Source organism: Pongo pygmaeus, chromosome 1, assembly GCF_028885625.2.
Source record: "Pongo pygmaeus isolate AG05252 chromosome 1, NHGRI_mPonPyg2-v2.0_pri, whole genome shotgun sequence".
Lineage (NCBI taxonomy): Eukaryota > Metazoa > Chordata > Mammalia > Primates > Hominidae > Pongo > Pongo pygmaeus.
In genome coordinates, this window is record NC_072373.2 from 133,267,161 (window position 1) to 133,411,339 (window position 144,179).

At 36.2% G+C, this 144,179-nt stretch overlaps 1 protein-coding gene across 6 annotated transcripts; it reads right to left on the reverse strand.

Annotated features, from left to right (window-relative positions):
* Nucleotides 1–548: 548 nt before the first annotated feature.
* PTBP2 (polypyrimidine tract binding protein 2) lies at nucleotides 549–92,901 on the reverse strand. Of its 6 annotated transcripts, none has more exons than XM_054478638.2 (14): nucleotides 92,641–92,901; nucleotides 90,914–90,944; nucleotides 62,294–62,369; nucleotides 45,650–45,822; nucleotides 44,671–44,814; nucleotides 37,992–38,156; nucleotides 37,796–37,906; nucleotides 30,482–30,677; nucleotides 11,202–11,356; nucleotides 9,684–9,717; nucleotides 9,178–9,270; nucleotides 2,404–2,620; nucleotides 2,223–2,300; nucleotides 549–2,052 (listed from the first exon to the last, which is right to left on the reverse strand). In XM_054478638.2, the coding sequence occupies exons 1-14, from the start codon at nucleotides 92,646–92,648 to the stop codon at nucleotides 1,920–1,922; spliced, it is 1,614 nt and encodes a 537-aa protein (XP_054334613.1). In that variant the 5' UTR covers nucleotides 92,649–92,901; the 3' UTR covers nucleotides 549–1,919. The 6 variants fall into 6 exon arrangements, with proteins under 6 accessions (XP_054334613.1, XP_054334622.1, XP_054334641.1 ...); XM_054478647.2 differs by having other exon boundaries at nucleotides 549–2,049; nucleotides 92,641–92,879; XM_054478666.2 differs by having other exon boundaries at nucleotides 549–2,049; nucleotides 11,202–11,341; nucleotides 92,641–92,860.
* Between the last annotated feature and the right edge of the window lie 51,278 nt (nucleotides 92,902–144,179).

Sequence of the window (144,179 nt, forward strand, 5' to 3'; positions counted from 1 at the left end):
AGTTCTTTTTGTTAACTCACAAGGTAGTCTAAGATTAGTAAGAAATCTTTAGCAGACACAAAAGATGAAAGATGAAACTGCAGCAAGAGAGCATGGCAAATCCAAAAGATCTATTAGTGCATAAATCTACTGGAAAAAAAAAAAAACAACAAGAACAAAAGAGATAGAATTAACAAGCTACAATAAAAGTTATGTCTTTAAAGCAGTAGATTATAACAGGGTGGGAAATGTTTAATATGTGTCCTCCTGAAAAGCAGTTACCATCTTTTAAATTAAAAAAAACCAGCTGGTATATTTTCACAGCATCTAGATTTATTTATGGTATAAAGCCATAGAATTGTAATATTATTACTCCTTTCCCACCCTGGCAGAGAATAAACATGAATTCAGAAGCACAGTGGAGTGAAAACAAAGAAGAGGAGAGAGAAAAGGCAGCAGAGAAAGACAGAAAAGGTGAATATAGAGCTACAGAAGTGTTTATTGAGCATGCTACAGAGGTAAGCAGAGTACACACAAAATGAAATTAAACAACCATCAAACCTCCCAACTTTGTTAGAAAATTAATTTTTAATTGTGCCGCTTTCAAACTATACTGAATTTTACATTTCTAAAGATGTAAAAACTCAACTAATAGAAAATATACATGACCATTCTGTCTACATAGATAACAGAATCTATGAATCTTGAAACTAAGTACATCAATTTCAAAAAGTATTGGTCATTTAAACAGAATCAACAATTCAGATTGACAAGAACTGTTCAAATTAATTTGACCTGTAGATTCTGAGCCATGTTTTTATTAAAGTCAGATCTATTCCTAAATACAAAATATTTTGAAGATTTATTAAAACTGAATATTACAATGCAAGGTAAATTAAGACTAAAGGCACATAAACTTTGGTCCCACCTGGTTGTCAGTTTTAGAAAACTGCCACAAAATTAATCTTCCTGCATATTTTCGCAGTACACTTTCTTTATCTTTGAAAAATACATGCACCAGTTCCTGAACTAGCTAGACCAGTCTGCACATGCTCAGAAATCCACAACCATATTCCAAATCTTAATTACAAACTAAGGATGGCAATATATATTTAAATGCACGTAAGTCATGTCAACTTCAAAAACATCTACGAAAAATATTCAGCCACAAACAAGACATTACTTAGTGCTGACATTTATATGATACGTCCCACAAGAGTGTGTACAAAAAGGTTAAGATTCCACAATGCTTTCCACATAGGGCTCAAACTTACAGAAATCACTTTGTTGTCTTAAGAAATTAATACTCTGCATCTTGTTAATTTTAACTAATGCCTACATTCATAACTGAATCTAGACCAGAATTGTGAGATACAAAAGGCCAATGTTGTTTTCAAAGCAATAAAGCCTAAGGTAGTAAAAACTAAAAATGCTGCTTTATTCTTTCAATATCATGTATCTTATTTGATTAAATAGAAAAAAAGGTGACAAGCCAGTAATTCAAAATAAGTTCCAAGCAGGAGAAACAAAAACTTAACCTTTTTACACACCCCTGCCTAAACATATTTTAATTCCCATATAACAGTGTGCCCTAAACAACCAATTCCTTTTTTCTAGTAAATGCACAATAGCAACACTAGTTTTCCTTTTTAAGGCACGTATGTCAACTAAGTTGAAAGAAAAAAAAAAGCAAAATTAAACAGAAATTTTAAAGACAAAATGGCTTCCCTATAGAACAGATGAAATATAGCAGTTAACAACTCTGCCTTTACGTATGCCATTTCATTTTATAACCAAGGAATGATAACAGCATGGGAAAAAAAAAAGAAACCCCAAAAGAAAACAAAAAAAATCAAACTCTGGTCCCCACTTTTCTGAACAGTCAAATAGGTGATGACATTGAACAATGTGATTCACCCCCAATCTTCATCTTCCCATTTTTAAATTGTTGACTTGGAGAAAGACACTCTCAGATGATGGTTTTCTCCAAGGTTATAATTATGAAGATCAATCAAGGCCTGAATAGCTTCTTCTACTGTTGCCATCTGAAGAAGAGCCATTTTGTGATCTCTTCTGAAACAAAATTATAAAATTAGATACTTTATACAAATTAGAAAGGGCTTATTAAATACTTGAATTTTGGCCATTCCAGAATCAAAAATTTCTATAAACAAAAAGAACAAAAACTACTTAAAGAAAAATTTTATCAGGTCACTAATTTAAAGATAAGGAAGCTTGCTTACTGAAAAAACTTAAATGCTTTCACAGTGCCCCCAGTGTTAGCGAACAGTGTTCGTAGATCCTCTTCTGCTACTGATGGACTAGGAAAATTGAATGGGAAGAAAAAGTGAAGATTAATAATAAATTTCGTATTTTATCAAAATAGAATGTATCTCCTTAATACACTGTAGCTTATATACTTACGGGATATTAGATAGGTGAAGAGTGGCAGAAGGAGGAAAAATGTTTTGAAAATTTTTGGATCCAGGTTTCTTAAAACGATGCAATGGGGAATTACCAAAATCTTTTGTTAGCCCTTGATCATCAAGTCCCTCTCGAGGTAGCTGTACAGTCTGATGTTTAGACAGAGTAACACGAATAATTTTTCCATACATTTTCTGTCCATTAAGATGATTCATGGCTATAAAAAGAAAGCATGTCTATTAACAAACAATATCAAAGCTCAAAACAAACATAATTCTTTTAAAGTAACAGTTTAAAAATTTGAATTTTCTTATGATTTTAAAATAAATCACCAATTTACCATAGCCATTGGTGACAAGACTTAAGTACATTTTCATTTGTACTAGACAAGGCATTCTGGCAAAAAAGCCAGCTACTTTCAGAGAATGAAAATCCAGATTATGAATATCTATCTTCCTCAACAATCCTGCTAACAAATTATATAGTGAGCTACACTAGAAAGAAACTTGATAAGCATCCCTAGCTCTTTTTCTCCCTTCTGTTACACATCCTAATTGCTAAATATTGCGATAGCCTTCCTCCTAATTGTCCCTCAAATTCATGATCTATTTCTCTACTTTTCACTGCCATTATTTTTTATCTGGATAACTCAGTCTCATATTTGTCTTCCTGTTGGATATTTTTTCCAATCCATTTTCTATACAGCAGCTTGATGACCTTCATAAATTACAAATCTGATCATGTCAATACCTGCTTAAAACCCTTAAGGACAAAGTCGAAACTCATTCTTTAACATGGCTTATACCTTTCCCAGTCTGTACAGGTTGAGTATCCTTAATGCAGAAATCTGAAATCTGAAATGTTCCAAAATCCAAAACTGAGTGCCAACATGATGCTCAAGGGAAATGCTCATTCGAGCATTTCACATTTGGGAAGCTCAACTGGTATAATGCAAATATTCCAAAATCCAAAACTTTGTCTCTACCCCAGAACATAGTGCAGTGTGTGAAAACAGAACATTACATGACTATTTCTTGACATAGCTGCTGGATCATTTTTAAACTAATCGAACTGGTGTGATGCTACAAACAGTTATATGTTTTATTCACCAGTCAAAATAACTAAAAAAGACCATTTCTAATATGCCATGCACTTTGGCTAAACTGAAGGTCTAAATGACTATAATCAACTAGATAAAAACATTAAAGTATTAATAGTAGATGCCGGGTGCGTTGGCTCACGCCTGGATTTCCAGCACCTTGGGAGGCTGAGGTGGGTGGATCACAAGGTCTAGGAGTTCGAGACCAGCCTGGCCAATATGGTGACACGCCGTCTCTACTAAAAATACAAAAATTAGCTGGGCGTGGTGGCTTGTGCCTGTGGTCCCAGCTACTCAGGAGGCTGAGGCAGAAGAATTGCTTGAACCCAGGAGGTGGAGGTTACAGTGAGCTGAGATGGTGCCACAGTGCACTCCAGCCTGGGTGACAGAGCGAGACTCTGTCTCAAAACAAAAACAAAAACAAAAACAAACAAACAAAAAACAGTAGAGTTACAGATAAAGACAATGCAGAAGATCAGGAAATTGAGAATAGAACATCCACTTTCAAAGAGTTTCTAATATAAAAAGTATACTACAGTATACATTTTGACACAGACAAAGAACTGGTTAAATCCACGAATCTCATCATACTTACATGTATAATAAACCAATTAAATATAAAACAGATCTGAAAAGGATAATGCTGTCAAAATATGAGGTACCATTCAGAATTAAATTCTTATTTTACCTGTAACTTCCTTAAATTTTTCTTATGATAACCACTAGCCATTGAACTTACTTCCCTAATTTGTTTTAAAAAAAAAAAGAGTCTAGTCTTCCTGATTGTCACTCCAGTGTTATACACTTTAAGTTTTCGCAGATTTTTCGCCAAGGCTAAGCACAGAAAAAAAAACCAAAACAATCTTCTCACAAGCCTGAATTTTCTCATTTGTTTCTCACACTGCATTTCACATACTTAATTTCATATACTTGCAAATTTACGCTTACACCTGTAAAACCAATTATCTACAGTGACAGTACATAAAATCCTTTTACAATAAAACCCAATGAATTATAAAATTTTAAAGTTCTATAACTGTTTTAAGTGAACAAACTTTTGTTTAGATAAACTACCTCAGACAAAATGTGTTATTAAGTGTGAGTTTGAGAAATAAAGTGATATAAATAAGTAGACTTAAGGTTGTCAGAAAAAAAGCTGTCTAAATAAAAAGACAGCACAAACAGCAGAGCTTTGAGATAATGGAGGGAAGGAATAAGAAAATAAAAAGTCCCAGGCATAGTAATTGCATACAGAACAGATGAGTGATATAGAGGAATGGGATTAAAATAAAGCAAAATAACCAAACAGCTACCTCAGCAAGTAGCCAGGTAACGAGAGAATTCTAGCCAGCTGATTGCTGACAATAGGATCTGAAGTGATCTAAAGGGGAAGGGGGAGGATAATTAGAATACCAAAATATTTAACTAAAAAAGAAAACAGAAGCTTTGTCAAAAACTGAAAGTACACAATGAGTAAACAGAGCAGAAGGAAACTACCTGAATTACTAACTTTAAATGAATAAAATTTTAAACAATGTGAATCTTACACTTTGAAGTCTCCTATTCCAAGAAATATGGCATAAATGGACAAGGCAATAATAAAGAAGGAAAAAGTCAATGTTTCACAATTGAAATGGCATTTTTGATTGAATATAATTTTTTACCTTTCCCTTAATCCATCTATGAAGGAGATATTAATGAATAATAGAAATTTTAAAATACCTCAAGAAATTTACAGACATAGGTGGTGTTTATATGATGTGGAAACTGGAGCTTTATCAATGGTTCTCCCCTTTATAATTCAAAAAATACTTTTTTGTGTTACCACTCTCATTTTTTAATCAACCTTTAGATGTTTGTCTATTTTTTAGTCTTTTCAAAGAACCCAACTTGTGGCATGTTTTTTTCTCTCAACTGTCTTTTATACCACTGATTTCTAGTCTTGTCTTTAATATCTCCTTCCCTGGGGGTAACACTGTTATTCTTAAAGTTAAAACTTCCCATCAAGACATCTCTTTCACTGTACCACATATATCTAAATTTGTATATAGTACTTTATCGCTTAATTTTTTTAATATTCCCATTAAAATAACTTCTGTCTGGGCAACACAGAACTCATCTCTACAAAAAAAAAATAATAATAATAAATTAGCCGGGCAGGTGGTGCATGCTTTTAGTCCTAGCTACTTGGGAGGCTTAAGTGCAAGGATTGCTTAAGCCTGGGAGGTCGAGGCTGCAGTGAGCCACAATAGCACCACTGCACTCCACCCTGGGGGACAGAGCAAGACACTGTCTCAAAAACAAACTTTTGACTCATGCAATACTGAGACTTATTTTTAAATCTCAGGATACAGATTTTATATGCATCTTTTTGTTATTAATTCTAACTTACTTGTGCAATAGAGAATGAGGTCTGTATGCTACTCTTTGAAATTAGCTGAAGCTTGCTTTATGGTTTAGTATGTGACTGATATTTCAAAAATGTTCCATATGCGTTTAAAAATTGTGTTGGATGCGTAACTTAGACACATAATTCTGTTAAGGTAATTGTATTGTATCATTTGTATCTTTGTTGATTTTGTCTTTTTTTGGTCAGTTTGACATGTAATTCAGAAAGGTGAATTGAAATCCACCACTATAATAGATTTGCTCAAGTCTACCTGTAGTTCTATCCACTTATTATTTATATATTTTGAGGCTATTTCACTAGGCACACATATACATAAACTGTTATATCTTTCTAGTGAACTAAATCCTTTTATCAATTCTCTGTCTTAAGTTAATAAAGGTATTTAAATTTTGTTTTGCTTACTATCTGCCCAGTATATTAGTATCTCTTTACATCCTTTTCCTTTCAATCTTTCATATCCTTCTGCTTTACATGTCCCTCGTAAAAAGTATATAGGTAACTTTTTAAATACCAAGTTTGACAATCTTTTTAGTTGACAAATTTATTCCTTTACATTTTTCACTATTACTGATGCATCAGAATTTGATTCTACCATGATTTTTAATTTTTCCCTATTTTTCTCCATATAATTTGCTGTCTCCCTCTCTTTCCCTTGTTTTGTTTTGGAGGATTAGATGTCTCTTTTATGAAAACAGCAATACCCCAAAGTGTGGCAATTACTCATTACTCCATAACAGTGGAAGTGAAAACCAATATATACAAAAATTGTTCAAATATCATAACACCAGAATGATTTCCACTCACTTTACAGAACATTTTGATGTAATTTTGTAAAGCACAGGCTTATTATAAACAAGAACTGTTTACTTTTGAGACGGCGGCTATATATTAAAAGCAGGCATTTAAAAAAATAGTTCTTGAAACATGAACTGGAGAAACTAAATTATTTTACTATGAATAAACTATTTGGCATTTTGTTAGAATTTATTTTAATCTTTGGAGATCAATATACTACTTTTAAAGATGAGAATTTACAAATTATACAGTATTATTACCCAATAATACTCTAAGAATAATTCTAAGAGTATTAATCTTTGAAAACATCTTCATGTTTGCAAATTTTAAAACTCTGGTCTGAAACAATTTAACATGGCCTGTAAGATTTACAATTCCATTCACATTTAAACATTACTGAGTATCTCTTGATTTTCCTTGTCATTTATTTTTCCCATGTTACCTCTTAAGCATAAAGACAACTGCCTATAACACAAAGCAATGAATACTCACAGAGTCCCCTTGAAAACCAAAAAGAATAAGAATAGAGTACAGAAACAAAAAAAATGTTTTGGCCTCATTTATTTGTTCTCAATAGTACACCATAGAGTTTTGTGTGGGAGTGTGTGTGTGTGTGTGTGTGTGTGTGTGTTTTAAAGGAAGTGATGGTGTCAGTACGTATTTTTATGGTCACACAGTTCAAGAAAGCAGAATCTACCTAGCAGCAATGAGAAACGATGAATTATTTACCACTACAGATAGTCCAAAAATTATAAGCCCTACTAGCAAGTCAAAACTTTAGTGACAATATCTTATAAAATTGGGGATAAATGATTTACAAATTTAAGTACTATTAACTGAATTGTGTCCTCCCCAAATTTATATGTTTAAGTACTAACCCCCAATATAACTGTACTTAAAAACAGGACCTTTAAGGAGGTAATTAAGGTTAAATGTGGTCATTAAGGGTAGAGCCCTGATTCAACAGGACTAGTATCCTTATAAGGGGAAGAGACTCTTCATGCACTTGCACAGTGGAAAGGCCACATGAGGACACATGGGGAAGACAGTTGGCTGCAAGCCAAGAAAGACCTCACCAGAAACAATTTGCTAGCAGTTTCATCTGGGACTTCTAGACCCCAAAGTTTTATTTCTCAAAACTTTGAAGAAATACATTTTTGTTGTTTCATCTACTCAGTCTATGGTATTTTGGTTACAGCAGCCCAAGCAGACTACAAGTATGGCAAAAAATTAAAATATTACTTAAAACAGTCTACATAAAACAAAATCTATCTGGAAGATCTGAGGTAATTCTACCACAGGTAATTATCAACCATAAAGACTATGCACTCCTTATTTAAATGACACAATGCCACCCATACCTCAAACAATTAGGGAAAAAAATGACATATTTGAGAACACTCCTATTATGAAGTACTGTTAAGTGCTACTTACAACATATATGAAAGCAACAGCAATGACTATTCCAACCAGAGTACAGAAGTGCACACAGAGAAAGAGGAAAATATGTACTAAGTATCTTGACATAATCAGCACTTTCATATCTCTTTAAGACACATACCACCATTTTAAAAATGGACAGCCAGATGGATAGTTTTATACCTCATCTGAGTTGCTAAGACTATTGCCAAGAAACACTAAAATTCAAACCTATTATGTGTTTGAAATTCAAAATTTTCTATGTGATGTCAAAGGCCAAAATTGGTCTAGTATAGCAAGTTGTTCATCTCTGAGCAAAAATACACTCGTCCTTACATCAAAAATGGCAAATTTACAAATTAACAATGTGAATACAATCAGTCTGAGGCACCATTATCCCTGAATCTCAATGAACAGAACTGTAAGAACATCCTGGCATTTACAGTCAATCACTGGTGTGAATGTGCAGGTGTGTTCTAGATTTATGTATTCGACTATGTATGAAGTCAAATGACATAAGTTTAATTAAAATAATCAATTACTTATTTAAGTAATGATACAAAGTGTAACTTGACTAAAGTACCTTTTAAGATTCCCAAAGGGATTAACAACAGTGTTTTTAGCACAAGCTTTTCATTTTGTAAGAACCTGGTATCGCAAGACTTTAGAAGAATTAAAATAACATGGCATTAAGAAGGATTCTATGGAATATATGAACAGTTAGCCTCTATTAACAAGGAGTAGCTAGAATAAAAATCACTATGAATCTTCAATATAAATGATATATTCTCATGTAAAACTATTATTACAATTTTGAAGCTAAAATCTTTTCCTATTACGAGTGGATTTGAAAAACAGTAGGAGGATAGCAGAAAAATACAAATATGTTCATCACATACAACTATTCACATTAAAATGACATTTTGAGCCCTGGCCATTAAAATAAATAATTTTTTACTGATGTAAAGGAGTTTATTTTTATTCGCAGATTCACATTATGCATTTGAAAGCAGAAGTGAAGATGTATAGATAAAATATAGTTTAATCTTACCAAGTTGTGATTGGTTTCCATCAGCCATCTGTATTAGAGCGCTGTCTTTCTTATTGTACAAAATCTTCACACGCTGCACATCTCCATAAACACCTTTTTTGGAGCCACAGAGAGGTAATCCAAAAATGGAATTAATTTTACGTGAAAGTCACCTAAAGATTATCTTTCTGACATATCAATGAAACATTCAGACATCAACATGATCACTCAATCTCATCATTCTCACAAATGAATAAAGAAGATCAAGATTTTGAACAGTGAATTTTGAAAAGAATAATTTTTGATAAACCCTCAAAGCTATGTGAATGATATTAAATTAAAGACCATGCAAAATAAATTAGCATGCATTAAAACAAATTTTGTGTCTATGGAGAGTTTTAAATAGCAAAGAAAAATAGCAAAAGATTTACTATTCAACTTTAAGCCAAAGTGCTAGCTACAAATAAGAATTAAGGTGAAACAAAAATCAAATCAATAATAAAAGTATAGTGCTAACAATAACATACCGAAGAGGGTAAACAGACTTTGGGGCGTAACCATCTTTAGAAGGAGAGAAGAGCAAGCAGCGTAAGACAAGAAGAGAGAAGAGTCGAGGAAGAGCGGAGATGAACAGATCATCCATAACGAAGGGTGGTTCCCGCAGAATGGTGAGGTGGTCATGGATCATGGTTCAAGGCGGTTAATTGGGGCAAGTTGGTCCGAGGAACATTTGTTCAAGCACAGAAGCATGAACATAGGGAATGGAGACAGGGAATGAAGACAAGGACAAGGAAAATAAAGGATAAGACAGGGAAGGGAATGGGCATTTGGGAAAAGACAAGGAAAGGGAAGGTGAACACACAGGGAAAAGGATGAAATGGGGAAGGGAAACAGCAATGCAGAAGAAAAAAATAAGGAATTGGGGAACAAAAACAAAATAAAATATAGGTCAGTACATAGGAAATGCAGGAATTTGGTCAGAAAATGGTTGGTTTATGTACTGTATAAGAAAAACTGAGTAAAATGTAGTCATCCAAGACAAATATGGGTAAAGTACATCTATATCAAAGAGTAAATTACAGCATTTCATCTCAACATAGGGAAGGAAAGCATGCATAGGAATTTTAAACTTTGAACTTTAACTGCATAAGCATGGCTGGTTATGAAATGCAGGCAAAAGTCTTAAAATAAAAACAAAGGCACTCTGATTCAAACATTTTAGCATGCAGAACTGTGAATGATAATAGTATTAAATGGATAAAATAAGCTAATGTTCATATTAACAGAGGCCAATTAAAAATGAAACAAATATTCAAATTAGACATCATAAACTGATACACTGAGCTTCCCACATTTCATACCAGCTTTCATAGCATTCAAAATAAAATATACCAGACATAAAATGTACAACTAAAGAAAATAACTTAGCAATAAATTTTATTTAACTGGGTGGGTAGGGGGAGGTGGTAAGGAAGGAAGGGTTGGGGGAATAAAGTTAAAAAATATTTTTAGAAGACAATGACTAATAACTGCAAAGAAAAAATTACTAAGAAAGACTGGAAGAGTGCCTCGTCAAGATCTTTGGAAGAACCTTCAAAGAAAAATGTATTAGAGTAGTTCACATAAAATAAGATTTAAAAAAAATGCAATGACATATAAGCATGAAATGAACAAGCAAATAATTAGAAAAGGCAAAGAGCAAAATTGTTTTACAGTTAAATTTGCAAATTAGATCACATTTGACTTTGAGAACAACAAAAAGATAAGCCAAACTACAGTACTTCACCATATTTTTCTTAGGAAAAATAGGTTAGGTTAAAAAATATACATATATAGATATAGATATAAAGAGACATGACTGTTTAAGGAAATAAAGTATTACCTAAACAATATGTAGATTTTATTCAGAAGCAGAAACATACAGAAAATACTTTGACTAATGAATGTACATAAAAAGAAAGGCAAGTGCAAAATGAAATAAACATGAAAAACTTTCACGAATGAAATGAAGTTAAAGAATAAACATTAGAGATTATTTTACTAACCTCTTCATTTAAATTGCTAACCAACAGGACTGTATTGCCACCAGCTGAGACTCCAGGCATACCCACTCGGCCAGCAGCAGCTGCAGCAGCTGCTGCAGCAGCATTTGGAATAGCCAAAGGACTCAGAGCTCCTGGAACAGCTGCAACAGGAAGCCCTAATTTTAAAATAAAGCATATTTTACGAAACACACACAAGTCGTTTACAAAAACCAATTTAAGCACGATGGCTGCATGGCTTACGGCTGACCATTCCAAATGGTTCCTGAAAGTTAATTTTTATAGTGTTTAGAAAAATTGTTTGCTGATGTGTAGTAGAGAAAAATAATTGATTTCAACAAAACCATTAATTATTTGAACTAAAGTACATACCTGTATTATGTTAAAATATCAAATATATAATACTCTATTTCCTCTGGAAAAGCAAACAAAGCATGAAGAATATAATTCCAAGTCACAGGCTTGGAAAATTCACTTCCATGATTTACAGTAAAAGGCCAAATGTAAAGAAGTATCAGTTTCGACATAATGGTAATTCACTTTTTTCTGCAAGTGCTATCTTCTTCATAAACTCACACTTGAAATCAAATAATTACAGCTTATGAAACAAAGGTAGTAGTCTTTCAGCTCCTAGAGACAAGTCACTCTGAACAGCATTATTTAATTCATGCAAATAAAGAAAATCTTAGCAAAATGTGCTTGCCTTAATTATACACTCAAGTAATTATAATGAATACAAGTTCCTTCAACACAACACTCTCCCAGTTGAAAGAACAAGAAACCATCAAAATACAACACAGATTTTGTTTCAGTATTTTCCTATCCTTTCCCAATCTATGTTATCATTTCCTTCTTATTGTTCTAGTTTCCAGTCTTATTGCTGTCCTACTATCTTTAAGTCACCATATTTTCAGTCATTTATTCTAGACAGAATTTCCTTTTGTTAGCACCCTTCATCTACTTTTCAATTACCAATCAACTTGGAATACTTTCGTCCTTTAAATTCTTACACACCCAGCTTATTTCTCATAAATACTGGTTCCCTCAAGAAATGAATTATATGTTCTTTTTTACCTTCCCAACATAAAGGAACAAACACCCAAACTAAATGAATTTGATTTCATAACATACCTGGGTAGAACAGGCCCTTACCACACTTGTTCCATAAGTTCACATTTTATTTCTTCTTTCTTTCCAGCTTTCTGGTGCATTTCATAAGAATCTGCTGTTACCTTTGGTTTTAGAGCTCTTACTCTTTTAAGTCAAGTTTTTGATCTTTTTACTTTATAGAAACTACTATGACCTTTCATTGGCAGTCTGAAGTGCTCTTTAATATTCACAATCCTTAACCTAAGTTTTTGACTTATAAAACTTTCCCCTCCATCTCTTTTTAATTCAGCCTTTATCTCTTCTGAGAACTCTGTCAGTGGCATGTTTCTCATTTAATACTCTTGCTCTTGATCAGTTTCTTTTCACAGCTTTTTGCCTGTACCTTTTTTTAAGGCTCTCCTTTTTTTTCTTACTTTGCACCCTTTTTTTATGGCTATACATTTTGTTTTGGAAGATTTCCAACATATACAAAAGTAAAGAGACTAAAATAATGCACCTCTATGTAGCCATCACCCAACTTTAACAATGATCAACTCATGGCCAATCTCATTTCATCCCCTTTTATTCTTAAAGTAAATCTCAGAAATTAGGATCCAATTTTAAAATTAAGAATTCTCATGTTTAATACTTACTAATGCACAGTAGTCTTCAGTGTGTCTTTGAATACACCAATGTGAATCTTTTCAACCAAATATTCTACTATATTACTAACTTTTCCATGTTAAATACTATACCTCTCACTATCCTCCCCATAAGTTGTTCTCATTTAACATTAAATGGATATGTTCACTTGTTGTCAAGTATACATTCCTAATTCCTAGGCATGCATTCCTACACACAATTTTTTTCTTGCAGTCTTGAGAAGTGACCTCCCTACACTGTAATACTATTCGTCAGTATTTTCAGATAGCTCTGATTGAATGCACAGAATATTCAACTAAAGTTGACAATACAATTATTTATTAGTAGCAGAAACTCCAGATATAGTCATTATATTGTTGCATCATTCTCCTATTTTCCTGCCTTTAGTTAGCTACCTTTTAGAAAAAACGGTATCTTACAAATTCTATTAAATTCCATAGTCTGTATGAGATCCAACTGATGGCAAACAAACAAAAAACGACCAACTTCAATATGGCATGCAGAGGAAGTTCAGTACCAAGCCTCAAATTCCCTTTTTAACAATAAAAAGTCTGTTTTTAAGAAGTCCATCAAAGATATTTGGACTAGATCTTTGCCATAATAAAAAAATTAAATCACTTTAATTTCTGGTTTCACTTTTAATTCTAACAGGAAGAAGTAATTCTAAGGGTCCACTAAGCCAAAAAATCTTAACTGAGGAATTATAATTAGTTACCAAAATTAAAATAATCTAAAAAATCTAATCACTAGCATTTTCTCTGTACATCTCTTGACTCTTATAACCATTTACTGTTAATTAAAATACTCTGTATCTCCTGCTTATTTAACTATAATTGTCTTAAACAGTGAAAAAGTTCTCAAACTTTTTGGTCTCAGGCCCCCTTTATAGTCTTAAAACTATGGAGAATCACAAGGAATTTTTGTTAATGTGGGTTCTATTAATGGTTGTCATTTCCGAAATTAAAACCAAGAACTTTTTTTTTTTTTTTTTTTTGACACGGAGTCTCGCTATTGTCCCCCAGGCTGGAGTGTAATGGCAAGATTTTGGCTCACTGCAACCTCCACCTCCTGGCTTCAAGTGATTCTCCTGCCTCAGCATCTCGAGTAGCTGAGACTACAGGCACCCGCCACCATGCCTGGCTGATTTTTGTATTTTTAGTAGAGATGGGGTTTCACCATGTTGGCCAGGCTGGTCTTGAACTCCTGACCTCAGGTGATCCGCCCGCCTCAGCCTCCCAAAGTGCTGGGATTACAGGTCTGAGCCACTGCACCTGGCCAAAACCATGAACTTTTTAAAGCACACAAACACACATACTATTAGCCTTCAGAGTAATACCACTGTATGCTATTAAGACAAAAAGTAAAAAAAGGCAAAATACACTTTAGTATTACCATGAAAAGTAATATTAACTTTGTGGGCCCCCTATGAGGATCTCAGGAACTCTCACAAATCTCTGGACATTTGTAAAATGCTACCAAATATTCACATGCTTTGTACATATGGAGTGCTCAAAAATTACTAAGGAATTTAAAAGATACATTTCCTCACTTCAAAAAAAAATGCTGTAATATATGACATATATTTTTTAAAAGAATGCTGAGTTAATTGACACTCCCAAATTTTACAGCTCTCCGTCATCTCCTACTCATTTTTCCCTCTTGAAATCTCAGGAAAAATTATAAATTCATAAAATATATTAAAAAATTATCAATCTATTTAAATTCAGTATTGATCTAAACATACCAGCCTAAGGTTAATACTTTATTTTTATGAAAAACTGCTTCATATCTTGAGATACAACCCTACCGTGCCACTATACATTTAAACAATCTAATGAAAATTACTTACCAAAAAAATTTAAAGATGGTTAAAAACATGTTAAAGAGAATTTTAAATATTTAAGACATAATTGTTTTCAAAATACATTTTTTTTTCTTGAAATCTGGGTTTTCCAGTAGAGATAACTTGGTGGTATAATACTGTTTAGAACATCAAGCCTTATCATGGAAAAACAGTAATTGAGAATTAAAGTAATTAGTTAATAATTAAAATAAATTTATAATGGTAATTGAGAATTAAAAGTCTAGGCTAAAGCTTCCCCACCCTTTATTTTTTGAGACAAGGTTCGCTCTGTCACCCAGGCTAGAGTGCAGTGGCATGATCATGGCTCACTGCAGTTTCTATCTTCTGGGCTCAGGCAATCCTCCCACCTCAGCCTACTAAGTAGCTGAGACTACAGGCATATGCCACCACGCATGGCTAAATTTTTATTTTTAGTAGAGACTGAGATCTCACTATGTTGCTCAGGCTGGTCTCAAACTGCTGGCCTCAAGCAATCCTCCCACCTTGACTTCTCAAAGTGCTGGGATTACAGGTGTGAGCCACAACACCTGGCCTAAAGCCCTTTTTAGTGTGATAGATCTGAAACACACACACACAAAAAAAAGCCAGAGAATGCTACCTTTTACTAAACAATCTTGTACTTTAGTAAAAATAAGACTACCAATCTTCTAGAGAGAAAAATTTGGGCTCAAAATAGATGAATTTACCTCTTTCTAAGGAGGTAATAAAAATCTTACCAAAAAAGGGAATGCAAGGTGTGAGGTCCCCACTGTCTGAATGCTAATTCAGTCTCCTCACTTGTCGATTTACTTCCACCATTCTGGGCCACCTTGTCAGATAATCTATTATGTCCAATGATCCTTCCTTTTACACAGTTCACAGTATGGTGTCAGAATGCTTTAATAGGTAAGAAGAGCCACCACCTGTCCTTAATGCCACTCGTATGTATTTCTCTTTCATTATTTCCTCCCCTCGGCTGATAACTTAGAAAAACTACTTAGGCTATCTTTACACAGTTCTAAATCACTGGAGTAGTCTAAGATTTTCCTGGACTTTTAAAGCCTCTGAAGATTCTCCAATTTCCCTCAATATACTTTTGTCTGAAAAATTACTTTGTCAATCAGGTATTTTTAGGTTTAATCTAAATGCTGTCTGCTGCAATAAAAATATAAAAACCTACAAAATATTTCATGATGCATTATTTATATCATAATTAATACATTCTAGAAAATAATTCTGTTCTTAACTCCCAGCTAAATGAGAGAACAATAAACTCACCATGGGCCCTTTGAGAAAGTTGCAGAAAGCATATTACACGTATTGTATACACTGGCTCTAACAGATTACTTTTAGCTACAGAAATTATAATTTTAACTTTAATGATTTGCATCTTTAGCTAAGGCAGCAGATACGTGAGGAAAAAACTGTTTACACATGTTGATGAGGAGAGATAAAAATACTTCATCTATCACGAAGTCAGGAGATCGAGACCATCCTGGCTAACATAATGAAACCCCATCTCTACTAAATATACAAAAAAATTAGCTGGGTGTGGTGGCAGGCGCCAGTAGTCCCAGCTACTCGGGAGGCTGAGGCAGGAGAATGGCATGAACCCAGGAGGCTGAGTTTGCCGAGATCGCACCACTGCACTCCAGCCTGGGCGACAGAGTGAGACTCCGTCTCAAAAAAAAAAAAAAAAAAAAAAAAAAAAAAGCTTGATCTACTCTGAGGGTTGCTATAAAGATAAAACAATGTAAAAGAGCTTCATAAACGATCACGTGCTGAAGAAAAGAAGGTGTTGCAGGAATCTTTTCATGTGAAATGGCCCTCATCAGCTGGGTCACCCAGACATTTTGCGTGACTCAGTAATCTCCTAAAATTCTCATGTTAGTTCTGACACTATTATTCCTAACGTTTCCTCCACTGAAGCTGATGGATGCCCAGTCATGTATATGACAAGAGACCCTAAGTCCAGAGAGAAGTGATATAAATTATGTATCTATTCTTTTCCTTTCAGATATTACACTGAAACACACAGGTATCCCTAACCTTGCTCATTTCAACTGAAGAATTAAACTGGTTTTGTTAATTAAATCATTTAGAAATTGTATCTATAATTTTTAGCTATTTTAAAAGGTTTAGATTTACAAACAAATTTAAGACATTACAAAGTTCTTATATAACCTGGAAACCCCAGTTCCCCCATTATTAGCATCATACATTAGTATGGTATTGCAATTTATTAGTTGTTGCAATTAATCAGCCAATATCAATAAATTAACAAAAGTCCATTCTTTATCAGATTTCCTCAAATTGCATCTAATGTCCCTTTTTTGTTGTTCCAGTATCTCCTATTACATTTAATCATCTTGTCTCCTTAGGTTCCCCTTACTTGTGAGAGTTTATGATTTTGAAGAATGTCAAATTTATCCCTCCATCTTCCATTCTAAAAGTTCCATCCAAAGTAATTTATGATTTCTTTTGGTCTTACTTCTTTTCCCTGTTCACAACACCTGGTAGTTATTAGCCTTGTGTACTACAGAACAGAAGAGCATTAGTGGTGGGACTCCAAATTCTTTTTTTGAGATGGAGTTTCACTCTGTCACGCAGGCTGGAGTGCAATGGCATGATCTCAGCTCACTGCAACCTCCACCTCCTGGGTTCAAGCAATTCTTCTGACTCAGCCTCCTGAGTAGCTAAGATTACAGGCGCCCACCACCACACGTGGCTAATATTTGTATTTTTAGTAGAGACAGTGTTTCACCATGTTGGCCAGGCTGGTTTTGAACTCCTGACCTCAAGTGATATGCCCACCTCAGACTCCCAAAGTGCTGGGATTACAGGCATGAGCCACCATGCCTGACAGCCCCTTCTAATTGTTTGTATTTTTTTTTTTTGAGACAGAGTCTCGCTCTGTCGCCCAGGCTGGAGTGCAGTGGCATGATCTCGGCTCACTGCAAGCTCCACCTCCCGGGTTCACGCCATTCTCCTGCGTCAGCCTCCCTACACGCACCCACCACCACACCCAGCTAATTCTAATTCTTAAAAGTATGGTCAGCCCTCTGTATCTCTGGGTTCCGATTCAACCAACCTTGGATCAAAAATATTTGGGGGGAAAACAATGGTGTACTGCAAATGTATACAAAGTTGTTCTTGTGATTATTCCCTAAACAATACAATATAACAACCATTTATATAACGTTTATATTGTACTGGGTAATATAAGTAATCTAGAGATGATTTAAAGTACATATAAGAGGTTGTGTATAGGTCAGAAGCAAACACTATACCATTTTATACAAGGAACTTGAGCATCAGCGGATTTGAGTATCCAGGGGGTGTATGGGGGCAGGGGGTGGGGGGTGGGACTGTGTGTGTCCTAGAACCAATCTCCCATGTACACCAAGGGGTCTGGAAGGCACATTTTACATTTTATTTCCTGATTTGAAAATAAAAATTTTACTTTTCATAAGGATGACAACTGATATTCTTTCTTGAAACAATTCAATCCTCTCCTCTTCCACCAACCTTCCCTTGAATTCTTATTTTGCCCTATGGAATCCATTCTCTTCTACCACTAACAACTACACTTTTATTCTACCTGTTCCTCAGATTAACTTTTTAATTAAAAACTTACTTTTCTTCTAATGAAACTTCTACAATCCCCTCAAAAAGTCATTTTTGGTCTCCATCAACTTTTCTCCGAAGGAAAGAAAAAGGATGCATCATGCACCACTCTACCTCACCGCACAATGTTACTTTCAAACTGCTGTTCCACCATCGATGAGGATGGCTTCCGATGTCAATGCCACCCAATCATACCACACTCTTTCCCATCAAAATAGCCACTGGGTTACTGGAACATCTCCTCCCATTACTTAAAGACTTCAGCACCTGGCTTTATTTCCTTCTTCTCCATTCCCTGCATCATCCTATGACTTTTCCAAGACTCTGGTCTCATGATTTCTTAAAAACATCTACTTTGCCATCCATATTAGCAACTTCTTTTGATACATCTTCATTTTTCTTTCCTCTCTCTTTTTGTAATGGTCATTCAACACTTATGTCTCCTTTCCTAACTTCATTCTTTTCTTGATCCCCCTATTCCCACACAACCACTAAACCCACTTTTGACCTTTATGGTGACCCCCTTTCTATTCTCCCTTGACTTGACTTTACCATACAGTCTAAGCTTCAGCCAAAACTCTGCTCATTTGCTACTATTCCTTTAATGTTACACAATTCCAGACTTAGATAAATCCAGTCTTACATTCTGTCTATGCTTTCATCTGGGCTTGACAAATATTAGAGTGAAAACACACACACCCCACAAATGCTAATTCTAGAAATATTTTGTTATCCACTTTTAGCTGAATTTCCAGTCCATTTTTGAGAGTTTCCCCAAATCTAGTAGAGTCTTAAGTCTACTTTCCTACTTTCAACTTGTTAAACAAGTGCCTTATAATTTTCAGATCAGAATTCAATCAAATTTTTCAACCAACTTCAAAATCCTCACTTCTTTCATCTGTTCTTCTTTCTCCCTTGCTTCATAAAGACATGTAATAGTGACAGGAAAGAATAATCACTGTAACACCGATGATTTTGGTTCTGCTTCCAGCTCTGCACCTACTTTTTTTTTTTTTTTTTTTTTTTTGGTGGAGATGGGGTCTTACTATGTTGCCCAGGCTAGTCTCAAAATCTTGGCCCCAAGCAGTTCTCCTGCCCCAGCCTTCCCAAGTGCTGGGATTGCAGGTGTGAGCCACCATGCCCAGCCAATGCACCCACATTTCTGTGTGAACTTGATAAAAAATCTATTCTGGTTCTAACAATGGTCCTAAAAAGCATCTCTGTATTTAAATCCCAACATGTCCACTATACTCCTGATCTAATCCTTACAATCAATTCTAGGACTTAAACTAGCCTTAGAAACAAATACTAGTTAATAGGTAGCAAGCATTTATTATATGCCAGGCTCTGTGCAAAGTTCTTTGCACATTAACACATTTAATCCTCACAACAGCCTTAAATGAAAGGGATTATTATCATTATGTCCATTACAAACATGGAACCTGAGAGGACTCCAAGCCCATGTTTTAAATGATTATACATACTGCCTCACTGCAAACATTCCCCCCATTGGGTCCTGCTTTACTTCTGATCTACCATCCTATTTCTTCTTCCTTTCTATGGCACACTTCCTCAAAGAGTACAGTGCATACTTTCTTATCACATTTATATCCTTAATTCCTTGTAATTTGATTTATACACTCTTGTGAATAATCATACGTAACTACTGTACTGAATAATCACTACTAATTTTAATCCTATTTATTTGATCCCTAGATTTCTTGTTTATCTTATCTATAACATAAATATGCACTGCTTAAAGTTTAATTACAATGCTTTAATCCTATTTATTTGATCCCTAGATTTCTTGTTTATCTTATCTATAACATAAATATGCACTGCTTAAAGTTTAATTACAATGCTTTAATCCTCTTGCTTTCTTATTCCTGGGAAATCTTAAACAAAAATTTTAAATATCACATCTCTGGCCTCTGAATTCACAACTCCACAGAACTCTTGCCCAAGTCTTAGGCCAAATTTCCTACTGTCCAGTGGACTCCTCCACATGCTTCATTTTTCTCATCATCAATCACATCAGTAAGATGCCAAGTCCTATTACTTTTGCATATAATTTTCCCCATATTTGTTTCTTACTTTGCATTCTCATTTTACGTTCCTAGCTTAGATTTATAATTACATCTTAATTAGACTAATAATCTCCTACCTGTTATTCCTAGTCTCCATTTTCACTTCTCCAACATACTCTGGAACCACAGTCGGTTTCTTAAAACTAAATTGGTCATTTTTACCCAACTGCCTAAAAATAGTTGATGAATCCTTCACAGCAATGGTTCTTAACTCATCCCCCCCACTTTGATAACCTGAAAAAAGCCAAACATCTAAAACTTGGTACATAGTATCATCAAATGGTCGCAGATACTCTGACACTCATCTTCCAGTTGTAATGGAGTTTAAGAATTCCCATATAAAATTCATACTCCCTGGATAACACTGGTTTTAAGATCTTGTCCCATAATACTTTCTGGCATCATTACCTTTCATATTTTTTCAATTATCCTATTCGTCACACATAACTGAATGTTCATCACTCCTAAAACAGACGTATACGCTGTTTTTGGCCCATAAAACCCTCCCAATTTCTCCTTTTGTTGATGGATCACTCATTTATGTGCTGATAACCACACTAACTCCACTATATATTTCAGTTTGCCTCCAATTAGATCTAACTCATATGTTTGCTGTCTCTGATAAGCTTCATGAGAACAGAAACCCTGTTACTCTTCTGAATCCCTGCAGTGTCTAGCATAGTGTTAAAATGACTGCTGAATAATACAATAAATGAATAAACCAGGATGACACTGAAATGAGCCAACATCCTTCTAGGGCTATGAAATGTTCACGGCAATTAATTGAGGGTAGCCTTTTAGAGCTGCTAGTGAAAATCTTCTGCATAACCTTTACCCCCCTGGAAAGAATCATATTTTATACTTTGGTTACAAACATATATAGTTTTTCTTCTACTAAATGCAGAAGCAACAGAAGTATTTTCTTTGTTTTAGCCATACAATACATATTTGTCAACTCTTAAAAACACAATTTCTTCAATAAAATCTGCAATCGGATTTGACTGAAACCTATCTTTATGCAGAAGATTTTCATTATGCAAGGCTGGAGTTGATTACCATAGAATTTAGGCTGTTTGGCCTTAAAAATATTAACTCTAAGATGAATACAAGAGAGGTCTTCAAGCATCAACAGACTGTCATAGAAAAGGGGAAGGTAATGGAAAGTAAGTATTAATAAATGAAATAAATTCCTTAAAACTACAGCTGAGAACAATATAATGGGTAAACATAATGGATCCATTTAAGCAAGACTATGTGAAAAGTTTTTAATGGATGATCACATAGTCTTAACTATCTGCCCTGGACAGTTAAACCTTTGGAAAACATTTTATAGTCCTATAGTAATAAGGTTATTTCATTGAAAATGCTGGTCAGTATGTAAACATGAAATGACGTAGTAACATTTTTTTCTCATCTGTAGCCCGTAATACCTTCAAAGTACCCAACTACCATCAAACATATTTCCTTTACTCAGATGATAAAAATCATTCCAGATGTAAAACACATTCATTCAAATATTACTTATAATGGAATTAAGAGTTGAATAAGCTCTCTAAAAGACACAGCTTCAAATTAATTTGTGACTCAAAAATAAAAATTGTATCCAGTGTTAAAAAATTTTAAATGAGGCCAGGCACGGTGGCTCACGCCTGTAATCCCAGCACTTTGGGAGACCAAGGTGGGCAGATCATGAGGTCAGGAGATCGAGACCATCCTGGCTAACACGGTGAAAGCCCGTCTCTACTAAAACTACAAAAAAAATTAGCCGGGCGTGGTGGAGGGCGCCTGCAGCCCCAGCTACTCAGGAGCCTGAGGCGGCAGAATGGCGTGAACCCGGGAGGCGGAGCTTGTAGTGAGCGGAGACTGCGCCACTGCACTCCAGCCCGGGCAACAGAGCAGGACTCCATCTCAAAAAAAAAATAAAAAATAAAAAATAAAAAGTTTAAATTAACAACTCTATCTACTTTAGCTCTTCCAATGTTTTTTCCAAAAGACACATTTTAAGACTTCAAAATTAACATTTTAAAAATTCAGCTATAGCAGAGGACAGTTCAATAATCCAAAGAAGTCAACATCATTTAAAATTGCACATATAAAGAGGCATGCTCCAACTATTTTTTACTTCTTAGATATTAAAACACATGAAATGAGAAAGCCAAAGTTATGAGACAGTTAGGACAGGCATTATCGTGTGACCTCTGACCAAGTATTTCTGATTTATGTTGAAAACAAAATATTAATTTTTAATTTACATGTATTTTTTAGTTTGGTGTTACTATGGCATTCAGCAATGTGCTTCAAAATCTATGTATTTTTAATATTTCTGGGAAATACTAGCATGTTTAGGTATGTGTGATTAACTTTGGTCTTTCTTGGGGGATAGCTTTCAAATATGTCTGCAGCAGATGAGTTTTTGTTTTAATTTTATGGCTATTATTTGCTATAATTAGTCTTAATAAAATATAGAAAAGGATTTTGAAAAAATAAGATTGACATAAATTTTAATGTGTTGTTTGTCAAAAAGGAGTTTATTATTTGCATGTTACATATTTACCCGTTTTGTACCCAATTTTGAATCAATGCATGAACAATACTCATTTTTGGTTTTTTAATCAATAAGATAATCAGGCTAAATACTGAATGGACTTGGTAACAAAAAATATCTTAGTATGTGGAAAAAAAAAAAAAGAAAAGAAAGCTAAAATGATGGGACTTACATTTTTACTATATGTATATTACTATTCTTGATAACTATTCTACAGGGGAGAAGACGACCGGCTAAAATGTCAAGCTAATCTAATTTTATTCCACTATTTATTAGTTAAGAGTACGGACTTTGAAACTAGACTACCTGGCTTTGAGTGCTAGGGCTCGGCCACTCAAAAGTTAAAGGAATCTGAGCAAACTGTTCTTTGTGCCCTACCTTCCAAATCTATAAAATGGGATCGATAATGGTAACTACATTTAGAGATGATGTATTAACTTACTTGTAAAGGGCTAAGAACAGTGCCTGACACAGAACACAAAAATGGTTAGCTAATATTAGTATTCACATTCATCAAACTTTTGGCTCCTAGGATTGAGACAATTTCATTCTAAGCTACAGTATTTTAAATGTTTGTGCCACAAAATAATTACATAAAAAACTCTAAGCAGGCCAGGCGCGGTGGCTCATGCCTGTAATCCCAGCACTTTGGGAGGCCAAGGCAGGAGGATCAGGAGGTCAGGAGATCATCAAGACCATCCTGGCTAACACGGTAAAACCCCGTCTCTACTAAAAAAATACAAAGAAATTAGCTGGGTGTGGTGGCGGGTGCCTGTAGTCCCAGCTACTTGGGAGGCTGAGGCAGGAGAATGGCGTGAACCCAGGAGGCGGAGCTTGCAGTGAGCCAAGATTGCGCACCACTGCACTCCAGCCTGGACGACAGAGCCAGACTCCGTCTCAAAAAAAAACAACTCCAAGCAACAGAGGTGGAATCTAAGTAACTAGTATTAAGTTAATAATTTTCTAGCTATTCCTAGGGTGGCAACTATTGCAAAGGGATCTATCTAAGCATTTTGATAGTGGAGCCAAACTATACAGAGATCCAATGGTGGCAGAAAACACAGTGAATCCCTTCTACCAATACCAATGATCCAAAAAGATTAGTTCTTAGAAACCAGTATACACGTATCTTCAAAACCCCTCTTCTCTGGGGTTTCGTTTTAGAAAAGTCTACTTAATGGCCTACATCACAATAATTAACTAAAAGTAGCCTTACTAAACCATGAAAATACCATGCCATATTTTTGTTCTAAGCTCTGGTTCAAGAAACCCAAAAACTTAGAAGCAGCATTCATCTTTGTAGGATACTGAAACCCTGAACAGCCTAAATTTATTAAATTATATCTAAAAGACTACAATGAATCTTGTTTAAAAACACATACACACACACAGAAGTAAAGAACACAGACATCATCTACATATATTGTAAGAAAATATATGGGTATTGCTCTATTACCTCACTACTGCAAACTAATTTGCAATCTGTCTAGCTTTGTAGTTTTTCCCTTCATCACTGTAGATGAAATGCAATAATGTATTTTAAAAACCACATTTCACAAAAGATGTTTAATTGTACATATCATCCTATTCAAAAAGAATAAACAGGCAGACTACACAAAAGTATACATACAACAACAAAAAACACCTGAGAGATGTATATCCTCTCAATGAATAAATAACATGCATACCCGGATGGTTTTTTTTTTCACAATTATATATACAAGAAAAGTATTTATAATCTATTGGTATTTACTGAGAAAATATGAATGTATCCTGGTCTTTGTTTTATGGGCATGAATTCCTTCTGAGAGAAAAATTTCTAAATTTTAATTAATTTTGTTTAGTCATTTATCCATCCCACCAACCCCCTTCCTTTTTTGGGCCACTGGTCAAGGCCAAATTAAATAATTAAATACATCTGGGCTAAGGTCACCATTTCAAACCACTCTGGGCTACTAGAACCTGCAAACAACTGACAGTTTTAAAGTTTAAAGCAGACAGTGGGAAGAATCTATAATGTACCTGTTCATAAGCTGGTTTAAGTACTTACCTGAAAACAAAAGCTGGGTACCAACTTAAAATTAGCAAATAAATCCAAGAATTTAACTAATTATCCTGAACAAATTGAATTACAAGGTTGATAATTCTAGTTGATGAAGGAAAATTCTACTTTATAAAGATTTTCAGCTAATTAATGTAGAAAAGGAATATGTGAATTAGGGGAGAAAAAGCAATATTTGCAACCCACTAGTGAAATTAATTAAGGCAGCAACCATTATTGGATACTAAAATCATTAGTAGAAAAAAATGTAACGAAAGGATCAGAATGTCAACATCCAAATCCACAATCAGTCTTAAAGCATCATTAAAATCACTAAAAGTGGAGCAACCAGATATTAGATGTCTCCTACTGAGACACAATAGGAAGCACAAGAAAAACTTTAAAAAAAAAGTCTCTAAATCTTATCAAGCCTTTGGAACTAACTTTAAGTTTATATAAGAAACGCAGCAGATAGAGGAACAAGTTAACATGACACTCTAAAGGAAACAGCCAGACTAGTCTAATCTGTGAAACTTTCTAAAAGGATAACCACATCACTTCATAAGTAAATGGACGTGAGATTGGGAGTAGAGAGAGGGAGAGGACAATTACAGACTGAAACAGACTAATGAGATATAACAACCAAATACTATGTGCGGCCCTCCAATAGGACCTTGTTCTGAACAAATCAAACTTTAAAAGCATTTTCAAAATAATTGGTGAAATTTTAATGTAAGCTGGGTATTTGATGACATTAAGAAATCATTGTCAATTTTGGTAAGTGTAATAATCATATTATGGTTTGGTACGAAAATGTAATTATTTTAGAGATACTATGGTAATATTTGAGAAGACATGTCACAATGTCAAGGATTTGCTTTAGAATACAAAAGAAAAACTGAATAGATAAAACTAAGTGTCAGCACTATTGAACCAAGATGACAGGTGTATGGGATTCATTATATTAGCATATAGCTGAAATTTCTAATAATAAATTAATAAATATTACCAAATGAATAACCCATAAAAATGTAACAAAGAAAATCAAAATAAGTTTTCCAGTTAATTTTATGTATCACAAACATACAGAAAATTAAAAATTCAGTTTAACAGCTAATTAAAATTGTGCAGCAGAACTGTACCAAAATAGATTTAAACGACATTAAGTTACAAGCTCTTTTCTGCAGCAGTAATTCTCAACTCTTGCTACATGGTAAAAATCATCTTGAGATCCTAAAAGCATAGGAATGCCTGTGACCCACTCTTTATTCTCAGCCTGGGATAGAATCTGGTGACTTCAATGTGCAGCAAAATTTTGAGAAACAAGGTTCTATAAGACCTACATGTTTACCTTCATGAATAAATGTTGTATCTGTTCACAATTATAACTATTTTAATGTCAATGATTTCCTACAAAAAGTCTGCTTTGCCTTTCTTTTAAAAACTTTATGATGAGAATGCCTGTTATTCAATTTGAAATACAAGGAAAGTTCTAAAATACTCTTTGTACACACTCTCTCTCCTAATTTTTAGAATGTAGATAACATGATCATGAAAAATTACTTCCAGCAATTTTTCTAAAAGTGATCTACCCCTTAATAAATTAACTACACCTCTTAACATGATAAAATGATCCATTATAATGTCTCAATTTATAATCTGAAGGATTTTTGATCACCGTGTTCTTTGAAACAGAATATGCGAATGACTAATAGTCAGCCATGTTTGTGATTATGTATTTTAGATGTCAGATTTTAAACTCATTACACTCAGTCTCCTTTCTTTGAACAAATTACATTTTCTGAGACACTGTGATACCTAGCATTAAAGGAAACAGAAAAGCCAGACATAAATGTTAGTCTTAAAAAATTACTGCGTAAAATAAATCGATTAAAATTTATAGTACTGATTCTAAAGTAATTAAATTCAGTCAAGTAGCTAGATCTAATATAAAAATCATACAAGGTAAAGTGAACCCTCCCACAAATTTTAGCAAAAGAGTATCACCTTATATTTGTATTCTTACAAAATTTTTGAAATAAATACTATATTAATTATTTCATTTTGAACAAGTACTGTTACAGGAAGACTGGGCAGGAAGTTAATCCCACCAATACTAGTTTGTTGAAGTCATCTGATTAAATAATTAGCGGAAAATATTCAGTTATTATTCTAAAAGGCATGACCTCACCCATGCGATATTGGATATATCACTGTAAACAATGTTTAAAAAGCAAAAAGAGAAGTGGAAACTGAGATCAAAATATTCACCAAATGTCTGAAGAAGAAAATTGTGTCTTCATGTCCTACAAATGAATACTTTGGGATTGAAATCAATTATTTAAAAAGATAGATTATTAAAAAATACTTTTCCAAAAACTGACCTAACATACATGAACAAAGCTGAAGGCTTGGTTCATCCAAAATATGCATATTAATATCCTTACTATGCATTTTATGAGAATTACTGTACATCCTAACAGAAAGAATGCAGGCAAGAAATTTAGAGAATTGTGACTATCAAATAAACATTTAAAGATTGTAAACTAAATCTTAACAGAAATTAATAGACATTTTCCTATCAAATTAATCTTGTGAAATTAAAAAATAGTATGCTGGTAGGGGAAAAAGTAGGACACCCAGCCTCATATATAATTAATGTTAGTTTAAGTTAATATCACCTTTAGATGAAGAAATTTGCAAATAATGTAAATAGGCTTTAACATTTTCTTTGACCCAATAATTCTAATCCTAGGAATCTAGTCTAAGAAAATAATTTGAGAGGCAAAAAAGTACAAGGGTGTTTTAATAAAAAGTATGGAATAGCCTACATGTCCACTGTCAAAGGTACGACATACTCATGAACATGCTACACAGGTATTAAAACTATCTTTTAAAACAAATTCTAAGTAAAATGTCAATTACACTAAAAGATAATGCAAATCTGCAAATACAGAGCAATTTTAATTTTGTACAGAAACATGTATTTACATAAAAAATATAAAAATAAACGGTTATCTCTTTTGAATTATCAAACCCAGGGTCCATTATCTGATTTTTAAAACCTTTAACTAACCTACTTTTACCTATTTTTGAGTATAGTTAAAAAGCCCAGTTATAACAAGATGCAAAAACATTAAAACAGATAAAAAAATGGAGTCACTTAGGAAAGGCTAAACATTTTTTCCTTTTTCTTATGAGGCAGAGATAAAGAAACAAAAATGCGTTATACTAAAACATTCAACACAGAAGTGGAAAAAGACACTAGACAAGTTTTTGGCGAAGGGAGCAACTTAATTTACATGCCTTTAATGTAAAAATGTAGAACACTTAAAAAATGAACAAAAGCGGCCAGGCATGGTGGCTCACACCTGTAATCTCAGCACTTTGGGAGGCTGAGGTGGGCGGATCACCTGAGATCAGGAGTTCCAGACCAGCCTGGCCAACATGGTGAAATCTCATCTCTACGAAAAAAACACAAAAATTAGCCAGGGGTGGTGGTACACGCCTGTAGTCCCAGATGCTCGGGAGGCTGAGGCGGGAGAATCACTTGAACCCGGGAGGCGGAAGTTGCAGTGAGCCGAGACTGCGCCACCACACTCCGATATGGGCGACAGGGTGAGATTCCGTCTCAAAGAAGAAAAAAATGACTTCATTATTGTTTTAAAAGTTTCACCAAAGTCATAAGATCACAAGAAAAATGGTGATAAATTACCTAGAAGAATCCAGGTGACTTCTAACCAAGCCTCCCACCCAGGATCCAAGCACATCTAAGTATATTCAGATGGGCAAATACACATAGCTCAGTAGGGTCCAAAGAAGTGATTATTGTAGTCCATTGTTAATACTAGCTGGAGTTTCTTGGTATTTTATCTTTAAATTGTTTCTTTGATGAGTTGCATGTGAATTTTTCAACTTCTTAGAAACTATATGTAAAATCTTGATGACACCATCTATTTTAATAAAGTAACGTATCTGCCAAGTACCTAGCTGAATGCCTATGACCTAGAAGCTACTCAATAAATTCTGATTCTTTCTAAAACAATGTCTATCAGTGAAGACTTTAATAATCTTTAGTAATAATTATAAGCAAAAACCATGTTTCACTCTTTCACTCTTGACTTTGCCTTTAAAAACTGCACATTGTGAAATATTCAATCCTATTAACTTGAATTACGAATTAAGCTAGACACACAGAGGTAGAGATTCTGTCAGAAAGAGTGTAAGTGACCTAAAGTATCTACTACAGTCATAATAAACACTATGACTTGTGCTAGATACACCAGAAAATTCGAATAAAGGGTCAGATTTGTTTGCAGTTGCCAGAATTAACAGGTAGTAAATTCTGATTAGTTACCAGAATCAAATACCAACTGCCTTAGAGTATCTCTCTCTATATATATACCACTTACAGATTTCATATTCACAAACTGATGGCATGACTGTTATATATTGGGAAGTAAATATTTCCAATAACTACTTCATTATACTATTTTTTCTTTTTGAAATGATGGACATAAACTAAATTGTAAAAGCTAGTTTGTCAACTATCAATTTTGAGTTCCATATATATAAAAATCATGACTTAAAGATAATCTTACAAATACTAGAAATCAAGAAATACATCAAATAAAAGGAAACTCTAAAATTCCATCTTAACTTATAAATCACTTTGCACATTTTACTTACAAAGTAAGATTTTCCTTTATTTTTTTCTTCATCTTGATTCCACTCTATCAACTATAAGTTGCATATGTTTGCAATGCATTTTTATTAGGTGGCTCAAGTCCATTGTGGTACAAAGTAAAATATAAATGATTAAGACAAAACACAAAGAAATAGCAAAATTAATTTTACAGAAAATTTCTTCTAGTGTAAATTGTTTTTTTAAAAGGCCACTACAATATGCTTCAAAAAAAATCCCATATGCCTCCACCCATTATGTATGTTTTGTCTCTTAACATTTCACTGTTTCCAAGCAATGCTAAATTAAAACAATCAGATCAGCACTGAAAAACACGCACAAGAACTTCAGGCCTAGACTCAGGCAGGCATAGTGACATCAAGTTTAAAGTGTTAATATGGCATTAAAAATTCAACAGTATTTCTTCATTAGAGCTTTTCTTCTTTTGTTCTGGGAGAGTGGCATGGAAGAGAAGCTGAAGGTATTAAAAGGAACAAAACTAACAAATAATTTTAATTAGACTTATGAAGAACACTTTGGGTTTTTCTTAACAGTATTCATATGCCTTCTCACTTGAGAAAAAAAAAACTCATGAAACCTAACACAAGTTGGTAAGGCCCAAAATGGGGGGATTCATTATACTTACTGGTACTTTTCCATTTGGCAAAATGGGAGAAAAGTGGTTAAGACAATAAAAATCATACCTAAGAGGGATGTCTCCTTGGCAAATGCTGCAGCAATAGCTGGGTCCAATGCAGGTTGTCCATCCCCAGATGGAAGATCAGGTCGAGTATAATCCCTACTTTTATCATTGTTGTATTTTACATTCAAATTCACAAGTTTGGAAAAATCAATCCTTAGGGTACAGCAGGCATTATAAATATTCTGACCATCTAGGGCCTGTAAAAGTGAATAAAGCATATCAGCAATCTTAAACAAAAAATAAAAATTAGTGAAAGTATAATTTTAGTAATAAAACTCAACAACAAAAACTCGAACTTAAAAGCTACCAGGAAAAGGATTCAAATTTCATATATCAAATTTTGCTGTTCCAGCTGTCCATGTATTAGTTTCCCCCAAATATTATCTTCCTTAAATAGAAAATGCTACTTCAACCTAAAATACAACCAACCAGCTAAGCATCCATGCTAATACTTTTAATTTTTAAAAATTGCAAATAGGTTAATTTAAAAAAAAAAACTAATAAGGGTCACAAACAGGAAGTCCTACCAAAGTAGTACCACACTACTCTGCTCAATAAGGTTAATTTTATTATACATATATTTATTGCTGAATGGCAGTACTTATATGATTAAGTACAGTTTTATAAGGTAACTGCTATTTGATGCCACATTGTACAAAGTTGCTTCAAACCAAATTATCCTAACACGTAATAGCAATTCCCATAAAATGAGGCAAAAAAGAAAAAAATGTATTTTCCTGAAATGTTCACCCCCAATCAGATTATCTTGATGAAATTAGCAAATCCAATGTCATTCCAGAAAAGTTCTGAAACTGACGAGTGCCAGGTCTAGGATTAATTAAAAGCCTAGACTCTTTTAGGTCATCTTAAGTTATTTAACCTCTCTGAATCTCAATTTCTTAATTGGGAAAACAGGAATGATGACAATGGCTGTCATGCTTCTTCACAGGGTTATTAAGAGGAGTAAATTAAAGACAACATATATGAAAATACATCATGAATTATAAAGGACTATGTTACCGCTATGATTATCTTGTATTTTTTCTGCTCCTACATAATCACCATTTCTAGTTCAGCTGGATATAAGCTGGAAACAAACTAGAGAACAGGTGAACATACCGTTAACTTTTCATTAGAAGAATAAACATGTCGTGTTATGGAAAAAGTAAACCTCTACAGTTGCTTAAGTATATAAAGCTTTTAATTCAAATATTCTCACCTCTGGGAATATAAAACCTTTTCTCTTAATACATGAATTTTTTTATGGACTAATTTACCTAGCTAAAAACTAACCTAGAAAATAATTCAACACAGGTTCATCCACTTCAATACAGCACTGGTAAAAACTCAAAGAGAGTTCATACACATCAGGATCTGAATTACATTTGGGTTAGGCAAGGTACCTATCATCACATAAAAGTGGAAGCCATGTATTAATCAACTTTATCAGCCAGAATAACATAACTATTAATTCAATACCCTGGTGTAAAGGCGAACAAACCACTGAAGATAGGTATTCATTTACTAATGTAGTATTCCTATAGGTAAAATGTGAGATAAGTAATAGAATTGATGTTTCTACACAATAGATAAATATCAAAAGATAAGAAGCAAAATTCACTCTTAGGTGACTACTTCAATGTGATCAAAGAGAAAATGATACCTTATGAGAAAAGAGCTGGGTTTGAGTCACAGCATCTAGGTTAATGCTAAAAGCGCTGATACAAAATTACTAAACATACACTAAGTTTTTTAGGAGCTGAATTCTTTCCCAGCAATACTGAGGTCGACTGCCAAATTATCTAACAATGAATATGCCAATTGTTAGAAAGCCCTCCAGGAACCTTTGAAATTTTCCCTTTGAACATTAAAAACAAAAACAAAAACTTTATGTAGGTGGAAGATGCACAAGTATACCTAAGGTACGAGAGCTACAGAAATAAGCAAACAAGATGTAAATTAATCATCTGTTAGCAAAAGAGGAAAGAAATAGGAGCTGAGGGTGTATGAGAACAAAAATTCAGGTATTTTAAATAGTTGGTTAAAGTAGGTGACCACAAATAAGAAAGGGAGTAAAATCAAATTTAAAAAATATATGCAAGCTCACTTCAAGCTCATATATTTGCAAAATCCCAAGAAATGGCAGTAGCACACAAACCAGTCCTGTGGTTCAGCAATCAGGAATGCGGTGATCTTGTTGAAGCAAAGATTTCTGACAGTAAAAGCTCAAGACAATTTGCAGAAAGACCTTCCAAATGTGCCTACTCACAGTGAAGGTTTAGACAGTAAGCAAAAACAATCAGAAAAAGAATTTTCAAGTAAATTTAAAGTTTATGGCTAAAACATGGAAATCAAAACACAGGAAAGATATTAGGCGCAGAAAGCATAATTAAAGCAGCACAATGAAACATTGCACATGGACCGAAAACATGAAAAGCCAAAATAAAACTATTTCCATTTTTCTCATTGTTTACTATTTATAACTTACTTTTTTGAAGAGATTGTTGGGGATCAGATTTAACACACGCTGAGAGAAATCTTAACTTCCAAATTCTTTAAATATCTACTTTTCAATTTTTGGCAAGTCATGAAAAATTATCAAAATCAACAACACAAAATTAAGCTTATAATACTAATGTAATACTTCAGACTAATTATTTACCAATATCAAATAACCCCCCTGGTATATTATGCAGGATTTTCCTAAAGCATCCTAAAACCACTGATTTCATCATAAATTCTCCATTAATATGAATGTAAAATATACAGATTGTAAATTAAGCAGATGTCAAGGAGAATCTTTGCCCAAGAAATTAGGAAAGGATAATTCCACTAGGCCTCTCAAAGAATGTGCATAAAGCAATGTGTACTCTGTGAGAAGGAAATGAATGACATAATCTTACTGCCGCAAATGTTTTATCTCATATTTATTTTTATTATCAGTTAGTGATGAAATGGAATCTCCTGGAAGAAATAAATAATAAGAATCAACCCACTTATATGTTAAAATAAAATGATCATATGAACAGGACTTCCAAAAGACACAATATACTGTCCAGTGTCAACTAAAGATATTCCTAATAAAGACATGTTTCTGAAAAGCTGTTTCTAATAACAAAAACTGAAAAGAACCATTTCCTACTTATGTGTGTTATAATGTAAGGACTATGTAAAACAATTTTTAAATCCCAGGTGAAAAGGAGATTACATTATCTGTCTTATTATACTATTAAAAAGATTGATATTTTTATGCATCAAGTAATTATATTCCTCAACATTTTAAAAGCTGAATTAGAATGCTAAGAGAAGACACATCTTTGCCTAATACACTACTTTCCAATAAATAAACAAGATTTTCTAAAAGGTATTAAGGTGTTTTCTTTAATAAATATGAGGATCGCATAAAATACTTTTTATTGATAATTAGGATTGTTACTATGACTTCTGATTTTCACCCTAAATGTCAATGCTTAATAAATACAGCAGAGAACAAAGCAGACATGGTACTCAGAACTTACAGTCCAACAGAAAATATACACATTTAACAAATTATAAATTTTATGTGTGATACTGAGAACTAAGAAAGGAAGGGATCTAATCCAGTTGAAATGTTACAGAAGACTTATCTCAGGAAGAGGCTTCTAAACTGATACTTGAAAGACAAAGAGAAGCAGAAGTTGGGCATAAAGAGATGAAGAGAAAAAATAGTATTAGCAAATGGAACAGCAATCTGTAAGATCGAGACATCAGAGAAAATACAGTATATGCAAGCTATTTAAAGAAGTCCAATATAGCTAAAAAGGCATGAGAGGAGAATGGAGAGGCAAGCTGAGGACTGATTTAGAGTCTTATAAGCCATGATAAGGACTGTGGACTTTATTGCAAGGACAAAAAAGTCACTAAAGGGTATTGTGATTAGAAGCAATATGACTTGAGGTTGAGATGATTCTTAGTACTCTGGAAAAATAATGGAGGTAGGGGAAGATGTCAAAATGGTGAGTTCAGTCAGAAGGCCAAGGAAGTAGAGATATGAAAGAGAATTATTACTACATCAATGCTACTTAAATTATGATTGACGGTCCAGAAGCCCAGGCTACTCTGCATGAATATAAGAAGTCTGTGTCAAAATTTATGCCAATATCAACATTAAGCATACTGTTGCTAGAGGTATGCTGATTTCAGTTTGACACACACTACTACCTTGAGAGACCAGCATCTTGAATAACACTAGCTTAGACTGCAGTAGTAGCAAGAGTTGGAGAAAAAAGGCCAGATTCAACAAAAATTTAGGAGGTATAATCAATAATATCTGACGAAAGGCTGGCAAGAATGGGAAAAATACCATGCTTACTGGCTTGTTAATGAGACTGAAGTTGGTATCTTGCACTTTACTAACACAGCGGACACCAAAAACAGGAGCTGGATTGAACACACTAAGTTTGAAGATATTCATTAGTCCGCCAGGTTCTTAGTGTGAGTCTCTTAGGAGAGGTCTGAGCTAGAAAATGTGATGTGAACTCTGTTTGAATCACAGAGGTTTAATGGAGCTGTGAGAGCAGGTGAGGCCTCCCAGGTAGAAGGGGAGTTACAAGACAAGGAAGAAATAGAGAGGTAGGATAAACCTACGTGAGAAGTATCAGAGACCAGGAAGAAAGAGAATTTTAAGACAATGGTGCACAGTGCTAAATATTATCTAGATATTAAGTAAGACAAGGACTAAATCATATCACTAGCATTTAGCTACTCTAATAAATCACTGGTGACACTGGGAAAGAGCAATTTGGGTCAACAGTGCTGAAACCAAATTATAGTAAGTAGAGAAATGAGGAGATAATAAACAACAAAGATAGCCTATTTAAGAAGTCTGGTTATGAGTGAAAAGGGAGAGGGGAGGCAGGGTGATAGAAAGTATGTAGAGTTACAGATGATGGATTGAAAGTTGAAGATAAATTCATTTAAAATGAAAGAAGCTGAGAATGCTTGAAACTGGTGAAAAGTGGCCAATATAGTGAAAAATAAATGAGAAAGAGGGGATGACAGATAGTGCAGTCTCTTGAGAGGCAGAAGACGATAGGCTTTGGTGTTTACTGGTCTTAGATAACTAAACATCTATGCCTTTTATTAAAAGAGAAAGACAAGTGTGAGTATTAGCAGATTTTGCAAGAAAAGCTGATGAAGCTTCCATGTGATTTTCCTCTTCAAACAAGTGAGAGTGAGGAGAGATATGGTAGAAGGGAAAATTTCTATCTGATATAGGCATTGTGAAAAACAGAAAAACTGTTGACTGAAGAAATGTGAAGAGATTTTTAAAGTAGAGTAGAGGGCTTATTTGTAGTTGATGCTGATGGATTTAAACTGGTACCAATTGTCAGATTACGTAATATTATGTGATATTCTCTAAGTAGAACCCAGATGCAGGCATGTAAAATCAACATTACTGTAGTTATCAAAAATGTAAATTTTACCAAAGGGTCTAGATTACAAGGTAATGGGGCAAAGCAAGTTTAGGAAACAAATTTCTTTTTCCTTCTCTAATAAGTGAAGTGTGAGTTCTGATACCAGAATAAGTACTTAGTAAAACAATTATCTACTCTCTTAGAATTTTAACTTTAGATCTTTGTCAAGAAGACCTGAGTGCATACCTGTGCACAAACATCAATATTATAGTTGGATGCTTAGTATCTGTTCACAGAAGATTAAACAAAAATTTCAAACAGTTGACATAATTGAGGTACTTTTATGATGAGATTAAATGTAACTATGTATTACTTCAGACAAGATACACATATAAACTATTTTCCCCATAAGAATTATAGCTCAAACACAGTATAATCCCCATTCAAATTTCATTTAATTGGTCCTCTAACAAATACTTTTCTTTGGGGTCAGAAGAGCAAGGAAAATATTCCACACCAAGAAAAATGTAAACTATATTTAAATGTTTGAAGTTGTGAAAAATGTCACAGAAACCACGACTTCTACACTGTCTCCTATTTATAAAACCTCATACCACACTGATTTTGGTAGCCAGGGCATGTGAAAGGAGGATAATCATTTTTTGGAAAAAAAAAAAGAAAGAGAATTCTAATTGTTAACCTATGCCTGAAGCAGAAAGCATAATAAGATTAGATTATACCCGAGAACCAGTGAGAAGCAGCGTACTGGAGAGAAAGGCTAAGACTGAAAAAATGTCTACCTTATAGGTGGTGTTCACTGTAAGTAATTCACCTCTTTAAATCTTAGCATCCTCCTGTAACGCAGGGGAAAACCCTGTTTTGTTGACAATATAGAGTAGTGGTCAGAAAAAATGACACTACAGCACTTGGTAAACTATTACAATTATGCTATTATTACTTGTATAGCATTTCTGCTACCTACAACTAATTTTGCTCCCAAAATGAGGTTGTGAGGATGGAAATGCAATGAAACAATTATAAAAAATGGTCTGGGCTCCACAGAAGTAATCTTGATCTGGAGGAAGCATTTAAGTATTAGAGACAATAATTAATCTGAAAGTAAAAGAAAGAATGAAAGGAAGAAAACCAGTTAAGACAAATGTAAGCTTATTAAATGGTTTCATAATAATGGCTTAATAATGAATTTTTAATGGCTTAATAATGGAATAGTAATAATAATGAGATACTATGGCACAAAAAGTTAAAGAGACAGAGCAAAAGTAGATTTAAGATATACAAACAGAAGATTAAGGTACTTGGAAGCAAAGACGTGGTATGCAGTTTTCAGTGGCAGCCTTGACAGAAAATTTTACATCTCTCAATGACCTTACATCCTCCATATATAACAATGACAAAAAAGATAAATGATATGAATAAAAAGTGACTAGAAACCTATTCATAAAACCTTTAAAAAAAAGACATTAAAGAGAATATATAGTTTTAAATAAACTGAGAGCCTATCATAGCATTTGAGCCACATCTGTGTATTTCAGCCAAACTCTCTTGAAAACTAATTACTTTGAAATTCCCAGTAAAAGCCACTTCAAATCTTATGCTGGTGCACATCCACAATATAGTCCTGCTTTTTTCTTAAGAGTACAAACTTTCGTCCTTAAATTAAAAAAAAAAAAAAAGTAAAATAATAGAAGCCTATATTATGGTTAATTACAACTATGATTTTCCTAAAAATAAATATTTCTCTTTTATGACAAATATTAAGGTTTCTTAATATTATTTTAATGCCATCAATTTCTACTATCTATAATGCTACAAGATATCATTAAGTATACATACATATATATATTTTTCTACATATACATTTCAATAAAAAAAATCACCATCTCAAAAGAAAGACTTACTAGTTTTGCCTGTTGAGCATTTACTGGATCACCATACTGGAGCAAAGCTTGAAACTGGTTATTTTTTGTAAATGTGATTATCTTCAATACAGCACCAAACTTAGAAAATATCTGTTAAAACATTAAAATCAAAACATTATTTATTTACTATATTATTATTTCTCTAATTTATAGGTATTATGCAGATTAAACTTACTTGGTGAAGAACATCAAGTGTTACAGGGTAGTACATGTTGTCAATAATTATTCTAAGTACTGGACTCTGGGCTGGAGTCACTGCACTCTCGCTAACTGTGGTGCCACTAAGAGGAGTATTTGCTGTCTGGACAGCTGTCACAGCTTGAAGAACTGCTTGAGCACGCTGGAAATTAAGATTATGTAGTTAAGAAACATACCCATTATTGTCACATACTTTGCTACCTGTTACAACACTACTAGTTCACTTTGTTCTTAGAACTTACACAGATTAAACAAAATTAAATGGCCACTCAACAAATATTTTTAAGCACCTGCCATGAGCCAGGTACTACCTGTTTAATAAATCAAATATTCTACTAGTATTTCATTCAAAAAAATTATCCAGGCTTTGGGATCAATGTTGAACAAGCAAAGGTATGATATGTAATTTATTCTCAAAAGAACAAGATGTAGTTTTACAGACACATATACCATCAGAAAATGTTTTAAACAGAAATTTGGAAAACAATAAAACTGTAACATTAATCACTCCATAAAACAGGTACATTGTAAATCTCAACAAGGGGGTTACTGAATTATCCAAAAGAACTCCCATAAAGCTTATTATTTCTAATATAATCTTAAAATAGGAACATTCAGAAAATACATTTTTCATACTACACTTAACTTCTGACACCAAAATTTTTAGAATAGAAACCAACGTGTAGTCTAGTCCAAAACCACAAAATTCTCAGGTAAACTTCAAGATACAATATGAAGGATATTTCCCATACATTTTATGGTATCAAATATACCATCAATTATAAAATGCACTATTGTTTTACGTATGACTAATAAGATTTTGCCAATTGAACTATGGAAGATAGACTATTGTAGGACACATCAAATTTCTGAGACTTTAAAATGTGAAAAAATGTACCCATAAAATTGAATAAACACAGTATTTGTAGGAAATCCGTCAATCAAATATTATGTTAAATGCTCCAAAAGACTGCCTTTATTACTATTATCCCTTTCCTGTTATTATTATTATGACAGTCTATGATAAGGAAATAATTTCTTTCTACCTTATCTGTGGTCAAAAAACATACTAAGGCAAATAGTTCTAAAATATAACAATGACAAATACCACAAATACCTATACATAGGTTTACAGTTTGAAAAATCTATATTAACAGGTTAATGAAAGAGAATACAAAAGAATTAGGACACTCAGGAGAATAAACAAGAACAGTCATTTTACTAAAATATATAACCACAGATCACACGGCTTGAGAGTTCAGATACATATCTAAACGATCATTTAAATGCTACTTAATTTTATCTATAAATTTATGTATTAGCCAAAATGACTAATTAAAACTCAACATTTTGAAATGTGATAGATTATTTTAGTAGACATCTTGATACTATTATTGAAAAAATAATTGTAAATTGGTAAAATTAGATTTATAGACCAGTATCTATTCAAATGTTTAAATATATTTAAATATTTTAAGTAGCTCATTGCAATATTATCTTCTTCATTAGTGAACATGTTCTTACTGTATTTATCTATAATAACAAGCATAGACTACCACAACTTAGAAAAACACTAACATCTGCTGCTTCAAATAATAAAATGTGTTTTTTAAAACAGGAATCCATGATCATGATATAAAAGTGGTATAAAAGATTAAAAATTCTCCTGCAACTCTGTCACCTAGTCCATTTTCCCCTACCAATCCCTCACAGTATTATCTTCAGTATCTTCGGTATCCTTCCAGAGATATTAGCTACATCTACAAGCATATATATATATAAATATTATCAACACCCTAGAAGCCATACTCATACTTCCTCCAAGTTACATAAATGGAATCGTATCAGATGTATTCTACTTTGGTTTGGCTTCTTTCAATAATTATGATGTACACTACCCATGTTTTGCAGGCAGCAGTAGCTTGTTCATTTTTATTACTATACAATACTCCACTAAATGAACACACCACAACATATTCTGCTGCTGTTGAACATTTGGATGATTTATAGTTTTTTGGGCTATTACATACAGCGTTCCATGAACTTTCTTGTACGTATCTTTTAATATACATATGTATACGTTCTCAGGTATGTTAACTAGGAGCGAGTTTACTACATCAAAGAATAGGTATATGCTCAACTTCAATAGATATTTCAAGTTTTCAAAAATGGTTGTCACCAGTATTTTATTACCTATCCTTTTAATTTTAGCCACTCTGGTTATGTGCATAGCAGTATCTCATTCGGAGTTAATGCTCTCAATCCAAACCTAATCTACTCTTTGCTTATCAGGGGATAGCTTTTAGGGGACGAAATATCTAAAGGGAGACCTCAAGATATTTAACACTGGCCATGTGAAGTGTGAAATGGAGGAAGGGCGGTGCAAAAGGCAGGCCAACCCACAATATTCCATGCATGAGAGCAGTGACATAATGGCAGCAAACAACTGACATCAGGAGAAAGCATGCCAGGTTACAGGATGCACCATTATTTTTGGGGCAGAAGCATAAGAAATAGGGTGGGAGTAGTCATAAGACAAGACAAAAAGTAGTAATCTCAGAAAGGGCCTTTACCCTGAGTATGAACAGGACCTACTGCATGGGAGTAACTTAGATATGTGCATTTGAGAAAGATATGTACTGGCTGTACTAGGGAGAAAAAAATTCCAGGAGGGAAAAGAAAAAGAAAGTAGTTTATAAAGAGAACTGTCGTAGTAATATAGCCAACAGGTGAGTGTGTTTGAGCAATACAAGTAGCAGGAAAGATGGAGAAAACCAGGCAGGTAATTAAAAAGTGTGAACTAACAGGACCTGGTGATTTCATGAAGGGATGTGGAAGAATTCATGGTTAATGCATACTCATTTGCATGTCTTCTATTATGAAACTCTATTAAAATGCCTAGAAGTGAATGAATATAAAATAAACAAACACTGAAGGGAGGGAAGGTTATCATTAGCTGAGAATAATTTTATCAAATTCCTGGAATACAGAAAATGAATGGAACCAAACGGACTGGAGACACAGTGAACACACAGCAAACAGGTGTTATACTGGTAGCAGCCACAGGAACCAAATTAGAAATTGGCAGGTTCACAGGAGGAGGGAGTGGGTGAAAAACGGATGAACAGAAAGTCTAGTTCATTAACAAAAGAGCTAAATTTCTCTTCTCCCTCCTCTGACCAACTTGTACCCTCACCATTAAAAGAAGAAAACAACAACAAATCTACCTTAAAGGATCCAGAATTTCTTTCTTTTTTTTTTTAAGAGACTGTGTCTCACTTTGTTGCTGAGGCTGGAGTGCAGTGGTGTGACCAGTTCACTGCTGCCCCGAATTTACCTCAGCTTCTCAAAGTGTTGGGATTACAGGCATGAGCCAAAGTGCCCTGCTGGTACCAGAAATTCTTTTTTTTTTTTTTTTTTTTTTTTTTTGATACAGAGTCTCGCTCTGTCACCCAGGCTGGAGTGCAGTGGCGCAATCTCAGCTCACTGCAAGCTCCGCCTCCTGGGTTCACGCCATTCTCCTGCCTCAGCCTCCCGAGTAGCTGGGACTACAGGCGCCTGCCACCACGTCCGGCTAACTTTTGTATTTTTAGTAGAGACGGGGTTTCACCATGGTCTTGATCTCCTGACCTCGTGATCCGCCCACCTTGGCCTCCCAAAGTGCTGGAATTACAAGTGTGAGCCACCACGCCCAGCCTGGTACCAGAAATTCTAAAGGGAGTTTTGTTGACCCAGAATAAGAGCCTCTTTGATATTTGGGGGGAATGGGGGTAACAGCTTAGTAGACGCTCTTCATTACTTTATCCTAGAGAAAAGCATACAACTTTAACAAAATCTAATTGTCCATTCTGAAACACGAAAAGACAACAAAGGGGGATGAAGAGAATGAGAACAAGATAAACATAAATGCTAACACTGAAAAAATAACTCAGCATATAGTGATGTATTTTTTAAATACTGTAATTAGTATCCTCAAAATACTGTTGTCGTAAGGCAAAACCAACTACAAAAAAAGATATAAATACTGTTGTCTTAAGGCATAACCAACTACAAAAAAAAAAATCAAGGAGATTGAAGGGCTTTAGAAAATGAAAAATAAAATTATAAAAGCATTTTTTTCAACAGAAGGAACTTTGCATTGATTATTCCTTCGGTCTGGAATAAGTGGCTTATTACCTAACCACTTTGAAGTTCATTATTCAAATATCCCCTCTCAATGGGGCGTCCACTGGTCATCCTAAGTGCCCCTCCTCCACATCTATCCATGTGTAGGCCCTAGCTTGATTCTTTTTTTTTTTTTTGAGACAGAGTCTCGCTCTGTCACCCAGGCTGTAGTGCAGTGGCGCATCTGGGATCACTGCAAGGTCCACCTCCCGGGTTCAAGCAATTCTCTCTGCCTCAGCCTCCGAGTAGCTGGGATTACAGGCACCTGGCACCATGCCTGGCTGATTTTTTTTTTTTTTTTGTATTTTTAGTAGACTCAGGGTTTCACCATGTTGGTCAGGAGGGTCTTGAACTCCTGACCTCAGGTAATCCACCCACCTCAGCCTCCCAAAGTGCTGGGATTACCAGTATGAGCCACCAAGCCCAGCCCCCAGCTTTATTCTTTACATGTTCCTTTCGTTTAATCTTTTAAAATGAGAATGTACTTGCAAATTACTTAAATAATAATGAACTAGAAATGGGATATTAAATGTCATTTTAAGAGGACACTGTGTGTGCTAAGTGAATAAGCCAAAGAAAGAAAGACAAATACCACATTATCTCACTTACATATGTAATCTAAAAAAGCTGAACTCACATTAGTAGAGAGTAGAAAAATAGTCACCAGAGGCTGGGGGAGGGAGGAGTGAACAGGGAAAGGGCAGATGATGGTCAAAGTACAAAGTTTCAGACAGGAAGAATAGGTTCTGGTGATCTACTGCACAGCATGACAACTACTGTAATGCATAATATTGTATTGTGACATTGTAAAATAGACATTTGGTCCTCAACCCCATTTCCTGTCATACAACTCTAAATTCCTAATAAGTCTCCAAAGTGATATATTTTGTATGCTAATAAGTTGACTGATGGCTGGCAGCCCCACTTTAGGATGGGGACTGGTCACCTGAAAGACCAAGGCATGATTAGAGGCTTATTATCCTTTGTAATATCCTATATAATAAACTAGTAAATCTCAGTAAATGTTTCCTTGAGTTCTGTGTGCTGCTCTAGCAAATTAATGAAATCCAAAAGCGGGGGCGGGGGGGGGGGGTTGTGGGAACCCCAACTTGAAGCTGGTCAATCAGAAGTTCCAGAGGCCTGACTTGCTGGTGTCTGAGGAGATCTTGTGGGACTGAGCCCTCAACCTGTGGGATCTGATGCTATCTCCCGGCAGACAGTGTTGAAACTGACCTAAGTTGGAGAACACTGCAGACCTGACTGCTTGCTTGGCGTGGAAAAAAATTCCCCCACATTTGTGGCCACAGAAGCCTTCTGTGTTGATTGTTGTGGTGTGAGCAGAGGAAAAACAGTTTTTCCACATTCCACTGTATACCTCAAAATAGCTAAAGGAATTTTAAATGTTCTTACCATAAAGAAATTGTAAGTATTGGAAGTGATGAATATGTTACTAGCCAGATTTGATCATTCCATAATATATATGTATTAAAACATTGCATTGTACACCATAAGTACATACAATTATTTGTTAAAAATAAGTTAAAAATGCAAAAAAATCTAAGTAAAAAGAAAGAAGAGCAGATATTTTCTTTTGGTATTCTTCCTCTTGATAAATTATTGGAAGTGTACATTCTTTTTCAAAAGAAATTAAAAACTCATCATCAAATTAAAAAAACAGCTGCAATTTCAGTCCTATCTTTTAGGTAAAAAGTTTTACAAGCTTATTTTCCATAAACTATCAAAATGATTTTGTCACTTTGTGAAGTGACAAAAATCTATGAGGAATAGTTTTCCATTACATTTTTATTAAGAAAAAGTTTGTATTTTACTGACAGAGAAAGATACCATTAGTTTTAAAACTATATTAAAACAGCTAAAGTTTTAGATCATTACAGCAGTCTTATAATGTAGGTCAGAAAACATTCTAATGCTATTTTTAAATACATTAATTTTAAACAATATCTTCTATATTACATTTTTAAAACATCAATACATTCATATATTCTTCATCCTTAAGATTTCTTTTCCAGGAAAATCATGAACACATCTTCAAAAAAAAATTTTCCATAAGAAATTAAGACCTATAAAAAAAGTCAAATAACCAAAGGCACTGAACTTCATACCTTAAATTCTAAGCAGGAGAGTTGTATAAATAGTTTATGCTAATAATAAATCCTACCTGATAAGTTTCTACACAAAAATTTTAACTTGCAACAAGAAAAAGAACATTTGACCAGGGGTTTAAAGGAATTCAAAATGACATAGTATTTAATACTTAGAAACATTCTGCATGAAAATACCTTAAAAATGCTCTCCTTTCTCCTTCCTTTCCACCCAGAAAAAAAAAAAAAAAAAAAAAGAAAATACCTTAAAAATAACAAGAAAATGCCTATAAGGAACATCTGAACAGGTAAACATTTCCTTCCTATTAATGTTTATGAGATTCATAATATGTTCTAGGCCATTTTATTTATGTACCTACACACACTTACTTGGTTTAATGTATTATCTGTCTTTAGTTCTTTGTGATTCGAGTACTGGATATATATTGGTTGGTTACGAAGATGAGGTGTCACAGCAGAATAGTAATTAACCATAGTAATAGCTGCTTCCTCGGTTGCTAGTTCCAAAAATGCCTGAAAATTTAAGTAACACAATTTTTAATACTATAAATTCAAATAAAATTAATAGCTAAGCAATCTATTCTGCTGATTTTAATCAATTATCTAGAATATAATCTTTCAAGTTACTTTTAAATGTTCTAATAAGTAGATTTAGAAATCTCTTGTTGAAGTTTAGGTATACAGTTAAAGCTAACCTCAGAAGAAAACTGAGTACATGCTGCTTCTGCCTTCCACCTATGATTTTTCACACCCACAAATTATTCCCGCAACAAATGCTAGAGAAAATGTAAACATTTTCTAGCATCAGAATTTTACCACTTCTACCCTAAAGAATATAAGATTTCCAAGTCATTTGAAAAGCAGTATAATTATATAGAGACAAAGAACAAAATTACAAATTAAATGTCAGATTAACCTTAAGTATATAAAAGGGAGTGTTAAATTTCATAAATTCTTCTAAATGGTATCATTTAACATTTTTAAATAAAATTTCATATTCTCATAAAGTAAGCTTAAGGAAAGATGCGACTAGTAGCCCTACTGATTTCCGGTATCAAAGAACAGAGCCACAGTAAAAGAAATACTTCCTTTGTATTTTCCACAATTTCATAACAATTATTCAATTAGAGCCCTAAAGTGAATTCAAAAGGCAAAGTTTAAAAACTATAGTGATTCATTCACTTTGGCTACCTAGCATTAGTTTCTCACAGACATCTACTCGAAAAAGTGAGAATAAGACTTCTGTTCTTTAAGAAAAATAACCTACTATTTTCTCCCTTTTACAATTAATTCACACCTGCTGGATAGTTTGGGGTTTAACATTTCATAAACCCCGAAAGAAGTATACCTGATTTTTTCCTTTCAGCATAAGGATGTTGGTCACCTTACCAAAAGGTAAGCCTAAAGCAATAACTTCAGTTTCTGTTACTTCCCCAGGTAATTTTCGAATATGAAGTACACGAGAAGGAGCACCATCCATTTTATCTTCTCCTTTAAATTTTTTACTATCGTTACCATTGGCTGAAAGACATTAAAAAACAGTCTTTATACATCAACAATAAAAGAATGTATGAATTTTCCTATTTGTGTAAAAAAACTACAAATTTCCAAAAAGAACTTGAAAACATAGCTGAGAATACTTAAATAATTCTTGAAAATTCAAACGCTAGGCTTTCAAAGGAATAAAATCATATCCACCTATTATTATTAAATGAAATTATCAATTAGTTAAGATTGCTGTTAATGTTTCTCAACAGCATTATAAAGAGTAATTATTAATAAGCAACAACATTAAAATGTAATCTCATAAAGAAACTGTCCAATGACTAAAGAATACAATCACAGTCATGTGCCACATAACTACATTTTGGTCACTGACAGGCCGCATCTACAATGGTGGTCCCATAAGATTATAATACCATATTTTTATTGTACCTTTTCTGTTTAGATACATCAATACTTACTACTGTGTTACAACTGCCTCCAGTATTCAGAAGAGTAACATGCTGTCAAGTTTGTTGCCTAGGAGCAAAAGGCTACATATACCACATTGCCTACATGTGTGGCAGGTTTGTGTAAATGTACTCTATGACATTTATGCAATGACAAAATTACCTAACAATGCATTTCTCCGAGGGTATCCTCATCACTATCCCCAAGATTTATGACTGTATCTTGTAATTTAATCATCTTATAATGAACTAATATGAACATTTTTAAAAACTGAAAAAACTGGGTTGACAAAAATTAGGAAGATTATAATTTTACCTGAGAAATTATAAATTGTTTGATTTGAAAAATGTACTTGAAGGTGGGATCAAAGAATGTAAAGTTTATAAAAATGATAATGCAGTCAATCCATATTATGGCTTATCTACAATGAGCCTCTCCTGATATATTACTATTACCATCTAAAGTACCTAATATTTTGTGACTATTAACATCAATATACTCTAAATCACTCATGAACTTAATTACCTTATTCTGTTACCGTGAGATTTAAAGTAAATTAACATAATTCAATCAACAAATTAGTTAACTGTCTTCATTCCAAATCTTCACCAAAAAATAAAAATATTATTCAAAATGCCTATAAAATAGATAATATTTAAATATAGTTGTTTGAAGGACTTGCAGTATATCTACTATGCCAGATCAATAGTTCTTAGTCTTTTAGGATCTCAAGGATATTTCTGAGACTGTAGCTAAAATGAAGGATCTTGACACATTCAGAAATATACATGTATACTCCATTTTGTATAAAACTTTAGGTAATTTATGGTATTTCCCAAAACATTCAATACAACCTATAAACAATATAATGTGTTTGTATATGTTAACAATATCTATAAGCCTGTCAGATTATCTTGGTCTCCAAAGTATCTTCAAAATTAATTCACTCATTAATTCCTTAAACATTTACTGGGTATTCAGGGATGTGTCTAGCAATGTTTTACATTCTGAGGGTACAGCAGAGTGAACAAGATGATTATGATTCCTGATACCTTATAGTGGGGAGCTGGACTAACTAGTACTTGAACCAGATACTTTCTATGGTACGTGCTGTGAGGTAAAACAGTGATGTGCTTAAAAGTGACTTTGTCTGGGACTGGAAGATGATAGTAGTAATGGCTTTATTGGATGATCAGAGAAGGTATCTCTAAGAGATAATATATGGACTCAAGCTATACTTAAGTCATATTTTACTCCAGGAGTTTCACTTAGGTTTATATACTTCAACGGCCAGCCAATGCATTTAAAAATCCCCTTAGGTTGTCTTTGTACAGAAGAGTAAGCTCTGGCTTCTGAATATACTACCCTGAAAATCTTGGCTAGCTAGCTCTTCACCACTCCAGAAATATGAAAAAACTACAGGAAGCTATCACATGTCCTTTCACTACTGACAAAGATTTGTGTGTGCACAGGGCATCTGAATTTGTCAAAAGGAAGGGACTGAACTTTGCATTTTGTAGTATGTTATCTAACAAAATCATCTCTAGGCCCGTTAATTGAAAATGTAAGCCAAAGCACAGAATCCAAAAAATACACTTTAAAACATGTAATTGGCACACACAACAATCAGCATCAGTCAACAAGGAACACATTCTTCTGATACAGGACTAAGACCTTTTTTTGACAAAGCAGTCTGAGTACAGAAACTTGATAATTTGTTCTTGTTCATTAGTTTGTTTGAATAACAAGAACAAATACTTCACAATCCAACCTAAAGTCCCATGTGTTATAGGTTATGGTATCAGGATACTCAAAAAAGCAAATTTCAGTTTCTCCTAATTTGGTCTGTCCTTTTCCTTCTGGGAGAAAGACAAGGAAAAAAAAAAGACCAATAAAGATACCACCTATCGCTGTACCCATAAGGAGAAAAAAGGCTTCCCCTTTCAAATGATTTTCCGAAAATAATTCCCAAAAGGCAAAAGCCTGCCTAAACCTATTATTAAGGAAATTAAATAATTTACTTTGGATTTGTGTTGGATGTTTTCTGGATAGTGGATGTTGAGCAGAAGTAAAACAGCTGAATAACACAGAAAGAAGATAGGAAACTTTTGAGAATTAAAGGATAAGACAAAGATCTTGACTTCTTGGAAAAAATATAGAAAAGATGTAATTTTATTTTGCATCAATATTTAACATTCACTGCTAATTAACTACATGCCAGGCAATTTAAAACTCTCAGATTGCTATCATCATGACCTATCAACCCCATTTACAAGGTAACAATTAGTTAAATGCCCAAGATTAGATAGTTACTAAGTGGTATAGATAGGAAGTACTAGAGAAAGGATTAAACTCAGGGAGCATGATTCCATAGTCTGTGCTCTTCAACAACTACACTATAGAAGGATCTCAAAAACAAACTTTACATTACATACAGGTTGCCTAAAAAAGATCTGTCCTTTTCTCCCAAAGACCAAGCCAGTTACTGTAGTAAACTATCAACATTTACACTACCTGACACTCCCTCAGTTAGTTAATAGCTTCCATGGGGTGACTAACTAAGTATTCATATCTTAGTGCCAAATATTATAAAAGTCTTCATTTTAAATAAATGATACTACGAGAATGTGAAACTGGGAATGGGGGCTCCTTTAATAATATAACAAAGCCTATTTTCAAATATAAAAACACTCCAGCAACACCGAAAAAGGGTCCAAAAATGTGTGGTTCACAGCTTATGAAACACTAGGTCTGCCTGTGTTACAGTTCTACAATTCTTCAGCATCTTCCCATGATCCTGAATGGAAAAGGTTTACTGGGAGAATGAAAGAGATCTTTCCCTTCCATTCCTCCAGTAAACCCAGAACTTTTGTTTGGGTGTGTAAAACCAGTAATAATTCAAATGTTTATGTTCAGTTAAGAAGGCATGAGGTAATGCTTTTATTTATGCATATAAATTTTATTCATTGCATATGAAAAATCTTTAAGCACACCATTTTCCATATATTATTTAACTCTTTTAAAGCCTCTTGTTTAGGGAAGATGTTCATGTAATCATGGATTCAAAGCAAATAAAATTTTTAAATGGTTTCTACTTGAATACTTCTCTTCCAAACTCAAAACCAGTTTTTTTACCTCAATTCTAAAGCCAGCATCTTCACCTCTGATCAGTACATCACTTTTCTCCTGCTGACTGACCTTTGTTCTCCACTAGCTTTTACTGCAATTTTTACATAAATGGGTGTCGGCAAGATCATGGGTAATCTGTTAAATCACCACATCCATCAGTCAACAAGGAACTGTGAACCCTCTCTTCCTCACTGAATTTCTCTAACAGCACCCCTAAAAATTTCAATTTCTACTTTTCTAATTTCCCCTGACTCATTTGATACTTGCTTTGAATCCTGATTACTCATTCATTCCCCAAAATTGTTAGTTTCCCATGCTGTTTTTGTTCCAATACTCTACCTATCTGTACTTATTAAATATAAACACTCTAGCACTGGGTTTCACAATATCTATCTATCTTATCTATCCTATCTATCTATCTATCTATCTTATCTATCTTATTATCTATCTTATTATCTATCTATCTTATTATCTATCTATCTATCTATCTATCTATCTATCTATCTATCTATCAACGATAGAGTCTTGCTGTATTGCCAGGCTGGAGTACAGTGGCGTGATCTTGGTTGACTACAACCTCCACTTCCCAGGTTTAAGTGATTCTTGTGCCACAGCCTCCCATGTAGCTGGGAATTCAGGCGTGCACCACCATACCCAGCTAATTTTTGTATTTTCAGTAGAGATGGGGTTTCACCATGTTGGCCAGGCTGGTCTCGAACTCCTGGCCTCAAGTGATCCACCTGCCTCAGCCTCCCAAAGTGCTGAAATACAGGCATGAGCCACAGCACCTGGCCTACTTTCTCATGTAATTTGTAAATTATTTTAGTCCTACTCATTCACCATTATGCTTTCAACTGTGTACAAATATAAAATACAACACTGCAAAACCTAATGAAAACCAGTGACAAAACTTAAGTACATCTTCATTCTCCAAGTCTTTCAGAGACACACATTTATAAAAGTTTCCCTAACTCTCTTTATCAAATATGAAACTGAAAGGCAAAGCAGTTTTAATTCTAAACAGTTTTAGACTTCAAGGCAAAGCAGTGTCTTCTAGCTTTAGAAAAACAAAAAACAAAATAAAAAGACTCTAAGCTAAGAAAAAAAACGAATGCTGCTACTCTTTCCTGTATGAGAAACAAATTCTAAAGAAGAGTTAACGAGAAAAAAAGCAGGTAGATGCAGATAGGTGGTACTTCTGTTATTCTGTTGGCTGTTTCTGCAACAGCCACCACACAAAAAGCCTCACTAGGTTTCCGTAAAAGGTAACTATTAACTCTTGTATTTCCAAGTAGTTGTGTGGCCTAGTTGTCAAAAGTATATTAGGCATGAGCTGGAAAAACACAGAAGGCACCTAGAGAAGGCTCTCACTACCTTTATATACAAGAAGATAAGTTGTTAAAACCCTCATAAATAGTAACACTATGAAATAAGGCTCTCACTACCCTTATATGAAGAAGATGAGTTGTTAAAACCTTCATAAATAGTAAAACTATGAAATAATATACTGGAATACTTTCAAAACATTATAGCAAAACAAAATGACATCACCTCAAAAATATGTCTGTAAAAGTTAAAATGAAAATCTTAAAAGAGTTCTAAGTAAAATGTTCCAGACTCTGTGGAATGGTTTAACTACTTTCAGGTAGAGCAAACTGTCATGTTTAGCAATAATTTTCAAAAAATCCTGCTATTACAGAGTAACAATCGGCAATGGCAGAAATATGTATACCTACCTAAAGGGATATTCCAGTTCCGTAGCTACAAAGAAATCACTAGAAAATTAAAGAGACTGTACCTTAGAATTGTCAAGCCTCGTAGTCACTGCTAAATAGTTACAAACTTAACAAAATCAAATTCTAATGCTACTTGGGAACAGTCATATTTTTGAAATATTTCACTTTTATATCTCTTGAAGGAACCAATTCATTAGAAAATGTTCTTACTGTATCAATTTATTAAACATTTATTTACCTGAGATTAAGTTTCTAATAACATGAAATTTTCTCACCTGTAAAATTAATTTTTTCTTTGACAAAAAGCACCTATTCAACAGGTACAGAGAAAGAAAAGTCTGCACAGATAAGGGAAAGGCTGTTGCGACAGATGCCTTAGGAAACAATTCTACAGTAAAATCTATTACAAGAAATATTTTAGATAAAGCTGGAAGCTGGAACATAAAAATGAAATCCTGTGCTATATCTGATAACCATAAAAGTGTCCTTGTAACATTGTCTACCAACATCCTTTTGAGTCATCTGAATTACATGGAGTATTTTTCCAGGCAAATATAATCACCAATTTTTAAAGGTCTGTTATGCTATTTGCTCTTATAAGCAACAGTATTCAAATTGGTGTCTCTTAGAATATATGCAGACTTTCATCTTTGTCAGAAAAAAAATAGAAAAATCTTAAAACTCAGTATTTCCTCTGTACATGGAGGTTAAATAAATTGACTTCTTGTATTAAAACAAGGCTTAAAGGAATTTTATGGCATCACTACAGAAAGATTAGATTGATTCTTTGGTCATGAAGTACATTACATATCATCCCTAAAGCATAGTTAAAAAAATAGAACAGTAGCAGATTATTCTTTTTTTCCACCAAAAACGAGTTTCCTTTTCCTACTTTTCCCCCTTTGTTAATGGCATCATCTTCGACAAACCCAGTGATTCTAAGACAAAACTCTTTAATATTATTCCAAACTTGTCTTCTTCCAGGTAACTCATTTTATCATTTCCTGCATCTTCTCCTTCCAAGACCCTAAAATTCAGGACCTTGGTATCTTTGGAATGAACTACTGTAATGTTTTAAAACTATTCTCCTCTCTATACAATACTGATCCTGCTTCTGAAATACAAATGGAACAAAAATTCTTTCTCAAATGTAAATCTGGTAAAGTCCAAGCTACACACACACACACACACACACACACACACACACACACACACACACACACACACACACACACACACACACACACACACACACACACACACACACACACACACACACACACACACACACACACACACACACACACACACACACACACACACACACACACACACTCTCCCATATCTAGGCCCCTGCCTACATGGACTCACCTAGTCATTCCCAATCTCATATTTCGCATTACAGTAAGACACAACTACTGGTAATTCAGAGTTCTCAGAGATAATCTACTGCTTCAAACAAATTTTGGATTTGTTTTGCAACTTAGTTTATTAACATAGGACGTTTCCATCACACCAGAAAATGCCACCATGTTCCCTTTCTGTTAATCTCCAAAATTCTGGTTACTAAACAAAAAATTAATAATCTGCTCTTAAACTTTCAAGAAATGGAATCACACTATGTACTCTTTCAGGTCTGTCTGGTTTCTTTTGCTTCATACAATGCTTGATATTCACCCATGTTTTCACATGTACTACTAACCATTCTTTTGTTATTAGTAAGTAGTAATATACTGTATGATTATACCACAATTTATCCATTTTCCTGTTGATAAACATTTGGGTTATTTCAAGTTTGGGACCATTATCAGTAAAGTTTTTGATACACATACAAGTTTTACAGCAAACATGTTTTTACTGGGTAAAAAACTAAAAGTAGAAGTTATGGACCATAAAGTAGGTTAATGTTTAACTCTGTAAGAAAACAGCAAACTAGGCCAGGCGCAGTGGCTCACGCCTGTAATCCCAGCACTCTGGGAGGCCGAAGTGGGCGGATCACAAGGTCAAGAGAGCAAGACCATCCTGGCCAACATGGCGAAACCCAGTCTCTACCAAAAATACAAAAAATTAGCTGGGTGTGGTGGTGTGCACCTGTAGTTCCAGCTACTCGGGAGGCTGAGGCAGGAGAATTGCTTGAACCCAGGAGGTGGAGGTTGCAGTAAGCTGAGATCATGCCACTGCATTCCAGCCTGGTGACAGAGCAAGACTCTGTCTCAAAAAAAAAAAAAAAAAAAAAAAAAGCAAACTATTTTCCCAACTATGTTATATACTCAGCAGTAATTAAAGACAGTTCCACATCTTCATCAACATTCGGTGTTGCCAATCTATTTAATTTTAGCCATTCTAGTTGGTGTAAATTCTATCTCATAATGGTTTTGACTCGTGATTACGTGATGACTAATGTTATCTTTTCATGTGCTTGTTACCCCCCATCCTTATAATGTCACTTCTTTTGTCACTTAAAAAAAATTGGGCTGCTCATATTTATTGATTGGAGGAGTTTTTTTTACAAGTCTTCTGGGATACAAGTCCTTTGTCATTGATATGGTTTGGCTGTGTCCCCACCCACATCTCCTCTTGAATTCCCATGTGTTGTGGGAGGGACCTGGTGGGAGGTAACTGAATCACGGGGGCAGGTCTTTCCAATGCTGTTCCCGTGACAGTGAAGTAAGTCTCACGGTTTTAAAAAGGGGAGAGTTTCCCTGCACAAACTCTCTTTTCTTTGCCTGTTGCCATCTATGTAAGATGTGACTTACTCCTCCTTGCCTTCCACCATGATTATGAGGCTTCCCCAGTCACACAGAACTGTAAATTCATTAAACTGGTTTCTTTCACAAATTGCCTGCCCACCCAGTCTCAGGTACGTCTTTATCAGCAGCATGAAAATGGACTAATACAGTCATATATATGTATTGATATGCAAATATTATATTCTCCAAGTCTGTGCCTTGTCTTTTCAGTGTCTTAACAATGTCTTTTGAGTAAGCAGAAATTTCCCATTTTGATGGAGTCAAGTTTATATATTCCTTTAAGATGAGTAATTTTTCTATTTTAAGAAATCTTCATTTATCCCAAAGTTGCAAGTATATCCTAGGCTTTTTCTTAAAAACTCTATATATTAGTTTTTATATAATTAATCTCATTTTTTTATATGGAATGATGTCGGGTTTGAGTTTCTTTTACTTTTTTGTACGTATATTCAGCTGTTCTAGCACATCTGTTGAAAGGCCTTCTCTTTCTTCACTGAGTGATCAAGGCAACTTTAATGCATGAGTTATTCCCTGAACACTATTGTATGTCACTAACTATGCTAGTGGTAAACTGTTTTGGATTAACTACAGGTTTGTGGTGAGTCTTGAGAACTGTGGCAAAATTTACTTTTTCAAAATGATTTTAATTGTCCTAGCTCCTTTTTATTTCCAAATAAATTTTAGAATCTACTCTCAATTTATAAGTCTTTACAGATTCAATGCCATCCCAATTTAGGGAGAACTGGCATGTTAACATATTGAGCCTTCTAATTCATGAACATGGTCTACGTCTTCATGTAAGTCTTTTTAAAACTTCTCTTAGCAGTGTTTCATATTGGTGTAGATGTCTTACACATCTTTTGTCAAATTTTTTTTCCTGATATTCTGTCTGATACTTTTACAAACAGATTTTTTTAAATTTCATTTTCTAAGAATTTGCTGCAAGTATAAGGAGACTATTTCTGTATATAGAACTTGTATATAATTCACTTATTAGTTCTACCAAATCTGTTGTAGATACCTTTAGGTCTTCTATTTTAAAAAGCATGTTGAATGGTGAATAAGACAGTTTTCTTTCTTCCTTTACAATCTTTATGTCTTTTATTTCACCTGCCTTAATGTAAGCAAAAAGCTAGGGGGAAAAATTGAGAAAACAGACATCCTTGCTTCATTTCTGTTTTTAAGAAGAAAACATTCAATATTTCTCCATTAAGTATGAAATTTGTTGTAGGTTCTTAGTAGATACCCCTTATTTACATTGTAAAAGCTCCTTCTCTTCCTAGCTTTCTGAGAGAGATTCTTCCTTCTTCATTCTATCATTGTGACAAATTACACTGAATTCATTTTCAAATGCTAAACAAACCTTACAATCCTGCAATAAGTCTCACAATTGTCTCTCATATTCTACTGGAGGTGATTTACCAACATTTTCTTAAGAATATATGCATTTAGGTTAATGAGAAATACTAGTCTGAAATCTTGATATATTACCCTTGTCAGGTTTTGCTGTCAGTTATAGTGGTTTCATAAAGTGAACAGGGTAGTATTCCCTCCTCCATTTTCAAAGACAGCTATTATTTCTTTAAAATTTCATAAAATTCAATAGTGAAACCATCTATGCCTAGAATAATCTTTGTGGAAAGATTTTTTTAATTATAAATTCCAATCTGTATAATACAGTAGTATACAGCTGTTAAGCTATAAGTCACTTTTACATTTGTCAAGAAACTTATTTCATCTAAGTTGTTGAATCTGTTAGCCTTAACATTAGTAATATTACTTATTTTCCTACTATATTCTATATACCTCTGCTTTTATTGAAAGTGCTATCTCTACTTTAAATTATTTATGCTATACTATTATACTCTGTATATTTCCACTTCCTCTGAAAGTGATTATCTCGACTTTGATTTCCAGTATTGGTAATTTATGTCTTTTTTCTTGGTCAGTCTTAAATAGGGACTTTTAAACCTTTTTTTGTAATATAGGTATTTGAAGACATGCTTTTCACCATACACACCCTTGGGTCGTATCCAACAAATTTTGATATATTTTCATTCAGTCAAAAATATGTCCTTGTGGTAACACTTCTATAATCCATGTATTGTTCACAATTGTGTAATTTCTAATATTTGGTACTTTCCTGGGTGTCTATTTTTGATTTCTAATTTAATTCCACTACAGTCAGTCAGATACATGAGCTGTCAATCATTTGAAATTTATTGAGTTATTTTATAATCCAATATAAGGTCTATCATTGTGAATGTTCTATGTACACTTGAAGTTATTTTACAGTTACTGGGTATAGTTTTATAAATGTAAGTTAAGCCAACATGATAGCATTTTTCAAATTATATATCTTTTTATTTGGGGGATAGGACTGTAACTGTACTATCAATTACCATAAATTATGTTTTAAAAAAATCAGGCTATGATTGTGGATTTCTGTTTCTCTACTTAGTTCTGTGATGCTTTTCTTAATATACTTTAATTTCTTATTATTGGCATACAAATTAAGAAACGTTTTCTGATAAACTGACCCTTCAACATTGTGAAATATGCTTGTTTATATCTGGTAATACTTCTTGTCTCAAATTTTTCTCTGTCTAGTAATATAATCATATCAACTTTCTTGTGCTTACTGTTTGCATGGAGTATCATTTTCCATCTTTTTACTTTCAACCCGCATCTTGATATTTCCACCTGACCCTCGTATAGAGTGTAGTTAGGCCTTGCTTTTTAATCAAGTCTGACAATCTTTGTCTTTTAACTGGACTACTTAGACCAGTAATATCCAAAAGAAATGCAATGCAAGCAAATGAGTAAATTTTCAAAGACATTTTTCAGAGTAAGTTTACGTATGCAGCAAAATGGAGAGGAAAGCAGAGAGATTTCCCTGCCTCCTGCCCCAAATAGCCTCCCCTTTATCAACATCTCCCACCAGATGGCACATTGTTACAACTGATGAACCTACACTGACACATTATAATCACTCAGTCTGTAGTTACCTCCGGGTTCACTCCAAGTGTCTTACATTCTACGGGTTTGGAAAAATGTATCACATGTATCTATCATTATAGTATCATGCAGAATATTTTCATTGCCCTAAAATCCTCTGTACTCCACCAATTCATCCCTCCCTCAACCCCCAAACCCTAGCAACCACAGATTTTTACTGTCTCCATAATTTTGCTTTTTCCAGAATGTCAAATAGTTGGAATCATATGGTATGTAGAATTTTCAGAGTGCCTTCTTTCACTTAGTAATATACACTGAAGGTTCTCCATGGCTTGATAGCTCATTTCCATTTAGTGCTGATTAACATTATACTGTCTGAATATACACCACAGTTTATTTGGCCATTCACCTACTAAAGGACTTCTTGGTTGCTATGAAGTTCTGGCAACTATAAAGAAAGGTGCTATAAACATCCATGTGCTACTTGCTGCGCAGACTAAGTTTTCAACTCCTTTAGGCAAATACCAGGGAGCACAACTGCTGGATCACACAATGAAAGTATATTTGAGATGGAGTCTCGCTCTTGTTGCCCAGGTTGGAGTGAAATGGCACGATCTTGGCTCACCACAACCTCCACCTCCTGAGTTCAAGCGATTCTCCTGCTTCAGCCTCCTGAGTACCTGGGATTACAGGCATGCACCACCACGCCTGGCTAATTTTGTATTTTTTAGTAGCGATCAGGTTTCTCCATGTTGGCCAGGCTGGTTTTGAACTCCCGACCTCAGGTGATCTGCCTGCCTTGGCTTCCCAAAGTGCTGGGATTACAGGTGTGAGCCACTGTGCCCGGCCGTATAGTTTTCTAAGAAATTGCCAAATTGTCTTCCAAAGTGGCTGTACCACTCTGCATTCCACCGAGCAATAAGTGAGAGTTCCTGCTGCTCCACATCCTTGCCATCATTTGGTGTTATCTATGTTCTGAAGTTCGGCCATTCTAGTATGTGTACATGTATTTAAATTATAAAATTTGACAAGTTTTGACATATATATACATCCATAAAACCACCATCACAATAATTTATATGTCCATCACCCCCGAGTTTTCTTGTGTCCCTTTGCCACCCCTCCTGCCTGTCCTTTCCCACTCTTAAACTCCTAGGAACCACGAATTTGCTTTAGATTAGTTTGCATTTCCCAGAGTTTTATGTAAATGGAATCATACAGGATGTACTCTTTTTTTCTCCCATCTTTTACATAACATAATTGTTTGGAGATTCATTCTTGCTGCTGTGTGTATCAACAGCTCATTCTATATGGCTGTTGTATTCCACTGTACGGAAAAGCATATGATGCCAAAACAGGAATCTACTTAGTTCATCCATTGATGAATGTTTGTTTCACATTTTGGTGATTACAAATAAAATGGCTATGAACATTAACATGAGAGCTTTTTAATGAACAGATGCCTTCATTTCTCTTCGGTAAATGCTTAGGAGACAAATAACCTGGATCATAGAGAAACTACCAAATTGTTTTCCAAAGTACTATCATTTTACATTCCCATCAGCAGTATTGTGAATATTATGATTCTTCCACATTCTTCCCAACTCACGCTTTCCAAGATGGCACTCTTTTTAATTTTAGTCACTATTAATAGGTTTGTAATATTATCTCACTGTAGTTTTAATTTTCATTTCCCTAATGACTAACGATGCTGATCAGCTTTTTCATGTGCTTACTTACTATCTGTATGTCTTTTGTGCTGTACTACCTGTTCAAATATTTTGGCCAATTCATTGAGTAGTTTGTTGCTTGATTGTTGATTTTACATATACTGAATCTTTTAATATTCTGGATAGAAGTCCTTTATCAGCTATATGCTTTGTTATGATGTTCTTCCAGTTTATGGCTTGTCTTTTCATTCCCTAACAGTTTCTTTTGAATGGCTGAAGATTTTAATTCTAATGTCAAATTCCATTTTTTAACAGATTGTGCTTTTAGGGTCATATCAAATACATTTCTGCTTAATCCAAAGTCACAAAGATTTTCTGTATTTTTTTCTAGAGGTTTTATAATTTTTGGTTTTACATTTAGGCCATGATCCATTTCGAGTTAATTTGCATAGGTAGTGTGAGATACAGATCCAAGATCATTTTTTTGTACACGGATAGATCCAACTGCTATAGCACCCTTTGTTGAAGTCTACTTTTTCTCCACTGAATTGACTTTGCACCTTTGTCAAAAATCAGTTATCCATAATTGTGTGAGTTAACTTCTGAACTCTCTGCTCTATCTCACTGACCTATTTATCTTTCTTTATGTCGTTATGATGCTATTTGTAATTACTGTAGCTTTGCAGTAATTCTTGAAAACTGGTAGTCAATGTTCCAATTTTTCCTCTATTGGCTTTTCGTTATACTTCTTTGTATCTTTTTAAATGAGATTACACTTAGAATTTTGATATGCAACCTTAACAGAATCTTTTTACGTTAGAGTTAACACTGTTACCACTTCAGGTAAAATATAAGAACCTTACCACTGAAGAATTCCATTTATCTTCACTTTGTACTAACTGTTGTCATATAAACATCCATTTACATAATAAACCCCATAATACAAAGTTGCTGTTTACATAAAAGCTTTCAAAGAAACTGACAGGAAAAGAGAGAGCCCTTTTAAAATTTATACACATATTAACCATTCCCAGTACTCCTCTTATCCCCTGCAGAGCCAAGTTATCTAATGTCATCCCATTCAGACTAAAGAAATCCGCTTTTTTTTTCCCCTTTAATACAAGGTGTTGGTCTCCTGTTAGACGTTTTTTTCGCGGCTGTTTAGATTTGCTCATTTCCAGTTTTCAATATTTTGACTACTATGTGTCTAAGTATGGTTCTTTTTATTTAGCCTACCTGAGGAGTTTACCTGAGCTTCTGAGGAATTAAGTTGATATATTTTATTTAAATTTTAGAAGTTCTCAGTCATTACTATCTCAAACAGATACATGTTTTTCCCCCACATTCTCACTCTGAAATTCAAATTACATGTCAGACAGCTTCATTGTCCATTAGGTATACTTTCTCCTCTCTGACAGATTTAATCACTGTATTCATCTGTATTCAAGTTCACTAACATTTCTTCTATTGTCTCCAATCTGCTATTAGTTCCGACCAGTGAATTAGTCCCAACTATTTCAAAAACTGTATTTTTCAATTAGAATATTTCTACATGCTTTCTTTATAGTTTTTTTTTATCTCTTAACCACACTCCTCCATCACTCATTATTTCAATCTTTTCCTGTACAGCTTAAAATACTTATCGTCCTTGTCTGCTAATTCTAACTCTAGGTCATTTTGGAATCTGTTCCTATTAAATGTGTCTTTATATTTCATGGGTTACTTTCCTGCTTCTTCACATCACTTGAAATTTTTGATGGTATGCTAGATATTATGGAAGATGGTTGCAGGAAAACTGTATCATGTCTTTCTTGGGGGTGTTGTTTTGTTTTGGAGGGCAACTAAATTACTGGTTAATCCTTCATCAGTTACTGGTTAGATTAACTGGTGAATCCTTCACTTCCTATCGGGTTAGGTTTCTGGTTTTTATCTCAGTCTTACAGATGGCACTTCCTACAGGGTGTGATCCTTTCTATTCAAGTCCAGGCTTTCTGTAGTCCAAATGGAGTGTTTGAAGTACCCTGCAAGATGTCTGCATTCTGACTTCTCAGAACTCCAATGTTTCAGAGTACTCTGCAACCTATGGAATCACCATTTAGCCCCAGAGCAAACAATTTCTGATAGACCTGGCAAAACCTCAACCTGCACACATGTAACCCAGTCATTATCCAAAACTCTGAATGAAGTGAATGACCATACTAAATTCTGCCCCCTGCTCTATTCCTAAACCTCTAGACAGCTCTCTTTTCTCCAGGACTTCTCCATAAATTCCAAATGATTGAGCAGCTCTGACACCCACTCTCGGTCTCTTCAGCTCAGTGAGACCTGTATACTCTGAGCTCTCCAATTCTCTGTGGTTTAGAACAGTAAAATAGTCCAAGGCAGAAAGCCAGAGTGTTCATGATACTTACCTCACGTGCACCCCTTCTCTCAAGGATGATCTTATACTGTCTGCTCATCACTTCCAAACAACAGTTGTTCCACGTATTTTATTCAGTTACATAGTTTTTGGTTTTGGGGGGAGACTGAAAAAGGGGCCAAAGCTGCTACTAGTTACTCTGTCACTAGCCCTAAATATGTGGAAATTAATTCCAAATTAATTTCCCATTATCGATCACAGTATGCATTGTAAAAACAAAAAGAGAAATCGACAAACCAGAGTTACACACTTCTGCCTATTTGTTCAACTATGTGTACATGGTACTTTGACTATCAAAATCAAGGCCCAGTGATTTTGCTTTGTAATCATTACATAGCAAAATCAATGATAATGACCTGTTGACAAATTTATCTTCACATCATGACTATTATCTGTTAAGTCCTTATAATTTTTAGTTAACTGAACTGTCAGATGTGTGTTTGTGTTTGTGTGTGTCAAGATATATGTATACATAAGCACAGCTACCTAAGGGAAATCAAAATCTCTTCTAGTCTTTCATGATCCTTTTATTGCCAAATATAATTTGTTCCTCAAGCAAATAATTCAAAGTTAAAATACAGAAAAAGGAACCTTGGTTTCAGGTAAATAATGTAAAATGTGGAGTTGTAAGGTAAATTCATTTGATGATAATAATTATCAAATTCAAAATTTGGCCCATTCAGATGAGAACACGTCAATTCAAGCAAAACTAAACAAAATACAAAAAAAAAAAAAAAAAATTTGGCCCATCAGCCATAAAACTAAGGTCTAAAATTTGGTCTATATTGTTTTACTGACAGATGCTACAAACAACATTGTTTCAGACATATACAATTTTTTTTTTAACTCTGAAGATTAAAACAAATCATCGTAAATATGCAGGTAGACAACATAAAAGGATAAAATACTGTTTCAGCAAAAAATTAGTTAAAACCATAGCAACTATGGTTGCAATGGTTTTAAACAACTATGTAGCTGAATTCTTTGGTTTTTACTTAAAATTTGGGTTTTAGGGTTTGTGGCATAAATACTTAAAGTAAAAATATTATGACACACAAACACAAAAAATAAAAACAAAATAAAAATACCAGAGGGGCACATGAAGGGACTATAATGTGATAAAGAATTACATTTGTGGTTTAAAAATGAAAAGCAATCAAACTTAAGGTAACTTGTTCACCAAAGTTACCAGCTTCAGGTGTTTTTTTTTTTTTTTTTTCACTCAGCTCATATATACTCTAGTAAAATTTACTCTAAAATGTTTCAACGCAGCATTTAAAAAGAAAGGCTTTCCTGGTATAACAGAGCTAAATTTGAGTTTTAACATTCTGCCCCCTAAAATGGCAAATGACAGACTGCTAACAGAGTAACACTTACCTGTAACTACCATGCTGCTCATATTAGAGTTTGGACTACTGAGAACACTGCCTGAGAGTAGTTCGTCAGATCCTCTCTATAAAAACAAAAACAAATTAGCATAAGACATCTTTAAATTTAAAAATATTAATCTAAAAGCCTTTCACTTAAATGTCAAATGTTACACTATTGGGAATAGTTAAAAATGTTAATCCCTATAATAAAAAATTAACTTCATCCCTCTACTCTCCCATCTATCCCTCTCCCATTCTCAGAAAGGCAACAGTGTTCCCTTCCCTTCTTTAATCTAAGTCCAAAAGACAATAAATAGAAAAAGTGATTAGATTCTGTAAGCAAAAGCTTTGGAAAGCTATCTCAATTGTTTACAAACAAACCAAAGCCACACCAGCTAGACTTTCTCAGAAATGTTCTATAAATCCTCCATCCCAATGGTCGTTTATTCATCCAGATAATTCACGTCTTTAGAAAATTAGAACTTCATTCTGGTGAGTTAGATATCAATATCATCATCATTATTAAAATTAAACAGGTATATATTTCAGTGGCTAGAACACTGAAAGCAAAGGCAAAATCTTTGGAATGAGAAATTTTCTGCAAAAAAATAAGGTCATGTCTTAAAATTCTTTACAGAAAAGGTTATACATTCATTTCTTTGGGAACTGCACAGTTGTTCAAACCAGCCAGTGACATTTTAGCTATTTTGAAAATGTTATGTATTTACAAAAATATGAATGGACTAATATTTAAACTAGCTAAAATCAACTGTTTTGCCTTGGTTATGTGTATTTACATACATGGATATTAGTATTTAAAATAGGTTAAATCAACACCGGCTGATTTAAAAAATCAGTACAAAAAAGTTAAATGCAACCATCAAAATGAAAAAAATGTGCAAAGGAGATAATGAATTATCAAAGCATTTCAGAAAGTACAAAAAATCCAAATTAACCATAAGCTTCAGGCTAATTAGTATTTAAACTCATAATGAATAAACTGTATTACAACAAATATGAAAACAGTAAACAGATATCAATAGGTTGTCTCCCTTAAATATTTTAAGAGCTTTCTACTTATTAGCATCAAATGCACAGAGAAAAAAACAGAAAAATACAACCAATTTCAAGCCACGTTGATACTGTATTTACACCAAGCCTAATTTCTTAACCAATTTCTAATCAAGATATGGAAGATTTGGCATGGCATAGTTTTATAAGAACATGATGAGCAGAATTGTATACGTTACTGATTCTCACAGTGTAGTCCCTAAGATCTAATTGAATACTCTAGTGATTCTCAAAGTGTGGTCCCTAATCCTAAGATTAGACCTGGAAACTTACTGACAGTACATGTTCTCAGGTCCAATCCCAGACCTACTGAATAAGAAACTCTGAGGGTGGGATCTAAAAACCCAGGTTTTAAAAAAAAAATCCTCAATAGACCTGGAAACTTACTGACAGTACATGTTCTCAGGTCCAATCCCAGACCTACTGAATAAGAAACTCTGAGGGTGGAATCTAAAAACCCAGGTTTAAAAAAAAAAATCCTCAAGTGTTTCTGATGCATGCTAAAGTTTAAGAACCACTGATACACATTATTGGCTCATTATCAACAACAGAAAATGTTTCCTAGCTTTCTTCGTGTTTTCAGGACAAGTAGAAAATACGGTATTAAGAAAGGGTGCTCTGGAGCTGAGCTTCCACTTATCAGTTAGGTAACAGTACTTAATCATTCCAAGCCTGAAGTTCTTTATTTGTAAAATAGGGATAACATCTACATCACAGCCCTTAGGATTAAATTAAGTAATACACGAACAGTGATTACCAGGCAAAGTGCCTGGCTCACATCAGTAGTGCTCACTATAATATTCCCAAGTGTCAACCAAGTACAATGTCCCCACATATTTATTGACTAAGTAAGTGAATTAACGTTATTATTAACTGTTACATATTTTTTGGCCTTTGTTCTCAGACCAAAAAAACTGAAGGTCAAGTTACTCTGCATACAAAATCAAAGTTGGCCCCTCACCACAGGATACAGAAATAAAGCCAGCCCTTCCATAAATCCACAGAAGTCCAGATCAGATATTCTAAAAGTAACAAACAAAAACAAAACTTAAGCGATGCTTGAAGTTTTACTCACCTGAACAAAATTCCTAATCAAGTAAAATATTGTCAATGCTTTATTTGTTCCTTAGTTCACAAAAACACTTTAACTCTCCTAGTTTTCAAAAATATACCTGACCTCTTTTCAAATGTATTATTATCAGCTTATTCTTTTGATGTTTGACTATTTGTGAATTCAAATCCTTCCATACACCTGGAGTATAACACTGTAAAACTTGTGATTGCAGTGGATCACAGGTAACTTCTTTGGAAGACGATAGGTGGGGAATCTTGGGTCTACTCAAGTAGAAAAGCAAGCCTCTAATACTAACTTGTGGTGTGCTATGAAAGACACTCTTCCTCCTTCCTGCAATGCACCTTTTTGCATTTTTTTAAGTTTGTATTTATGAACTTTTTTCTTCCTCAAATGATTTCACACCTGCCGTTAAGAGAGCAGATTTAACGGCCTTCATTACTGAGAATAATGTCAAATTATTTGCAATTTTGAGATTTTACAAAAATTACTGAAGTATTTTTACAAATCACATTTTTATTTAAAAAAGCAATTATGCCTGTCTTTGCATTGAGCAAAAAGCTTACCACTATTATGCCCAAAAGAAGTGATTCAGCACTACTGATAAATGTTAACATTACCACATTAACTGACAGAATAATTTCACCTGAATTATTTCAGCCTGGTCATTTAACTTACAATGTATATGAAATAAATGATCAATGGTAGTGATTGATGACTGCCCCACATTAATGACTGCTGAAGCAAATCAAATTAGTGGTAATTAGAATCAAAATACTTACTAAAGAATACATGCTCTTTAAAAAATTTTTAGTTCATCTAAGAATGATAGCAATTTTAGATTCAACTAAAAGAAATTAAATGTTAAGACTAGCACAGATATCTCTTATTAAATCTGACCACAGAAACTTTTCTTCCTGAGTAATATCAATGACCATTTCAAGAGAAACTAACATCCCACAGAAACAAGAAAATGCAGAAATAGGAAGATACACTCTACACGTCAGAGAAAGAAACCACTTAAAAAAAAAAATGCAAAAGTAAGTACAGATTAAAGGCCATTTAGCACTCATTTCAATGTTACAAATTTCTTGTTTTTTATTCTTATGTTTATTAGATACTCTATAATAGTCTAGTCCAACTATTAATACCATGTATCACTTTCAGGTGGAAGAGCTGCCAGGTCTGCCAAGAAGACAACCAAGGACTGAAGGCTGAAGGTGACAAGGGTCTCTGGGCTCTGCTATGGTTTGGGACTGAGAACTAACCAAACATTTTCTCCTCTGGAGATGGCAGCCTAGGGAACCATGACAGAAAGACACAGGGCAAGGACACAAATATTAAGTTCCCGAGGAAAAGTAGATTATCAGAGAGGAAGAAAGGTGCGTACCCAGGTGAGTATTCCTGGTCTCCTTAAACAGAGGTGCCACCAAGATGATGAAGACGTGGAGTGCATACCACCTACCTATTAAAGGCTTGCAAAAGCCCTGACTCATGCAACCAATAAAAATAGAGAAAACAATGGTACAATGAAGAGGATCAGTAAAATCAAAAGCTGACTTTTTTCAAAAAAGACAACAAAATAGACAACTACAGGGAAAACACTTTTTTTAAACAAGGAGAGCACAATCACACATCAACAGACCACATAGCCAAGAACAAAAGCCTAGTGATCAGTGAAGCAACAATATGAAAGAAACTTGGCCCAGTGAATAACCTTATGGAGCAGATTGATACCACTTTCTTGTACCAGCAGGACTTTTGCTATGACAGAAAAAGAAACAAACAAAAAAACCCTTCTATTTATGCCACTATGTTCTGCATTTTGTTATGATAGTTTTTTCAGCCTTCACCTTATGATATATACACCTGTAATATGAAAAAGTCACTACAGAGATTTCAATTTAATTGACTATCTTAATAAGGGCAAAAAAATGAAACCAGATCCCTACTAAATACACAAAAATAATTTTCTGATAAACATAAAAAGCAAAATTTTTTAAAATTTCAGAAGAAAATATATCTTTATGAACTCTGAGTATATAAGGATTTTCAAATTAAGACACAAGAAAACTGAACATGAAAGAAAATACTGATAAATTCTACTACAAAAATCTCTTTATAAGAAACCGTATCACAGCAACAGTTGAAAAGCTAAAAACCGTTATTAGGGATTGCCTTCAAGACTTCCAGTAATCAACATGGAAGATGTCCACAAGAGCAAGAGAAAATTTGGAATGTGTAAAGAATGGGATCATATAAATTATTTTTATCTAAGATGCAAAGGGAATTTGTGGCCACATTAAAACTCTATACATTAAGAATCTGTATTAATCCGCAGCAATATGCACTGGGAACTAGAGGCGGGGGGAGGCAGAAAGGATTGTAAATCTAACTGTTGAGTACTGAGCTCACTCTCTGGCTGACAGGATCACTTGTATTGCAAACCTCAGCTTCATGCCATATACCCATGTAACAAACCTGCACATGTAACCCTGAATCTAAAGTAAAGTAGGAAGGAAGGAAGGGAGGAAGGGAGGGAAGGAGAGGGAGGGAGGGAGGGAGACAGACAGACAAGACAGCATAAAGAAGTGACAAGGCAAGCTACCAACTGGGAAAAGACATCAGCAACACAAATAACCAAAAGACAATCAGTAACCGTAAAACACACACTTTTTTTTTCAGACAAGGTCTTGCTCTGTCACCAAGCTAGAGTGCAATGGAACAATCATAGCTCACTGCAGCCTCAAACTCCTGGGCCCCACAAGCAATCCTCCTCCTTCAGCCTCCCAAAAAGCTGAGATTACAGACGCAAGCCACCGCGCCCCCAGCCATTTTTTAAAACTACAAAATTAGTTAAATAATAAACTCACATTTTATCAAGCAAAAAACACCAATAGGGATTTAACAGAATTTCACAGAAGAGAAACACCCATGTCCATAAATGTGGGGGAAAAAAAGATGTAAGACCTTATTAATAATCAGGGAAAGACAAAGGAAGACCAGAGAATACACTACACACCAAATTGTTAAAAATTAAGAAATTAAATACCTAGCCAAGTGCTCGTGGGGATATGAAACAGCAAGACCTCCTACGCACTACTGGTGAGAACACAAATAGGAACAACACACTGGAAAATAATCTACTACTGTCTCATAAAGTTTATTTTACACATTAGTAATATATACCTATACCTTTAAATATACCTTCTCAAAAACGCTTGCATAAATGCACCAGGAAACAAGTACAAAAAAGTTCACAGCAGTATTGTTCTTAAAGTCAAAATCTGTTTTTTTTTTTTCTTTTTTTTTTTTTTTTTTTTTGAGATGGAGTCTTGGTCTGTCACACAGGCTGGAGAGTAATGGCGCGGTCTCAGCTCACTGCAACCTCCGCCTCCTGGGTTCAAGTGATTCTCCTGTCTCAGCCTCCTGAGTAGCTGGGGCTACAGGCACCCACCACCATACCCGGCTAATTATGGTATTTTTAGTAGAGACGGGGCTTCGCTATGTTGGCCAGGCTGGTCTCGAACTCTGTGATCTGCCTGCCCTGGCCTCCCAAAGTGCTGGAATTACAGGCTTGAGCCACCACGCCCGGCCTAAGTCAAAATCTTTAAATATTCAAATGTCCATCAACCCAAATGTCCAATAAAAGAGATAAAATGGGTATTTTCACAAAAGAGTGTATCACAGCAATGAGTATTATAAAACTACCCCAAAAATACGGCTATTTATTAGAATCATTATTGAATTAAAACACAAGACACAGAAAACATTATATGGGCATACCATTTCCATAAACTAAAAAAAACCTAAATATATTTTTGTCATTGACATGAAAAATTCATATTGAAAAAATAAGGCAAAAGTTGTGGCAGCCACCTACCCATGACAGGGTAAGAAGGGGGATTAAAAAGCAATATTGGGCTGGGCGCAGTAGCTCACACCTATAATCCCAGCACTTTGGGAGGCCGAGGTGGATGGATCACGAGGTCATGAGATCAAAACCATCCTGGCTAACAGGGTGAAACCCCGTCTCTACTAAAAATTCAAAAAATTAGCCGGGTGTGGTGGTGGGCACCTGTAGTCCCAGCTACTCGGGAGGCTGAGGCAGGAGAATGGGGTGAACCAGGGAGGCGGATCTTGCAGTGAGCCAAGATCACGCCACTGCACTCCAGCGTGGGTATCAAAGCAAGACTCTTCTTAAAAAAAAAAAAAAAAAAAAAAGCAATATTGTTGCATATGGAATATACAACAGTATTGGTAACATTCAAGCTTTTTTATTTGAATGGCAGGTTCATGATGTTCATTTTCTTATATTTCATAACATTCTCACAAATAAACTTTGATTAATATAACAAAAAAGATTCTAGGGAGAAAACTGTAAGGATAAGGTGATCAGGTATTTTGTCACCCAAAATGGGATACATTTGTGAGAGGACAATTACACCTGAAAACAGATGTAAACCATGATAATAAGAAACCTGAATAAGAAAGAATAACAATCAGAAAGTTTAAATAAGACACTTAAGTAAAACCAGGCATGTTATAATAATCATTTTTATCAAAATTTAGTAAGTATAAAGGCTTTACTAACAAGTGGAAATAGTAAAAGAATGATCAAACCATAATCAAAATGGTAGATTAAGATGATCACATTATTTTATAAACAATGTACACAAAAAGTAAGAATAAGGATAATTTAAAGAACTTAAGACACTACATAGATAGCCAATACTATCACCTACAAGAAAGATAAGATGCTCTCTGAAAGACTACAAATGATTTTTAATACATGACATACTAAATGACACTTCCCACAAATAAAGCTATCCCTAAGTTATGGTTGTTTTGCTAGCTAATCTTCACTGATCAAGACATGAGACGTGGAGAGCTAGTATTGCGGTCTTCTTTTCTATGCAATAAGACATTTTTAAAAATAGCATTTATTGCATATTTTAATACAGGTATATATATAATAGGAGGAATCATGGACTATAATCTTTCTCCCCAGATAACCCCATTGACATTTTCTACATTAAAAAAATTCAAACATTAACTGAGAAAATTAAAAAAAAAAAAAAACCATAAAGAAGTTCTCGTTTGCTTTTATCAATTATCCTGAATTTTCATACAATTCTTTTCCTCAAACTTACATATATACATGGTTTTGTTTTTGAGATGGAATCTCAGTCTGTCACCCAGGCTGGAGTGCAGTGGCGCGATCTCGGCTTGCTGCAACCTCCGTCTCCCGGGTTCAAGCGATTTTTCTGCTTCAGCCTCCCCAGGTTCAAGCGATTTTTCTGCCTCAGCCTCCCAAGTAGCTGGGACTATAGGCACATGCAACCACAAAGTTAATTTTTGTATTTTTAGTAGAGACGGGGTTTCACCACATTGGCCAGGCTGGTCTCAAGCTCCTGACCTTGTGATCCAACCACCTTGGCCTCCCAAAATGCTGGGATTACAGGCTTGAGCCACCGTGTTTTTAACATTCATATAAACACACACACACACACACACACACACACCATACAAGCTGCTTAGCACTGTTCTCTTTTCTTTTAATAAAATAGCTTAGAAATTAAAAAAAAGAATGATTACTGCAATACACCAGAAAATAAACGTTAAACTCTTTGCTGTTGCGACGATACTAACAGCAACAAAAAGGAACTCATATTGATTATACTGGAGGTTTTAGGGTACCAACTCATCAGAAAACTTAAAAAGTCAAAATCTCTCCTGCTTTTCTTATAAAAAGGGTACTTATGTATGACCAAATAGATGATGGATATAATTCTTAAGAATTCTAATATATGCAGAAAAAAAGAATAGCGCCACTTTTGCAATACCTAATAAAATTATGCAATCATTAGCTACTAAAAACTATTAGGTGAAAGGATGATGCACCCTGCAATAGATGGAGCAAGCTGACACCTGAACCTACCGATAAATGTTAACATCATGAAGAGGTAACGAGACATTCTGATCCTCTTAGTGAGATACAATAGGAATTACATAGAGTACATCTGCAAAATATTCTTGGTAAAAATTAAACCAGTCTGATCAACCCTCTGTATTTCAGGTAAACTTGTTTACATGAGGAACATATGAAATGACAACATAGCGGTATAATCAGCAGAATCCAGAAAGTGGGAATTTTTTTTTTTTTTTAAGACAGAGTCTTGCTCTGTCGCCCAGGCTGGAGTCCAGTGGCGCCACTGCAAGCTCCGCCTCCCGGGTTCACACCATTCTCCTGCCTCAGCCTCCCGAGTAGCTGGGACTACAGGCGCCTGCTACCATGCCTGGCTAATTTTTTCGTATTTTCAGTAGAGACAGGTTTTCACTGTGTTAGCCAAGATGGTCTTGATCTCCTGACCTCATGATCCGCCGCCTCGGCCTCCCAAAGTGCTGGGATTACAGGCGTGAGCTACCACGCCTGGCCAAAACGCCTGGCCAAATTGTACAGATGACTCAGTTTATCTAACAACAACAAAAGAGAAAAGGCAAGAAAAATAAAATAATGAAAAAAAAGTATTCTGAATACTGGAGATCAGACGACATTAAGAAATTATTTTAAACTTTATAATGGTACCAATGTCACATTTAAAAGAGAGAGACACATTCTGATATATCTGCAGATTATATGAAATGATCTGAGATATGCATTAATATTATCCAACAGAAAAAAAGTGTATTATATACCATTCCCTCTACTTTTGTGTAGCTTAAAACCTTTATAATGAAGTTTACAATAAAAAGAGAACTCTAAAAGTAAAAAAAAAAAAAATTGCCAAAGCTATCAGCTGATTACCTTTAACCTTGAATGCATTTTAAAACAAGAAAATAAAGGAGTTCAGGACCCCCAACCAAAAAGAAAACAAGTAAAAAGGTTGGTTCTTTGAAAAGACCAGTAAAATAAATTCTGTGACAAGACAAATCAAGAAATAGGAGAAAACATAGGTGCCTGATATTAGTAATAAAAGAGAGAATTCAAAAATGCTATACAATTCTGAGAAATTTGAAGCTCAATAAAAAAGTTTTCTAGGAACGTACTCAATAAACCAATAATTTTAGAAATATTGAAATATTAGTCCAAGTATCCCTGTTCCCTCATCCCTTACATATAAGCTGTTTAAAATCCTTTTAACATATTTTCTGCGTTAAGCATGTCTCTTAGGGAAAATACCATGAAGAAGAAAGTGGAATATTCTTCAAAGAAATGTTATAATTCTCTGCCTTTCAGCTAAAAAAAAATTGCCATTTTATTTTGATAATGCAGCTATACTGTTCTCCCAATTAACTACTAAATTTAAGGCAAGTATAAATAAGACCCAAAGAGCCTTCACAGAACTTAGCCAAATGATCTTAAAATAAATGCAGCGAAGAAAACACCAAGACAATTTTGAAAAACAAAGTTTTGACACTCACTGTACAGGATTCCAAAACTTAATGCTGATGCCATAAGTAATTAAGACACTGTTGTACTGCTACAACACATAGCACAGAAATGGTTCTGTGAATATATGGAAACCTGAAGAGCTGAGAAAGCAGATCACTGGAGAAAAGCTGAGCTATTCAATCAAGTAGGTACTAAACTTGCTATCCACATAGAAAAAAAAATTAAACCTGTACCATATGCTACACAAAGAATAAATTCCAGGTAGATTAAGGCCACAAATGTGAAAATCAAAATTTTAAAACTTTCAAAATAAAATACACAAGCCTATATGTAAGGCCTTAGGTTAAATATTTTTTTAAAAGAAAAACATAAATGTCACATTAAAATTTACAACTATTCATCAGTGTAAAAAAAACAGGTCAGAGAGAGGAGAGAGTTATCTGTAGGACACGTAACTAACAAAACAGGCCAGGCACAGTGACTCACGCCTGTAATCTCAGCATTTTAGGAGGCCAATGCGGGAGAACTGCTTGAGCCCAGGAGTTCGCAACCAACCTGGGTAATATAGTGAGACTCCATCTCTACAAAAAAACTGAAAAATGAGCCGGGCATAGTGGTGTATTTCTGTAGTCCCAGCTACTCAGGAAACAAAGGTGGGAGAATTGCTAGAGCCTGGGATGTCAGGACTGCAGTGACTGTGACCGAGCCACTGCACTCCAGCCTGGATGACATTGTGAGACTCTGTCTCTCAAAACAAAAACAAAAACAAAACAAAACAAAAACTAACAAAACAATTAGTGTGCACAGTATATAAAAACTCCTAGGAATCAATTTTTTTTTTTTTTGAGACAGAGTCTCGCTCTGTCGTGCAATGGATCACAGCTCACTGCAACCTCCGCCTCCTGGGTTCAAGCAATTCTCCTGCCTCAGCCTCCCAAGTAGTTGAGATTACAGACACCCACCACCAAGCCCAACTAATTTTTTGTATTTTTAGTAGAGACGGGGTTTTGCCATGTTGGCTAGCCTGGTCTCAAACTTCTGATCTCAAGTGATCCACCTGCCTCGGCCTCCCAAAGTGTTGAGATTATAAGCGCGAGCCACCGCGCTGAGCAGGAATCAATTTTAAAAAAAGATAAAACTACAGTCAAAAAGAAAATGAACAAACTATATAAACAGGCATTTAACAGAGAGGAAACATTAATGGCCAATAAACTAATAAAATATATCATTAAAATAAAGCATTAATAGGGAATGTGAATTAAAACCACAAGATATCCTTCCCATGTACATTTGATTGGCAAAATTAAAAAGTCCAACAATGCCGATTTTCAAAGAACGTGTAGAAACAAGAATCTACATGCAGCACTAACAGTATAATTAGTATAATCACTTATAAAAGCAATATGTTAACATTCAATCGATTTGAAAAGACACAATCTGAGAAACTCTAATATTAACACGTTAGAATATGCACATTGATGCTTACAGCAGCAGTTTGTAATGGAAAAAAATTTAAAATATTTGACAAATCAACCTCGTCAAATATTACTCATTTGTCAAGATGATATATTCATATATCACATACTATATGGCAATGAAAATTATATATATATAAACTTAAAAAACAAAAATAACACTGAACAAAAAGAGCAAATTACAGAATACATACAACATGATAGTATATCTATAGTTTAAACATGCAAAACCAAACCATATATTGCTTAAGATAAAAATACATAAACATGTAGTAAGTCCCAGCTACTCGGGAGGCTGAGGCAGGAGAATGGCGTGAACCTGGGAGGCGGAGCTTGCAGTGAGCCGAGATCGCACCACTGCACTCCAGCCTGGGCAACAGACCGAGACTCTGTCTCAAAAAAAAAAAAAAAAAAAATGTAGTAAATGAGAAATTTATGGGAATGGTAAACATCAAATTTAGTATAGTAATTACCTGGAGTGGAGAAGTATGGGTCAACTATATGCAGGGTATTATGAACTGAATACTTATGTTTCCCCAAAAATCACATGCTGAAATCCTAACCCCAAATGTAATGCAATTTAGAAATAGGGCCTTTAAGAGTTAACTGGAGGATTTCATAAGATCATGAGAGTAGGGCCTTCATGATGGGATTAATGCCTTTATGAGAAGAAACACCAGAGAGCTTCTGCCATCCACTCCCCCGAAGTGTGCTCACAAAGAAAAGGTCATGTGAGGCACACAAAGTAAAATGGTGGCCTCACTTCAAGAGAAGTGGCCTCAGAAGTAAAGTTGCCTTGCTGGTACCTTGATCTTGGACTTCCCAGTTTCCAGAACTGTGAGAAAATAAATTTCAGTCCACTCAATCTATGGTATTTTGTTATGGAAGCCTGAGTTATGACACGGGGGCTTCAAATGAACTTTTGTGTACCATAATGGAATGCTATGTAGCCTTAAAAAGGGAGAAATCTTGTGACATGCTACAACACAGATGGACCCTGAGGACATTATATTAAGTGAATATAAGCCAGTCACAAAAGGACAAACACAACCTGAGCATTCCTAACCCGAAAATCTAAAATCCAAAATGCTCCACTAAGCACTTCCTTTGAGCATCAATTAAGTGCTCAAAAAGTTTCAGATGGCTGGGCGCGGTGGCTCAGGCCTGTAATCCCAGCACTTTGGGAGGCCGAGGTGGGCTGATCACGAGGTCAGGAGATGAGTCCATCCTGGCTACGGTGAAACCCCGTCTCTACTAAAAAAAATATATATATATACACAAAAAATTAGCCGGGCGTGGTGGCAGGCGCCTGTAGTCCCAGCTACTCGGGAGGCTGTGGCAGGCGGATGGCGTGAATCCGGGTGGTGGAGCTTGCAGTGAGCAGAGATCGCGCCACTGCACTCCAGCCTGGGCGACACAGTGAGACTCTGTCTCAAAAAAAAAAAAAAAAAGTTTCAGATTTTGTAGCATTCAGACTTCGGATTTTCAGATTAGGGATGCTTAACCTATATTGTATAATTCCACTTATGTGAGGTATTTAAAGTAGTCAAATTCATAGACACAGAAAATAGAATGCTGGTTACCAGGGGAAGGACAAAAGGGGGAGTTTTAAAATCAGTATAGAGTTTCAGTTCTCCAAAATGAAAAAAGTTCTGGATATGGGTTTCACAATGTAATATTATTAAGTACATATAAGAATAATTAAACAATTGAAGTGTACACTTAAAAATGGTTGATGGTAAATTTTATGTGTTTTTTGTACAATTAAAAAGATTTATATCAAGTTATGCAAAGTTTTTTAAAGAAACAAAATGTCAGTGTTTAATCAAGTAAGCAATATTAATAACATTATCATATTAATAACTTTATCATAAAATACTTAAAATGTGGAATATAGAGAAAATATATAAAGAATTATAAAAAACTAATCCCATCAACCTGAAGAAAACTACTCTATTTTGGTACACTGCCCTCCAGCTTTTGGGGACACATATAAATTGTATGCATTTGTCAAAGTTATTTTTAATCCTACTTTTCACACATATGAAAAATATTTAAAAAACATTTGTAATGTTTATGAACAGAATTTATTCTTTTGTTATCACTGAACATTTGTTATTTCTACTATTTAAATAATGCTGTAATCAGCATCTAAAAAATATACTTATCTGATCATTTTTTCCTTATGAGTTACTAGACATAAAATACTAGGAAAAGAATATGAAACAAAGCATTATTTTCTATAGCACTACTCCTACATTAGAAGTGTCCATTTCAGCCCAGATTTTTTAAAGTGGTATTTTGGTATTTAAACCGACATATATTTGAATTGTACATAAGAGAGAAAGATTATAAAGAGCTCCTACCAATATCATTGTCTTATTTAATCTTCACAACAATCACGCAAGTTAGGAATTATTATCCTCAATATTACAAACTAGGAAAGGGAAATTCAGAGAATAAAAGACTCGTTCATAATCACTTAAGTATAACAGGGGCTCAAACCAATCAATGCAACAATGCAAAGTATTTCCGAGGCGGGCGGATCACGAGGTCAGGAGATTGAGACCATCCTGGCTAAGACGGTGAAACCCCGTCTCTACTAAAAATACAAAAAATTAGCCAGGTGTGGTGGCAGGTGCCTGCAGTCCTAGCTACTCGGGAGGCTGAGGCAGGAGAATGGCGTGAACCCAGGAGGCGAGCTTCAGTGGGCCGAGATCGCACCACTGCACTCCAGCCTGGGCAACAGAGTGAGACTCCATCTCAAAACAAACAAACAAAAAAAACCCACCTTATTAATTCAATCAAACCAAAGCCAAGCAAGAGTTTATATATATATACACCACTCCTGTTATTATAATTGTTTAACTATTAAGACAAAGAACTGGAAATGGGTGTAGTAGATGTTTGCTACAATTTGAATAAATGAGGGAAGAGTTTGCTTAAAACAAATAGCAAACATATATGTCTTACCTGAAACCCTGCTAATAGCTTGCCTAGACAACTATCTGTATCAAATAGCAAAGTATCTTTCTGAGAAGTTAAGGAAAGTGGAACTGTGTTTACTGGAGTTCAACACTTATAAAACCTAACTCTTCCTCAAAAGTTCATCACAAATAAAGATTAGAAGCCTTAAAATGGCCCATAAATATTTAATCAACAGCGTGGCTTGAAAGCAAGCTAGTAAAAAAAAGAAACATTACAACAGTAGTTACGAAAACATATATAACAACACTCACAAAGAATCAAGTTTATTTAAACATAAATACTGATAGCAGAAAGCAGGTTCAATTTTCAAAGGTCCTCACTGCAAATCCTTTGCACTCAAAGCTCTCCATATTACTGTCAAAAACTACTTTTTAAATTTTGTCTTCTGCTACTCTAACTCAACCTACATTCCAAAAAATTACTTACTTCCTCAACATGTCCCAATTTTCCTCATCATTACTTGTTTTTGTGGCTTTAAAAGTGAACAAAAACAATGCCACTCTTTCCTGCAACCAGACAAGAAAATTCTACCTTTAAAGGCTCTAAGGAACTCTTCATAGAACCTTTCCACGCTATTAACATATAAGCTCACTTTGTGTCTTTCTCTTTTTTTTTTGCCTTCTTTTGGATTATACATCTGTAATTTCAGTCAACTCCCCTCCCCAATTACTTGCGTTCTACCTCTACTGCATTCACCCTTAGGATTTTAAAATGCAAGCTTATCTGATTCACTCTGGCACTGTCCAAAAGAAATGTAGTATGAACCATAAATATAATCTCATAAATTTCTGTTAGCCACATTTTTAAAAGTAAAAAGAAAAAGGTGGGCCGGGCGCAGTGGCTCATGCCTGTAATCCCAGCACTTTGGGAGGCCAGGGCGGGCAGATCATGAGGTCAGGAGATTGAGACCATCCTGGCTAACACAGTGAAACCGTCTCCACTAAAAATACAAAAAAATTAGCCGGGCTTGGTGGAGGGCGCCTGTAGTCCCAGCTACTCGAGAGGCTGAGGCAGCAGAATGGCGTGAACCCGGGAGGCAGAGCTTGCAGTAAGCAGAGATAGAGCCACTGCACTCCAGCCTGGGTGACAGAGGGAGACTCCGCCTTAAAAAAAAAAAAAAAAAAAGAAAGAAAGAAAAAGGTGGCCAGACTCAGTCCTGTAATCCCAGCACTTTGCAAGGCTAAAGCGGGAGTATCACTTGAGCCCAGGAGTTTGAGATCAGCCTAGGCAATATAGCGAGACGCTGTCTCTACAAAAAAAACTCAAAAATTAGCCAGGTGTGGTAGCACACAACTGTAGTCCCAGCTACTTGGGAGGCTGAGGTGGGAGGGTCACTGGAGCCCAGGAGGTTGAGGCTGCCATGATCATGCCACAGCACTCCAGCCTGGTGGAAAAAGCAAGACCCTATCTTAAAAAAAGGAAAGAAAGGAAGAAAGGAAGAAAGAGGAAAAGGCAACACAGATAATGTATTTCATTTAACCCAAAATACCAAAATATTATCAGCTCTACATGTAACCAATATGAAAACTTGGGATATTTTACATTCTTCTTTCAGACTAAGGCTTAGAAATGTGTATTTTTCAACTAAGGTAGAAGATCAACTTAAACTACATACATGTCAAGTGCTCAGTAACAAATCACTAGTAGCTACTGTAACTGACAACACAGCTCCAATCAATACTAGATCATCAGAACTCAAACTCCAGTGTCTCTACCACTCTCTTACATATTGTTATGATTTAATATTTTTAATTCTATTTTTAAACCTTTAATATTTAATATGTAAGAAATATTAATTCTTACATATTATAAGAATGTAATATGTAAGAATGACCATATTACATTCTTATATGGTCAGTAATTAGATTTACTCACAGACCTACCAATTTCTTGATTAGCCTCACTTCTATATCAGACTTCCTTTCTGGTGTCATTGGCTTTCTTCCTGAAGTACAAACTCCAGAAATTCCTTCAGTGAGTCTGTTGATACATTTCCTAAATTGCTTTTTTGGAGGCAGAATGACGTGTTTCAAAAAGTGTCTTTATTTTGTTCTTCTCCTTATAAGTTAGCTGACTATAAAATAATAGGTGGGGCAGCTATTTTCACTCAATACATTGAAAATATTATTCCACTATCTTCTGGATGCCCATGCTGATGAAGCATATTGGGACTTTCTAGTTCTTATTCTTTAGGGAATCTGATCTTCTCTGGCTGCTTTAAAGATCTCTATGTCTTTGGTGCTCTGCTTTCACTGTTAGGTGTCCAGGTTTTCTTGTGCCTCCTAAATCTAGGAACTCATATAGTTCACCAATTCTGAAAAATTATCAGCCTTTAGCATTTCAAATTTTGCCTTTCTGCAATCTTTAATTTCTTTCTGGAACTCTAATTAGATGTTTGTTAGAACTTCTCTTCCTTTCCAACACATTTTTAACTCTTCTGCTATTTTCATCTCTTTGCTTCTCTGTGCTAAATTCTAAGTTATTTTTATTTTTTTGTTCACTAATAAAGATATTTAGTGCTGTCTGCAGCTATTTTTAACCTGAACTCCAGGATCTCTTAGAAATTAATTTACTGTATTTGATTTCTATAAAAGTGTTCCTTCCAAATGTAGATTTACAGATTAAAGAACTACAACAACAACCATTCTCATCCTTTCAGCGTAAGTCTTTTCCTTATCTAACATTCAAAATAATTTTGGAGGTAGGTACAACTGAAACCATTTAAAAATATGTATAAAACTGAAGCTCAGAGGTTAACCTGTTCAATGCTATAAAAGTCAAACCCTCATCTTTTCATTCTAAATCGTATGTTCTTGACAAGAAAACATTCTTGTCCACCATCAATAGTTCCAACTTACATTAAATGTTAACACTGTATAGTATTACTATTATGTGAATTTTAAGTTACATTTCTTTTTAGATATCCTTTAAGAATACTCATTAAGAGACACTTATTGGTCAGGCACAGTGGCTCATGCCTGTAATCCCAGCACTTTGGGAAGCCAAGGTGGGAAGATCACTTGAGGTCAGGAGTTCCAAATCAGCCTGGCCAGCGTGGTGAAACCCCATCCCTACTAAAAATACAAAAATTAGCCAGGTGTGGTGGCAGGCGCCTGTAGTTCCAGCTACTTGGGAAGCTGAGGCAGGAGAATCGCTTGAACCAGGGAGGCAGAGGTTGCACTGAGCTGAGATTGGGCCACTGCACTCCAGCCTGGGCAACAGGGCAAGACTCCGTCTCTCAAAAAACAGAAAAAAAAGAAAAAAAAAAGGAGACAATTATTGAGCACAGACTATGCCTGGCACAAACAAGGTAAAGTATAAGAAATGTTCCTGGGAAAAACATGACATACACGAAAAGTCAGAAACCATGTCTAACAGAAATAAAAACCCACCACTTAAAAAATTACCAAAAAAATAGAAACCCTGACCAAGTCTCTAGATCTAACTACCAATTTACTGGAAATATGGAGAACATACTAAATTACAAAATCATAACACAATCAGCAAATGTAGTCTATAGGCAACTGCGTAAGACCAATAACCAGTTTTCTTCAACAAACGAAATGCAACTTAAAAAAAAAACACAAAAAACAGGAACGGAGAACTTGCACATTAAAAGATATTTAAGAGGTAATAACGACCTGTTAAATTGGCTGATCTTATTTTATCATGACTCCTTCCCCCACTAAAAAAAAAAAACCCTATAAAAATACTATGACTTTTATGAGACAACTAGAAATTTTAATACAAATTTGACAGTTTATAATATGAATTAACTTAATGTGTGTGTGTGTCCTAATAGTCTTTTGATTATATTTTAAAAAGAGAGTCCTTATTCTTTAAAGATACACACTGAAGCCTTTACAGATAAAACAATATGAATATCTGATATTTATCTCAAAATAACAGAAATGGAAAAGCAGAGTGTGGATATCATCGTTTTAGCTATGGGTTGCTGATGGTTTTGGGGACTGAATGATAGATACACAATGGTTCATGATACTATTGTGTCTAAAATTCATTATAATAGTTTTAAAAAAGAAGTACTGCTCAAAAAAATCTGTTGTGATAACTTTCTGTGACACCTTACTACTTTTAAAGTGAAAATATCACTTAACCACCTTATCCCCTAATGTAGTATGCCTAGAACTAAATTAAGAAAGCTACTACAGTTTAGAAACACACATAGACCAAGAGACTAAAATAATTAACAATATAGAGACTGAGGATTCTAATTCATAGCACTCCATGAAATATTGAAGCCAATCTTTTTGGAGATCGGTCATAATAAAGGTCTTCATCCTCAATGTCTTCACGTTGAGTGGGATGAGGAGGAAGAGGACGAGTTGGTCTTTCCGTCTTGGGTGGAAGAGGGAGAAGAAAATTCTGTATAAGTGGATCCATGCATAAGTGGACCTGTGTAATTCAAAATCATCCTGTTCAAGGGTCAACTGTACTTCATTCGACCCTCAGGAAAGCCCTTTTCCTTTTTTTGAGACTGGATCTCCTCTCACCCAGGCTGGAGTGTAGTGATAAAATCATAGCTCACTGCCACCTGGGCTCAGGTGATCCTCTTGTCTCAGCCTCCCAAGTAGCTGGGACTACAGGCCCATGCCACCAGATCTATCTAATTTGTAAGTTTTTGTAGAGATGGGGTCTTGCTACGAGGACCAGGCTGATCTCAAACTCCTGGGCTCAAGCGATCTGCCTGCCTCAGCCTCCCTAAATTCTGGGATTATAGGTGTGAGCCACCACTCCAGCAAAGCCCTTTCTTGTGAATAGGTTAAAACTTGTTTCAGTTGCCACTTCATTAATTGGTAATTTAAACATTTATCCTGAATTATGTAGTTGGGCCCACTGTAATCACAAGGTCCCTGTAAGTGGGAAACGGAGGCACAAGAATGTGTCAGAGTGATGTGATGTGAGACAGTCTTCTTTGCCATTGCTTCTTTGAAGATGAAGCTAACAGCTGAGTTATGTCAAGAAAACAAATTCCCTCCAGATCCTGCAAAAAGGAACACAGCCCTGCTAACACCTTGATTTTAGCCCACCTGTGTCAGATTTCTCACCTACAAAACTATAAGATAATAAATTTGTGTTGTTACAATAAATTTGCTATAGCAAAAAAAAAAAAAAAAGAAAGAATAACGAGCTACTTTTATATGGAAAATTACAGATATATAGAATAATGCCTACTAGATGAAGTACAAATTTCACAACCTGTAATTGAGGCCTTCTATATAACCTATCTGCCATTCTATCTTTTCTCTCATATCCATATACAAGCTGTTAGCCATAAAGGCCAAATTATTCAACTCACTGATCAATGGCTGTAAATTTATGCCAACCTATAGACACAACTTTGGTTATGTCATTCTCTCAATGCCTATTGCTCTCCACTCCTTCTCCTATCTCCCAATCTAGCTAGATCACAGACCACTATTCTGAGCCTACCAACCCAAACCAATCTTTCCTACTGTAGCCATATACCACTTAATTAAAACCCTGAGTCCTTATTTCTCTAACTAAAGTCCTAAAAGACATAGTCTTGGTATTTATCTTTTATTGATAAATGGCTCATTAGAGTATGAGCATATTAAAGCCTATGACACTTCTAAGAGTTATTAAAGTGTGTATGTACTATTTAATACGTGTACTATTAATGATGGAGGAAAAAACATAACAAATAGGGTCACTGCCCTCAAGGAGCCAATACATCAATTTCTAACATAGTACTGTCATTTCGCAGACGTTAAAATATGTTAATTGAAATTCTAATAAAAATACCCTAGTGAAAGCATTAAGTAGCATTTAAGAAAAGTATTTTAAGAAAAGTCAAAACCTAAAAACCCAAAGTTTTGAATAACACATCTATAATGAACAACCAGTTACACTCAACTATTACCAAAAAAGTTACATTTAGCATTATTTGATTGTAATTTTCTATGCAAGCCAATGATGGTGAATTCAATAGTCATGTTATAATTTAAATCATGAGTTCAGCAATTTACAACCAGTACTTTCAGAATATTTAGAAAAAGCTAACATTTTAAGAAATAGGTTATTTATTAGTTGTCCAGTTATAGGTCTTGATATATTAACAGTTAACTTACTAAAGAACACTGCTACAAATTTCACCATACTTAAACTCTACATCTAAAAAGTTAACATTTTACCGTATTGGGGACCATCCTGAATTATTCTACAATCATTTCATACAATTCTGTCTTCCCAAGTAGTAGCCCCATTACTTTGCAAGGATTTCACATTGGCAAAATGGTTAAGAGTACAGAAATGACACCCCTGACATTACAAATTACGAAGAATATAAAAAGCCATTTTAAAGAAATGCAACAAATCTCCTATTACAAACTCACAAATATTCTAATAGTCTCACTGAGCTAACAAAAACCAGTCTAAACTCAAGAAAAGCTGAATATAGCAAATTTATAAAATAATGGAAAATGAGATTTCATTTGTATCCTAACGCCACAAAAACTTGGATATTCTAAATGTAAATACATTAACCTACCTAGTTTGTGGAACTATTAAAATCCTAATTTTAAAGATGAAGAAGCTGAGGCTAAAAACGTTTACACATCAAATGGATTTTAAAAAGTGAAATCACTTAATTCAAATATATATATATGCCTAAAACTATACAAAGAATATCAAAAAAGCAAAAAAAACTCAAATAAAAAATATCTACAATGCGTATGAAATCAATTTTTTTATACAAAGAACTGTGATAAGATAAAGATGACCATTAAACTAGGTCCAGTACACAAACAGGCAGTTCACAGAAAATGAAATATAAATAGCCAAATTTGAAAAACCTCACCCATTTCAAAATATAAATTACAAAATAATTTTTAGTGTAAAATAAGCTAGTATTCTAAATTTTGATAAAACCTAGAATTGCCAAGGGTATGGAAAAATAGGCAATCCTATACACACTTGTGAAAAACAAATGAGTGTTCTGGCATTGTGGTTTTCAGTAACTCTTTAAGTATAAATTTCATTTGACACAGCATTTTTACTTCTATTCTAAATATGTCCACACATTATAATGACAAACTGGAATCAAACCTAAATGTCCAGCAATGTAGGAAACTAAATTGTGGTATGTCCAGTAACTGCACTGTGGTGCAGCCACACAACAGTATCCTCCATTGTCATTAAAAAAGGATGAGGTAGATCTGCAACTGCTGAGACCATATTATGTAATTAAAAAAAACAGTTGACTTCTACCTCCAGTCAACATAGAATAACATCACCCAGATCTGCCTTGCCGAAACAACACCAAACAATCAAGCAAATATACAGAACAATCGCTTTTCAAGACACTGGAGATCAGGCAATGATGGACAATAATCCCTAAGGTTAGAAAACAAATGAGTCCATGTTTGCCTCAGCTCACTCCCTTGAGTGTCCAGGCCATAGCACAGCTATGAGGAAAGCAGGCTGAGCCTCAAAGACTACTTTAATTGTGAAAGAGCCAAGAGCCTGAGAAGACCAAAGTAACTAGAGTTTACAGGTCAAAATACCAAAGAAAAGAGCTGCACAGAGATTTCTCCAAATCTGCAGAGAATCATCAGAGTATTCAGTGAATACTTAACAACATATATATTTGGACCATAAAACAAGTCTCCATGTTTACAAAGATCCAAGTCTTAGAAAATACGTTCTCTGGCCAGAATAAAACTAAAATTACGAATACATAAAGAAAAGATATACAGAAAACTCCAAATATTTGGAAATTAAATAACATAAATAACATACTTCCCAATAACCCATGGGTCAAAGAAATTTTTTTAAAAAGTATTTTGAAGTGAATAAAAATGTATGTGTCAAAATTTGAGGAATGCCATGAAAGCGGTACTTAAAAGGGAAACATACAGCACTAAACTCCTATATAAGTAAAAGTACCAAGTTAATGACATCAACTTCAACGTTAACTAAGTAGAAAATGAAGATCAAGCTAAACACAAAGCAAAACAAAATAAAAACAGCAGAAATCAATTAAATAGAAAACAAAAAAACAACAGAGAAAACTCAATGAAATCAAAAGCTGGTATTTTGGAGATTAATAAAATCAATAAACTTCAATCCAGACAGACAAGGAAAAAAGATGACACAAATTCTCCCTATTGGGAATGAGAGAGCTGACATCACTAAGGATTCAACAGATATCAAAAGTGTAAAAATGCAGTATCATGGCTGGGCACAGTGGCTCACGCCTGTAATCCCAGCACTTTGTGAGGCCAAGGTGGGCGGATCACAAGTCAGGAGTTCGAGACCAACCTGGCCAATATAGTGAAACCCCGTCTCTAGTAAAAATACAAAAAATTAGCCAGGTGTGGTGGTATGTGCCTGTGATCCCAGCTACTTGGGATGCTGAGGCAGGAGAATCACGTGAACCCGGGACGTGGAGGTTGCACTGAGCCGAGATGGTGCCACTGTACTCCAGCCCGGGCGACAGAGCGAGGCTCCGTCTCAAAAAAAAAAAAAAATAGTAGTATCATCAACAACTCTACGCAAATACATTCAGCAACTTAAAGGAAATGGACTAGTTCTACAGAAGATACAAATTACCGAAGTTCACTCAAGAAGAACTAAACAAACTGAATAGCCCTATATCTATTAAATAAATTGAATATGTAGTTTAAAACCTCCCGACAAAGAAAACAAACATCTGGCCCCACATGGCTTCATTAGTGAACTGTATCAGTTAAGGAAGAAATTTTAGAGTTCTCACCCTAATATCAGGAGCAAGTTAAAGATATTCTCTTAGCACTTCTATTAAACATTGTACTGGATACCACAGACAAGAAAAAGGAGACAAAAAATGGTATCCAGATAGAAAAGGAAGAAAACTATTTAAAAACAATTGGGTATAAATTGTCTATGTAGAAAATTTAATGGCATAGGCTGGGGGTGGTGGCTCACGCCTGTAATCTTAGCACTTTGGGAGGCCTAGGCAAGTGGATCACTTGAGGTCAGGAGTTCGAGACCAGCCTAGCCAACATGGTGAAACCCTGCCTCAACTGAAAATAGAAAAATTAGCTGGCTGTGGTGGTGTGAACCTGTAGTCCCAGCTACTTAGGAGGCTGAGGCAGGAGAACTGCTTGACCCACGAGGCGGAGGTTGCAGTGAGCCAAGATCACGTCACTGCACTGCAGCCTGGGTGACTGAGACTCCCTCTCAAGAAAATCTGATGGAATATATAAAAAAAACTATTAGATCTACTAAATGAGTTTAGCAAAGGTTCAGAACATAAGAGCAATATGCCATAATCATTTCTATACACTAGCAAACAATTGGAAATTAAGTTTTTTAAATATCATTTACAATACTTCAAAATACATAAAATACTTATGGATAAATCTAATCAAACAATGCACAAAACGTGTGCAATGAAAAAAAAAACAATGCTTAAAGAAATTAAAGACCTAACAGAGACATCAATTTTAGTCATGATGCCAATTTTCCCAATTGCTCTACAGATTCAAGTCAAATCCAGTAAAATCCAAGCAGTTTTTGTAAAAACTGACTCATATGAAAATATAAAGGATTCAGAAGAGTTAAAAACAACTTTGAAAAAGAACAGAGTTGGAGGGCCAAGACTAAGTAAGTGGTTTCAAGACTCAATATAAAGCTACAATGATTAAGACAGTATGTTTCCAGCATCTAGATAAAGGAAAATGGGTCAATACAAAAAAGTAGAGTACAGACATAAAATCATACACACACAGATAACTGATTTTTCATGAAGCTGCAAAGCTAAGTGAATGGAGAAAGGATAGTCTTTTCAACAAATGATGCTGCAAATACTGGATGTCCCCATGCAAAACCAAATACTTCTGACCCACACTTTGTACCATATTCAAAATATTAAGTCAAAATGAAAGAGACCTAAATGTTAAACCAAAGTATAAAACTTCTATTAGAAAACAAAGGTGGCCAAGTATAGTGGCTCATGCCTTTAATCCCAACACTTTGGAAGGCTGAGGCAGAAAGATCGCTTGAGGCCAGGAGTTCAACACCAGCCTGGGCAAAACAGAGACCCCGGGTCTATAAAAAATTTAAAAATTAGCTGGGCATGGTGGTGTGTGCCTGTAGTCCTACCTACTTGGGAGGCTGAAGTAGGAGCCCTTGTGTCCAGGAGTTCAAGGTTATCGTGAGCTACAGCTGCACCACTGCACTCCAGCCTGGGTGACAGAGTCAGGCCCTGTCTCTAAAAAAAAAATTATTATTAACAAACAAAAGGAAAAAAATCTTCATGGCTTACAGTCAGGCAAAAATGGCTCAGACAAGACCCCAAAACTACAATCCATAAAAGAAAAAATTGGTAAACTGGAGTCCATCAGAATTAATAACTGTTGCTCTTCAAAAGACAATGCTGAGAATGAGAAGATGAGTGGCAGAAAATATTTCCAGGCCATATATCTGATAAAGGACTTATAACCACAATGAAGACCTCTCAAAACTCAATTTAAAATAAATAACCAAATAATAAATTGGGCAAAAGATATAAACAGACACTTCACCAAAGATAACAGTTGACAAAAAGCACCCGAAAAGATGTTCAACATCATAGATATTAGAGGAATGCAAATTAAATCCACAATGAAATATCACTTCATATACACTACAATGTCTATAATCAAAAAGACAAGATAACAGGCATTAGAGAGGATGTGGAAGGACTGGAAATTTCATACCGTGCTGATGGCAGTGCAAGATAGTACAACTATTTTTAAAAAGTTTGCAGTTCCTTAAAAAGTTAAACATATGCCTACCACATGATCCAGACTTTCCAATCATAGCCCCCCCCCCACCAAGAGAAATGAAAGCATATGTCCATACAAAGACTTGTACAGGAATGTTCACAACTATATTTTTATTAGCTCAAAACAGAAAACAATACAAATGTCCCTCAAGACTTGAATGATTAACAAATTGCTGTATAGCCATAAAGTGTAATATTACTAAGCAATAAAAGAGAATGGACTATTGAAACACAACATGGGTGAATCTCAAAATAATTATTCTGAGTGGACTAACCCAAACCAAAAATGTACATACCATATGATTACATTTACCTGAAATTCTAAAAAGTGTGAACTAATCTACAGTGACAGAAAGCAGATCAGTGGTTCCTTGGGGAAAGAAAAGCAGAAAGGAGGGACTATAAAGGCGCAAGACGATACTGCGGGGAGTGATAGATGTTCATTATCTTGATTGTGGTGATGGTTTCACAAGGGTATATATGAGACAAAACACTGTATATTTAATATGGGTAGTTTATTTTATGTCACATTGTATCTCAATAAACCTATTTTTTTAAAGGCAAGATGTGGGCCAGGCGCGGTGGCTCAAGCCTGTAATCCCAACACTTTGGGAGATCAAGGCGGGTGGATCATGGGGTCAAGAGATCAAGACTACCCTGGCCAAAATGGTGAAACCCCGTCTCTACTAAAAATACAAAAATTAGTCTGGCGTTTTGGCCAGGCGTGGTGGCTCACGCTTGTAATCCCAGCACTTTGGGAGGCTGAGGCAGACGGATCATGAGGTCAGATCGAAACTATCCTGGCTAACATGGTGAAACTCTGTCTTTACTGAAAATACAAAAACTTAGCTGGGCATGGTGGCAGGTGCCTGTAGTCCCAGCTACTCGGGAGGCTGAGAGGAGAATGGCATGAACCCAGGAGGTGGAGGTTGCAGTGAGCAGATCGCACCACTGCACTCCAGCCTGGGAGACAGGGCGAGACTCCATCTCAAAAAAAAAAAAAAAAAATTAGTCTGGCATGGTGGCGTGCGCCTGTAGTCCCAGCTACTAGGGAGGCTGAGGCAGGAGAATCGCCTGAACCCAGGAGGCAGAGGTTGCAGTGAGCCAAGATCGTGCCACTGCACTCCAGCCTGATGACAGAAGGAGACTCCGACTCAAAAAAAAAAAAAAAGGCAAGATGTGGGCCAAAACTATAGTTTGAATTCAATCACGTAAATAAAGATGTTTATATGTGTGCTAATATATAAATTAATGATTTCAAGAAAAAAGGCACAAAATTTTAACACAATTACCTACACCTAACAAATAAATTTAAAAAAACTGTGAATCAGTTTGAAATTTTTTTTCTTTTTTTTGAGATGGAGTCTCGCTCTGTTGCCCAGGCTGGAGTGCAGTGGCACAATCTCGGCTTACTGCAACCTCCGCCTCCCGGGTTCACGCCATTCTCCCGCCTCAGCCTCCCGAGTAGCTGGGACTACAGGCGCCCGCCACCATGCCTGGCTAATTTTTTGTATTTTTAGTAGAGACGGGGTTTCACTGTGTTAGCCAGGATGGTCTCGATCTCCTGAACTCGTGATCCGCCCGCCTCAGCCTCCCAGAGTGCTGGGATTACAGGCGTAACCCACTGCGCCCAGCCTGAATTTTTTTAAATATGCACATGCATCAGTGTCTTTAAAGCAAATTCACAAATGTTTTAAGTTTTAAAGAACACTTCATTACTTGTACACAGGCCTGACACCAAAGCAAAAATTCTTAACCATTATTCCAGAAAATTAAATTAACTTCAATTATTCAGACTTTTATATTAAACAATGGATTTTTTAAAATGGTTTGCAATTTTTTTTTTATCATCTTCTAAAGTGTTCTCAAGCAACTAACAAAAAACTGGTGTAACCACAAGGTCAGGAGATCGAGACCATCCTGGCTAACACGGTGAAACCCCCGTCTCTACTAAAAATACAAAAAATTAGCCAGGCGTGGTGACGGGCGCTTGTAGTCCCAGCAACTCGGGAGGCTGAGGCAGGAGAATGGAGTGAACCCAGAAGGCGGAGCTTGTAGTGAGCTGGGATCGTGCCACTGCACTCCAGCCTGGGCGACAAAAAAAAAAAAAAAAACAACTGGCGTAACCAATACATAACATCTGGACATACTATTCCGAGTCTCCTCAGTTTTTTTCTGTCTACTCATTCTGAGTCTTGTCTACAAACTCTTCTCCTTTTCCACTAATAGTCGACAACTCACACTTGTATCATTTATTCTTTTACAAAATTTACAGAAATCTGTTTGGATGGAACCTACAACATCTACCATTTTGCACTCTTTAGCTATTCCTGATTTTAAATCCCATGACTAACTCAACTTGGAAAATATTATCACCAAAAAGAGCATATTATTTCTCCTTCAGTCTGTACAAAATGAACTCAAGAAACAAGCCTAAAGAATGGACAAATATGTAGTTCACTATAGGTAAGAGGACAGAAAATAAGCAAGAAAACACAGTACCATTCCTAAAAGTATTCTAAAGAACATCACATCATTATGGATACAAGTTTATTATTATTATTATTATACTTTAAGTTTTAGGGTACATGTGCACAATGTGCAGGTTTGCTACATATGTATACATGTGCCATGTTGGTGTGCTGCACCCATTAACTCGTCATTTAGCATTAGGTGTATCTCCTAAAGCTATCCCTCCCCTCTCCCCCCGTATCTCCTAATGCTATCCCTCCCCCCCCCCCCCATTATGGATACAATTTTAAGAATTCCAAAAAATGTTTGAACAGTCAGCATCACTGGACTAAGCAGATAGCCTCTCCGGACACAGAGGCTTGCAAATGAAAAATGACAATACAGGCCGGGCACGGTGGCTCACATCTGTAATCCCAGCACTTTGGGAGGTCGAGACAGGCAGATCATGAGAGGCAGGCAGATCATGAGGTCAGGAGTTTGAGACCAGCCTGACCAACAGGGTGAAACGCCGTCTCTACTAAAAATACAAATTAGCTGGGCGTGGTGGTGCGCACCTGTAATCCCAGCTACTCAGGAGGCTGAGGCAGAAGAACTGCTTGAACCCAGGATGCAGAGGTTGCAGTGGGCCAAGATCGCGCCACTGCATCCAGCCTGGGTGACCGAGCGAGGCTCCGTCTCAAAAAAAAAAACTAAAAAAAATTACAATACATCATGACATTAAAAGTTGCAAGTACTCAAGAAAATGTTAAGCATTAGAACTAAAGTTTAAATGATGAGTAGTTTTCTTAGCCAAAAAGGAAGGATTCCAAAGGATCTCTACCATAAAGACTTTCTTTAATAGACAAACCAGCTCTTAACTTCTAATTCAAATTTGAAGCTAACTGCCTCAACAACTTTCTTTTTAAGGATCAGGATAATTCATTTCTAATGTGCCTTATTATTGACCAAAATATATTCATTTTCATATGACAAAAAGTAAAAAAAAAAACAAAAAACAAACAACTTAGATTAACAAAATTATAAGATATAGGTCAAACCCCTTACCGTCCCTTTAAATCATTATTTCCCCTCAGAAAATTGGGGTATCGTTTTATATTACAAGAAGCCATGTGTGAAAGCATTTTCAATTTCTTGATCATTCATACTTACTTTAAAAGGTTATTCTTACAGACTGCCAGTTCTAGAAAAACTTATGGTGATTACAAACTGTATATGGTCCAACTTTACAAATGAAAGGAAATACTTTACACTTGGGTTTTGTTAACTACATTATAGTTTTCAAAAGCAAAAGCTAAAATTTTCCAGTAATTATGATAATAGTAGATCCAACAATCCCAGTTTCAAACATAGTATTTTCCTACCTTCACGCCAACTGCAACCTCAGTGACGATTCTGCAAAGAAAAAATAAATAGTTTCAACTTCCTGTTATTCTTCTAATCACTCACTCTTTGGCTCTAAAACTTTTTAGGATAGTTCATCATTCATAAATCTTCCAGCCACTCACACACAGATGGGGAAAAAAAAATACCACAGATGATCAGTGACTTACCTGTACTGTTACCAACCTGGTTTTCTAAAACTAACTTTCAAATGTGAGACAACTTGTGGTATTTTTTAACAACACATTCAATAGCCAAAAGGAACAAAACCCAAAACACTATGCCATTTCTACAATGCCAGTATACTGAGATTAATAATTTAACACTTAAACTCTTTAGTAGTCTCCATAGGAACCAGGAATCAGGAAACATGAATTCTAGTGCAAGTTTTGACATCAATTTCCGTGTTGATCTGGGGGGAATACTGAACTTCTCTCGATCTGTTTCATCTGGAAAATAATCTTTAGGTAACATCTAGGATGATGTGAATTCTGTAAGACTGTGTTAACTTTTATAAAATCTTGTTTTTAGTACCTTTTAAAACACACCAGACTCTAGGCGCTTAACCAAATTTTTGATTCTTCAAATACTCACTGATTTTAATAAATGTGCTTGTTAAATGATACTGTGTTTACACTCCCAAAAGAGCTGCATACTGCTGTTATTTTTGACCTTAAGCGTGCCCCCGGTTTCTAACAATGAGTTAAATTACTGAGTCTTTTCAGGTGTGAAGCCTATCAGAGAGACATCGGTCCCTACCATTTCACAGTCTTGCCTCTCACCTCACTCAGCATCCTGTCTTCACTCAGGTTCGCAAAGATGCAGCATGGTTCTGGGTTTTTGTAGTCGTTTTTCCAGAAACTGACCAAAGTAGCTAAAGAGATAGCCCTTTGTTGACTATCTGCTCTTGTTTCTGCCATTGCTGTTGGCCTTTGCCCATGTGACTGATGTCGGCTTCAAACACTTCGTTTTTTAGATGATTTAATTTCTGGGCCCTTTTGCCAAGCCTTGAATGTTTTCAGTCCCCACAAAAAGGCATTTTTTCCTCCCTCCCACCCCCACTACCAGACTCAAATGAAAACAAAGGAGTATGACATCTGCCCTCCCCCTTCCTCTCGCCGCCGCACGCCCTCCCCCCTTCCCCAGCGGCTCCCACTAGGCTTTCCCCGGAGCTCCCGCCACCGGCATCTCTCCCGACCACGGCGGGCCGGGCGAGGCCAGAGAGGTTGCGCATGGCTGGGGTCCACAAGGGGTGCCTCTCTCCTCTTCCCCTAGACGCTCCCCCCACTCCAAAGGCCTGTCTCTGCCCATCCCACTCGCTCTCACAGGCACCGCTAACCCAAGGGTCGGGTCCCAGGGTACGGATCGAAATGGCTCCTAGAGGGGGCAGGGACAGACCAGCGAGACGTTATGGGGTTCCCACCCCATCCCCCGCCGCCAAGCCGGTGCCCGCTCCCACTCCGGGATCCTCACCCCCGCCATCGCCCCAATGCCTCCCCAGCCTCCAAGCCCGCTTTCTTCTCATTTTCTCGACCAAAGCCGGCCGGGGGAAGCAAAGGGAGGGGTGTGTGCGATGGGGCGGGGGTTGGGTAACGGCAGCCCAGCCCTGGGAGGGGCCGCGGGAGGGTTTCTCCCCGGCCCGGGACCGGGCCGAAGGACAGTCCAACTCCTCTCTCACACACACCTTCTCGCCGGCCCGATTACATACCCGTCCATTGCCGAACCGGACAAAGCTTCGCTCACAAGAACCGAGCCACGCAGCCAGCGAGCCACACAAGCGGCGAGAAAATGGCGGCTGGGGCCCGACGGAAATTGCCGAAGGTGCCGAGGCGCACGGGCCAGCGCGCGGCAGCGGCGGCGGCGGAAAGAGCCGAGCGCGCCGGCGCCCGGCAGCGGGAGGCGAGCGGCGGGGCGCTGGGACGAGGGGGAGTGGGCGCCGCCGCCGACGCCTCCTCCGCGCCTCCGCGCGCCTTCCTCTCTCCGCCCTCCGCCTGCCGCCCTCTGGAACCTGGCCTGCTGCTGCAGACCGCGGCGTCCCGGTTTCCCCTCCTTGGGGGGAGCGTGGGTGGGACACCTCCCAACAGCTCTCCACACTCTCTGTGCCCTGACTGCAGGACGCCCCCAAGCAGCCTCCACTTTTCACTCCAAGCCAAGTACCAGCTTGACTACCGTCAACCTATGCGGGCCAAGGAAAAAACACTGGATAGCTTTTCTCCTAAGCCATCTTTTATTTGCAGACCGGCTCCAGCCTCTAAAACAAAAATCTTTACCCCACTGAACAAGACCACTTGGTAACAACAGTACTTTCTCAAGCAAGTAGAACTCCTCAGACTGAAATATAGGCTTTTGCTTCAAGACCTGTAGTACCAAGCCAAGTGGAGGAAAATGTGATTCTCACTTCAGTTGGTGATTAGTGTGCGCCTGTAGAAAATATTCACAATACGCTAGGTGGAAATAGACACAAATGGAGCCATGTGTTAAAATGCTACAATAGTTGGAGTTTAACATTTGGAGGCATGAAAGGGAAAGTGGAGATGGGAGTGGGAACAACTGAGTCTTCAGATTGGTTAGAGAAAGTAGAAGCATTAAAATGGGCTATGCGAATTGACTCCCTTTGCTATATCTTACGGTCTCAATTTTTACTTGATACTATAGTGGACATTTTACTTTAACGTGTTTTTATCAGAGGCTCAACAAAATTGGGAGAGGCACCCGCTTGAAAATTTGTTCAGTGAGTAACGACTTTGCCAGTACCCATCCTTCTCCTGCACCCTTCACCTCCACCCCCAACATACACAAGCACAAATGCACTTCTAATTCTGAAAAATGACAAATACTCCCTGTGTCCCTCCAGTTACTCTCAATACTCACTCTGGGTTTTTCCGTGTCTCCTTCAGGCAAAGCTCTTATCCTTTGCTAATTGGAATTTCACTATACTAAATGATATTCTGTATAATTCTTAGATTTTTTTTTTTTTTTTTTTGAGACGTAGTCTCTCTCTTGTTGCCCAGGCTGAAGTGCAATGGCGCAATCTCGGCTCACTGCAACCTCGGCATCCCGGGTTCAAGCGATTCTCCTGCCTCAGCCTCCCGAGTAGCTGGGATTACAGGCACGCGCCACCACGCCCGGCTAATTTTGTATTTTTAGTAGAGACAGGGTTTCTCCATGTTGGTCAGGTTGGTCTCGAACTCCTGACCTCAGGTGATCCGCCCTCCTCGGCCTCCCAAGTGCTGGGATTACAGGCGTGAGCCACCGCGCCCGGCCATAAATAATATTATTTTTAAATTGGATAGACCCTTAAAGAGCATCTTGTCCAAACACTTTGCTATAGAACTCTTCAAAGCACCCAAATTTTTACAAATTCTTGATTTGCCTATGGGATTGTCAATCCTTCAAACAAACAAACAAACAAACAAAAAAATGCCGGGCACAGTGGCTCACGCCTGTAATCCCAGCACTTTGGGAGGCCGAGGCAAGCAGATCACCTGAGGTCGGGAGTTCAAGACCAGCCTGACCAACATGGGGAAACCCCGTCTCTACTAAACATACAAAATTAGCTGGGGTGGTGGTGCATGTCTGTAATCCCTGCTACTCGGGAGGCTGAGCCAGGAGAATCGCTTGAACCCAGGAGGCCGAGGTTGCGGTGAGCCAAGATCGCGCCATTGCACTCCAGCCTGGGCAACAAGAGCGAAACTCTGTCTCAAAAAAAAAAAAAAAAAAAAAACACATATCAAATTGCCTACAATAACCCCCTTCACCTTAAACCTTAAAATAAAGGCTCTGTTATTAGTGCCACTAATAATCACTTTTCACATATTTGTGGTTTCGTACATGTGTTTTCACTCAACAATTAAATATGCAAGCTACCAAAGGGCGGGAACTATGGTATTAATTCTCGGTATTCCCCACATTCGCTCGATCGATATTGATTGATTGATTCTCACTGTATCTTGGCAAAGACAAACCATTCTATGAGGAGGGAAGCTTGTCCTTAGGCAGCAGAAGAAATTACAGTGTTCACAAAAACACATTTTTCTTTATTTTTTTTTCCTAATACGGTACAAGACCACAAACATACAATAGTTAATCTGCTTGCTTATTTAAGCTAACAGTTTCTTGGAAAAATGCAAGGTAATTTACAAGTCAAGGCACATAAAGTACTGGATTAAGACATGAAGTGAAATAAGAATAAAACAAGAGGACAAAGCATAGCATGAGTCAGGAATGAGGCTAATGCAACAGTGTACACAAAAGCATACTGATTAAAGCCTGGATTCAGATTTGAGCTCTTTCGTTTAATACCTGTGTGACATTAGGCATGTTCATTAACCTCTCCAGGAAACTTTCCTTTGCTGAATATAGGATTAAAAATAGGGCCTTTGGGCCTGGCGCGGTACTTAGGTCTGTAATCACAGCGCTTTGGGAGACCGAGGCGGGCAGATCAACGAGGTCAGGAGATTGAGACCATCCTGGCCAACATGTTGAAACCCCGTCTCTACTGAATGTACAAAAATTAGCCGGGCGTGGGGAAACGTGCCTATAGTCCCAGCTACTCAGGATGCTGAGGCAGGAGAATCGCTTGAACCAGGGAGTCGGAGGTTGCGGATCGCGCCACTGCACTCCAGCCTGGCAACAGAGCGAGGCTCCATCTCAAAAGAAAAAAAAAAGAAAAACATAGGGCCTTCATCCTAGAGAACTGTGAAGTTAATACCTTAATGTATGTAAGGCACCTCCCTAGCTCAGTAACTACTTACTTACAGTAAATACTTAGCAAAGAGTGTTATCATCATGCTTATTATTTTTGTTATTACTATTATTTGTTTGAGAAGGAACAGGCCACAAATTTGTAGCTTAGATTTTAACAGCCAACAATATTCATAAAAATAAATCTATATAGAGATTTTCACAAAGGTTAAACATGTCACTAAAGTAATTAGATTGGCTGGTATCTATAGGAAAAAATCTGGGAAAATGTCAATAGATAAATTTCTAAACCTCTATCCAAATCTAAATTTGTATGATTTTATGAGTTAACCATGGGGTAGATTATTAATCTCAACATTAGCAGATGGCCAACCTTTGTAATATATGACAAGATTCTATTAGTGTTTATGGATTCCTAACAAAATAAGGCAATAAAAAGTGAAGTGCCTGTACAGTATTATTTTCATACCCATATCTTTTTGCAGTATAATGATTTGTTCTTTCCCATCTGAATGGTAAATGTTTTGACCTTTTACAGAGATTTACACTTATGTGAATAATGATTAAATTTCAGTGTATGCTAAGCCAAAATGAGGCCTAATATTTATGCAATAAAAATAGGAAGTAGGATTTTGTTCATAATGTTCTGATTTTATTCTTAGCCCCACCTCTTGACTGCTTATACTACCAAAGACATCATTCACATTTTTCATCCTGTAGTTTCTTCATTTGAGAAGGAATAATAATAATATCAATTAGATAGTATTTTACTTTTGAATAGGTGATCAAAATACAAAATAGAGGAGAACAAATTCAAAAGACCTGAAATTACATACAACATTTCCAGGAAAGACAAATATGTAGAGATAGAAAGTGAAGTGGTCGCCTAGAGCTGGGAGTGGGAATGGGGAATACCTGTAAATGGGCACAAATTTTGCTTCAGGATGATGGAAATGTTTTAAAACCAGATTGTGGTGATGATGGTACAACTCTGTAAATATATTAAAATTCATTGAACACTTAATACTGATAAATTTCAGAGGATGTAAATTATATATCAATAAAGCTGCTGTATAGCTGTTGGCTTGGGGCTTCTTTCACCAATATATAATTCTCTCCTATATTGGATCTCTGGTTTCCTAGATCCCATATCTTCTTTCCTGATATATTCCCTCATTGGGAAATCCACCTTCCAGAAGGTTCCAGAGAAAAAAATCCATAGGAAACACATATTTTTTACATATTGTGTATTGAGAGGTATGTTTATTCTATTTTCACATGTTATTGATAGTTTGGAAAGGAATGCTTTTTCTCAGTACTGTACTTGTAAACTTTGTACTATGTCTACTTGGAGGGGGTGTCAAAAAGATAAAAAGCATATACTTTTTACTCCTGCTCTCCAGCTACTGAGTTCCATGTTCCGGAGGCAAACCGTCTTACCAGTTAATTACATATTTTTTCAGAGATGTTCAAAGACATATATTGATTATATATAGATATAGTTTTTCTTTTCATTCAGAAGTGGTAACTATTATGCACACTATTCTGTAACATTTTTTAAACTTTAAAAATTTACATCTTAGAGATCTTTCCTTATCAGTATGTTTAGAGCTGCCTCATTCTTTATATACACCTGCATAATATTCCACTGAATAAGTAAATCATGATTTATTTATCTAGATCATATTGAAGAACATTTAGATTGCCTCCAATCTTGCTATTTACACACAATTCTGCAATGAATATCCTTGTTTCTGAGATGTTCCCCGCAAGTGTGAATATGTCTTCTGGATAAATACTATAAATAAATATTACTAGATACAGTATATTTTTTATTTTAAAAGAGGCTGTCAAGTTGCCTACATGAGCGTGAGCCTTGGTGTAAAATATTAGCAATTCCTATCATTTAAAAAGGGAAGTGTACTGATTGCTTTAATATATAAGGAGTTCCTACAAATACAAAATCAAAAGCCAACAATCAAATAGAAAAATAGGTAAAGCATATGAATAGATTATGACATATTACAGGAAAGTAAAAACAAATATGCTCAGCCTCATTTTAAAGCAATTCAAGGTGAAACTGTACTAAGATACTTTTTTCACTTGTCAACACCCCTTCTAGGCAGACTAGCACAAAGCTTGTGAGTGCAGTACTGAGAAAAAGTATTCCTCTCCAAACTATCAATAACATAAAAATAGAATAAACATAAATCTAGATACACCAAATGTCAAAAATTTGTTTTCTATGGATTTTTTTATTTGGAATCTTCTGGAAGATGTATTTCCCAATGAGGCTAATACACCAGGAAAGAAGATGTTGAACCCAGGAAACCAGAGATCCACGATACAAGAGAAGAAAATTGTATGTTGGTGAAAGAAGCTTCAATAGCTATGCAGCGGTCCTATGATTACAATGGAATATGAGACCAGAAGGCTCAAGGAAAGACATCTCTAAGAAAAATATGGAATTTTTATAGATAAATTATAATACATCTGTATATGTTTAGCACAGGTTTGTGGTGCTATTGGTAAGCTTAGGGAAAGCACTAATCAAAAACACATGAAATATGTTTCAAATTAACTACAGGATAAGGAAAAAGGAAAAAGTTGTAAAGAAATATAATTATAGCACACTGTGGCTTAGTTTGTAAAAGTAATTACATCTTCATAATAATATAATCACTGAATACTAATAAAATTAAGATCGTGAAACAATTTTGTCAGAGAAGGAAGAGAAATATAGATGTACACATATGTGTATGTGGTAGGGTTATAAATTCTCATCTTCAAAAGTAGGAAGTCAATAGAATATGTCTAGAATTAATAGGTGAGAAAATGGCACATGAACATATTTTTCAGAAGTATAGAGATAAATATCAGGATGATTAGGGAGAATTGAAAAGTATACTCTTCTATCTCTTATGCTTCTGGGGCATCGCACCACAGGATGACAAATAAAAAGATAGAAGAGTGTACTTTTGAGTTTTGTTTTTGTTGTAAGCCAGAAATAAAATTGAAGCCCCTCCCCTCCAACTGAATGGACTCCTCCTCTTGGCCAATAGCATTCCAAAGTTAACCCAAAACATGTGTTCAGGCCCTGATGGGAATAGGTGGCCTCACTATACCCTCCTGTCTTCAAAATCGAGGAACTGACCAGCATTAACATTAAAACAGAGATCTTAACACAATCTATTCTCTCTGAAACCTGCTACCTGGAAGCTTCATCTGCATAATAAAAACTTTGGTTTCCACAAGCCCTTATCTTAAACCAGACACTCCCTTCTATTGATTCCAGGTCTTTAGATAAACTCTTTCAACTAATTGCCAATCATCAAATCTTTGAATCCACCCATGACCTGGAAGCCCCTGCTTTGAGTTGTCCTGCCTTTTCAGATAGAACATGTATTAATTGATATCTTACGTCTCCCTAAAACATATAAAAGCAAGCTGTAGCCTAACCACATTGGGCACATGTTCTCAGAACCTCCTAAGGCTGTCATAGACATGTCCTTATCCTTGGCAAAATAAACTTCTAAATTGATTGAAACCTGTCTCAGATACTTTTGGTTTAAAAATGTCATGGTAAATCTTCCAGAACTATTTACTTTTTAAGCTATGCGCATGTGTTACTTTGATAAAAATAAATTTTACATTAAAAAAGAGAAGGAATTAGATGGCAGTGAGCAAAGGACCGTTTTAGCACAAACATTGCCTCTTTTGTATTCAGCAATAGTGACTGCTTATCTCCATGTTTACTGAAAAAAGCTCAGCATAGCTGGCTGTCCTTCCTATATTGCGCACATAATAAAGATTATTCTTGGAAGAGAACACAATAGTTTGAGTGGATCAGCAGTTTTTAGAATGATCATACATAAAGACCTAAACTAGGGGAGAAGATGAGAAAAGTAAAGAAAAATACACAGAAAAGTAAAAGATGGGAAAAAATGCTAAATACCAAGGAAATGACATCATTTTGCTTTGTAATATTATCAACTATGAAATACAAAAATCTTACACAATCCACATCATAATGTATGTGGCCTTATGCAAACAGCCACATAGATGAAAACAAATAAAGTGATTTGCAAATAAAAATACTGTAGTTGAGCCAGGCACGCTGGCTCACGCCTGTAATCCCAGCACTTTGGACGGCTGAGGCAGGTGGATCACCTGAGGTCAGGAGTTCTAGACCAGCCTGAGCAACATAGTGAAACCCTGTCTCTACTAAAAATACAAAAGATTAACTGGGTGTGGTGGTGGGCACCTGTAATCCCAGCTACTAGGCAGGCTGAGGCAGGAGAATCACTTGAACCCAGGAGGTGAAGGTTGCAGTGAACCGAGGTTGTGCCATTGCACTCCAGCTGCCCGGGCAACAAGAGTGAAAAAAAACAAAAAAACAAAAAAAACTGTAGTTTAAGTCAACATGCAGGTTTTAAGCTCATACCTGGAATGAATAACACTTCAAAACTAAATTCTTTGAAAACGTCACAAAGAAAGGAACTACAACAAATGAAAGCCATCAGCCTTTTCAAAATCTTTTAATATTTCTAAAGTTTTCAAAGTCGTTTTAATTCTTTACAGTGGCAATGAAGAACTAAGAAATGAAGCTGAAAATAGTTCCAATTTGGTTGTCTCTTAATTGTTTTGCAATAGATGTCTCTGTTGAAAGATTGTCACTTCAGACTATGATCCCCTTACCCCCGTACCCATTTTCAATTATAGAAATAAAGTATCCTTTTAAGGAAGGGGAAGGGGATATGATTTTGTTCTTATTTAATATTTACAGTGAAGTATGTTTACCAAATTTGCAAATGACAAATAACTTATACTGGGAAGATAGAATCAGCATTCCAAATGATATTGAAAGGAATATAAAATGAATATAAATGGAAAGTCTCTCATAGGTTAAAAAATTGAGCTACTCTGTTCATAAAAGCAAAGACATAGAGTCAACCTAAATGCCCATCAACTGTAGACTGGATAAAGACGACGTGGTACATATACACTGTAGAACACTATGCAGCCATGAAAAAGAATGAGATCACCTCCTTTGCAGGGACAGCTGGAGGAAATTATCCTTAGCAAACTAACATAGGAACAGAAAACCAAATACTGCATGTTCTCACTTACAAGTGGGAGCTAAATAATGAAAATACGAACACATAGAGAGGAACAACACACACTAGGGCCTTTAGGAGAGTGGAGGGTGGGAGGAGGGAGAGGGTCAGGAGAAATAACTAATGGGTACCAACCTTAATACCTGAGTAATGACATAATCTATACAACAAACCCCCATGACACAAGTTTACCTATGTAACAAATCTGCACTTGTACCCCTGAACTTAAAAGTTAAAAACAAAACAAAAACAACACACACACAAAATTGCAAACTAGTAAGTATGCTCAATTTTCTGTAACATCAAACAACTTTTGTTATTTCCCATTTTTATAATGTATATGAATTATTTCTTGAGATTGTAGTGGTCTAGCCATAGCATTTCTATTCATTTATCCATTATATAATTAATTCATTAATTCAGTCAGTACTTACTGAGCACTTACCGTATGTCAGATACTGTTCCAGGCACTAAGGATACAACAGTAAACCAGAAGTAAAAAAGCCCTTTTCTCATGAACCTTACAGTGTAGTGGAAGAGATAAACTATGAGCAAGTAGACAAATTAAATGGTTTTGAGGATGGTAAGAATTTTGAAGGAAATATAACAGGTTAAAAAAATAGTCGCTGGGTGAGGGTACTGTTTTATAAAGGTGGTTAGAGAAGGATGTTACGGCTCTGAACAACAAAAAGGATTAATTTTTCTTTAAAAAATTGAATGAACTTATAGAGAGAGACAGTATACTACTGTGTATATATACACCCATTCCTAATTCTGGTTTTTAGAAATTCTCCTGTTCACTTAACCTAAATGGGAACTTGCCAACTAGAAAGTCCATTGATGTACACAATGGACCTATTGCTTTAGTCTTTTGTTTTTATTTCTAATTGACCAATACAAATTGTACGTATTTACAGTATTTAAAAAAAAAAAAAAGCAAGCTGCATAAATACTTTCCATATAAGGAGATGTGTGGCTTGATAACAGTCCCTGTAAAGAAATCATGAGGCATTGACCCAAAGCAATCATAATCTTAGGTTTTGTTAATGAAGTAAGCATTCAGTTAAGGTTGTCATAGTCTCATCATGTTCTACTCAATTTTGCCCACAAATTATGTTGAGTAAGAATAAATATGAAGAAAACAATTCTCCTTATACTAGGATGATTAGGGAGGGCATTCTGATCAGTAGCTTAGTGTTCATTCTGTGCTCTTGTTGTGGAGTAGCCATGCAAGTTGGGTAGGTTTGACCCTCTTTCCCAGCTCCAGAGGTAAACCAATCAAAGTGATCATTCTCCTTTCGTGGTGATAGTTTCAGGTAATTCAGACATAAAACCAATCAAAGCATAGCATTTTCTTGAATCCAGGAGTTAGTTCAAAGGTGAGTGAGTCAATAAGCATGAAATTTATGTGTGATGATAAACACAAATGTATCCAATGGAAGCATATAGCTTTGATCAATGTTGGCAGACACACTAAAACGCAAAAGGTGCTTACCTAAACATAAAGCCTATAGAAAGAGGAAAGAAACTCTTGTGTCCCAACGATCTATTCTCTTTTTTTTTTTTTTTTTTTTCCTGAGATGGAGTCTTACTCTGTCACCCAGGCTGGAGTACAATGGCTCCATCTCAGCTCACTGCAACCTCCGCTACCTGGGATCAAGCAATTCTCCTGTCTCAGCCTCCCAAGTAGCTGGGACTACAGGCACACACCACCACGCCTAGCTAATTTTTGTATTTTTAGTAGAGACGGGGATTCACCATACTGGTCAGGCTGGTCTCGAACTCCTGACCTCGGGTGATCTGCCCGCCTCGACCTCCCAAAGTGCTGGGATTACAGGTGTGAGCCACCGCGCCCAGCCCCAACAATCTATTCTTAATAGGAGAAAACCAGGGAGATTCATTTAAAATTATAAAATCATGTTACTGCTCTGCTCAGAATCTAGATATGGAAACTGCTTACATTCTAAGCAAAAGCCAAGGTCCTTACAAAGGTTTATAAACCCCGTCATCTCTCTGACCTCATCTCTAACATCTCTTCACTCATTGCTCACCAATACACTGGCCTATTTTGCTATTCCTAAAGCATGCCTGACACTGTCTTACCTTAGAGCCTTTGTTTAAGCTCTTTCTCTTCTCTTCCCTCAAACTTCCCTGCTCCCCTCTTCGCCTAGACAACTCCCTCATTTATAGGTCTTTATTCAAGTCCTCCCTTCTCAGTGAGAAATACCCTGGTCACACTATTTAATACAGCCACTTGCTATTCCTCCCTGACAATCTTAAACCCCCTTTTCTTGCTCTATTCTTTTTTCAAAGCATATATTATACGGTAATATGCTATATAATTTATTTAGTTTTACATTTATTGTTTACTATCTGTCTCCCTCCTCTGGAATACAAGTTCTAGAACGACAGTTTGTTTTGTCCCTGATGTCTCTCAAGTGCCTAGTACAAATGCCTGGCACATAGTAGACACTCTCTAAACATTTGTTGAAGGATGAATGAGTAATGGAGCTGCTGAATCATCCACTTTCTGAAGACTGACTCTGATATGAGCCAAGGTATTCCTTTACTGCTTTATACATTTAGAGAACAATTTTTTTTTTTTTGGACAAATGAAAGCCAACTGACTGCTAAAATAGTGAAGGATAGGGGATCCATGTCCAAGAAAGAATGTTTGAAGGAGTTGGAGATGTTTACCATGGGGAAGGCTAGTGAAGAACATGTTATCTTATAAAATAAATAAAGGGCTGACATACAAAAAAGAGGAACTAGGCATGTTTTTTATTGTTCTACAAAGCAGAATGGATTAAAGTTATAGAGAGGCAAATTTCAGCTCAGCTTAAGAATGAACCTTCTAACAATAAAACTGCTTAATACTGGAATGAGCTGCCTCATGCTTTAGTCAGCTCTCTACTATTATGTGTGTTCAAGCAGAGGCTGAATGCATCTGTTAGAGAGATGGCAGGAGAGATCACTGTACTGGGCAGTGGATTGGATTTGGTGATTTTTTTAAGTCCCTTTCTACTCTAGAATTTACTGTGAAAGATTTTGGGCTGGGCGTGGTGGCTCATGCCTGTAATCCCAGCACTTTGGGAGGCCGAGGAGGGTGGATCATAAGCTCATGAGTTAGAGACCAGCCTGGCCAACATGGCAAAACCTCGTCTCTACTAAAGATACAAAAATTAGCCGGGCCTGGTGGCGGGCGCCTGTAGTCAGCTACTCGGGAGGCTGAGGCAGGAGAATCACTTGAACCCGGGAGGCAGAGGTTACAGTGAGCCAAGATAGTGCCACTGCACTCCAGCCTGGGTGACAGAGGAGTGAGAATCCATCTCAAAAAAAAAAAAAAGAAAAAAAAAGATTTTGATGTGGCCATTTACGAGGTATCGGCTTAGACCATAAAAAAATCCTTTTTCTGTATGACTTATCTCTTTCCTGATTCCTTGACCCTCTTCAAACAGATGGGTTTTCAGCAGCCATATTTGTTCTGTGTGAGCCCAGTCTTCTAGGCCATAGCTGATTAGATCAGGAATGGGCAGCTCATCAAAGTGTGCCAGTCAGATTCTTCCACACGGAAGTTTAGAAATAGGAGAAAAGACTCAGTTGGCCCTCTTTTGTGATTAGAAAGGTAACATGTCAACTCAGAAATAATGGATAGCCAGTTTCTACAATGTGGGCTAAGAGGAGAGATAACTGATCTAAAAAAGGGATAAAAGAATGAAGCTGATGTAGAGAGAACAAAACGAAGTGACAGAGAGTATATCTACAATGGCTTTCCAGTTCCTAGTTCCAGTATTTCCTAAGATCCAAAGCTAATCTTTCCCTTGAGTCTCTGTCTCTCTTTGTCTCTGTCTCTGTCTGTGTGTCTCGCTCTCTTTTCTTTAAGCCAGTCAAGTTATTTCTGACTTGCAACCAGATTCATAACCAATAAAACTTTTATTTTGCTTTTAACCTCTTTTTATCTGTATTTAAGTATCTGAGTTAATAAATGAAATCTATCACTTATATAAAAAAGTAAAAATAAGATTCTCTCTACACATTAATTGTAATTGCATACACTGTGAATTAATTGAAAACAATGAAGCCAGGTGCAGTGGCTTACACCTGTAATCCTAGCACTTTGGGAGGCCAAGGCGGGCGGATCACCTGAGGTCGGGAGTTTGAGACCAGACTGACCAACATGGAGAAACCTCATCTCTACTAAAAATACAAAATTAGCCAGGCGTGATGGTGTGTACCTGTAGTCCCAGCTACTCGGGAGGCTGAGGCAGGAGAATTGCTTGAACCCGGGGCGGGGCGGAGGTTGCGGTGAGCTGAGACGGCACCGTTGCACTCCAGCGTAGGCAACAAGAGCGAAACTCCATCTCAAAAAAAAAAAAGAAAACAATGTCATACGACATTTTTTGCAATGCATTACTTGCTTTACCATCACTTCCATCTCACTCATAGCTGACAAAAAGTTCTAAAAAAATTACGATAGCAGTTCTATGATGCTAAGTATTTTAGGGCCGCACGAAAGTACTATATCTTTCTATTTGGGTATTATGAAACCATTATTATGTCCTACTCACTTTGAGAGGTATTAGTATTTTTGATTCCTAGCCTTTCTCTAGGCTGTTTTATGTTCTTTCAGGTTTAGATGGTGATATTGTGAACACGATAAAACCAGTGTTACAGATCAAAGGAGGAGGCTAAACATTTTTGAAAAGTAGAAATCGCACATAAGTTCAAGGATAGGGAAGAAAGGCTTTTTTCTTTGACATTGGTTGCAAATAAGAAAAGCAGTAACTATCAAGTTTACTTCAAGTTTTGGGGTATGGGAGTTTATAAGGATTTATAAGGAAACAAGCACAATCATTTGACCAGGACTCCACCATGTGAATTGGGCTCATAGAAGTCAGATTTAATCCTAACGAGATGATTTTGCCTTTACTAATCTCCCCTTCTTCAGTGCACTGGAACAAAAGCAGTGGTGTGCCGGCAAAAGTTTAAGAAACGGCTCTTTGGTAGAGAAGCACTGCTTCGTTGTGTCTGCCGATTTGCTTAATGTAAGTACTCCCGCTATGGCCAATTTTAAGCTACAAATATGATAAACACAGAGTTGGGAAGAGATGCACATAATTAGTCCTCACGGGCCAGTACTAGCTGGCTCCAGCACACTGCTCATACAGGCCACCTTGTTATATCTAGAACATGCTGTCAAGCAGATCAGCCTCCGGCTCTACCTTTTTCTTGAATGCCCATCTCTCACATCTTTGCAGTTTTCTCTCTTATTTCATTTAGGTATTGCTCAGAAGTGACCCCCTCAGAGAGGCCTTTCCTGATGGTTATATTTAAAATCATAACTATCCCATCACTCTCTATCCCCTTCTGTATTTTAGTTTTCTTCTTAGGGATAATCAGCCTAACATTACATTGTCTATCTATGTTTAGTTGATTATTGTTTGTCTCATCTCTCATCTCTTAAAACGCATACTACATAAGAGCAGTGACTGCATATTCTGTTTTTTGCTGCTCTTCCCATATCTAGAACAATTTCTGGCACAAAGTAAATAGCCAATAAATAATTATGGAATGAATTAATAAGTTGGCTTTGTTAAATTATCCAGTGGTGGCCGGGTACGGTGGCTCATGCCTGTAATCCCAGCACTTTGGGAGGCCAAGGTGGGTGGATCACGAGGTCAGGAGTTCGAGAGCAGCCTGATCAACATGGTGAAACCCTGTCTCTACTAAAAATACAAAAATTAGCTGCGCGTGGTGGCACGCGCCTGTAATCGCAGCTATTCAGGATGCTGAGGCAGGAGAATTGCTTGAATCTGGGAGGCAGAGTTTACAGTGAGCCAAGATCACGCCACTGCACTCCAGCATGGGTGACAGAGCAAGACTCCGTCTCGGGAAAAAAAAAAAATTATCCAGTGGTAATCATCTCTGTATCCTCAGTGCTTAGCATAGTGCCTGAACCAGCCCAATAAAAATCTTTGAATATATGAAACAAGTAATTAGATATTCAAGATAAATGAGCTAAAGTTGGGAGTTAGAAGTTCACATAGGAACATTATTATTTCTAGCGATATGCTCACAAAGCAGATGGCAAAGTTTTTCTTCCTTATCCTTTTTTATAGCTTAGGAGACTGAAATACAGAAAACAAATTGACTTTACCTAGAGACATAACATATGTTGCATTTATACAAGGCTAGTAGGTCAACTCAGAAATGAAAATTTGGATTTGAATTGCTCTGATACAATGGAAAGAACACTAGATTGGTAGTTTAGGAGATTTGGCTGTTCCTCTAAAGCCCTATCTGAGTGAAACATAGCACAGCTTTTTCTCAGTGAAAGGAATGACATCACTAGAAATTGTACAAATTTATTTCCAACACAGATGTCCTATGATCAGGTTACCTTATTTAAGAATATAGATTTCCAAATTATTTTTACATTAGCTGAAATATCTAGTTCAAACAAAAGTAAGTTTCTATTCACGAAATTTTCATTCATGTTGTTGTTGTTAGTGAGCCAAAGTTATTTAACTAATTCAAGTTTATGTATGTATGTATGTGTATATATTCTGTTTGGTCAGCTGTTTTACATACATATAAATGTTGTATGTCTGATTACTTATTGTAATATCTAATTACTTATTTCAACTGCTGCACTGAGGATACAGAGATGATTACTACTGAAAATTTAACAAAGTCTATTAATTCATTCATTCCATAATTATTTATTGGTTATTTAGTTTGTGCCAGGCATTGTTCTAGATAAGGGTATATACATATATATATATATATATATATATATATATATATATGAAATAGCTGACCAAATAGGAGACATATTCATTCATTAAACAGATATTTATTCATTCATATAATACATATTTATTTATTAAATAAATATTATTTATTCATTCAATAAATATTATTTATTCCTAAATATTTATTTGACCACCCTATTTAATAGTGTAATCTGATTCCTTAGTACACCTGATCCTCTTCACTGCACTTTATTTTTTCCATATGTCTTCCAATATAGTACATGATTACCTTGTTTAGTATATTTATTTTTTATTATCTTCTCTTTCACCCTCCTCACTCCTCCACTCCAGCAACTCAGTGTAAACTACATAGGCAAAGTGCTTTGTTCACCAATGTATCAAAGCACTTAGAACAATACTGGACTCTCGATAAATATTTGTTAAATGAATGAATTTTATACTTTCTATGTTTCAAACACTATTTTAGGAACTAGGGATACAGCAGATAAGAAACCAAATACTCTGACTGCTCTGAAGGAACTTATTTCCAGAGAAAAAAAAAAAGGAGAAAAAAAATATATATATATATCAGGATATGATAACTGTTATACAGAAAGATAGCAAGGCTGGCTAGAAAGTGGGTAATAGAGTAAGGATCGAGTGATTTTTTTTTAAATGTGAGTTTAGAGAAGGCCATTCTGATAAGGTGGCATTTAAGCAGAGACTTAAGGAAGATTTAAAAAAAAAAAAGCCAGTATGAGATTACAGGTATAATAATCCAGGCCGGTAAAGATATGGAAATATATTAGCTGTGGTTCTTCAAAATTTTTAAAAATTAAGTTATTTAACATATACTTATTAAAAATCTACCATGTCTGGGCCAGTCACAGTGGCTCACTCCTGTAATCCCAGCACTTTGGAAGGCCGAGGCGGGTGGATCACCTGAGGTCAGGAGTTTGAGATCATCCTGACGAATATGGAGAAACCACATCTCTACTAAAAATACAAAATTAGCAGGGTGTGGTGGCGCATGCCTGTAATCCCAGCTACTCAGGAGCCTGAGGCAGGAGAATTGCTTGAACCTGGGAGGCAGAGGTTGCCGTGAGCCGAGATCCTGCCATTGCACTCCCCGCCTGGGCAATAAGAGCGAAACTCCGTCTCAAAAAAAAAAAAAAAAAAAAAATCCACCGTGTCTCAATCTCTGTGTGATATCCTAGAGTCATAGAGATGAAACAATAACAACAGTCCTCAACCTCACGTAAAGCAACTTCTGGCAAAGAGAAAAGAAAATCAATGATTATAATTCAGCATAGCACCAGTATAACCAGGAGAAGCACAAAGGAGAGAATCTCTGCGCAATTTTTTCAGAATGTGAGTTGGAAAAATGTTGGGAACACGTGATCAGCTTTTATCGGTGATTGTGGATTCATGTGTCAGGTTGCCAGTAGGTACAGGAGGGAAGGGCATTACCAATAGAGAAAGCAGCGTGTGCAAAGACAGGGAGTCATGAGACAGGATGCAATACTTGGAGCCTATAGATAGAGAGATAATAACGGCATTAAGAATTTTGGTAAGGACTGGACAATGAATAGGAAATCTGTCCCTCAAATGTCTGTATACGCCATGCTAATAAATGTAAATTGCATCCTAAAGGCAATGCAATAGGTAGGTGCTGGAAGATTTTAAGCAGCAGAAGGACAATCATGTATACATATATCAGTATATGAGATATTTAGGTAGAGATTCAAAATAGGCACATGAGATCTTAACTTTTTTTAAGCTATAGGATTATTTCATAAAACAATTGGCCACTTGAGGTTCTTGATATCTCAGAAGAGGAGGGAAAAACCAATATAATGTTTTATAGTTTCTCTTTAATATTGACAGGATAGAGGATATTTAAGTTCCAAGATATTTGTTAGTTACTTTTTAAGGATGCTTAGTATGGCCTGGAAACTATCTTTGATTCAAAGCTTGAATAGTAGGCCAATAGGATATTTTCCCACTGATATTAATGTTAATAATATTATAATAACTTTACCTTGGTTAATATAATGGATTAATACTTTTTGATAGTAACCTGAGACACAGCTTATTTACATCTCATCAAAAGCTATCCTTTTCTCATATCTTCCATAAAAATAGAAAAGTTTTGTTGGGTTTTGGCAGTAGTAAGCAACACACTATCCCATTGGTTACATGGCTATAGCTAAATAGAAGATACCAGCCTGACCACTCTGATGTTACATGTGCTTTGGAATGCAAAATGAGCAATTATGGTATATTTTAAGACAAACCGTTAATAATTTATAATTTTATAAATTATATTTGGATGCTTTTTTACTCATGTCAAATATAGGCACATCTTCTGGATTTCCTTTCCTATATTACTAAAAGAAGAAGGAAGAGGAGGAAAAGGAGGACGAGGAGGAGGAAAATATAAAAGCTACAATAAAATCTTTTTTAAAACTGCAGTATTCAGATTTCATGATTGTTTAGGATATCTGAGGTTGAACTGGACTTAAATAAAGTTTTCTTTGCCAAAAATAATTCTTTGCTTACAGGCAGTACAATTTAATTATAAGCAGAAGGTTTAAAATAATGTAGACTATAAAGTGTTTCTAAGCACCTTCAACACCCTCAAGTATAATACTTCAGAAGTAGTAGATTTACATACAATTGATATGCTAATTATGATTATTTTATGAATAATTATTATCTATTCATTAAATCAGTTCCCTAAGGACTTCTGTTAGTCAACATATTGTTAGCTTAAAGAGTTTGAGTTATTTAAGACTTGATAGCTGAATGTGTAAGACAATATTGTAAAATACTTTCTGTCCTTCATCTTCATCAAATGAACTTAGACATTTTCCTTTTTCCCCTTCAGTGACTGTCTCAATTTGTTTGGTATCTCTTTGTTTAAGAACCAACGCCAATATGTCTGCCAATAATACCCATCTTCAGAAGTCACAGAATAATTTTTGAAGATATAATTACTGATAAAAGTATGGTTTCTATCTCTCCAGCTCCCACTATAATCCTAAATCAAAAGAATTCCAAACCTTGCCCAATATGTTTTCCTATGGTGATTACTTGGAAGCATTTCACTGGGGGAAAAAATGTGGCAGCCCTGCTTTGCTGACATGCTAAGCACAAATTTAACCTGATTATTGATTAATCCAGCATTAGCCATTATAGTGACCAATCTGACAAGCTGTTTCCAGACAATGTCTTTTTTGGATCAGCCAGAAGAGACCTGGGAGCCAGCATTTACCTTTCGGAACAGATACCTATGGCTTTTGGTATATGGTTGCTTTTAGAGTGGTTTTACTTTTTAGTCCAGCCACAGGAAGGTACAATAAGTCCTGAATGCACATATGTTTTTGATTACCCAGTCTTGCTCAGAAAATTTTCATGTGCTATCATAGTTCTTTGATGTTTGAAAATGTCATGCCCTTGTTATATGAAAATGACAGTACTGAGCTGTGCTTTGAGTTGTTTATTCAGAGGCAGTGAAAGGTCAGAAATCCAGTCACTTTTTTCTTCATTTACTCTTATACATCCTTGAGGGGATGCCTCAGAATAGAGTTTATCTATTGAAGACTTCCTATGTATAAGGCATATAGGCAGTCAGAGGACATGGAGAGAAGAGTTTGAATCTTGTTCTTGAGATACTGTAGTGCGGGCCTTCCTGCCAATGAAGGTAAACAGTGTGAATCATCAATGTTCACCCCTGAGAGGTTAAATTCTCATGATCCACTGTGCCTCCAGTTCCTGTATCTGTATTTTGCATCCGCATCCCTTGCATTGAAATATCCATTGCATTAGTTTCTTGTCTAGTTTACATGATAAATTAGTTTCTATTAGGTATTTATGAGTATGTGCCCAAATACTTAGGGGTGGTGATGAGGAGTTATATCGTACAGGAGTCAGACTTCTGCAATCTTCTTCTCTTTCTTCCATTTTTCTTGTTTTTGTACTGTGTCCTCTCTCTGTCGATCAAAACAAAATCCCCCCTCTATGCATATCATTTCGTATTATTTATTGCTTCAACATACCTTTGGGGAACTATTCTAGAAATAGTTCTTTCAAATAATAGTGTACATCGTTCTTCCCAAGAGAAACTCCGATAAATGCAATTTTCCTCCTTGTCATCTGGACAGACGTTTTAAAAAGTAGGTTTTGCTCGCCTAAAGAAAGCTTTTGACTACTACTCAGAGAAGCTCTGAAACTTTATCCTCTCAACTTAGTTCAACAAAACCCCCAATCAGGGCTTTAATCTCCTCTTTCCTACACCCTAACAGTTGAGTGCTGCTAGTGAGAAATCTCCTACTCTTTTAGATGCTGCCACAACAAAGTCATATTTTCCAACCTCAGCTGGATCCTCAGCACCCATCAATTCTTTGATTTGTACTTAGCCTCCTCTCCCTCAACTAGTACTCTAAATCTGCACACATCTTATGAAATACTCCACTTACTTTCAGACTACTTTCATTGAGAAAACCAGAGCCATAAAGTATAATCTCTCTTAACTTGCAGACCTTTTCCTATGAAATAATATACATAAACCATTCAAACTCCTTTCCTCTAGTCTGGCTACCTCTTCTAGTTCCTTGATGGTATATCATCTGTGTCATTGATTCGTCAATTACTCCCTCTCTTCTATCGTTAACCTTTGTTTAGGGGCAGGCATCATCTCTGAACTCAATTACTATAATAATCTTTTGACTCTTCTAACCTCTCTTCTCGTCCATATTAACTCCACACTCCACCGTATGTGAAACATGGATGTGTTTATGGGTCCAATTTTCTTAAAGTCCTTTAATGATTCCCCTTCAAGGTAGGTAAAGTTCAAGCTTGTTAACATGGTATGAAAACTCTTTATAGTGTTGAGCCTCATTTCCAGGCAATCCCAGTCTCTTACTTTATGCCTCAGACAAATAGAACATCAATAGTTTCTGCACCCACCATGCCATTTCTTGTCTTACTGCCCTTGTCTATGTCTGTTTATGACCTTCCCAACTTTCCCACACTGCATTACATCACATCACATCGCCCATGCCCTTTGCCTAAATAATTTGTTTACTTTATTAGAGTCAGTTAATGAGACATTTCTACCTAAAAATCTTTCCCTTTGTGCTCTAATAATATCCTGTGACTCTCCATCACCCATTCTTATTTGTTATTTCTTAATTATCTCCTTAAGCCTATGATCTGTCCCTATTCCCCGACTCTACTACCATACACACCTTGTAGGTCCTTGAGGGTAGAAACTACATTTTATTCACCTGGATTGACCAACTTTTTAATAGTACTACAATACTGAAATATAGTTAATCAGGTTCCTCATAACAATTAATACTTTTCCCCGGACATCTTGTTTTTAGAATTGATAGAACATTGCCAAGTAGGTTTTTATTTCTTGGTTTTGTTTGCTTGGTTGCTTGCTGTTTTCTGATCACAATATGTCCACAGGAATACGTTCACCTCACAAATGCTAAAACACAAAATGTGAACTTCATAATTCTAAAGTTTCAACTTTACTGTAAGCAAAACTCTTAATTTTTATTGTGAAATATTTCATGCATACCATACATAAATGTTCACAAATACTTTAAAGAATATTAAACTGATACCACCTGGGTTAAGAAATAATGACCAAAATCCTGAGTGAGTCTCTAGTAGTATAAGGTTCACCACAGTCTAGGCATCTGGGGACAAGGCCCTTTAGCTACAGAAAACATAATGGGCACAGGGAGTAGTCTGCTGTATATTTTTTCTTCAAAAATCACTATGCTCTATCTCCAACTCTCAGGAGTAGATCAAACTGAACCCACTTCCATGTGGTAGAATCTGGGTTCCTAGCTAACACAGCAGCACTGCATGCAGGGGAAAACAGAAACTTTACTAGTAAATAGTCAAGACAAGTTGACCCCAGACAAGAATCTAGACCACACTTTAATGAACAACATGGTTGCTCTAATGTGCAATTAATCTGTCCTTAGTCATTAGAGAGTAGCTGGGATTGGATCCTCCTCCAAACGTTAAAATAAAAAAAACCAGAAAACTTGAGAAAATATAAAAAAACTATTGTGTATTATTCTATTTTCACCCTGCTATAAAGAAATACCTGAGACTGGGTAATTTATACAGGAAAGAGGTTTAATTGAATTACAGTTCCACATGGCTGGGGAGGCCTCAGGAAACTTACAATCATGGTGGAAGGCAAAGGGGAAGCAAGGACATTCTTCACATGGTGGCAGGAGAGAGACGAGAGAGTGAAAGGGGAAGAATCCTTTATAAAACCATCAGATCTCATTAGAACACACTCCCTACCACGAGAATATCATGGGAGAAACCACCCCCATGATTCAGTCACCTCCCACCAAGTCCCTCCCTTGACACGTGAGGATTATGGGGATTACAATTCAAGATGAGATTTGGGCGAAGACACAGAGCCAAACCATATCAAACTGTTTTCATACATTGGGCAACAGGCAGTGCAGGGCTAAGAGAAGGGGAGAAAATGAGATGAGCTCTATGTTCTCTCTAGCTTTGTGTGTTGAAGGCATTTTCTGGTGAGGTGAGGAGACAGTTAAGAAAAGCAGACTTGACATCAAATATCAAATTTAGGCGGGGCTAAATCACCTGAAATTTGAAGTACTGAAAATTAAAAGGAAAAGAGAGCACAGAAAGAGCTCCAGAAATCTGCTAAAAGGGTTACCTTTAAGTCTGATGGTGAATAATGAGCTGCGTATGCGTAGGGTGAAACTCCATAAGGCTGATAAAGAATGATTGAGGAACTGTAAACTGAGAAAATCCCACTGCTTGCACAGGGTTGGGAGGTATTTGAATTCCAGCAAGCCATAGTAGAAAGTCCTTGTTGAACTCCCTAGAAATTCAGTAGGGACCCCAGAAAGGTCATAGCTTCATGGTAGGACTAATCTTACCATCCTGACGAGGCTACAAAACAGATCTTGAAAGAATCAAATTGATCCAAAAGTAACTTAGATGTCTACAAAACAAAATTCAATACTCTAAAAAACAAAAACACGCATACACACAACATTTGCAATGTCCAGAACTTAACCCAAAATTACAAGACATGCAAATAAGGAAAAAATGAGACTCGTGCAAGAGATATATCAATCAGTAGGAATACGTCCAGAAATTATACAGATGATGGGTTTTAGCAGATACTTTAAAACAGATATTGTAAGGCCAAGCATGGTGGCTAACACCTGTAATCCCAGCACTTTGTGAGGCCAAGGTGGGTGGATCACTTGAGGTCAGGAGTTCAAGACCAGCCTGGCCAACATGGTGAAACCCTGTCTCCACTAAAAATACAAAAATTAGCTGGAAGTGGTGGTGCACACCTGTAGTCCAACTACTTAGGAGTCTGAGGCAGGAGAATCTCTTGAACCCAGGGGGTAGAGGTTGCAGTGCGTAAAGATCACACCACTGCACTCCAGCCTGGACAACAAAGCAAGACTCTCTCAAAAATAAAAATAAAAATAAATAAAATAGATATTATAGGCTGGGCGCGGTGGCTCACACCTGTAATCCCAGCACTTTGGGAGACTGAGGTGGGTGGATCACGAGGTCAGGAGATCAAGACCATCCTGGATAACATGGTGAAACCTTGTCTCTACTAAAAAATACAACAAAAATTAGCTGGACATGGTAGTGTGCGTCTGTAGTCCCAGCTACTTGGGAGGCTGAGACAGGAGAATGGCATGAACCTGGGAGACGGAGCTTGTAGTGAACTGAGATTGTGCCACTGCACTTCAGCCTGGGCAACAGAGCGAGACTCCGTCTCAAAAATAAATAAATAAATAAATAAATAAATAAATAATAAATATGCTCAAAGATTTAAATAAAAATATAAGGAGGACAGACATAAAAGATATAAAAAGATTACTGTATATAACATTATTACATAATATATATGACTAAGATATTAAAAGAAGTAACATGAAACTTCTAGAGCTGAGAAAGATAATATCTGATATGAAAATTTTGCTGGAATGAGCCTAGTGGAGTTTAGAAACTGCAAAAGTAAAGATCGATGACCTTACAGAGAGCAATCAGTAAAACTATGCAAACTGACATGAGAAAAAAAATTGAAAGTAATGAACAGAGCCTCAATGACTCCTGGGATAATATTAAACAGTCTAAACAGTATAATTAAAATACTGGAGTTGGAAGAAAGGGCTAATCATATTTTAAAAAATAATGACTATAAGTTTTCCAAATTTAATGAAAACAGTACACCCAGATCCCAGAACTCAAATAACATTAAGCCTGATAAACACAAAGAAAACCACATGAAGCCACATTATAATCAAATTGTTGAAAACCAGTGATAAAGAGAAAATCTTAAAAGCAGCCAAAGGAAATAAAGATAAGAATGATCGCAGGCTTCTCACCAGGAGAAAGAAAAAAAAAATAATCCAGAAGACACGCAATGACATCTTTAAAATGCTGAAAAAAAATTCTGTCAGGCCAGGGGGTGTGGCGCACTCCTGTAAACCCAGCACTTTGGGAGGCTGAGGTGGGTGGATCACTTGAGCCCAGGAGTTTCAGACCAGCCTCAGCAACATGGCCAAACCCCGCCTCTTCAAAAAGTGGGAGGATCACTTGAGCCAGGGAAGCAGAGGTTTCGGGGAGCGAGATTGTGCCACTGTACTCCAGCCTGAGTGACCAAGAGAGACACCTTGTCTCCAAAAAAATCAATAAAATAAAATAAAATAAAATTCTGTCAAATGAGAATTCTATATTCAGAGAAAATATCTCCAAAATGAAGAGAAAAAAAGTATTTTTTTCTAGATAAAAGCTGGAAAAATTTATCAGCAGATATGCACTGTAATAAAAATGTTTTTCAGATAAAAGAAAAATTATACTAGATGAGAAACTGAATCTTCCTAAAGGAATGAAGAGTGCTGGAACAAGTAAATACACAGGCATATATATATATTTTTTTCACTTTCATTTTTATCATTTGGAGACTGGGTCTTGTTCTGTCACCCAGGCTGGAGTGCAGCGATGCAGCCATCTCTCACTGCAGCCTCAAATTCTTGGGTTCAAGGAATAACTTCCGTCTCAGCCCATTGAGTAGCTAGGACTACAGGCATGTGCCACTGTATTCAGCTAACTTTTTGATTTTCATTTTTTCTTTCTTTCTTTTTTTGGAGAGATGGGGTCTTGCTTTGTTGCCCAGGCTGGTCTTGAATTCCTGGCATCAAGCGATTCACCCACCTTGTCCTCCCAACTTGTCCTCTCAATGTGCTGAGATTACAGGTGTAAGCCACTACACCTGGCCCTAAAGGTATATTTAAAAACATCTTTTTCACTTTTAAATTTCTTCAAAAGATAATTGATTGTTTAAAGCAAAAATAAACAACTATTTATTATGAGTTGAACAGAAGAAAGTAGCTAGTATTGGTTAAAATACTACATATAAATGATATATAATATTTTCATCTCTTTTATTTTCCAAGTAAAATTTTTTTTACAATGTTGTAGTGAAAAAATGTAGTCAACGTTAAACGTATGACAGCAATACATGGAGTGGAAGGGGACCACGAAAAGATAATGTTGTAAGGTTCCTTTTTTTTTTTTTGAGATGGAGTCTTTCTGTGTCACCCAGGCTGGAGTGCAGTGGCACAATCTCCGCCTCCCAGGTTCAAGGGATTCTCCTGTCTTAGCCTCCCAAGTAGCAGGAATTACAGGCACACACCACCACACCTGGCTAATTTTTGTATTTTTAGTAGAGATGGAGGTTTCACCTTATTGGCCAGGCTGGTCTCGAACTCCTGACCTCAGGTCATCTGCCACCTCAGCCTCTCAAAGTGCTGGGACTACAGGAATGAGCCACTGCCCCCAGCCTAAGTTTCTTAAATTATATATGAAGAGATGCAATATTATTTACAGTGAGATTATGATTAGTCAAAGGTGCATATTAAAAAACCTATAAAGAATTACAGCCAAAAGCCAAAGAAGAAGTTACAATATTCTCAGAAAAATACTCAATCCAACAGAAGGCAAGAAAATTTAGAAAAAAAAAAGGTGAAGAAGCAGATAAGATAAATAGGAAAAAAAAAAAAGAAAAAAACTAAGGTGAGGGATTTATTTATTAATTTTTTTCTTTCAGACAGAGTCTCGCTCTGTCACCCAGGCTGGAGTGCAGTGGTGCGATCTCGGCTCACTGCAAGTTCTGCCTCCCGGGTTCACGCCATTCTCCTGCCTCAGCCTCCCGAGTAGCTGGGACTACAGGCGTCCGCCACCACGCCCGGATAATTTGTTTCTATTTTTAGTGGAGACGGGGTTTCACGGTGTTAGCCAGGATGGTCTCGATCTCCTGACCTCGTGACCCGCCCACCTCGGCCTCCCAAAGTGCTGGGATTACAGGCCTGAGCCACTGCGCCTGGCCAGGTGAGGGATTTAAATGCAATTATAGCAATACTTACATTATATATAAATAGTGTGAACAGTCCAAATAAAAGGCAGATACTATCAGTTTGGATAAAAAGTGGAATCAACTATATAATGTCTACCAGTATATAAATAGTTTATATTTAAATATAAATATATTTATTTAAATATAAAGACCCAGGTTCAGAAGGGAAAGAAAAGGAAGTAGTTAATATTGGTTGAAATGTTACATTAAAATGATTACATTTAATCTTTTAAAATCTATTTTATTTTCCAAATGAAATTGTTTTTATAATGTTGTAATGAAACAAATAAAACACTGTTATTATTAAGTCACAGTTAAACTACCTTCTCATTTTGTAAGCAAATTATCATTCACATAAATGAGAGATTACTTTTTCCTATTTTCCTAGGATTAAAGTGATAGTAAATATTTTCGAAAGACATTGCTAATTCTATTAATAAAAGATGCAGGATGTGATGGCACTCTGGCTGTGACATCTGATACCCCATTGATTACCTGGGTTGGTTGGGCTGATCTGGCTGGCTAGGCGGGTAACCCCTTCATGTGCATCTTTCCTGTGCTCAGTCAAAGAGGATGACCTCCCTCATAGAGGGAGGACCATTCTTTGGTCAAGGGTATACCAGCAGCTGCGTTCCCCTGCTAGACTTTCTAAGTAAGCTTCCAAAGACGCAAATTCAACCGTCTCTTTGACTGACTGTTAAAACACATGGGCCTGTTTTTAATCTGCAATATTCAATAGAGATACATCCTGATATGCCAATCTTCAATTTGTTACTCAACGACTTTCAAAGCTCTGGCCAGAGAAAAGTTATTTTTGAAGAATTGACTGAAAGCAACACCATCCATCTGCTGCTTTACATACTACAAAATCTATCCCTATAGTATGACAGACATCAGAGAGCAGATGTCCCCAGACCATATTATGTTGGCCTCATTTTATGCTCTTAGCTTACATTAAGGCACATTGTGGATTATACAGTGACCATATACCCTGATTTGTTTGGATCAGTTTTTGTTTCCACCTATTGTCCCATTGTAATTGTCATTAGTGCCTATTTCACTCTTAAAAGTAATGTGCCCTTTTCACTCTTAAAAGTATATTAGTTTGGACAATAAGTAATATAGTTATCCTAGTTATAGGTGAGTTTTATTTTCTTCTTTCCGATATTGTCAGTTTTCTCTAGTGCTCTTAGTCTGTTTGAGCTTCTATAACAAAATACTATAGACTGGGTGGCTTGTAAATAAAAGAAATGTATTTCTCCCAGTTCTGGAGGCTGAGAAATTCAAGATCAAGGTGCCAACAGATTTGGTGTCTGGAGGACCTGTTTGCTGATTCATAGATGGCTGTCTTCTCATTGTGTCCTTAAGTTTCAGAAGAGGTGAAGGAGCTCATAACCCTATTACCTTCAAAGGCCTGACCTCCAAATATTATTACGTTGGGAGTTAGCATTTAACATGTGAATTTTGTGGGGGACACAAATATTCAACCTATAGCATGCTCACATACTAATGTGACTATTTACATTTGAATTAATAAAAATTAAATACTATTACCAGTCAATTTGTTGTACAAATTAGCCACATTTCAGTATTCAATAGTCACATGTGGCTAGTTGCTACTATTGGGCAGTCCTGATATGATATTTTCTCAACTACAGTAGTTTAAAACAGTAAAATTTCCAAGCACCAACCAACAGTAACTTTGAGGGGCATATATGTGCATATGAAACTCATCCTTTAGTAGCCCTGGCTGCATAGGTCAATCATTGCATTAGTTAGAATTCTGGTAGATATGAGAGATAAGAAACTAAGCTCAATAAAAAAGTGACTTTATTGGTTCTTATAATTGAGACATCTAAGAGTAGAACTCACTTTAGGCCCATGCGATAGACTGATTTTAAAACTATCCCCAATTCTTCATGCCTCTCTGTATTCACATGCTTTCCAAGGTGACTTAGCAGCTCCTTCCATCAAGACAGTCTATTTCAGTAGCATTTGAATCTGGGTTTTCCTTGTGACTACTTTGACCAATAGAATTTGGCAGAATTAACTGTCATTGTACAAGAGTAAAGCGTTCTTGTACATTTCTGCTATCCAATACATACTGTAATTGTCACGTGAATAAACATACATTGGTCTGCTAGATGACAAAAGACTGGTTGTCTTTGCTCCACCCTACAGGCAACTAACCACCAGGTATGTAAATGAAGCCATCCTAGACTAATCAGTCCCCAGATGACCACATACAAGCCTAATCGAAAGGAGCCAGCCTGACCAATCAGCAGAACCACCCAGACCCATAGACTCACGAGCAATAATAAATGCTAATTAAGCCACCGAGTTTTGATGTTATTTTTACACAGCAACAGATAACTGATATAACACAATTGAAAAATTTGAGCAAAGCAACTTTAAACAGTTACATTAAGATCTGCTTTTCCGACTGGGCACGGTGGCTCACGCCTGTAATCCCAGCACTTTGGGAGGCCAAGTTAGGGTGGATCACGAGGTCAGGAGATCAAGACCATCCTGGCTAACATGGTGAAACCCCATCTCTACTAAAAATACAAAAAATTAGCCAGGCGTGGTGGCGGGCGCCTGTAGTCCCAGCTACTTGGGAGGCTGAGGCAGTAGAATACTGTCCCAGCTACTCGGGAGGCTGAGGCAGGAGAATCACTGGAACCCAGGAGGTGGAGCATACAGTGAGCCGAGATCACGCCACTGCACTCCAGCCTGGGCGACTCCATCTCAAAAAAAAAAAAAAAAAAAAAAAGATCTGCTTTTCCTTCTTTAACTCTTAGTTCTGATTCTTCTGTGTTAGTCTTATTCTGAGACAGGACCTTCATTAAGTGTGGGAAGATTATCCTGGCCTATATTCTTCCAACTTCACATCCAATGGCAAAAAGTAGTCTCTTTTTCAGTAGCTTCCATAAAAGTTTTGAGATTTACTCTGATTGCATGGCTTGGATCATGTAACCATCCTTGAACTAATCATTGTAGCTATTGGAATTTGTTGTATTCATTGGCTCAGGCTTGAATCACATCCCTGGAATAGGGACTGGTTTTCCTGCAGACAGTACTTTATTCAGCCAGTATGTACGATTACTGCTGTGCCACTGTTTATGATCAGCATCCACTAAAATTAGTTGGCGTATTAGTTTTCTCTTGCTACCATAACAAATTACCACAAACTGAAGGGCTTATTACAAATTTAGTAGCTTAAAAACAACTTAAATTTATTATCTTATAGTTCTGGAAGTCAGAAGGCCAAAATTAGTCTTGAAGGGCTAACATCAAGCTGTTGGAAGGGCTGTGTTTCCTCTGCAGCCTTCATAGAATCCATTTCCTTACTTCTTCTAGCTACTAAAGGCTAGAAATACGCATTTCTACTTGCATTCTTTGGCTTGTGGCTTCTTCCAACATCTTTAAAGCACCTCACTCCAAGTTCTGCTTTCTTTCACACCTGCTTTATCTCGCTGACACCCCTGCCTTCCTCTTATACAGACTCTTGTGATTACATTAAGCTCATCTTCATAATCCAGGATAATCTTCTCATCTCAAGATCCTCAACATAATAAAATGTGCAAAGTCCCTTTTGCTATGTAAGGTAACATATTCACAATTTCTAGAGATTAGGACACGGACATCTTTGGACGGGCAGGGGGTATTGTTGTTCTGTCTACCACAGTTAGTACATTTATTTCTATACTCTAGTGATGTTTAGCACTTTGACTATTACTTTCCTAACCAATGGGATGAGTGTCAGGAGAGTGGGTAAAACCATAAAAGAAAGTCAGTAACTAATGTTAGATATAATTAGAATAAAAGCCAAAACCTATATCCATCATGTTCAAGTTGGCAGAAAACACACCATAATCGCAAGAGCCTCCTGAAAGGGTTCTCCACTTGCATGTTAGATCAAGTCTTCTTAATTATTTATTGTTTTATTAATACTGGCTCATACACCTCCCATTCCGTTTTCCATTCCAGCTCTCTTTTCCTTTCACCTAATCACCCCACAAATACTTCTCTATGATTTTCCAGGATCTTCAGTGGGGAGGAGCAAGAATAAAGCAACAGGGACTTAATTAGTAAAATTTCCCAACCACCTTATTAAGGGACTTCCTTGACAGTAAATTCTTTCCCTTTACTTCCTTCTCCTTGGTGATCTCAAGACTTTGGGAAAATGAAAGTAGCTCCTACTTGGTAAAATTATCTGGACCCTTTGTCAAATATGATGCATAATCTTGGTCAATTTATTTGCCCTTTTTGGCCTTCGAAGCTCTCATAGTTCAAATGTGAGTTAGTTATTACTTAGCCAAGCTTCAGAACATAAAACCCTTTTATAAATGGCATGTAATAGTTTAAAAATTAAATGTAAGTACTCTTAAATCAGAACATCTTTGACTAATTATTTATTGAATCCTTAGTCTTCTCCTCTATAAAATGAAGATTAATAATAAACTACAACTTTGAAGATTTAATGAGGAAAGTATATGTCCTTAGCATAGCCTGGCATAACTTGTTAAAATAATAGCTATTATTTAAAACATTTAGTTCCAATTCAGTCAACATTTATTGGACTCCTACTATGTGCCATAACTTGTGCTAGCCTCTTTGGTTTTGAAAAAGAGATATTTTAGCAAAATAAGGCATTTTGCAGTGAATTTAACTTGTCTTATTAGTTGACTGGGGATTTAATTAAGACATTGTAATAGAACACTTTCAAACCCAAGTAGCAGAAAACTAAATTCAGTTGGCTTCAACAATAAAGAGAACAACATACTGGTGCATGAAAGTAGAGTAGAATTGATTAGGAATTAGACTCTGCTTCTCTCTGACCTTCAAAGCATCATCGTTCTGTGTGTGTTGACGGTCCTCAGACTGATTTTCCTCCTGGTAGTGTGTCCGGAATTGGTTCCTTCTGGTGGGTTCTTGGTCTCACTGACTTCAAGAATGAAGCTGCGGACCTTTGTGGTGAGTGACACAGCTCTTAAAGATGGTGTGTCCATCACACCTGTAATCCCAGCACTTTGGGAGGCTGAGGTGGGTGGATCACAAGGTCAGGAGATCGAGACCATCCTGGCTAACACAGTGAAACCCTGTCTCTATTAAACATACAAAAAAAAAAAAAATTAGCTGGGCTTGGTGGCGGGCGCCTATAGCCCCAGCTACTCAGGAGGCTGAGGCAGGAGAATGGCATGAACCTGGGAGGCGGAGCTTGCAGTGAGCGGAGACTGTGCCACTGCACTCCAGCCTGGGTGACAGAGCCAGACTCTGTCTCAAAAAAAAAAAAATAGTGTGTCCGGAGTTTGTTCCTTCAGATGTGTCTGGAGTTTCTTCCTTGCAGTGGGTTTGTGGTCTCACTGACTTCAGGAGTGAAGCTGCAGACCTTCACAGTGAGTGTTACAGCTCATAAAGGTAGCGCAGACCCAAATAGTGAGTGGCAGCAAGATTTACCGTGAAGAGCGAAAGAACAAAGCTTCCACAGCATGGAAGGGGACCTGAGCGCATGGCTGCTGCTGGCTCTGGTGGCCAGCTTTTATTCCCTTATTTGTCTCTGCCCACATCCTGCTGATTGGTCCATTTTACAGAACGCTGATTGGTCCGTTTTTACAGAGTAGTGATTGGTGCGTTTACAATCCTTTAGCTAGACACAGAGCACTGATTGGTGAGTTTTAACAGAGTGCTGACTGGTGCATTTACAATCCTTTAGCTAGACACAGAGTGCTGATTGGTGCATTTTTACAGAGTGCTGATTGATGCATTTACAATCCTTTAGCTAGACACAGAGCGCTGATTGGTGTGTTTTTACAGAGTGCTGATTGGTGCATTTACAATCCTTTACCTAGACACAGAGCACTGATTGGTGCATTTATAATCCTCTAGCTAGACAGAAAAATTCTCCAAGTCCCCACTCGACCCAGGAAGTCCAGCTGGCTTTACCTGTCAGTAGCAAAATGGCTGCAGCAATTCCAGGCCATATATCTGCACACCACATCATTCGGGAGAGAGTTTTTCTTCCCACAATCATTAAAATAAAATGCTGATTTTTGCTCTGATTGGACCAGCTAAGGTCATTTGCCTATCCTCAAAGTAATCACTGTAGCCAAAGGATTCCATGTGCTTACCTGAACAGAAATAGATGAAAAGTTTACTCCTACTAAAAATGCATGGCTAATTCACAGTGTAAAGCCATGCAATATTTTCTTGAGAGAAGACTAAAAATGTTTGCTATACAGTTAACACACACACACACACACACACACACACACACACACACACACACAGAGGAAAATTTGAGGGTTAGTTAAAATTACTTTGAAAATGAGAAATTTTGCTCATAATTACTAGGGTTTTTCATATCAGCCATCTACTTTAAAACTTGCTACTTCAGGCAAGACTCTTATTTGCAAGTAACAGAAAACTCAGACTCTTTTAAACAGTGAGAGGGAATACAATAACTCATGAAACTGAAATGTGCAAAGATAGAAAAGGTCAGGCAGAGTTGGATTCAGAAATTCAGAATTTGTCAGAAGGCCTCAGTCTGTCAGTTCTCTTCTCTTCTGTTGGCCTTATTCACAGAGTGGCCCCTCTAAGCTCTGGGTTTATAATTCCTTAGTTTAGCAACCCCAGACAAAGAAAGTTTCCCCTTTTCCACAAGCAAAAAATCTAAAATTCCTTTTGATTTTCCCAAGTTTTGATCATATTTTCACTCTTGTACTAATCACTGCTGGGGTGAGATCAGGATGAATTATACAGAATGACCACCATTATTAGATCACCTGCAAACCTAGCTGTCACTTCTAGAAGAAAGAGAAATAGAGGCAAAATTGGGAAAAATCAAATAAACTATTACATTCATCTAGCCAGTTTATTCACTTAAACAGCAAATATTTATTGAGAGCCTACTATGGGCCTGGATTTGTAACATGGAATTGAGGAAGGAACAAGAGGGAACACAAAACAATCCTCATGTAGTATGTAGCATAGCACAGAGGAGTAAACTGTTAAACAAGCGCCATAAGATGTGACGAGTGTCATCACAGGCAAGGTACAGGGTGCCATAATTGACTTATTTTGCACAGGAACAAAGGAGACTTTAGTATGTGTCTCTGAATTTTCAAGTGGGGAAAAAAAAGAAAAAAAAAAAAAGAAACAAACTGCTATTATCTTTCTCTGATCTCTCAAATTTAGATCTTTGCCCTTTGAAGCCCAAACTCAAATTACTTGATATTTACCTTGAATAGTTCCCTAGCAACCATCTCATATATATGGAGAATGGCATAAAATTGCTTTAAGAGCTGAAAATCAAACAAATCTCAGCTATATAAAAATATTATTATATAAACATATTTCAAAAGATTTTTAAAAGTCTTATCATGGAATTAAATGCACAGTTACCCAACATGATTTCAAAATGGCCAGTGATGTGTCTGTCAATGACTGTAAATTTTTCAAAATAATACAAAAGAATTCAATTCATCTTAGCAAAAATTTACTGCAGTTGTTTACTGGATATGTTGTAATGGGCTATCACCCCAGTACATGGCAGCAGTTGCAAAGAAAGCTTTGGAAGGATCTATGTGGAGACAATGTGTTAGAAGTTCAGGAAATTTGGCAAAGCCAGAAGACTCCGGTGGCTGGCTCTGCAAGGACTGGGCTGACAAGCTCCTGTGTTTAGGAAATGAGGACGCTGTGACAGCTGGAGGCAGCATCACACAGGGACAGAACAAGAGGATGTGTTTGTTCAATTATTCTATTGCAGGTAGTGCTGCCCTCCAACCCCTATATACTCCTTACAGGGGGGTGGAAAGCTGTTGGCCTGTAAATGGGCAATAATAAGTATCAAAACTCCGACCCCCAAAGGGCTGGAATTGGGGTAAAGCTTGAAAGACTGTGAGGATTATGAGGCGTCTTTATACTCACATTCTACTAAGGTGCTCTAACAAAAGCACATATATTCAGCCTTAAAATGGAGTAAAATTCAGATACATGATAAAACATGGATGAATGGTAAAACATTGTGCCAAATGAAATAATTCAGACATAAAAGGACAAATATTCTATGATTCCACTTATATGAGGTACTTAGAATAGGCAAAGTCATAGAGACAGAAAGTGGAATAGTGGTTATCAAAGTAGAACAGTGGTGACCAGAGGGAATGGGGAGCTGTTTTTTAATGGGTACAGAGTTTCAGTTTGGGATGGTGAAAAAGTCCAGAGAGGGATCACACTAATGGTTGCACAACAGTGTGAATGCACTAAATGCCATTGAACTGTACACTGGAAAGTGAATAAAGTGGTTTTTTTCTTTTTTCTTTTTTTTTTGTTTGAGACAGAGTCTTCCTCTGTCACCCAGGCTGGAGTGCAGTGGTGAGATCTTGGCTCACTGCAACCTCTGCCTCCAGGATTGAAGCGATTCTCCTGCCTCAGCCTCCCAAGTAGCTGGGATTATAGGCACACACCACCACACCCGGCTAATTTTTGTATTTTTAATAGACACAGGGTTTTGCCATGTTGGCCAGGCTGGTCTCGAACTCCTGACCTCAAGTGATCTGCCTGCCTCAGCCTCCCAAAGTGCTGGGATTACAGACAAGAGCCTCTGCGCCTGGCCTAAGGTGGTAAATTTTATATTATATATATTTGTTCACAATAAAACACATACACATATAAGCATTCACTCATTCATTTAACATTACTGGACACCTAGTATTAGAGTAGTCAGATAAAATATATGACACAGTGAAATCTGAATTTCAGAGAAATAATAAATAATTTTTTAGGGTAAATAGGTCCCATGCAATATTTGGGGCATATGCATACTAACAAATTATTTGTTGTTTATCTGAAATAAAACATATTTGCACCAAAAAATGTGCATTTTTTGTCTGACATTCAAATTTTACTAGGAATACTGCAGTTTTGTTTGTCAAAGATGGCAACCTTACCTATTATGCATCAGGCACTACACTAGGGCCCGAAATACAATGAGGCATAGCCATAATCTGGCCTTTTGAAGGGTTTTCTTGAGTTATGGTAATTCTTAGACATATCAGTAATGTAAATTCTACCTATATTCGTAATTTACTAAACATGAGAATGCTATAACTTCAAAGGAAATCTCTGAGTTATAATTTTTGCATGCCTAGGAAAAAGAAAGCCTAATGCTAATATTAAGGAAACAGAAAAAGGCCTACAAATTAATTCCCAATTTTTATACTGTTTGTATGTGGTGTTGCAATAGTGTCACTATCATGTAATTTTTATTCTTTTTATTTGAAAGAACACAATTACATGGGAAGGCTTTTTAAACTTTAATTTCTTTATAAGAAAACAAATCTCTATTTGGGATAATAGCAATGATGCTTTATCCTATGTTAGTGTTTACCAATGTATATTTTTCATATAGTTACATTTTATTTTTGAAATAACAAACATCACTCTTGTACAGTCAGTATTATAATACACCACTAGTCTCTTGCCCAGGTCTAATTCCTACTTCCTGCAATCTATCACTGATGGATTAATCTTCCTAGTATGTAACTCTGACACCGTTACTCCCCATCAAAAAATCTTCAATGGCTCTCATCTACATGAGAACAAAACCTGAAATCTTTGGCTTGGATTTCAAGTCCTCTGTAGTTCACCACTTTTCTCACCTCATCTTACTTTTTCAGCCTTCTCTCACTCCTCTCGTGAACACTCTTCTAGATAGTGAGCTAGTTTGTCCTTCAACATGTTTCCATCTTTCCAAAGGCAGAGGCCTTTACAAAATATGCATTCATTTTCCTAGCTCATTTTTCTCCTTGGACTCTTTTTTCCATCTTTTAACATAGTGGTTTTATTGAGACTTATTGTAAGAAATATATTACATTGTAACCAAACATGCATACACATACACAGAAATTAAAAAATAAAACACAATTTTCATTAAAGCACATTTTCCCACTTTCTGTGATGAACATTCTTTTTTTTAAACTATATTGCATTCTATTCTCTACCATTCGATTTTATTAAAAGAAAATGCTAGTCTCATCCCATCAAATTGTTTTCTTGACCCAATTATGGATTACTATGCTCCAAATGGAAGCATTGCTTTAATGCTTATCTATTGATAGCAAAAAGTGCAATTAGTTTTGCACCAACCTAATAAAATATCCTTTCCTTTACAAAGACTTTTATGCCCCTAATCAGAAATAGCCTTTCCTTTCTCTAAGCTCTAAGGGATTTTTTCCACTGATGCACCTATTAACACAAGACCTTGTATTGTAGATATCTGTGTGCATTTTAGGCTCCTTGTAAGACTATACACTTACTCCTTGTTAGACTATCCAAGTAAACCCCTAAACTATTTGAAAGTAAATCTGGTATTTTATTTGTGCTGTGTCTTCTTTGGCATCTCGGAAATAAAACAGAGTCTCACTAGAAGTTAGACAGGTGAAAGAAACCTGCTGTTAGTCAAGTTATGCCTCTCCCAATCTACCCTAAAATATTTCTTTCTCTCTTCTTTAGCTGGATTTGATTTAGGAATATGATAATTAAATTATTCATTGAGGTATCCTCTGTTACCTACAATCAAGTTATGATGCTCTTGAGTAATTCACCAAATACCAACAACTCTTAGAAAATCTCCTATGTTAGGTCACATTTCTACATTGGTTACTTAGAGGAGGTGGTAATTTTACAGTATTGTTGAGTCTGATCTGATGCAGGGAGAGGGTGGGAAAGCCAGTCTTAGTTTTACAGTACACAGGAGGAGCCCTAGCATAGTAGCGTCTTCAGTCTCTCTTAATAGAACAAAATCATTAAAGCTATAATAATAATGGGGGGAAATGAAAAGAAAAGCAAACCACCTGAGTAGAGAGTCACATTTTTCAGAAAAACAGAACTCAGGAACATGAAAATATTCGAAGGGGGAAATCCTTTAAATATTGTTTTTAAAAAAACTTCAAAGAGGATACCCAAGTCATGCAACTGTTTTTTAACATGAAAATCTTCAAAGAATACATTTCCCATGCAATGCTTAAAATTCTCAAAGGAGGCTCCCTCTGGAGTAAAACTCTTTGAAGGTGAAATCTCTTCAATCATCTGAGTTTTTTTTTTTTCAAAGAGAAAACCTTTTCCAAATTTTCTTTAAGCCAGGAACATTATTTAAGGGGGAATTATTTCAGAAATAGAAAACTGCCTTCTCAGTAATATGTGTGTTTTTGAATTTATCCAAGTAAACCCCTTAAGAATAATGAAAATGAAGTACTGCCAATAATATATACTACACTTAAGTTTGGCAACAGAAAGAAAATTCTTGTCATCTGGGCCCACAATACACTTCATTTTAATGTTATAAAAAATGTAATGACTTAAGGTTGTTACATACATATATCCAATTAAAATAATGGAAAGAATAATTTTTTCTAGGATCTTCCTTTTTGTTCAAAAAAGAAAGCAAAAATGAACTTATTTTGTGTGGTTCAACTTAATTTCTAGCTTTTATACTTATCATAGCCTCTGATGTGATCCTACTGGCAGTTTCTCTTCAACTATCTATTATAAAGCTAATCTTGGCAGGTTATTGTGACATCTAAAAAGAAAAATTGCCAGACATACTGGGTCAAATCCATTGTTCCCAGAGCCCAATATTCTGTCATTGGTACCAGTAGATGTGCCTTGGGGACGGGCCATTCAGTCATTTATTTATTCATCTAACAAATATTTATTACAGTTAGTATGTGCTAAGTACTGTGCAGTGTGTCATCCCCCATGACATCAATATAAAAAAAACCTGGGTGTATGCCCACCAAACAGTCTATTTTTCTTTTCCTGTTCTCTAGTGGCTGCTGGGATCAGTAATGAAAGGGGCAAAACAGGAGTAGACGTTTTTACTCAACCATCTAATTTAAGTCTTGACCCTCCCACCCCCAGATTAGACTCCCAGCCTACCTTTGTATATCTAGAATATGTATTAAATTGTTCTGGCAAACAAAAGAACTATTTACCAAGATTTCTAGATTTTGCACAACCAAAAACTGGCTTAAGTTTTGATATGTGTTGTATGTGATTTGAAATGCTCACACTGCTTTGTAAAACAGCATTATAATTTGGAACGTTAGAAATTAATGGACAAGTGCACTTTTCCCCTGGGACGTTGTTCCCCCAAAATCTATAACTTTAGTCTAGTGATGACATAATAGACATACCCAAATTGAGGAACACTTTGTGAAATACCTAACCAAGAATTTTCAAAACTGTTCATCAGTCAAGATCATAAAAAACAAGGAAAGAATGAGAAACTCTCACAGGTTAGAGAAGACTAGGGAGTCTTTATAATTAAATTGGTATCATGGTATCCTGAATTAGATCCTGGAACAGAAAAAGGATATTTGTGGAAAAACTGGCCGAATACAAATACAGTGTAGCTTAGTCAGTAGTGTTGTACCAATGTTAATTTCATAACTTTTGACAAACGTACCATGATTATGCAAGTTGTCAACATTAGGGGAAACTGGGTAAAGAGCATATGGGAACTCTTTGTACTATCTGCACATGTACTATCTCTCTGTAAGTCTAAAATTATTTCATAATAGTTGAAAATCATATTGCATAACAGTACAGCAAGGCATAGGGCAAGCAACAACACTAAAAGTGATATCTGAATGCTTGAGGTCTAGGAAATGGCACCGTAATGTGTTTCCTAAGCATTGCATCAGCTTCTGTGTGGATTTCATAGAAAAGTGAATTACATTCTCATTCTTATCCTTGAACCTCATAGCTGGCTAGAAGAGTTTGCAAGACACCTGCTAAACAAAAGCCACATACATGTGACCCAAAGATAGCTTCCCATGTACTATCTCTGGATTGGAAGGAAATTGTTTTCTCTATTAGTTCTATTTCTAAATAGTCAATTTATTAATGCAACAAGCCTTCACTGATGCCAAGGAAGTCTCAGTAAGCTGGATGCTAGATTTGCAAACACCAGTTAAACACAGATCTTGCTCCCAAGGATCTCACTATTTCCTGAAGAAGGATGATCTTTTATTCAATACACAGTTAGGTTTTTGGGTGTTTACTCTGTGCCAGGCACTATACTTGGTGCTTGGGATAAAACAGTGAGCAAAACCTGCAAAGATGTCTGCTCCTGAGTTCATATTCTAATAGAACTGGCTTTGGGGGAGATACTTGATTTACAATCAGGAAAACATATTGGTAAGTTATGGATCGTCTTATTTAAACCCAGAGTTTATCTCTGGCAGTAATCTTTGGAAGGGAGTGTGGCTGGTCTATGCCATAACTCCCCTTCACATGCTATATAGTTCCACTATGTCCCACACCCCCTACTTTTTTATGGCCAAGCAAAGGCATTGAAATATGTAGGCACAATGTGATGTACTTGTGATTGCATTTCTTTCAAAGGACACTCCTGTTGGGACAAGGGAATTCAGCCTTGTACTTGCGAAGGAAACATGTGATGTGGCTGGAACCTGGGAATCTGTTACTTTGGGGTGGTCTTTGTGGTAGCTTCCTTCACAGGCTACCAAACACCATGTATACCCTCAGCAAGACTAGGTGGCCTTTTCATTTATTCACATCTTTCAAAATTCTACAACATTCTACTCTTTTTCTCATATGTCTTACAGATGCCTCAGTTGTGTCCCTTGACAGTTAATACTAAAACCTTGCTTCTGTACAGGTATGCAATTATAATCACTGCAAATAATGTTTTCTCTGTTTTGTCAACCAGTTCATGGTAGTTATTTACTGTAGTTTTTATGTTACATTTTAATGTTTTTACAGGTCATACAACTTATTACTCTTCTCTTCCAGGCATTCTTTCACAAATATTTTCCTGTTTGTAATAAGAAAACAACATTAAAACAACGAAACATGCTTGATATGAAATTATACATGTAGAAAAAGAATCGTTACATTGGATAAACAAGGACACATCTAGAGAGTTGTCAGCCTAGTGGTGAAGGTTAAATTGGAGTAAACTGCGGTGTCTAAAATTAACTAACATGCAAGCATATATTTGAGAGCTCTTTAAATATAAGAATACTTTTTTGACAAAAAAAAAATCACATCTTTTTTTTTTTTGAGACAGGGTCTCACTCTGTTACCCAGGCTTGAGTGCAGTGGTGAGATCTCGGCTCAGTGCAACCTCACCCTCCCAAGCTCAAGTGATTCTCCTTTCTCCTGCCTCAGCCTCTGAAGTAGCTGGGATTACAGGCATGTGCCACTAAGGCCTGGCTAAGTTTTGTATTTTTAGTAGAGTCGGGGTTTCACCATGTTGGCCAGGCTGGTCTTGAACTCCTGACCTCAAATGATCCACCCGCCTTGGCCTCCCAAGGTGCTGGGATTACAGGCCTGAGTCACCGCGCCCAGCCCCCCAAAAATCATATCTTAACCTTTTTTTTTGTCCTCTACTAAAACAGGGAAGTTTTATAAGATCTTCAAAGCTAAACTTTGCTTTAATTTCACAAATCAAGGCATGGCTCACCACTAAGACTCATTTTTTTAACCACGATTCGATCCTAAAGAAATGTTATAATAATTCTTGAGTTCCAAGACATAATGGCAATATCTCCTGGATTTGGTTGACTGGCTTTCATGTTCAACAACCTGAGTTTACTTTAGAAGCATTTCAGAAGCAGGGTCAACAATGGGCTAAATGAAAAGGAGGCCATGTTTCTCTCTTTCTGATTTTCAACACCTTTCTCCAGTTCCAGTCCAGGGGCCTAGCATCTCATGCAAACCTAACTGAACAGCTATTTGGGGCTTGCCTTGTCCTGCTGGCCTTCCCAGTCTCAATAAAAGCTCCATACTGTTAAGTCGAATTCTATACATATATTAACGGTTAATATTAGTATGTACATCTATACTGGATAAGATAAGAGTTCTATAAAAGCCTGCATGATCCTCAAATCCCAGAGAAGATTTTAAAGAGAAAACAATCAATAAACTTTCTACTAAACTGAATTATTCAGCTTTGTTCTTTAGATTGGCTTGAGAAACAGATACAAAGGTGGGGTTAGGAGTGCAGGAGATTTATTGGGGGAAATATCTGTGAAATATAAAGGGGAAGGAGCCAAAGAAAGTGGAAAGAGCATTCAGATGGTGTGCAATGTAGATTTGCTCTCTGTGAGGAAGAGGAGGAAGGAAGGAGTCAGTAGTAGGAGTTGCAGACTAAAGCCATATTTAAGAGTTTTGGTCAGGCAAATAAAGGGTTCTTGAGCCAAAGCAACTCATTTAAGGAATGCCATGCCTTGCAGGACTAAGCTTGTCCCCCACCATATCCATTCTCTGGGAACGTGGTCTTGCCATGATCAGGCTGGGGTTGGGGTAGATCTTGAAGGGCATGAGCAGCCGAGGCTTTGGTGAATTTTGCTCTCCACTGCAGAAGATCCAAGAAGCACATTTATATAATCATATCAGCAAAACTCCTTCATTGAATATTTCAAAAATAATTGTATTTATTTATATACTCATAAAGTTATAGAGAATGCTATTTCATGGTGTGCCTGTGTAAATACCGCTAACAAAACCTACTTTAAATGTTTTCATGAATTATACTTCAATGGCAAATTAATAATTTAAAACAGTAGTGATAGTGAACCATCTTTTTTTATTAATTAATTTTTTAAATTATACTTTAAGTTCTAGGGTACATGTGCACAACGTGCAGGTTTGTTACATATGTATACATGTTCCATGTTTGTGTGCTGCACCCATTAACTTGCCATTTACATTAGGTATTTCTCCTAATGCTATCCCTCCCCCAGCCCCCCATCCCATGACAGGCCCTGGTGTGTGATGTTCCCCTTCCTGTGTCCAAGTGTTCTCATTGTTCAATTCACACCTATGAGTGAGAACAGGTGGTGTTTGGTTTTCTGTCCTTGTGATTGTTTGCTAAGAATGATGGTTTCCAGCTTCATCCATGTCCCTGCAAAGGACATGAACTCATCCTTTTTTATGGCTGCATAGTATTCCATGGTGTATATGTGCCACATTTTCTTAATCCAGTCTATCACTGATGGACATTTGGGTTGGTTCCAAGTCTTTGCTATTGTGAATAGTGCCGCAATAAACATACGTGTGCATATGTCTTTATAGTAGCATGATTTATAATCCTTTGGGTATATACCCAGTAATGGGATTGCTGGGTCAAATGGTATTTCCCGTTCTAGATCCTTGATGAATTGCCACACTGTCTTCCACAATGGTCGAACTAGTTTATAGTCCAACCAACAGTGTAAAAGTGTTCCTATCTCTCCACATCCTCTCCAGCATCTGTTGTTTCCTGACTTTTTAATGATCGCCATTCTAACTGATGTGAGAAGGTATCTCATTGTGATTTTGATTTGAATTTCTCGGATGACCAGTGATGATGAGCATTTTTTCATGTTGGCTGCATAAATGTCTTCTTTTGAAAAGTGTCTGTTCATATCTTTTGCCCACTTTTTGATGGGGTTGTTTGTTTTTTTCTTGTAAATTTGTTTAAGTTCTTTGTAGATTCTGGGTATTAGCCCTTTGTCAGATGGGCAGATTGCAAAAATTTTCTCCTATTCTGTAGGTTGCCTGGATAGTGAACCATCTTTTAAAAAAATGGTTCAAGAAATACATCCAGGACAAATTCATTTCATAAATTTATTTTAAAATTTTTTGGATATTCATGCAGAAGGAATTAAATGCACTTTCTCTTTCCCTAAGAGATCTTTCCTATGTTTTTGAGTTGACGTTTTGTGAAAAGAAAAAGGTCCACATTGGTTTTTCAGTTCCTGGTTTTATAGAATTCATTCATTGAACAATTCAACAAAGATTTATTGAGTATCTACTGTGTGCTAGTCATAGTTTGCTAAGCATTTCACTTTCACTATATTTCTACTAGGAAATATCACCAATTTGGCCTGGTTGTGGAAGATATGGACTAACATGAATTAGTGGCATTCAAATTATGTACTTATTTTAAATTAAATATTTAAATATTGCAATTATAGGAATGAGAGATTTGACTAGAAGAAAGACCATTAAAGACAAAAGTTTAACTCAAAAAACACTTGAAAGATCATTTAGTGAAAGAGATCACAGATATCTGCATTTAATTCCTTCTTTTAAAAATTCAAATACAAATTTAGAAAGTGAATCACACTTGGATATATTTCTTGGACAATTTTTTTCCCCACTGACACTACTGCTCTAAATTATTAATTTGTCATTAAAGTACAAGTCAGGAATATATTTAAGGTGGGTTTAATGAGATGTTTATATGCCTGAAATATCATAAAAATGTATATTGTATAAGTTTATGGAAAAAGGGCTTTATTAAATTATTTAATTCAGTTGAAATTTTATTAAATTTTTTCTTTAGTATATTCCCTTGTGTTTGACCTTAGAGGATCATGCAAGCCTTTGTAGGACTCTTAATCTATGCAGTACAGGTATATATATTAGTGTTAATCCTTAAAGTATGTATAGGTTTCAACTTAACAGTTTGGAAATTTTGTTATGGCTGGAACAGCCAGGAAGCTAGGGTAAGCTCACATTAACTATTCAAGTAGGTTTGCATTAGGGTGCTATTTCCTGCATTGGAAATGAAGAAAGGAGATGACAACAAGAAACAGAAATATCAAGTGAAAAATGGCCTGATTCTCATTTTGCCCTTTGTGGTCTCCGCATGGAGTTTTAGTTGATAATTCACTTAGAATCCTTCCAAAGTGAATTTAGGTTGTAGAATATGTTGCCAATCAACCAAATCAGAAGGTAGTGCCATAATGTATCTGAGCCTCAAAATCGATGTTCTTTTTAACAATGCCTAAATAATGTAAAAAAATCTTAATGGTTAGCCACATTTAATTTGTGGGATTCAAATCAAGGTTTATCTTAAAGAACTGTAACAGGATGAAGAATTTCAGTTTCTGGTTCCACATGTAAGGAGCTTGGAAGCTGTCACTTCATCCTAACATCAAGTAAAAAGCTGAGCAGACTGAAAAATAGCCAACTCTTCTAGGATCCGTAAGATAGGTGAGGAAAAAAGGCAAACTGCTTTCCTCAAGATTGGAGAGACAGATAAGCCAATACAAGGAGTCATGGTTTACCAGAGTAGACACTCATGAGTGGAAATGCTGCAAGAACCAGAGCCTGAGTAGGCAAACCAGAACTATAAACTGTAAACATATTGCTGGAGGCTCAGTGTGGACAAGTCTTAGAGTTAAAAACTCCAGAGTGACCCAGTCATGAAGGGTGCTCAACGCTTTTGTGATATTTACCTCCAGGGGTTCAACCAGCTTAACAGAGTAAATATTGGAGAAAAATTCACTCATGTCTATAGCAGGAGGGAAAACAAAACCATTTTTAAATGTGCTAGAACACTTTGTTCTTAAGAAAGCTTGCCCTCGGGAGAAACTAGTTAACCAGAGCTTAACTTGCTAAGGTATTATCAGCTCCACACAGCTCTAGCCATCCTCTCCCACTGAAAGAGAGAGGAAAGAACTGAGAAACGCTTGTGAAGTTCACAGTCTAGAGGCATAAGTTCACAAAAAGACTGAGACTTGCTCATAGGACTGTAGAACACTTCCCCTCTCCCCATATCTTAGCACCACATTACTAGAGACCGATTTCCAGCAGTTCCTTTTACCTGGTACACCATGCCCAGCTATCAGTAAAAAATTACAAGGCATACGAAGAAGCAGGAAACACACTTTGAAGAGATAGAGCACACATCAGAGTGAGACATGGCAAGGATGTTGGAATTAGCAGACTGGGGATTTAAAACAGCTATTATTACCATGCTAAGGGCTCTAACGGATAAAGCAGACAGCATGTAAGAAGAGACGGGCAATGTAAGCAGAGACGTAGAAATCCTAAGAAAGAATCAAAAAGAAATGCTAGACATAAAAACCACTGTAAAAGAAATAAAGAACAATGGTCTTATTACTAGACTGGACACAGCTGAGGAAAGAATCTCTGAGCTTAAGGGAATATCAATAGAAACTTCCCAAACTGAAAAGCAAAGAGAACAAAGACTGAAAAAAACAGAAGAGCATATCCAAGAACTGTGGTAGAACTACAAAAGGTGTAAGATATGTGCAGTGGGACTGCCAGAAAGACAAGAAAGAGAGAAATGAACAACAACAAAAAATACCTGAAAAAATAATGGCTGAGAAGTTCACTAAATAATGTCAGATGACAAACCACAGACCCAGAAAGTTCAGAGAACACCATGTATAATGAATGCCCAAAAAAGTATACCTAGGCATATCATTTTCAAACTACGGAAAATCAAAAAGAAAGAACAAATTCTGAAAGAAGCCAGAAGGGGAAACACCTTACCTACAGAGGAGCAAAGATAAGAACTACATCAGCATTCTCAGAAACTACGCAAGCAAGAGGAGGGTGGATTGAAACATTTAAAGTTTTGGGAGAAAATGCCACCAACTTAGAATTCTGTAAACTGCAAAATTATTCCTAGAAGTGAAGGAGAAATAAAGACTTTCTCAAACTAAAATTGAGGAAATTTGTTGTCAGTAGGCTTGCCTTGCAAAAAACGTTAAAATACACTTTTAGAGAGAAAGAAAATAATATCTCAGAAACGCAGTTCTACATAAAGAAAGAAAGAGCATCAATGAAGGGATATGTGAAGGTAAAATCAAAACTTTAAACAAATTCTTAATTGATATAAGAGGTAACAGTTTGTTGAAAACAATAATAGCAATAAGGTATTTATGTTTGCTTATGTATACATATATGCTTACTTATGCTTATATATGAGTGAAATGAACAGCAATAATGATACAAGGGATGGAAGGGAGCAATTAGGTTTATTTTGTTATTATAAGGCACTCACACTATTGATAAAGTTATAATGGTATAATGTTATTTGAGAGTGGACTTGGATTAATTGTAAATGCATATTGCAAATTCTAGGGCAACCACTAAAAAAAGTAAAAAGAGAAAAGTAACTGATATGCTAAGAAAGAAAAGAAAATAGAATAATATAAGATACTCAACACTACATAAAGCAGAAACAGAGTAGGAGACAAAATAGAAACAAAGAGCAAGGACAAAAAATAGAAAATAGAAATAAATGTGGTAGATATTATTCTAACTGTATCAATAATTCCTTTGAATACTACTATTCTAAAGGCATCAGTTAGATTGGAGGCAGAGGAAAATGGCCAAATAGAAACCTCCACTGATTGTCCCCACCACAGGAACACCAAATTTAACAACTATCTACACACAGGAGATAATTAATCAGAACCAAAAATCAGGTGATCAGTTACAGTATCTGGATTTAATTTCATATTGCTGAAAGAGGCACTGAAGAGGGTAGAAAAGATAGCCTTGAATTGCTGATGCCACCACTCTCCCACTCACCCTGCAGTGACCAGGTGGTGTGGAGACAGAATGTGTGCACTTGGGGAGGGAGAGCACAGTGATTGTGGACATTTGCAATGGAACTCAGTGCTGCAAACACTAGGCAGAACTCAGACAATGCTCATGGAAGGAGCATTTAGGTGATTCCTAGCAAGAGGAGATTCATCCATCCCAGTGGTCAGAATTTGAGTTTTGACAAGCCTTGCCACTATGGGCTGGAGTGCTGTGGGGTCCTAAATAAACTTATAAGGCAGTCTAGGCCACAAAGACTGCAAGTTCTAGTGCTGTGCTGGGCTTGGAGCTAGTGGACTTGGGGGACATGCAACCTAGAGAGATATCGGCTGGGGTGGCTAAGGGAGTGTTTGCATCACCACTCCCTCAGTCCTGGGCAATGCAACTTGCAGCTCCAAAATAGACTCCTTCATTCTGCTTGAGGAGAGGAGAGGGAAGAGTATAGAGGACTGTGTCTTGCTACTTGGATACCAGATCAGCCACAGTAGGCTAGGGCACAAGGCAGAGTAGTGAGGCCCCCATTCCAGGCCCTAGCTCCCGGATGACACTTCTATACACACCCTGGGCCAGAAGGGAACTCATGGCCTTGAAGGGAAGGACCCAGTCCTGGCGGGACTCATCACTTTCTGACTAAAGAGCCCCTGGGCCCTGAATAATCAGCAGTGGTGATGAGGTAGTACACATCATGGACCTTGGGTGAGACTCTGAGACATGCTTGCTTCAGGTGTGACCCAGCACATTCAAAGCTGTGGTGGCTATCAGGAAAGATGCCTTCTGCTTGAAAAAAGCGAAGGGAAGAGTAAAGGGGACTTTGCCTTGTAGCTTAGGTACCAGCTCAGCCTCAAAGGGAGAGAGCACTAAGCAGGCTCTTGGGGTCCCTGATTCCAGGACTTGACTCTTGGAAGCCATTTCTGGACCTACCCTGTGCCAGAGTGGAGCTCACTGCCCTGAAGGGTGAGTCCCAGGCCTGGCAGCATTCACCGCAAGCTGACTGAAGAGCCCTTGGGCCTTAAGTAAACATCAGCGGTATCCTGGCAGTACTCCCCATGGGCTGTGGTGATCATGGACATGGAGAAGACTTCTCTGCCTGGGGAAAGGGAAGAAAAGAATGGAAAAGACTTTGTCTGTGGTTTGGGTGCCAGCTCAGTCACAGTAGACTAGAACACCAGATAGATTGCTAAGGTTTCCAACTCCAGGCCCTAGCTACTGGAAAGAATCTCTGGACCTGCCTGGGGCCTGGGGGAACTCATCACCCTGAAGGGAAAAATGCAAGACTGGGTGGCTTCACCACTTGCTAATTATAGAACCCTAGGGCCTTGAGTGAATATAGGCAGTAGCGATGTAGTGATTAGGTAGTGATTACGTTGGGCCTTGGGCAGGCAGGACCCAGTGCTGTGCTGGCTTCAGGTCTGACCTAGTGCAGTCCCAGTGGTGGTGGCCAGAGATGCTTATGCCACTCCTCCCCCTGCTCTAGGCAGCTGAGCACAGAGAGACTCCATTTGTTTGGGGAAAAGTAAGGGAAGGGAACAAGAGTCTGCCTGGTAATCCAAATAACTCTTCCAGATCTTATCCAAGACCACTAAAGTGGTACCTCTATGAGTCTGTAAGAACCACAGCATTACTGTGCTTGGCATACCCTTTAATGCAGATATAGCTGCAGTGACCAAAAACTTACATCACAACGCTTAAGTCCCTCTGAATATCTGGAAAGCAATCCCAAGAAGAATGGGTACAAACAAGCCCAGACTGTAAACTTACAGTACATACCTAACTCTTCAATAGCCAGACACCAAAAAACATCCACAAACGTAAAGACGATCCAGTAAAACACGACCTCACCAAACAAACTAAATAAAGTCTCTGAGACATGAAAGAACAGTCCCAGAGAGACAGAGATATTTGACCTTTCAGACAGAGAATTCAAAATAGCTATTTTGAGGAACTTTAAAGAAATTCAAGCCAGGCATGGTGGCTCATGACTGTAATCCCAGCACTTTGGTAGGCCAAGGCAGGTGGATCACCTGAGGTCAGGAGTTTGAGACCAGCCTGACCAACGTAGAGAAACCCTGTCTCTACTAAAAATACAAAATTAGCTGGGCATGGTGCTGCATGCCTGTAATCCCAGCTACTCAGGACATTGAGGTAGGAGACTCTCTTGAACCTGGGAGGCAGAAGTTGCTGTGAGCTGAGATCACACCATTGCACTCCAGTCTGGGCAACAAGAACAAAATTCTATCTCAAAAAATAAAAAAGAAATTCAAGGTAACACAGAGAAGGAATTTAGAATATTATTAGATAAATGTAACAAAGACACTGAAATAACTAAAAAGAACCAAGCAGAAATTTGGGAGTTGAACAATTCAATAGACATACTGAAGAATGTATCAGAGTCTCTTAATAGCAGCATTGATCAGGCAGAAGCAAGAATTAGTAAGCTTGAAGGCAGGCTATTAAAATACACAGTCAGAGGAGACAAAGGAAAAAATATAAGAAGGAATGAAGCATGCCTACAAGATCTAGAAAATAGCCTCAGAAAGGCAAATTTAAGAGTTACTGACCTTAAAGAGGAGGCAGAGTAGAAAGTTTACTCAAAGGGATAATAACAGAGAACTTCCCAAGCCTAGAGAAAGATATCAGTGTTCAAGTACAAGAAGGTTATGGAACATCAAGCTGATTTAACCCAAAGAAGACTACCTCAAGGCATTTAATAATTAAACTGCCAAAGGTCAAGGATCATGAAAGGATCCTAAAAGCAGTAAGAGAAAAAAAAGAAATAAGATACAATGAAGCTTCAGTACATCTGGCAGTAGACTTCTCAGTGGAAATGTTGCAGACCAGGAAAGATTGATGTGACATATTTAAAGGGCTGAAAGAAAAAACTTACCCTAGAATAATATATTTGGTGAAAATATCCTTCAAACATGTAGGACAAATAAAGACTTTTCAAGAGAAACAAAAGCTGAGGGTTTTCATCAATGCCAGACCTGTCCTACAAGAAATACTAAAGGGAGTTCTTCCAACTGAAAAAACGAATATTAGCAAATGTATTAGTCAAGGTTCTCTTAGAGGGACAGAACTAATAGGATATACATAAAAAGGAGTTTATTAAGTATTAACTTACATGATCACAAGGTCCCACAATAGGCTGTCTGCAAGCTGAGAAGAAAGCAGAGACAATCTGAGTCTCAAAACTGAAGACCTTGGAGTCTGATGTTCAAGGGCAGGAAGTATCCAGCACTGGACAAAGATGTAGACTGAGAGGATAGGCCCATCTCTCCTTTTCACGTTTTTCTGCCTGCTTCATATTCACTGGAAGCTGATTGGATTATGCCTACCAGATTAAGGGTAGATCTGCCTTCCCCAGCCCACTGACTCAAATGCTAATCTCTTTTGGCAACACCCACACAGACACACTCAAGATTAATACTTTGTATCCCTCAATCCAAAAAAGTTGACACTCAGTATTAAACATACAGTGAACAATAAGAAATCATCTGGAGGTACAAAACTTATTGATAATAGTAAGTACATGGAGAACTATGACTATTGTAACTCCATAATTGTGGTGTGTAAACTACTGACACCTTAAATAGAAAGATGAAAAAGTGAACCAACCAAAATAATAATTACAACAAATTTTCAACTCATAGACAGTACAGTAAGATATCAATAGAAATGACAAAATGTTAAAAGGCAAGGAGCTAAACTTTAAAGTGTAGAGTTTTTCTAGTTTTCTTTTTGCTTGTTTGTTTATGTAATCCCTGTTAAGTTGTCGTCAGTTTAAATAATGGGTTATAATATCTTATAACCCATTATTTATGCAAGCTTCATGGTAACCTCAAATCTAAACATACAACAGATACACAAAAAATTAAAAGCAATAAATTAAGACATACCACCAGAGAAAAATCACCTTCACTAAAAGTAATCCCCATGTGTCAAGGGAGGGACCTAGTGGGAGGTAATTAGATAATGGGGACAATTTTCTCCATGCTGTTCTCATGATAGTGAGGAAGTTCTCACAAGATATGATTTCTAAAAGTGGCAGTTTCCCCTGCATGCTCTCTTTCTCTGGCCACCATGTAAGATGTGTCTTGCTTCCCCTTTGCCTTCTGCCACGATTGTAAGTTTCCTGGGGTCTCCCCAGCCATGCAGAACTACAAGTCAATTAAACCTCTTTCCTTTATAAATGACTCAGTCTGAAGCATTTCTTTATAGCTATGTGAAAATGGATGAATGTAGTAGAAGGAAGAGAAGACCACAAAAGAAATCAAACTAATAAGAATATGGCAAGGTTTAGCTCTTACTTATCAACAACAACACTAAATGTAAATGGACTAAAATATCTAATCAAAAGACAGAGTGGCTGGATGGATAAATAAGATCCAACGGTCTGTTGCCTACAAGAAACACACTGTATATGTATAAAGACACATATAGACTAAAAATAAGGGGACAAAAAAAGATATTCCATGCCAATGGAAACCAAAAAATAGCAGGAGTAGCTCTACTTATATCAAGCAAAATAGAATTCAAGACAAAACTATAAAAGGAGACAAGGAAGGTCACTATATAATGATAAAGGAGTCAATTCAGCAAGAGGATATAACAATTGTATATATGTGTGTGTGTGTGTGTGTGTGTGTGTGTGTATATATATATATATAATTGCACTCAACAATTGAGCAGCTAAATATATAAAGCAAATATTATTAGTGCTAAAGAGAGAGATAAACTCTAATACAATAATAGCTGGAGATTTCAACACCCCACTTTCAGCATTGGATAAATGGTCAAGACAGAAAATCAACAAAGAAACATCGGATGTAATCTGCACTATAGACCAAATGGACCTAATAGATGTTTAGAGAACATTTCATTTAATGGCTGCAGAGTACATCTTCTCCTCATCACATGAATCATTCTCAAGGATACACCATATATTAGGTCACAAAACAAGCCTTAAAACATTTTAGAAAATTAAAGTAATATCAACTGTCTTCTCTGAGCACAATAGAATAAAACTAGAAATCAATAACAAGAGCAATTTTGAAAACTATACAAACACCTGGAAATTAAACAGTATGCTTCTGAATGACCAGTGGGTCAGTGAAGATGAAGAAGGAAATTTAAAATTTTCTTCAAACAAGTGATAATGGGAACACAACATACCAAAGCCCATAGGATACAGCAAAATCAGTACTAAGCAGGAAGTTTATAGCTATAAAAGCTTACATCAAAAGAAGAAAAACTTCAAGTAAACAACCTAATGAGACACCTTAAATAACTAGAAAAGAAAGAACAAACCAAACACATAATTAGTAGAAGTAATAAACATCAGACCAGAGATAAATGAAATTGAAATGAAGCAAACAATACAAAAGATCAACAAAACAAAAAATTTGTTTCCTTAAAAGGTAAACAAAATTGACAAAACTTTAGTTAGACTAAGAAGAAAAAGAGGGAAAACCCAAATAAATAAAATTAGAGATGGAAAAGGGGACATTACAACTGAAATTCAAAGGCTTGTTAGAGGCTACTATGAACAATTATATGCCAATAAATTGGAAAACCTAGAAGAAATGGATAAATTCTTAGGCATATGCAACCTACCAAGATTGAACCATGAAGAAATCTAAAATCTGAACAGACCAAAAACTGGTACCAAGATTGAAGCTGTAATAAAAAGTCTCCTAGCAAAGGAAATCTTGGGACTTAATGGCTTCACTGCTGAATATTACCAAACATTTAAAGAAAAACTAACACCAATCCTACTTAAATTATTCTGAAAAATAGAGGAGGAGTGAATACTGCCAAACTCATGCTA

Coding starts and splice junctions, on each gene's coding strand:
- PTBP2 (XM_054478695.2), bottom strand. CDS start 64,294: ATGCAGAGTAACTTGACCTTCAGTTTTTTTGGTCTGAGAACAAAGGCC. Junction 37,907..37,991: donor CACTTGATGTTCTTCACCAA/GTAAGTTTAATC, acceptor ATGTTTTAACAG/ATATTTTCTAAGTTTGGTGC. Junction 2,621..9,177: donor TGGAAACCAATCACAACTTG/GTAAGATTAAAC, acceptor TTCTTTTTATAG/CCATGAATCATCTTAATGGA.